Genomic DNA, 144,179 nt, shown 5'->3' on the forward strand with positions numbered 1-144,179 from the left:
TGGCGTGGCGGGTCCAGATACCCGCGACGGGTTCGCGTTGGCAGCTCGCACACCCCCCACCCCGCGCGGACCTTTCTTCTGATGGCTCCCTCGAGACTTAATTTCCTGGGGGTGGGGGGAGGGGAGGTAAAAGAGAGTCGAACTCTTTTTTTCTAATTTATTTATTTTTTATTGAAGGATAATTGCTCTACAGAGTTTTGTTTTCTGCCAAATATCGGCAAGAATCAGCCATGGGTGCACCCGTGTCCCCTCCCTCCAGAACCTCCCTCCCATCTCCTTCCCCATCCCACTCTTCTAGGTTGTTATACAGCCCCTGTTTGAGTTCCCTGGTCATACAGCAAATCCCCACTGGCTATTTAGTTTACATATGGTATTGTAAATTTCCGTGTTACTCTCTCCATACATCTCAACCTCCCCCCCGCCACCCCCACCCCGCCGGTGCCCATGTCTGTTTGCTGCCCAGGTATAACGATGTCTGGATTTAGCCCACGGAGCTGCTTGCTACCCTTGGTCACCTTTCTCTCCACTTGGTAAAGGCTTAGAGGCTCTTGACCTGCCTGCCAAGCTCCTAAATTAGAGCAGCTCACTGGTGAGTGGAGATCCTGCCTTTTCAGTCCAGGCCCTGGGAGTCCCCAGAGTTCTGCCTTAACCACTGCCCCACACTGCGCTGTGCCAAGTACCTACAGGCACCCCGGATGCTGCGAACTTGAGGCGAGTGCCACTGCCTGGCACTAACTCTGTCCCCTCTGCCTTCCACCCAAGCTTGGGGGAGGAATGGGGCTTGTATGGTCTCAACCCTTATCATTCACTGAACAAACAGTCACAGAGGAATAAAAACAGAAGAGACCAGAAGGATCCTTCATCTAGTCCTGGGCGCTCAGGTTTGGCAATGTAGCTGCCTTGTACATTTCTGCCTGCCAAAAACTCATTAATAAAATCAGAGAGAGGGACTGAACTGAGAGCAATGATTTGAAATTGATATTAGAAAAGGCTCCTTCCCCTAATATATATAAAGCTCTTAAGAACCAATAGGAAAAAGATAAAGAACCCAACAAAAAATGAACAGTCTATGGACAGTTCACAGAAAATACAGTGACTCCTATGTACGTTAGTCACTCAGTCATGTCCAACTCTTTTTCAACCACATGACTGTAGCCCTCCAGGCTCCCCTGTCCATGGGATTCTCCAGGTAAGAATACTGGAGTGGGTTGCCATGCCCTCCTCCAGGGGATCTTCTCAACCCAGGGATTGAACCCAGGTCTCCCACATTACAGGCAGATTCTTTACTGTCTGAGCCATCAGGGAAACCCATAGGAAATGCTAACCAACTATATTATTGCAGCTATGTATGTAAGCAAAATTACAGTGAGATCATTTTTATCTCTCAGATTAGCAAAGATTTTCAAAGTTTAATAGCATGATTTTGAAGAGCCTGTAGAGAAACAAATGGTCTCATCCTTTCCAGGTTTGGATGTAATCAGCACAGCCTCCATCTGGGCCATCTGTTAATATCCACAGAAATCCTCGATGCACAGAACCTTTGGCCTAGCAGTCCCACCTGCAGGAATTTATCCTTCAGCCAGACTCACTTGTTCAAATTGATCTGTGTATGAGGTTGATCTTTTTTTTCTTTGGCCATACCTTGAGGCTTGTGGGACTTAATTCCCTGACTAGGAATTGAAACCACGCCCTGGGCAGTGAAGTTGATCTTAATTTCCCATCAGTAGCCCGTGTCCATAGGGACTGGGGAGGAAGTGCTGCTGGGGCTCCTTTCTCTGCTCATCCCCAACGTTGACGGACAGCCTTCCCCAGTGGCTGCCCAGTGGCACTCTCAGTAGGTCCGCATCACGGCCTCCCACACCTGGATCACCTCACCTGTGTCTCCTCAGCTCCACCCTGCTGAGCCCCATCCAGTGGTGAGATTCCAGCCTTCTGTTCCTTGAACACATTGCCAAGGTCCACACTCACCCCTGTATCTTGGAACATGTTCCCAGGTTCTCCCCATCATTCAGGTCTTTGCCCAAGTGTGCCCCAACTCTGAAGATCCCCAAACTGACCACAGCAGCTAATGAGCAACCCCCACCAACACACCCACCCCTCTTGAAACATCACTCACAGGTCTCATTCAATAAACTAAGATCATGGCATCTGGTCCCATAACTTCATGGCAAATAGATGGGAAAACAATGGAAACAGTGAGAGACTTTATTTTTGGGGCTCCAAAATCACTGCAGATGGTGACCTCAGCCATGAAATTAAAAGACGCTTGCTCCTTGGAAGAAAAGCTATGACCAACCTAGATAGCATATTAAAAAGCAGAGACATTACTTTGCCGACAAAGTCTATCTAGTCAAAGCTATGGTTTTTCCAGTAGTCATGTATGGAAGTGAGAGTTGGGACTATACAGAAAGCTGAGCACCAAAGAACCATGGTGTTGGAGAAGACTCTTGAGGGTCCCTTGGACACCAAGGAGATCAAACCAGTCAATCCTAAAGGAAATCAGTCCTGAACATTCATTGGAAGGACTGTTGCTAAAGCTGAAACTCTAATACTTTGGCCATCTGATGTGAAGAGCCAACTCATTGGAAAAGACCCTGATGCTGGGAAAGATTGAAGGCAAAAGGAGAAGGGGACGACAGAGGATGAGATGTTTGGATGGCATCACCAACTCAATGGACATGAGTTTGAGCAAGCTCCAGGAGATGGTGAAGGACAGGGAAGCCCAGAGTGCTGCAGTCTATGGGGTCGCAAAGAGTTGGACACGACTGAGGGACAGAACATGTTCTTAGAAAGTGCTTTCTGAAGAATTTAGGGTGAAACATGATGTCCTCAAACAATAATCGATCAGTTGAGCACTAGATCCTGGACTGAACAAATGGAGCGAAACCAGTGAGTCTAGGTGAAGGATACATAGGTTATTCTCTAGGTTGGAATTTTAAAAAATAAATTGGGAGAATTAAAAACACACAAGGCTTTCCCTTGTGTGTTTGAGTGGCTAAGTCTCCACACTCCCCATGTAGGGGGTGAGGTTAGTTCCCTGGTGGGAACTGAATCTCACATGCCACAAAGAAGATTTAAGATCCTGTGTGCCAGGAACAGCCAAATAACTAGATATGTATGAAACCCCACATAAACAGAGAAGTGCTTCCCACGCTATCAGGGGGTTTTCCTTCTCAGAGAGCTGCTGTGACGTCAGGATGCCATTGCTTTAGCGTGCAGCCCCAGACTGGGGCTCTTGCTCCCAGCCCTGACATTGGCCTGCCTGATACATGTCTCATAGCACTGGTTTTTGTTAATTTAAACATAAAGCTCCTTTGCTAGGGGATACTGTGGACATACGTATCCTCAGCTTCACTTTTCCACCCCACCTTTGGCTTCTGCTTTCAATCTGGCTAATTATTCCCATCCAGATAAAGAGAACTAACCAGCAAATAGTCTCATGCCTACTGTGTGCCAAGCAGTGCATCTCATGTTCCATCGTTCTCACCCATCACATAAAGTCCAGGAAAGACCAAGTGAGGCCATAAGTCCTTGGTCTCTTCAGTTGACATGAGGTAGTGGAGACTAGTGGTCATAAAAACGGGTTCTGCAGCCAGGCAGCCTGGGCTTAAATTCTGGTCCTGCCAGTTACCAGCTATGTGATCTTGAGCAAGCGACTAAACCTCTTAATGCCTCAGTTTCCTGAGATCATAACTCACAGGGTTGCTTCAAAGAGCATAGAAGTCAGTGTCTTAGTAAATACTTTGCAAGATCCTGGCACATAGCAAGCGCTCAGTTAGTTTTAGCAATAATTACTGTGATCTCGAGTCCTCCCCTGGTATTTCTCTAAAATATGAAGCAGCGCAATGCACCTATACAAGCATCCAACTTGATGAATATTGACAGCATCAGTATCATGAATAGTTCTGAGTGCCCGGCACATGCAAGGCACAGCTTGGCCGTTTGCATTATGGACGTTACAGTTCAGAGCGGAGGTGAGCTGTGCACAGCTGTGGAGGGGGATGCCCCTGGCTCACCTTGGGAAGGGGGCCTGGGCTGGCAGCTTTCTCTTGGGGGCAGGCACTGTACTAGGTCGTTCATGCTGGTATCCAGCCCTCTATGGTGAGCGAGCTGCCTTTCTTTCAATAAACGATTTACTGACACACACAGCACCCTACATTTGTGAGGGACGAAGGTCAAGAGCAGCACTCTTTGTCACGCACATCCCCTCCATGTCCACTCCGTCCCCAGACCCCGGTGAGTGCGGTAGGAGTGGGTAAGCAGAATTCCTGTATGAGCTGATACAAAGCTGTCAACCGATGTCCATCATTGCTCTTCATGGGCACCATTCTAAACCCAGGGGATGCGGGCACCCACATTCTTGCTGGGCTTCAAGTCTAGGACAGGGTGAGAAGGGGCCGAGTGACTGGGCTGAAGGATGCTGACAGAAGTGCTCCGGGGCAGGCACTTCACATAGAATGCAGGACTTGTTTGGTTAGACTGTAAGAACAGAAGAGGTGTGTCCTGGGGCTGAGGGGTGCACACGCCACACTGAATGTGCTGAAGTGGCTGAACTCGATCCATCTATGTTGTGTAGACGGGATTGGCAAGAACACAGTGGGCACCTGCAAGTGACCACCAGGAGGTCAGGTTAGGACAGCTGGCTATCCAGCACCTCCGTCCAGACTCCTCCCGGACTGTCAGAGCAGAACAGACCTCTAGCCATGTAGGAAGCAGCTGTTCAGCAGAGGGCCTGAGATGCCTTGATCCCAAACCAGACTCGGTGCCGTCGCCACCTGCCGTGTCCAGAGCAGAGAACCCAGAGCCGAGCCTGCAATGCTGGGGCTTTATGCAGGCGGACCCTTCCTCTGAAATGCAGCGCTGTGAGTCAGTCTTGGCCCTCGAGTGACCACTCCATACCCTAGTGGATGTTCAGGGTTAGGACAGCTGAGAGGAAGGGTGGGGGATGGGGATGGGGGTTGAACTGGGGACCAGTTTTCTTAGGGCTTGGGCAGAGCAGGGGGCCGGGAATCTGACACAAGCAGGGAAGCTGATAAGCAGCCAAGATGTGAGGCCTTGAGGGCTGGCACCGGATACTCTGTCTGCGTGCCCCTCCTGGCCCCTGCCCACCCCTACCCCCAGAACCTGCAGCCTGGGTCCCAGCCATCCTGGGGCCCCACCTGGCATCTACCCCTCCAACTCTCAGGCGGCTGGGGTAGGGTGATGATGGCGGCATGGTGGATGGATAGCGGTTTCACCCCAAGGGGAACAGTGTTTCCCAAAAGGCCCTGGGGATCACACAGGGTCACATACCCACCCAGGGACCCAGGCCAAGAGACCCTGAGTGGCAGGCAGCACCTACAATTCACCGGTGCCCTGAAGTCCACTGGAGACACTGTCGTTCCAGTAAATGACTTTAGCCCCAGGCTTAAAGCAGGTGCTTAGTGGCATATGAATCATTTAGGAAGAATGTTAGGACAGCTCCTCCTCCAACCACCTGACCAGGGTCACACTTGACGAGAGAAAGACCAGGATTCCCAGACCCTCGGAGAAGCTGAGGGACACGGGCGCAACACAGGACTCAGCAAAGGCAACTCAGTGTTTAGTGCTCTGTGGGCCATTTATTTCCTTCCAAGACCATTTGCGTTCCAGCCACATCTTCCCGGAATGAACCCAACCAGACAAGGTCAGTACGAGACCGCAGTCTGTTTTTAAAGTGCTACCCAGGAATACAATCACGGTCGGGTAAATTCATCACCACGCTTGGTCATCAAGCCAGACCTCTCCGCATACCTGGAAACCCTTCTGTTTTCTTCTTTAAAAAAAAAAAAAAAAATTGTAGCTTTGATACAACACTGGGGAGGGGGTACCTATAAGCCTAAATTATAAATGGCACATTACTGGTCGTTTGGAAGCTGGGGGAATGGGGCTGTGCTGTGCCCAGGCATGTCCAACCCTTTGCAACCCCATGGACTGTAGCCTGCCAGGCTCCTCTGTCCATGGGATTTCCCAGGCAAGAACACTGGAGTGGGTTACCATTTCCTCCTCCAGGGTGAATGGGGCAGTTTGTTGCATTTTGACTGCTTCCTCATCTGGAAGGAAGGAATGCCAAAAAAAAAAAAAGAAGAAGGAGGAAGCAGAGAGGTGTAACCTGAGTTTGCTTCGTAGGACTAGCAGTGCTGATGTCCCCGGGCTGCTTGCTTTGGTCATCACGCCTTCACAGGTTTGGGATGGTGGTGGCAGGACCTGGCAACAGGGTCGAGGCTGGTGCTGAGACCTGTTTTTCATCTGATGGAGTTAAATGTTCTGGCTTCCAACAGCCACCAATTTATATTTCAAGTTTTAAGACTGAGGGCCATGAGAACATTACTCAGAAAACATTTGAATTGAGTGGCAGCAGTGTAAATTAACCTTTCCCTTTCTGTTCAAGAAGAAAACGTACAGCATTCTTCTATAGACGTGGCCAGTAAGACCAATCAAACGTCTGGACAGGCACCCAGCTTGTGACTGGCTGGCAGCAACAGGCCGGGTAGTTATCTCTAGAAATCCCCGGATGCTTGTGGACTTAAACTTGAGACCTGATGGAAATAAAGTGCTTGGTCTAAACCTTCTTCCTCACAGCAGGTTTTCAGCCAGAATGATGAGATGGGTACTTCTGTTGATGCTACATGAAATCAGACACACACCTAAAGGTCCATTTCATTCCTCAGGAAATAACACAAGCTCATCCTTAAACAAATCCAATAGAAGTATTGACAACTTATTAAAACAGACATGAGCAGCTGGTTCCAGACATACAGATACACATTAATATTAGTGTTCATGAGAAATTGCTTTCAAAGCACCACTCTGCAAGAAATTTCATCAAAACAATATTAAAAGCCCCCAAACCACTCTCACGTGTGGAAAAGGTAAAGGGAATGAAGTGATTTACAATAAGTAGGTTTTGCATTTGGTGTATAATCGTAACTGATGTTTGGTGTCAATGACATTTAACATAAATACCCTACACTATTAAAAAATACACCTGGATAAACAACTTGGAAATGAAACATTCACAGTATCAATACAGCCCGTGTTCTCACGGCACTACCCTGACCCCACCTCTCATTTTTCTTGTCTTATTCCTATGTCAGTGTCCTCTGTCACTTCCGAAAAACCCATTTGCCGGAGACTAATGTACGTGCGTCTGGAAGGTGGGCTCCTGGAGTGACTTAAATGTACAGGTTCTTGATGTGCATCTAATAGACACCAGCAGACACACATGTCGTCAGTACACACTCCCTCTCGCGCCAGCCCATGTGCTTCTCCCTCCCTCACAGGTTGGAAGGAGAGCCCCGGACACTTCCCCAGGACCCTGAAGAGGTGTCAGGTCTTGAGAAAGTTGAGAAGCAGAGCCCTGGATGAAGGTATGGAGCAGTGAGCAGGATGCTCATGGGGTTGTTCAGGAATGGGAATGGCTACGACTTCTTTTAGAGCGAGAAAGTTGAAACTAAAAAGTTGAGTTCGAATCAAATAAAAAATTGCACTGACAACTTCTGATCAGTGCCTGACATTCTGACATACACAATACCTTCTTAGAATTAATTGTGAAATGTCACAGGTTCTGCCGATCACATGAGAAAGGACAAGAATCCCTCAAGTGAAACAGAACACTGATGGGACCATTGGTTCCAAAAGCCTAGTAGTGATTTCTAGTCTGTGGGGACTAACTTGGTATGAACATACTAGATTTTGGAATGCCAGGTGCTAATTTACAGAGATAACAATTGGAGTATAATCTTTAAAAGCAATGTATGCTAAAAAAAAAAAGGAATTTTACAGTCAGTTGATAACTCTTGGGACACCTAAGGATTTTGAATAGTGCGTTTTAAAACAAAATTCTTAGTTTTTACGTTTTTTGATGTGGGCCATTTTTAAAGTCTTTATTGAACCTGTTTCAGTATTGGTTCTGATGTTTATATTCTAGGTTTTGGCCACGAGGCATGTGGGATCTTAGCTCTCTGGCCAGGGATTGAACCCATACCCCCTACACTAGCAGGTAAAGCCTTAACCACTGGACCACCAGGGAAGTCCCTATAATAAAATTCTTAATGTTATTTTCTAATCTCATCCTCAAAAAGAAAAAAAGTAGGAAAGAATTCTATAAACTTGATTTTTATAAACGTTTCTGCTCATCCCTGGCTCCCTTACCCGTGACGTATATGTTGAAGGAGTCACAAAAGCACCTCTGGATAGGGACTCACCCAATTTCATATCTGTGACAGAAGCCAAGTGTTCATAATCGCCTTCGAGTCTTACGAACAAAAGTGGATCTTATGCAAAACCTGTCATCAGGATGACAGGTGCTCCTTAATGAGCATTTCTCCTAAGAGTGCCTCATCCAGAAGGAGTGAAAACCTGTGACTGGACCCCAGGGGATGGGCTCACGGATGAGGAACGTGGTTCCCCCCAGGGGAAAGGTGAATTGATGAGGAAGGTAGTTTGGAAGATCCATAGGGTACTAACATCGTGTGCCAAGCTCACTGTTTTTTTCCACTGGAAATTAAAACAAGGGCCTCCCAAGAGCGGCTGAGCACTGTTCACAGTAGCATTCTGAAGAGCTCCTAAAAGAAATCTGTTGTATGTTTGGCTCATTTGTTATTAAACTTCCATTCCTAAGACTCACACCTGAGACATAAAATGATTTCCTCCTTTGCCCTGATAGTACTTTGTTTCAGCTGTTGGCAATATTTGGCAAAACCTTGAACTAAAGAAAAACCACGTATGTATGGTGAACACAACCTTGTGTCTGTGGCTTATTGCTCCTGACTTCATCTGACGGGCTGGCTGCTCTCCTGTGAGCCCGGACGGCAGACGGCAGGGAAAACATTCCGTGTGTTGACTGCTCTGTTGGTATTATTATAGCTTCTGACGCTATTCAGAAAAATGTAAAACCACGTAAGGATTTACATATCTCCTACTTGCAAATAGGCTCAAAGTAAACTTAGAAAAGTGTTCAGCATAATATGCATAGGATATATTTAGTATTTGCATAATTTTTCAAGTTATATGGCTAATATCAAAGGCAAGTGTCTTCCTACATTTGTCAGTGTTTCCGTTACTGCGGTGATTTCTCTGTTTGCCCGTGTCCCTCCTATCAGTCCTCAGGGGCAGCCGTACTTTTTACTCTGAGTAGCCAATCAGGAGAGGTGACCCATCCATTCCATTCACAGTGACAGCACGGAGGGACCGCCCCCTTTGCTATGTGGTCCAGGCACCAACCAAGGTTAGAGCACGGAGGACCGGGCTCGTTTCCCCAGCTGCCCATCCACAGCCCCTTACAGTGAGTTCCACAGCTCGCACAGGAAGTATCCTCCCATTTAACTTCAGTTCTCAGCTGTGAGCACAAACGGTGGAGTCTTCGGGTCCCCTAGCTTCTGGTGGCAAACTGGGCTTTGCAGGTTCTCTTCAGGGAAACCTCCTGGATGGAGACTGTTTTTCTGTGTGTTTTTTTTTTTTTCCCTTTAAAAGACAAAATGGTTGGGAAAACCCCAGCTAGATGGTGGACAGGGCGGCCGTCCAGCAGCTTGCTGGCCCTGTGGCTGTATCCCGGCAGGCGGTGATGGTGGGTCCGCACCTGCAGCTTACCTAGAGAGGGGGCACCGGCCTACGGGCAGGGGTCCGAGGGGGCGCCATTCAGGGTGCTCTGGCCCCGGTGCCTGGAGAGCAGCTTCTTGTTCAGGATCCGGGAGAGCGTCACCCCCTTCCTCCGTGCCCCATCAGGCTGCTGCAGGAACACAAGGTCGTTGTGTGACTGGCTCAGGCCGGGGTCTTTCTGCTGGTGCCGCCGGCGGAAGAAGAGCTTGGCACCCTTCCTTAAAATTCCTCCTGAAAGAGCAAGGCACAGGGTCAGAGGGCTGTGGCGAGAGGCTGGGACGTGCCCGGGAGGGAAGGAGAGAAGGCAGCTCCAGTGACTAACACAGGCAGCCTGTGACTGCAAGTGCAGAAAGGTAGCTGGGTCAGGCCTGTGCGCAACACAAGAGCTCCCAAGGTGTAGTGAGCAGAGCAGCTTAAAACATGAGAGTAGGGGCAGCAGGCTGGACTGTCCCTTGGAATCCATTCCCAGGGAAGGCACTCAGATCCCAGACTTTAAGGGATCCCCCAGCCCTACCCACTCCTTGTCATGAGGAACAGTATAAGTAGCAGAGCAGGGCTCTAATGACCCAGAAAGGGTGCTCCGATATTAAAACCAAATAAAGGACTCTGACAGAAATGATTTTCACCTTCTTAGGAAAGTTGTTTAGTCCCTGAGTCGTGTCCGACTCTTTGCAACCCTGTCGACTGTAGCCCGACAGGCTCCTCTGTCCATGGGATTTCCCAGGCAAGAATACTGCAGTGGGTTGCCATTTCCTTCTCCAGGGGATCTTCCTGACCCAGGGATCAAACCCGCATCTCCTGCATTAGGGCAGGTGGATTCTTTACTTCTGAGCCACCTGGGAAGCCCCTTAGGAAAGTGAAATAACACTTATTCTTTTGGGGAGGAAGAGCTTTTATAACTCCAGATCCAGTATGTGTCTATCAAGCTAAGTCACATGAAATGTCTGTTACTTGATCACTTTTGATCTACAAAACCTCAATTTTGCTTGTTCCAACCTATGCGGATTCAACGTAAAATGATGGAACGTGAAATAGAAAAAATATAGCAGCAGCAATAATTTCAACGGCGATGGTTCCTTAAAGGTTAAAGGCCAGCTACCACAGCAACGGGACAGAGCCCATTAACCTGCTTTCATTTCCACAAACTAGTTTAACACCCTGTGAACAAGGCCCAACAGGGTCCTTTCCAGTCAGGCTGTGAAACCCATGGCCATTTGCATGTAGGAGTTAAGGACTTTGAAAGAGGAATGGCTTGACGTCCCCAGTGAGGAGCTTTATAGCTAATCTGGCAATTCATTCTTTTCATGACAGATCCAGCGAGTACTTCAAAAGCTGTAACATATGCCGAAACCATCCGGCTTTATCCAAACGGGAGGCCAGAGAGCAACACTTTGCTCTTCTAGCTGAAACGTTCAGCCAGTTGTGAAATCTGACCCAGTCTTGTCCACAGACCTTTGCAGGATCAGCACTGACTGTGGGGAAGGCATCAATCCTGTGAATTTCAGAGGCCACACCCTAGACCTGAACTTAAGGATGCCCGTCCTACTTGCTCTGCCCAGAATGGATGGGTCTCCTCTCCTGATTGGCTGCTCCAAATAAAAAGTGCAGCCACTCCTGTGGACTGAGAGGTGGGACAGAGAAACAGAGAAACCACCACGGGAACGAAGGCACTATGACAAATGTAGGAAGACATCTGATTTTGATGTTAGCCATTTACCTTGAAAACTTAGGAGCTTCTGTGCGGAAGCTCAAGAGAAATGGGCTGAATTTCATTCGGTCAAAGTTGCCCCCAAAGACTTGTTTTGATTTTCTCTTTGGATACAATCACCTTCCAAGAAGGCTGAATAGGATATACATATATACATCAGTCAGTTCAGTTCAGTCCCTCAGTCGTATCTGACTCTTTGAGACGCCATGGATTGTAGCACGCCAGGCCTCCCTGTCTATCACCAACTCCCAGAGTTTCCTCAAACTCATGTCCATTGAGTTGGTGATGCCATCCAACCATTTCATCCTCTGTGTGTATATATATTTATAGTTATATATATTCATAATTATATGCATTATATGTATATATTTACAATTATTATAAGTATATATAATTGCTGCTGCTAAGTCACTTCAGTCATGTCTGACTCTGTGCGACCCCATAGATGGCAGCCCACCAGGCTTCCCCGTCCCTGGGATTCTCCAGGCAAGAACACTGGAGTGGGCTGCCATTTCCTTCTCCAATGCATGAAAGTGAAAAGTGAAAGTGAAGTCGCTCAGTTGTGTCCGACTCTTAGCGACCCCATGGACTGCAGCCTACCAGGCTCCTCCATCCATGGGATTTTCCAGGCAAGAGTACTGGAGTGGGGTGTCATTGCCTTCTCCAATATATAATTGAAAATATATAAAAATATCTATATACTTGTAAATATATATATATACACAGAGGATGAGAAGGTTGGATGGCATCACCGACTCAATGGACATGAGTTTGAGAAATGGCAATCCACTCCAGTATTCTTGCCTGGAAAATCCCACGGGCAGAGGAGCCTGGTGGGCTACAGCCCATGGGTTGCAAGAGTCGGACACGACTTAGTGACTAAACCACCACCACCAACGTTGGGAGGTGGTGTGTGGGGGCTTGAGGGAGGCTGGAAGGGGGACAAAGCATAAAGGTGAATGTAAGTCTCAGTGGCTTTACTCCAAGTCAACGGGCCTGACTGGCTGCTCCCTGGACCTCAGAGGTCCATTCCCGGATCCACTCTAATCCCTGGAAGATGCAGCGGATCTCAAAAAAGCCGCCAGGCAGGGTGCGTGATGGCAGGAGTCACCACCAGCCCCGGGGCCTGACTCTGGAGTCTGGCCAGTGGGGTGGATACAGTGACGCCTGATGGCTAATGACCTAGGGATTCAAATGTCCCGGAGGCTCCCAGCCTGGCCGGGTTCCCTTGGGTTGGGGTGGGAGGCACTTAGGAGGTATTTCCGGTCTACAGGTAGTTGCTCTGGGTTAAGTTCACAGTCACTCAGTCATGTCCGACTCTTTGTGACCCCATGGACCGCAGCACACAGGCTTCAGCCCCTCAAATAGCATGTAAATGTGGGGCTGTCCCATCAGAACAGAGGAGAGGGAGGGAGGTCCGAGGGACCCATCTGGTTAATCTAGACTCTAATCCCACTTCCCATTCCCATCTCCCTGGGGTGGCGGACAGGGCATGGAGGTGTGGGGAGGGGAGCAGACTGGTCTGTCCCCCAGGCCAGCTGCAGACCTAGCGATGTGGAAGCCAGCAGTAAGAGAACCTCCCCTCGAACACTCCATCCACAAAGCCCATTTCACACGTGTCCCTGTGCTGAAATCCCACCCGGGGTTTGGAGCCAGGGTCTGAGGTGTGAGTGGGGGCAGTGTCACAGTTTGCATCTTGTCCATCCAGAATTCTTATGCTGGGGTCCTAAACCCAGGTCCTCAGAATGTGACCTTATTTAGAGAGATGGTCATGACATTGGTGATTCAGTTATAGCAAGGTCATTAGGACAGGTGCTAATCAAGTATGACTGGGCTCCTTATAAAAAGGGGAAGTTTGAACAGAGGCACCCTGGGAAACGCCACGTGAAGGTGAAGGCAGAGCTCAAGGTGACGCGTCTACAAGCCAAGAGGCAATATGCTATGTTGTCAGCAATCCCCCCGACCCCAAAGCTGGGGGAGTGGCTGGGACAGACCCTCCTTCCCAGCCGCAGGAGCAACCAGCCCTGCCCACACCTTGATCTTGGACTTCCAGCCTCTGGAACTCAGAGAAGCAATCTCTGTTGTTTAAAGCACCTCACCTCTGGAGCTCTGTTTCAACCACCCCCAGGATCTAACACAGACGAGACAGGGAAGGGGAAGATCTGACTTAGGATGAGGATCCTGAAACGGCAGCCGCGTCCTCCTGTATCCTTGAACCCTGGACACCGGGTGGAAGATCACGCTGCCCTCCCTGCCAGGCACACGCACGGTTTCTGGTCCTCATCCTCCACCCTCTGGAGCAGGTGGGCTCTGTTGTAAACTTTGCCTGCTCGGTGTCAGTGCAGAACCGGATGCTGTCTCATGTGCTCTGGCGCAGATCAACCCCTAACCTGACACGACTTGTCGCGGCTTCTCTGGGGACATCAGCTTCTTGGACAGAGCATGGTCTTGTGAGGGGCGAGACTGAGGATTGCACCTCTACAAGCTGCAGCCCAGGTTACGTTTCCCAGCCACCTCCGAGGGTGCTCTCATCTCTTGCTTACAAATAAGGAAGTAAAGACTCAGAGAGGGACATGCTCTGTCCTGCAAAGTTTGGCTCCTCTGCGCTGCTGAGGATGCATCTAAGCTGGAGTTGGCCAGCGGGCATCTGGAGGGCCGGTCTGCCACGTTGCCACTGGGGAGTCCTCCAGAGGGTGGAACTGAGCAGTTCTCAGAGGGAGCGCAGAGCAGAGCCCTGCTCTTTGGCAGGGACTTGGATAGGCTTCTGGGCGTGATGAAAGGCATGCCGGTGGCCTGGGGAGCACACAATATTCCAGCACTGTGAGCCCTTCTCCAGGCTCCACAGTTTAACTCATCACACGTGAAGAAGGACCAGTACAAGCCGAGGTTATTCCATGTGATCGTCTGTCTAAACTTAGTCACTCAAGCACAGTGAGCTTCAGGGTAAATAACTGGGGATGGACACAGCCACGGGTGCGCTTGGTGGATGCTGATGCGGCCGCAGCACGGTAGGTCGTAGCTCGGGCGGGCAAGTGCACTCTTCTGTGCAGGGAGGCAGGACCATTCAGAGCCACCACGATCAGCACACTGGCACCCAGCGTCCTGTGTCAGTTTGCCCAGCGTGCCCAGTGACTCCATCTGGCACTGAGCTGAGTGTTGCTGGGAAGCCCCTGTCCGTGTGGTCCAAGCCTCCCATCTGTGCCTGAGCCCTAGGAGATACCCCAGGCGACGTGCATGGCCTTCATCCAATCAACTGAGAACAAAGAGGAAGGATCCCTGGGCAGAGATTCTGCCTTAAGACTGCGGCATCAGCTCCTGTCTGCCCTGCAGGTTCCAGACTCACCCACACAAACCAGATCCCTGAAATCTAGAACCAATCAATTCTGTTTCCCTGGAGAACCCCGATGACACAAGAATTCTAGTTTGGAAGGTCACACCTTCCCCGGACCCCAGAATCTGTCACTCTTTGCTGATGGGGGAACTCACAACCATGGGGCAATGGAGTGGGGCTGTTTGGATTTAACAAGCCCACCTCATTCACCTGACGGGCAGGAAGCACGGCTCAGACCTCACTCCCGATCTTAAAGATGCCTGAAGGTCAAATGTGAAAATGGGTTACAAGAAATTTAAGGCAAATAACCAAAATCTTAGATGGCACCAGGAAGAGAAAAAAAAAAATCTTTCCCTGGTTCCAGCAAGGTTGCTGCTGCTAAGTCGCTTCAGTCATGTCTGCCTCTGTGAGACCCCATAAATGGCAGCCCGCCAGGCTCCCGTCCCTGGGATTCTCCAGGCAAGAACACTGGAGTGGGTTGCCATTTCCTTCTCCAATGCATGAAAGTGAAAAGTGAAAGTGAAATCGCTCAGTCGTGTCCGATTCTTAGCGACCCCATGGACTGCAGCCTACCAGGCTCCTCCGTCCATGGGATCTTCCAGGCAAGAGTACTGGAGTGGGGTGCCATTGCCTTCTCCACCAGCAAGGTTAATTAAAAAAAAAAAAAAAAAAATATATATATATATATATATATACACACACACACACACACACAAGGCTCAAGTATAAACACGTTGTTGTTGTTCAGTTGCTCAGTTGTGTCCAACCCTTTTGCGACCCTATGGACTGTAGCCTGCCAGGCTCCTCTTTCATGGGATTTCCCATGCAAGAATACTGGAGTGGGTTGCCATTCCCTTCTCCCAGGGATTGAACCTGCGTCTCCTACATTGGCAGGTGTATTGACAGGTGTATTCTTTACCACTGGCACCCCCTCCCGAGAAACCCCATAAACTCATATATGAAGGAATTAAAAATAATTACTCTATTTAATGTTGCAGATACTCCCCACTTTATTCCTGGTTGTTTCCACAGTTTAACTGACATAAATCACTCATGGAAAAAATTTGTCCCAACATCTTACAGACAGGGGAACAGTGACCAAAAGTAAACTTGTAAGTTGCAGTTTGCTACCCAAAGGACAGCTCTAGATTTCAAGGGGAACCATAGACAGCCCATTCCTAGGAATGACTACCTTTTAGAACCAAGGACAGTTATGGAAGCCGGTCTGTCTGTATTTCTCGGCGAGGTGGTGTCGTCACATCAGCTAACACAGTTCTGTCTTTCCCTGAGATGCTGGTCCCCTACCACCTGACCAGGGCACTTTGAAGGAGGAAGGTGGGGGAACTAGCATCCTGGGAAGGTCAAACTGGGAAGGGATGGGAGGAAGAAGGAAGTGGGGAGGTTATTTAACTTCCAGCTCAGTTAGGATTATCTGCTTTCCTCATAGCAAGACTATTCTTAATTAAAAAAATATATATAAAACAAAAATAACTTACTGTGTAGGCAATTAACTCTGGTTGGCATAGCGATCCTCTTAAGTTAAAGGGGATGAGCAGGAGATGGAGAAAAGGAAGACGTGAAAAGAAAAGTTTGCAACAGCAAAGTCAGAATGCGAGACGGTAAGAGTTTGAAGCATTTACATCACACAACATAGGACGCTGCTGAGCAGGACGTTGGTTTGTTTGTCTTACTTTTGAATATTTTTCAAAGTCTCCACCAATGCTTTTGTTCTGACTTGTGGTAAAACAGACATAAAACGTACCATCTTAGCCACTTCTAAGTCTGGTTTGTCTTAAGCGCATTCGCAGTGTGGTATAAGCACACCAGGGCTTTGTTAAGCTAAAAATAAAACTAGTTTGAGGAATGCACTTCCTGTCTTGGCTGCATCATCACAGTAAGTAGATTTCCAATCAGCAGAATTCCAGGGGAATTCTAACAGGCTGGCAGGTCTCGGAAAGCTAACTTCCTCCTATGCCAGGAGACATAGGTGGTTCTTAATCTGAAAACTGGTTTTTAGTTTAAAAAGGAGAGCTGCCTCCTTGTCACCAGTTTTGGTGGAAGACAGCAACTATCTGCACAACGCAGAATCATCTAAGGTTCTGACAACAGATCTCTCAGATAACACTGGAATATAAAGCACTTTCCTTAAGTGCTACCAAATGGGTCCCTTTAAAACATCCTGGGTCTGTGAAGCCCTAGGAGTGAGGTGCGTCCTGTGAGCCCAGCGCCACCCGCCAGGGCTCAGAGTGTAGGGCCAGCACATCTGTGGGCACCAGGTCCCCAGGAATGAGGGTGTCACCCATCCCGCCAGTCACGGGAGAGAAGCAGGGTGGCCAGGACACAGCAAGGACAAACACCGCAGGGAGAGCGCTCCCTGGGAGGACCGGCAGAGGGAGGGAGGGAGGAGGGAACAGCGGTCTCCAAATGCACCTGGGTTGGAGAGGCTCAGCCTTTCAGAATGGACTGAGGGCAGGAGGCAGGGTCAGCTTCTGTGAGAAGAGCAGACGGACGACTGCTGGTCTGTTGGGCACAGAAGGGGCGCACCCACCGGTTCCCCGTGTGTCCACTGCCCAGCGCCCACCTGCGTGCCTTAGGTCCAGGTGAGCCCCCTTGGGCGGCTCTGGCCCCAAGACGCTGGGGACGGGGGGCGGGGGCTGGTGCATGCTGGGCTGTGGACCAACAACCAGGCCACCTCTTCCACAACAGAAGCCAGGAAGCCGCCACAGAGCCAGTGCTCAGGTCACCGCTCCCCATGCCACTCCTGGTCACCCGACAGGGCCCTGGGGGTAAGGTCTCAACACTGGGCAGGGGGCAGATGGAGTCTGATCTTCATCTCAGGGTCTGGAACCACACCCAGGAATCCTCTCCTTTCTCTCCCTTCCTCTTCTCACTTCTGCCTCCTCCCCCATCTATCCTGATCTGATCTGAGGCAGTGGGTCAAGGGGGAGAGACAGGAATCGAATGGGGAGGGCTCTCCAGCTCCATCCCAAGGATACCGGGGCTGTCCTGTGCCCCGAGGTGTGATGAGTGGCACCCCGGCCTCGACCTGGCTGAGGCCAGCAGCACCCCCAACTCCCAGCTACGACAGTTGAAATTCTCCAGCTACATCCGGCATCCCCTGGGGAGGGGACACGACTGCCCCAAGCAGGGATCACTGCACTCGTCCATGGCACCAAGAACAAAGGAGCAGAAGGCAGAGCCCCTGACCACGGTTCTCGACCCGTGAGATTCCTAATATCTACCCTTGCTGAGGAGCCAGGACAGAGCTGTACCCAGGACTCCCGGATTGGCCCCAGCCCCTGCCTCGGCTCTCCTCTCCCATGCTCTGCACCGGGACCTCCTATAACCGCCGGCCGGTGGGGTTCTCGGGGAGGCGGCCACCTGCAGTAGGTACATCCCTGTGCATAGAGGAGGGAGCTGAGACTCAGCGAGTCTTGAAGCCTCACATCTAGAGCTGGCCGAACCTCTGGGCTAAATTCTCTTGCCAAGTATCTTCAGGTCACCATCGTGCCAAAGCGCTGTCTGGGTTAAACTGCACACTGAAGAAATGTACAGATTTAAAGCCCTGTTTTAGTGCTAATGCGAAACAGTCGCTTATTCTAATACAGTGATTACCTCACCTCCGCACATGTGTTAAGCTAACTGGCTAATTTTCTAGGGAGCTCTCTCCCCGTGGGTCCTGCCAGGGCTGAGTGGGGAGGTCTGGTTTGGTTTCAGTTGGAGGGAAGCGTCTGAGAGGCATGCAAGTGCAGAGGAGCCCTTCTGTGCAGCTGAGGGGACCCCAGTCTTGGCCCAGCTGGTCTCCTTGGCTCCGTCGTGGTGTGTGGCTCCTGGAGGCCCCTCTCCATGCTCTGGATGGTTCTACCCCCAGGAGGAGGGTGCACAGACAGAGAACAGGGTGCCTCTAGCCATGAACACCAAGTGGCCCCAAGAACACAGAGAGATGACCTGGCTGCTCACACTCAGAAGGGTCCTGAACGTGCCCCCAGCCCTGCCCATGGGCTCGAAAGGGGCTCAAACATAGAGTGCAGGTGTTTTTGTAGGCGTGGGGATGCAAGGGTAGGGTGCCCTTGTAGAGAGAAGGGAAAGAGAGCAGAGGCTGAGAACCGAATTTCAGTCTGGAAACCAGCAGGAGACCAAAGCCATGGACTGGCGGAGAGGAGTGGCGGGGAGCAGGGCCGAGGTGGGCAGGGAGGGGTGGGGAGGGGCGGGTACCTTTATGCTTCTTGGCAGCGGCTGGCTCCAACTCCGACACACTCAGGGAGCTCTCAGACAACTCGTCCCCCTCGGGGTCCTGCAGGGCCTGGCCACCCCACGCCCCAGCCGGTGGCTCCTTCTCCAAGTCCCAGGAGTCTAGCTCTATCTCCTGGGGCTCCAGAACTGGTAGGGTCCCCACTGGGGCCTCCTCCTCGGGTGGGGCAGAGGTCACAGGCCCCTCCGGCTGGTCCTGGGGGGCATCCTCTTGGTGGGCACCATCCATGGAGGCTGCGTAGTCCAGCATCAGGGCTGCGTCACTGTCCTGAGATAGTGAGGTCTGTCCGGGGATAAGAGACAAAGTCAGGGTGAGGAAGATGCCAGGATACTCGGGAGGAGCAGTGAGCTGGAGAAGCCTTGGCAGCCCCCCACACACAGCTGTGGGGGTGGTTTCAGCGTCTGAAGGTGCCCGGCCCTCCAAGCAGACAGCTCAGGAAGCTGAGAATCAGTGGACACAGGTCTCCCAAGGCAGAGGGTCAGCCTGAAGTGCCAGGCTGGGGGAATCTGGGAAAGAGCACCCTGTCTGGGTGCAGAGGTGGCACACAGTCTGTTTAGTGACTGCTGACAACTGCCTCTTCTGACCCAAGTCAGAAATGCCCACTGATTCAATCTGGGACAATTTGACCTTCAGTAAAAATGGGGCTTTCTTGGTGGCTCAGCAGTAAAGAATCCGCCTGCCAGTGCTGGAGATATGAGTTCAGTCCCTGGGTTGCAAACATCCTCTAGAGGAGGAAATGGCAACCCACTCCAGTATTCTTGCCTGGAGAATCCCATGGACAGAGGAGCCTGGTGGGCTACAGTCCAGGGGTCACAAAGAGCTGGACACAACTTAGTGACTAAACAACAACCACAACAAAAATGGTAAGTCAGCTGGACTAAATGATCTAGAATAAAACCTTAGAGAAAGCGCGGAGATGGAGACAGTCACAGGTCTTGTCCTTATTTGTTCTTTTTTTTTTTTTTTTGAAGCCTCTGGTGCCTCAGACAGTAAAGAATCTGCCTGCAAATGCAGGAGACCTGGGTGCTGTCCATGGGTCGGGAAGATCCCCTGGAGAAGGGAATGGCTGCCCACTCCAGTGTTCTTGCCTGAAGAATCCAGGGACAGAGGACCCTGGCAGGCTACAGTCCATGGGGTCATGGAGGGTCAGACACGACTGAGCGACTAACACTTCCACCCTCATTCTTATTTTTTGGTTTTTAGGTTGGTATAGTTTTGTTTTCGGTCACACCGCTTGGCATGTGGGATCTCAGTTCCCTGCCCCAGGGATGGAACCCCTGCCCCCTGCAGTGGAAACTCGGAGTCCTAACCACTGGGCCACCAGGGAAGTACATTCACTCATTTATTAATCCTAAAGAAAACCCAACTACTGAACTGAGCCAGGTGCTTCCAGAGATGCTATCGCCCTCTCCTGGCTGCTTCTGGAAGTGCGTGCAGGAAACCCAGGAGCATCACCTGGCTCTTGCAAGATGGTTTCCAAGGCCACCCACACCCTGGGTATAATTGCCACATTGGTGACTCACCCCTAGCACCTCCCAGGACCTGTTATGGCCCCTTTCCCAAGAGCCAGGGGCTCAGTTCTCAGCATGCCCTCTTGGCCACCCTCTTATGCCCTCAAGAAATCAAGCCACCTGCCATGTCAAAAAATTCATCTTCCTCCTTGTCCCCTTCCAGCTACTAAATTTCCCACCTGCCCCTCAATCACTCACATTTTCTTTACTCATTCTGAAAGGTTAAAAAGAGTAAGGGACTGTCACCTGGGCCCTTGCCCAGAGGGGCTGGCCTCTCTCGTAGCCTGGCCTGCCAGGGGATGTCCACATGGGATGCCTTGAGCCTGCCATCCGCTCTGGACTAAGGTCACAGAGCAGCACAAGGAAGGCACGGGGACGGGTGTGTGTTTTAAAACAAGCTTCATTTCTCTGACTGCAGGAGGCATAAACATTCATTGCAAAAGGAAGCATTTGGAAATGAGTCATGTGTAAAGTGAAAGTTCCCCAAGACGGCTCGGTAACGGGGGTGGAGGTCCTGTCCCGAAGGGGAGCTGACCTCATCTCGGTCTTTCTCTTTGAGTAATTTTTCTTAAAATGATTCACCAACCTCTCAACACCCAAAGCATCCCAGGTCAGAAACTGTCAAGTTCCTTCCTCAACAGGATAAGCTGCGTAAACAAAAATGCCACAAGTAATCCCTTGTTGGGGGAACACAATCTGACATTTCCCGGGTGGCTCAGTGGTAAAGAACCTGCAGGAGACCTGAGAGATGCAGGTTTGATCCCTGGATCAGGAAGATCGCCTGGAGGAGGACATGCAACCCACTCCAGTATTCTTCCCTGGAGAATCCCAAGCAGAGAGGAGCCTGGAGGGCTACGGTTCATGGGGGTGCAAGGAGTTGGACACGACTGAAGCCACCTAGCAAGCCTGCAGGCAACCTGACATTCCGGGGGGTGGAACTTTCTGGAGTTAAGTGGAGGGCGGGGCGGGGCGGGGCGGGCGTGGGAGGAGGAGAGGCTCACCTTGGAGACCCCGGATATGATGATCGTGCTCTTCTTCCTCGGGGACTTGAGCTTCAGCTTCGAGGACTCACTGAGCTGTCGGATGGCGACTTCGGCCACCGGGTCGGCCCCGTTCAGCACCAGGAGCTCTGCCGGGGGAAAAGCAGGGTCGGGCACATTAGCAAAACCTGGAACTTCGACAGGAACTTCAAAGACTGGGCAACAGATCTGGTCGTTAAGGAGGGGTTGGCAAACATTTTCTGTAAAGGGCCAGAGAGTGACTAGCTTGGGCTTTGTGGGCAGCTGGCCTGTCACAAGTACTCCACACTGTCTCAGAAGTGGGTAAGCAAGGCTGGAGGTAAGAGTGCGCACAGGGGACTTCACCCCTGAATGTGGTCCAGTGGATAAGAAGCTGCCTGTCAAGGCAGGGAACATCAGTTTGATCCTTGGTCTGGGAAGATTCCACATGCCTCGGGCCAACTGAGCTTGTGTGCCACAACTATTGAGCCCAGATTCTAGAGCCCGTGCTCTGCACCAAGAGAAGCCACAGCAATAAGAAGCCTGTGCAATGCAACTACAGAAAGCCCGTGCATAGCAACGAAGACCCAGTGTGTCAATAAAATAAATAATAATTTAAAAATTTATAAATAATCTTTTTTACAATGGGCATGGCAGGTTCTGGGGAAACTTCATGCGCAGGACAGGCAATGTTTCTGGTCTATAGCTGAGGCTCTGCGCTTACACACACTCACCAAGGTGTACGCTTCACATCATGAACCTAAAATATAACGATAATTTTGTCTATTTATTTTTGGCTTTGCTGCTGCTTGGGCTTTTCTCCAGGTGCGGCAAGTGGGGGCTAGTCTCCAGCACAGGCTCTGTAGCTGCAGCGCACAGGCTTAGTTGCTCTGGAGCATGTGGGATCTTCCCAGATCAGGGATTGAACCGGCATCTCCTGATTGGCAGGGGGATTCTTTACCACTGAGCCACCAGGGAGGCCCTCACATCATGCATTTTAATGCATGGAAGTGATGCCTCAGTAGAGGTGATAACAGAAACCTCGGAGCTTTGGGGAGATGTGAACTCTGAAGGGCAGTGCAGCTACTCCCTGGCCCTCCCAAGAGGTTTGGACACACAAGCTATTGTTCAGGGTGTCGAGGGACCGTTCACAGAGGCTGCTCCTCCCCAGGATTAGCCTGCACCCTGGCCAACATCCAGGGAATGCTTAACTCAGACCCAAGCCCTGCAAAGAGCTCAGTGTGTGTTATTTTAGGTAAATACCCCCAAGGTCTCAGCCGGGGGCTGCTTTTTCAGTCTCCATTTGAGGAATGGGGAAGACAGGAGGCAGCCAGGTGGGCAGCAGGGCTGGGACCACCCCGCTCCCCAGCCAGGTCTCTCTCACTCAGAGATGCTGCTGGACCTCACAGGTAATCACTGCTGTGGGGCAATTAAAAGGACATGGGGTGAAGGGGCAGGATGTCAGCAGGAGCTTTTTCTCAGTTTGGCCTTAGTCTGTGGACCACAGATGCTCCACTTCCATGCAGTCGTGAAGGACCAAGCGGTGGAGACCTATGTGGCCATTGACGGCCCCCCCACCCCCCACCCCAGGGGAAGAGTGGAACATGGCGAGGGCTCCTGGGACATGGCTGCGCTGTCAGTCCCAAGTCTCAGGACAGGGGTGGCGGCACCAAGCCCAGAGCTTCCGTCCATCCTCAGAGAGCCCATCCGGGTGTCAGCTATGCTTGAGAAAGCTTCCAGGGTCCCTGGCTGCACAGAGCGGGCTGGGGATACCACCCTTAGGCCAGCGGGGGAACCATAGCAGAGGCACCCCGCTCAGGGTGAAGGTGGCCCCATGCTACAAGGCAGAGCTGAGCAAGGACTCTCGGGAGCAGCCAAAGGAGGGTTATTGCTTCTGCCGAGGATTCTGCAGTTGTTGTTGTGGGGGGTACCCTGTAGCTCCCATAGAGCCAGGGAAACTCCCATGGGGAAGAGGCAGTTTTCCACTCCTGCTAGGCTCTGAGAACACACAGCCATCCCAAGACAGCACGCACCAAAGGAGCGCTGCCTGCCCCCTGCCCACCCCTCCCATCCCATCTGCAACCTTAATAAGGAAAGAAAAACAGGACTCAGTGGACAGGGGCTGGTGGGCGAGCTGGAGAGAAGCTGCCTGCTCCATCTCAAAGTGCTGGTCACGTGTGATGATCAAAGGGAGGAAATTTAACCCCAATGGCAGTGACACAAGCGACCAGGAAGTGAGAACCTGCATCCCGAGTTCTGGGGACACTAACCCAGTTACAGGGGCTTCCCAGGGGGTGTTAGTGATGAAGAACCCACCTGCCAATGCAGGCGATGTAAGAGACCCACGTTCCATCCCTGGTCGGGGAGATCCCCTGGAGGAGGGCATGGCAACCCACTCCAGTATTCTTGCCTGGAGAATCCCCATGGACAGAGGAGCATGGTGGGCTACAGCCCAAGGGGTTGCAAAGAGTTGGACATGACTGAGTGACTTATGCCACCTTATTACAGAGGTTTCCAGAGACAAAAAATAAAGCAGTCTTTACAGTTACATCCCTGAATCCTGCTTATTTTATGGTATCCAGGTAACTGGCACATTGAACAAGAGGAAAAATAACAGTCATAAATTTTTCGTAGTGAGGCATGAGCTGGGTTTTCAGCTGCTTCTGTCCAAGCTTCCTAAAACTTAGGGCAGGGATGCCAATGGCACTCTCAATCTTCCACTGACTTCCACTTCCCTTGTGCTCTTCTGGCTCCTCACTTATCCTCGAAAAAAACAACTCTTCCCCAAACTCTAACAAGGAAATGCGTCTTCTCACCAGATGAGAGTTCGCAAGCAGAGCCTGAAGGAGCCGATTGGGGACCATCTCGAGTGGTCTCACGTTACCTGTGTCTGAGGAAGAGAATGTTTTGCTGACGGGGGCACCGTGGCAGGAGATGGCCTGGACCGAGATGTCCTTCTCAATGACTTTCACCTTGACAGGTGTCCTCAGGGGAGACTCTGCCGGGAGAAATCCTGGTTATAGCGGCCCTTCGAAAGCTGTCTGACTCTGCAGTCACCAGAAAGTGAAATCATGTCTCATTTCAGCTCTACTTCAAGCAGCCTGGGGGGCTTCCCTGGTGGTCTAGCGGCTAACTCTACACTCCCAAAGCAGGAGGCCCTGGATCGAGCCTTGGTTAGGGAACCAGATGCCACATGCCGCAACAAAAGATTCCCCGTGCCACAACTAAGACCCAGCACAGCCAAATACATAAATATAACTAACTGTAACAACCTAGAGGGGTGGGATGGGGAGGGAGGAGGGAGGGAGGTTCAAGAGCAAGGGGACATGTGTATATCTATGGCTGATTCATGTTGATGTTTGGCAGAAACCAACACAATTCTGTAAAGCAATTACCCTTCAATTAAAAAATAAATAAACTTAAAAAATCTATTACTAACCAAATATTCATGCAGCTGGAAAAGGTAAGAGGAAAACCTTAAAATATTTTTAACACACTCTCTTATTCTTTTTGTGGGGGAGGGGAGGAATGCCCCCAAAGGGGCATTGGAAACCTAGGTTTAAATTTCAGAAACCTTTGAATTAAGCCAGAATTTCACGTTCTGATTTTCATTCAAGAACTGAGCCAAGTGATTTATTCTGGCATGATAATACTTCTGTATAGGCAGGAACACAGTACAAATTAAAAAGTAATAATAAATCATACACTTCTACAGAAGTTGTCTCCAAGGCGGTGGATGTGGGGACAGGTACAGAATTTGGCTAGATCCGAAACCACTATGCGTCAAGCCTCCGAATGAATGATTTTTAACATGAGACTACACACTGGCCACTCACATCTAAAGTTTTAAGATAAAGTGCTGCCCCATGTAAATGTCATGGCGTACTTAATTTAATGAGATATTTCATCTAATATCTTGACTTTGGTATCAGAATACACTGCAGGGTTGAACCTTGCTTTGTCTTGTCCTGCATCTGAAAAGATAGAAAGATAATTGTCTTAAAAGAAAAAAAGCTATGCAGAAGCCTTGCCAGTCACCATTCTTCCTGTGCCAGGAGATTTTTCTCACGAATGATCCTGCGGCCTGCGGTGCTCTGCAGTTTATAGGTGCAAGACATTTACCGGGGAAGCGCGACTGCAGACTTTCTGTGGGGAGGAGCCTCACCAGAGCCCAGCGGGGACGCCCTCCCTGCGTCGAAGCGAGGCTTGGTCTTCACGGCAGTGACAGTAGTAACCACGGTCCCGCATGGCATCACAGTGCGGTCTTTCTCTATCTTTGCAGCAGGAGCAGGTGCAGGCATTTGCCAGGGTTTTCCCTCACCGGGTTCTATGTAAGAAAACTGCAGAGAAGGCTGGTTACCTGCTTGTAGTCCGTGCTGACGGACACCTCGCCATGGCATACTGCCTGCCTTTGCAATAACCTCTGATATCTTTACCTGTCACTTAGTACCATAATTAATGGGTAAGAATTCTGATTTTCCCAGAAGTGACATGGGAGGATGAGACCCAGGCTCAGACCCAGCCACTCAGCTTGTAAAGACGGGAACACAGGATGGAGAACCAAACAAAATAAGATGGCCCTTTCTGAGTCAGGCCTGAGTGAAAGGATATCACAGGCAGTTATGTCAGGCAGACGACACAATGTAACCCTGGGCAGGAAGCATCCCACTCATGTCTAGAAATGTGTGGGAGGAAACATCAGCTCTTCCTGGACGAGCTTCTTGTTTCAAGGTGAATGAGAGCAGGAGTCTGACAGACATAAATTGCGGCGCCTACACCGAGGTCACAGGTGTGGAGCCCTACACCAAGGTCACAGGCGTGGAGCCCTACACCAAGGTCACAGGCGTGGAGCCCTACACCAAGGTCACAGGCGTGCAGTCCTACACCAAGGTCACAGGCGTGGAGCCCTACACCGAGGTCACAGGCGTGGAGCCCTACACCGAGGTCACAGGCGTGGAGCCCTACACCGAGGTCACAGGTGTGCAGTCCTACACCGAGGTCACAGGTGTGGAGCCCTACACCGAGGTCACAGGCGTGGAGCCCTACACCAAGGTCACAGGTGTGGAGCCCTACACCGAGGTCACAGGCGTGGAGCCCTACACCGAGGTCACAGGTGTGCAGTCCTACACCAAGGTCACAGGCGTGGAGCCCTACACCGAGGTCACAGGCGTGGAGCCCTACACCAAGGTCACAGGTATGGAGCCCTACACCGAGGTCACAGGTGTGGAACCCTACACCGAGGTCACAGACGTGGAGCCCTACACCGAGGTCACAGACGTGGAGCCCTACACCAAGGTCACAGGTGTGCAGTCCTACACCGAGGTCACAGGTGTGGAGCCCTACACCGAGGTCACAGGTGTGGAGCCCTACACCAAGGTCACAGGTATGGAGCCCTACACCAAGGTCACAGGCGTGGAGCCCTACACCGAGGTCACAGGTGTGGAGCCCTACACCGAGGTCACAGGTGTGGAGCCCTACACCGAGGTCACAGGCGTGGAGCCCTACACCAAGGTCACAGGTATGGAGCCCTACACCGAGGTCACAGGTGTGGAACCCTACACCGAGGTCACAGACGTGGAGCCCTACACCGAGGTCACAGACGTGGAGCCCTACACCGAGGTCACAGGCGTGGAGCCCTACACCAAGGTCACAGGTGTGCAGTCCTACACCAAGGTCACAGGTATGGAGCCCTACACCGAGGTCACAGGTGTGGAACCCTACACCGAGGTCACAGGTGTGGAGCCCTACACCGAGGTCACAGACGTGGAGCCCTACACCGAGGTCACAGGTGTGGAGCCCTACATTGTGGTCACAGGTGTGGAGCCCTACACCAAGGTCACAGGCGTGGAGTCCTACACCAAGGTCACAGGTGTGGAGCCCTACACCAAGGTCACAGGTGTGGAGCCCTACACCGAGGTCACAGGTGTGGAGCCCTACACCAAGGTCACAGGTGTGGAGCCCTACACCAAGGTCACAGGTGTGGAACCCTACACCGAGGTCACAGGCGTGGAGCCCTACACCGAGGTCACAGGCGTGGAGCCCTACACCAAGGTCACAGGTGTGGAACCCTACACCGAGGTCACAGACGTGGAGCCCTACACCGAGGTCACAGACGTGGAGCCCTACACCAAGGTCACAGGCGTGGAGCCCTACACCAAGGTCACAGGCGTGGAGCCCTACACCAAGGTCACAGGCGTGGAGCCCTACACCAAGGTCACAGGTATGGAGCCCTACACCAAGGTCACAGGTGTGGAGCCCTACACCGAGGTCACAGGTGTGGAGCCCTACATTGTGGTCACAGTTGTGGCATCCTACACTGAGGTCACAGGACAAAAATTTCCGGAATTAACCAAGCCCCACAGCAACCATTTACCACGAACCTCTGGATCTAAACCTGCCAGTTCCCTGACATATTAGGTAAAATACCCACCCTTTTACCCACTCTACAGCATCCTAACCAATCACTTAATACCACCATTCTAGCATGAATTTCCTCTGTCTCGAGACTGTAAAAATTGGCCAATAGTCCTCGAAAGGGGTTGGCTCTTCCTTGAGCCTGTCCACTGTTCTATCAGTGTCTCCCACTCTAATAAATTCTCTTCTCCTCTCATTCTGCCTCATGTCTGGAAATTTCTTTTTCAACTTGTGCTCGGACCATGACATCAACAAAGATGTCCCTTCGCTCAAGTGGCTGGAGCAGAACGTTGGCCTCATAAAGGATGTCATACCTCTGCAGTAACTGAACCCAACGCCGAGCTGCCCAAGGAGGCCCCGCTGGTTAGCGTAAAGCTCTGAGGCCCGGAAGGCTGCTTCTTGAACAAATCCAAGGGGACAGTCGTCATCGCCAACAGAGCTAAAGAGATAGGGGATGAGTGGGGAGAACCATGGGTGTCTGCACGGGAGCAGGATGGCCCCAGAGCAGCTGCACCCAGAAGCAACCCTGGACGTGCCCCCCACCCCTCCCCCCTCCCCACCCTCCTGCCTTGCTCACTGGGAAACGCTCCCATTTCAGAACATTTTAGAAAAGTTAGTGTTGTAAAAGGTACAAGAGGGCTGTGGAAAAGCCACAAACCAAGGGGGCTACAGAGTTATGAAGATCAGAGGCGGTATGTGATCCTATCCTGGAGTGGGAAATACTGCTGGGAAGGACCTTAGGGGATCGGCTGATGGGAACTGAAAAATCTGGTCGGTAGATCAACAAAGTGAATCAGTGTGACTCAGGAAGCTGATAACTACACTGTGGACAAATAAGAGAATGCCCCTATTCTTAGGAAGCACATACTAAAGAATTTAGGAGCCAAGGGCCAGGATGTCCCATACTTAAATGCACATGCTTTTACCCTGAGTGTGTGAGTGTGTGTGTGTGTGTGGGGGGGGGGTGGTGAGAGAGAAAGACCAACTGACAGCAGCCACCATGTATGAGCACACACAATGAAGGAAACGGGCAAAATGTTAAAAATATCTGAGTTCGAGTAAAGGTTATATGGTTGCTCTTTGTTCTGGTTTTTGTTTTTCTTAAGTTAGAAATTTCACAAATCCCATCAGGCTGGACTGGAATGGAATTCCCACATGGCCAGCAGGGGCGGTGCCCTGGGCATGGATTAGCAAACAGCAGTTCCACCCTGCGTTCAGACCACACACCCTCTCTTGGAATGTTAGTTCTTATCTCAGGAGCATCCCAGTTATCTCCAGACTACAGAGCTGAGGAAACTGCCTCAAAATTATGGCTAATTAATTAGGGAGCTTGAATTGCTTTTTCCTATGTCTTGGTAACTTTAGGAGATAAACAGATGGCTTAGTTTCACAGCTTAATTAGCCAGGCAAGGGTCACCTCTCCATTTTGTTCACAAAGATTTTAAGAAACCTAATAAATACTGAAACTATGGATTTACATACATGCATACACAGGTCCACGCTCAGTCTAGGGCGTTTTACCTCTGATTATTGTTTTCTTGTATCTAAAGCATGTGCCCAATTTTGCAGAAGGAAATGGCAACCCACTCCAATATTCCTGCCTGGAGAATTCAATGGACAGAGGAGTCTGGAGGGCTGCAGTCCAGGGGGTCACAAAGACTCGGACACCACTGAGCCAACTAACACTTTACTTCAAAGCATGTGCTAAGCTGAAGCTGCTGGGGCTTCTTTTACAAGGAAAAGCCAGTTGTAATTCATGGAGACAGAAAGCAGAAGGGTGTGTGCCAGAGGCTATGGGAGAGGCATGGGGAGTGAGTGTAGTTTTGTAAGATGAAGGACTAATATTGAAGCTGAGGCTCCAATACTTTGGCCACCTGATGCAAAGAGTGGACTCACTGGAAGAGACCCTGATGCTGGGAAAGACTGAGCGCAGGAGAAGAAGGGGATGACGGAGGATGAGATGATTGGATGGTATCACTGACTCAATGGACATGAGTTTGAGCAAACTCTGGGAGATGGTGAAGGACAGGGAAGCCTGGTGTGCTGCAGTCCATAGGGTCGCAAACAGTTGGACAAGACTGAGTGAATGAACCGCAACAAAGATGAATTTTGGAGATGGATGGTGGTGATGGCTGTGCAACCATGTGAATGCACTTAATGCTACTGAACTTTACACTCAAAGATGGTTAAGATGGTAACGTTTATATATGTTTTACCACAATTAAAAACTGAGATAAAATTTTAAGAAAGAAGGTTTATTAAGCCCAAGAAGGCTGAGAACTGCTTCTCAAGCCAAAAATTGTTGAATAAAAGATTTTGGATATTTGTTTTAAAAAATGAAAAGAACCAGTTGAATATACTGTTTCTCAGAATGTTTGACCTTGCTAATAACTAGAGTAACTGCTGACAAAGGTCCATATAGTCAAAGCTATGGTTTTTCCAGTAGTCATGTATGGATACGAGAGTCAGACCATAAGGAAGGCTAAGCACCGAAAAATTCGTGCTTTCGAACTGTGGTGCTGGAGAAGACTCTTGAGAGTCCCTTGGACTGCAAGGAGATCCAACCAATCAACCCTAAAGGAACTCTTTAGGATTTCCATCAGGCCACCTGATGGAAAGAGCTGACTCACTGGAAAAGACCCTGATGTTGGGAAAGACTGAGAGCAGGAGGATAAAGGGGCGACAGAGGATGAGATGGTGGGCGGTCATCATTGACTTGAGGGACATGAGTTTGAACAAACTCCAGGGGATAGTGGAAGACAGAGGAGTCTGGTCTGCTGCGGTCCATGGGGTCACAAAGAGTGGGACAGGACTTGGTGACTTAGCAACAGAAACAATAATCGGAATGGACTTTTGACTAAACATTCCCTTGGGAAGACCTGGAGTGGCTTAGTGGGCACGGCCAGTCCTTCTGCCGAATCTCCCACCCTCCCTGCCCCAAGGCCCTGGTCAGGGCTGCTGTATGACCCTCCCAGGGAGCAGGCCTCCTTCTGTCTGCTGAACACCCACCTTCTGAGGACTGCCCGTCATCTGAAATCTGCAGGTGCAACTCCCTCGACTTGGCATTCAACTCACTGTGGAAAGAAGGGCTGTGAGTCCTTAAAAATGCTTTACTATTTTCTTGAAATAGTATTTTTTTTCTGATTTGACAGAAAGGAATGCAAGTCACCATCAATATTTAAGAAACTACAGAGACATATAAGCCAAGTAAATACAAAGATTATCAGCAACTTCACTATCCAGAAATAGTTAATATTTGGTATTAGGATTCCCAGGTGACTCGGTGGTAAAGAATTCGCTTGCCAATGCAGGAGATGCAGGTTCAGTCCCTGGGCAGGGCATATTCCCTGCAGTAGGAAATGGCAACCCACTCCAGTATTCTTGCCTCGAAAATCCCATGCACAGAGCCTGGTGGGCTACAGTCCATGGGGTTGCAGAATAAGACATGACTTAGCGACTGAGCCCACATGGACATTCCTAGGATTATCTAATGGGACTTAATGAATGATGATGGAAAGGTTCTGTAGAACTGCCATCAAATTTGGTGGCCACCAGCTACATTTGGCTATTGAGACATTCATTTTATTTTTGGCTGCACTGGGTCTTCATTGTTGCACATGAACTTTCTCTAGCTGCAAACAGTGGAGGCTACTCTTTGTTGTGGTGAGCAGGCTTCTCATTGCAGTGGCCTCTCTTGTTGCAGAGCATGGGTTCCAGGCACATGGGCTCAGGCACACAGGCTCAGTAGTTGTGGCTCATGCCTAAGCAGCTCTATGGGAGGTGGAATTTTCCTGGACCAGGGATCGAACCTGTGTTCCCTTGCATTGCGAGGCAAATTCTTAACCACTGGACCACCAGGGAATCCCAGCTATTGAGAACTTTAAATGTGGCCAGTGTAAACTGAGGAACTGGGTTTCATTTTGTTAATTTTAATTCACTGAAATTTAAAGAGCTACATGTAGTGAGTAGTTCCTGTATTAAAAGGTAGAGCTGTATAACTATTCAGAACATAATATACCTCCCCACTCCTTTATAATATAGTGTTTTCACTGAAGATTTCATGGACATCTTCCCATGTCAATAGCTACAGAGCAACATCCTTTTTCATAGGCATCTAGTACTCCAATATCTGGCCCTATGAGATTTTATTCAGCCAACTCCTTAATAACCAAGCCTTAATAATGGTTTCCCTCCAATATTTCATAATTATAAACAAGCTGAGATCAACATCCTCATATGTATATCTTTTCACACATGTGTGATTATTTCCTTAGAAAAAGAGCAATTGCCAATCAAAAGGTATATGCATATAAAAGATTTTGTTTTTTTATATATATTGATGACTTTCAGAATAATTATTCCAATATCTGTATCCACTGGCCACTTTTAGTTTTTCTCTACCCACTTGTAAGGGGAAAAATAATCTTTGCTTAAGTTTGCATTACTTTGGCTATTTCTGAGATTGAATATGTTTTCAGATGTTTCTAGCTATCTATAATTCTTACTTTTTTATTTCTAGTTGAGATATTTTGCCCAATTTTCTATGAGAATCTCATATTTGTATTAATAATTTATAAAAACCCCTTTATATTATACTTGGGACACCTTCTTCCATTACTTTTCTAATTATTTACTATTTAACACCAGAAAGTGATTTCTATATTTTTATAGTCAGCTACTTTACCAAAATATAATTTATATTAATTTTTGTATTATTGTTTCTATCCTACATCCATTAGTTCTAATAGTTTCAATTGATTTTCTTGAGCAGTCTGTGCGTGTTAGTTGCTCAGTTGTGTCCAATTCTTTGTGACCCCGTGGACTGTAGCCTGCCAGGTTCCTCTGTCCATGGGATTTCCCAGGCAAGAATACTGAAGTGGGTTGCCATTTCCTTCTCCAGGGGATCTTCCCGACCCTACCCCGGGATCAAACCCTGGCCTCCTGCATGGCGGGCAGATTCTTTACCGCCTGAGCCACCAGGGAAACCCTGAGTAGACGAAATATGCAATCATATCATCTCCAAGTAATGACTGGTTTTGCCTCTTCCTCTCTACTACCTGCATACTGTTTCTTTTTCTTATCTAATTGCATTAATCAGTACTTCTAGAACAAAACAATGGGGCTCCTTCTCTTGACTTTAGTGGGATTGCTTCTAATACTTATCACTAATGTAATTTTTTTTAATCTTTTGAAAAAAAAAGGGAACATAAATCTTATTCTAATTAAGTGTTAAAAATTAGAAATGGGTATTAAATGTCACTGACTATCTTTGGGGCCTATATAGAGATAATTACTTTGTGTTCTCCTTTGATCTAGTGACACAATGGATTTCATTAACAGATCTCACATTAAACCATACTTGCACTTTTGGTACTCAGCCTCAGTGGATTATTCTTTTTTTTTTTTTAATTCAGTAGTTACAGTGCGAGGCTCAGTAGTTGTGGCTCACAGGCTTAGCTGCCCCATGGCATACGGAATCTTCCCAGACCAGGGATGAACCCATGTCCCTGTATTTGCAGGAAGACTCCTACCCTCTGCACCACCAGGAAAGTCCTTGGTATATTATTCTTAATGTGCTACTGGATTCTATTTGATAATAGAATCAGACTAATTAACTAACTAATTAACTAATAGAGTATTAGTTCTTACATCATAATTATGATGTAATTCCTACATCATAACTTTTAAGTGGTCTACACTTTTCCCCTTTCCCATTCTCTTTGTCAGATTTTGGTATTGAAAGAATTAATTCTTGGGTGGGTTGAAAAGGAGTCTGGAGCCCTCAAGGAGGAGAAAAGGACAAACATGTTTTTTTCCTACATTGCTTTGTCTTAGTCACATAAGAGGTTATTTTCTTTAAGCCCAGAGCCAATGATGACACAAACTCATCTTGCTCAAGGATATGTTTTTCCTTAAGTTCTGTACTAATGATTATATATCAACAATGTATCTTGCTAGAGGACATGTTTCTTCTTCTTAAGAAGAACATTCTGACTAATCTTGTTATCCTAAGATGTATGTTGTAAGAGTGGGTCTGATAAGACCTCTCAATTGTTAGTTCTAATCTTGTTAATTTAAGATTTATGTTGTAGGAGTGGGTAAAAGTATATAAGGCTTTGATAAGACTAGCAAGTGTGGTATTCTTTTTCCCTCTTCTGATGTCTATGTCAGAAGCTTTCTCTTGTCCCTTTTCTTACTTTAATAAAACTCTGCTGCACAAAAGCTCTTGAGTGATCAAGCCTGGTCTCTGGTCCTGAAGCTAAATCGTCTTCGGAGATCACGAATCCAGCATTGTTCACGGTAAGCTATCACTATCAATCAGAAGTTTCCTTCCATTCTGCTCTGGATGGTGTGTGTTTCTAAAGCAAGTGGGAGGCCCAACAACACATCTCTCGTCACAGCGGGGCCTGGGAGTAGGTGAGGTGTGAACCGATACTTAAGCGCTGCCTTCAGAAAGAAATCCATATCTGACTTAGAGCCACGCTTTCTCTCTTCCTTTCTTCCCTCCTTTGGTGCTACGGGATGGTTTCAGAATTGGCAGCATCGAGTGGGTGAGGCCATGGAAACCCAAGCCCATGACAGCCAGCCGTACTCACAAGGTGAATTCTTCTTCCCAAGTGAGGGCAGTGGTGTTTCTTGCGAGGGTGCTGCAGAACTTCTGCACAGGGTCATTCAGCCGAACTATACACACTGGGTTAGCACTGCCTGTAATCAGACAGAAGGCCACCGTATTAGCCTTTATTTCTCTCTTCTAGTTGGATCAAGACATTTTGCATATAAGAGAAAGGCTGAATTCGATGTCTGTGGTCTTGGCTTCCCTACTTCTGAGTGTCCATTTACAACCTCTCAAAGCACATACTCTGGGGTGGCAGATTCTATACTCGCTGGGTATCCACAGCTCTAGACTGCCTCCAAGTCACACTCTTCCCCACTCAGCTCTGACTGTAGGCACTCCCCCCCCGGGGGGGGCGGTGCCCTCCCTGGGGTGACATTACGGCAGAGATGTGGGCCCCACTTTGTATAAGACTAACTGCTTGGAAAAGTCAGGGCATCCGGGGTAACAGGTAAATTTGGGGGTACCTCACATAGAACCCGCTTCCCTCTTACAAAGATATATGTTTTTACAGTTGACTCAGCTCAGCCAAAAATTTTTGAGGTGTTTGATCCAGGTAACAGGACATTTCACTAGTGAAGATTTGTGTCTGCTTCAAGGCTATGCTTGCCGTATGACATAAAGCTGTGACTATATCGTGTAATCAGTGATCAATGGTAGAGCTTCCTTGGTGGCTCACTGGTAAGGAATCTACTTGTCAACATAGGGGATGCAGGTTTGATCCCTGGTCTGGGAAGATTCCACATGCTGCAGAGCAACAAAGCCCATGTGCCAACAACTAGTGAGCTCCTGCTCTAGAGCCTGGAAGCTGTAGCTGCTGAGCCTGGACACCCTAGAGCCCGTGCTCCACAAAAAGAGAAGCCACTGCAAAGCACAGCTGGAGGGCAGCCCCGCTCCCCGCAACCAGAGGAAAGCCTGCACAGCAACAGCCCAGTACAGCCAAAATCAAATAAATAAATGAAGTCATCTGTGCATATAAAAAATCAATGGTGAAGGACCGGACTGTGTTGACCCTTTAACGGGTGGTATTCAGTGTTCCATGCACATCACTTTGGAGAAGGCGATGGCACCCCACTCCAGTACTATTGCCTGGAAAATCCCATGGATGGAGGAGCCTGGTGGGCTGCCGTCTATGAGGTCGCACAGAGTCGGACATGACTGAGCGACTTCACTTTCACTTTTCACTTCCATGCATTGGAGAAGGCAATGGCAACCCACTCCAGTGTTCTTGCCTGGAAAATCCCATGGACGGAGGAGCCTGGTGGGCTGCAGTCCATGGGGTCTCACAGAGTCGGACAAGACTGAGGCGACTTAGCAGCAGCAGCAGCAGCAGCAGCAGCACATCACCTTACTAATCACCACAATCACCTTCAAGAAGAGGCTCCAACCCAGATGGGGACCTCCTGGCAGAGGTGAGAAATGGGTCCCGGGCGGCCCCTCCCACCTGCTAAGCGGTGTGGCCTCCAGAGACGACCTCTGAATCAACAAAACAGCCACCTATGCCCAGCTTCACAGAGCGGTGGCTGTCAAACGTGCTCTGCCTGCACTTCTGGAACTGGATGAATCGCCTCACAAATAAACACAAGTAACCCCTGACGTTCTCAGACAATAAAAAAGAACTCATTGCTATTCTGGGCAAAAACCGCACCGCAGTGGAAAGACGTGTCCAGTCCCAGGCTCCTCGGCATCTGGAGTCTCGGCAGAGTCACCCGTTCTGCAGTTTCTGTCCTCCTCCATAGCAGCCTCTCCTGGCAACACAGGGGCCCCCAGGGGCCCGACACCTGCGTGACACCCATAATCCCATGCGGCACCTCCTCTCCCAGGAAGCAAGGAGTGCGCTGGTCAGGGACGCTTAACATGTATTTACAGCGTCACTAGGAAAAGATAAAAATAGAAAGATGGCTTCCAGGCTAGAGAAAAGGACAAAGCAAAAAATGTATCTTCCTTCCTTCTTCCTTCAGCCTCATGTGTGCAAAAGCAGGACTGTGTTTTCACCGTCTTGCATCACGACTACAGTGTTCAGGAGGTGCTCTCTGCTGAAAGGCAGAGATCACACTGCATACCAGATTGCAGGGAGCCACAGAAGGACGCAAACAGCCCAAACTACTCATGAGGCTACCCGGCCCCTCTGCTCATACTGCAGACAGTCACATCCACAGCCAGCCGGCACCACGCCCTCACCAGGGTGCTTTCTGCAGCCCCATCACCCACCTGAAGCACCAGGATGGCTCAGGAGCGAGACTCGGATGTTCTTCACCAACAGTTTGAGGTCATGAGCCCTTGGAGGTTTGGGAGGGCAGGATTCCTGAGTGGATGAAGTGCGCTGCAGATGCTACAGAAAGGAAAACGCAGAGCAGTGACTCCTGGGAAAGAGGCAGTGGCCACCAGGCACCTGTTCCAGGGAAGGGATCTTCAAGCAGACCTGTAGAGGGAGCCTGGCCCTCACGCCAGCTCTGGAACAATGTTCCCTTCTCAGGAGGGTGGAGGGTACCAGTCACTCACTCACAGCCACTTCTCACAGAAAGCAAGTGGAGGAGCAAAGTGTTCACCCAGAGAGGGCGCCCCAGAGGCCCACTGTGGGTGGAGATGGGGTCAAGCCCAAGCCAGTCCAGGAGCTAACGACAGAATGGGACATGCTCCATGGGCTGCAGGCACGCACTGCCCACCAGCAGCGAGCGGGACACCAACCAGGACACGAAAGGCTGCTTCGCACCTCGGGGCGGACCCGCCATTCACGTGGGGAGGAGCTAAGCGTCCTCCAGGTGTCATGCTGGGGACAAAGCAGAGGCAGGTGCCCTGGAGCAGCTTTGTCACTTCATCCTCAAATCGGCATCAAGGTATCTCCAATGGAGAGCCTCCCAGAGCCTGGGGGACCCCACCTTCAGACCAGCCTTTCCAAGCTAACTTCCGCCTCCCACTCACGGCTGAGAGTGTTCTTTAAGAGCAGCTCTTTAGACACAAATGTTTGGGAGTCCTGAGAGGCTTCTCAGAGACATCACGGGCCTCTGCACAGTGAGGTCTTCCAGGAAGGATCCTTAAAGCTGACTTGACCTCTCGGCGCTTTCCGGGGGGACACTTACCAACATCTCAAGGACTGCAGTCTCCTTTAGGTCACTACCTAGAAAACACTATTGCCGACTGTCAGCTGAAGGGGCGAGGTGGCCAAGAAGTCATCATAGAATCCTTAAGATCCAGGTCCCTGAGCTCTGGGGACAGAGTAACCCACATGTCTGGGGTGGAGATGCAATGTTTTCTCAATTCTGTGTGTGCAATGGCTAATTTTATGTGTCAACCTGACTGGACCATGGGGTGCCCGGGCATGCAGCCCTTGACTAAGTAAATAAGCACGCATACACATTATGCAATTATATGTATATAGCTGGCTCACACAGTTACAGAGACGCTCCTGTACATAAATACATGCACACACACATCCCTTGGTTCTGCTTCTCTACAGAACCCTAATATAGTATGCATGCTATTTTGATACATAAACTCTGCAAATGTATTTAAAAGCATTATAGAATGCATTACAGAAGCAGGCAAGAATACTGGAGTGGGCTGCCTTTCCCTTCTCCAGAGGATCTTCCTGATCCAAGGAGCAAACCCGGGTCTCCTGCATTGCTGATTCTTTACCTTCTGAGCCACCAGGGAAGCATGTATAGTCATATTCCAAACAGGCAGCTTTGATGAACTGGGAACCCTGCACAAACACCCACAAAACCCTCACTCTGCCTGTCGGCTTACTCAGAGGCTCCTTCTGCTTCGTCAGGAGGGTGAAGCCTACTTCTTATATTCTGATAACTCTCAGTGCCCAGAGGGAGTGACAGAACAGTGTGATCCACTGGTATGTGTCCAGGGAATCAGAGAGATTTTGTCTCCAGACTCTACACACTCACGGCTGCTGATGCCCTAAGAGGAACCAGAGCCCAAGAGCCTGCATCAAAGTCAAATTAAGGTTATATTATCATACTGCCTTTTTTTACAATACAGTTCATGGGGTTCTCACAGCAAGAATACTGCAATGGCTTGCCATTCCCTCCTCCTTCAGCATTCCCTCCTGATGCTGAAGCTGAAGCTCCAATACTTTGGCCACCTGATGCGAAGAGCTGACTCAGTGGAAAAGACCCTGATGCTGGGAAAGATTGAAGGCAGGAGGAGAAGGGGGTGACAGAGGATGTTTGGATCACCGATTCAATGGAGATGAACTTGGGCAAACTCCATTAGATGGTGAGGGATAGGGAGGCCTGGCGTGCTGCAGTCCATGAGGTCGAGAAGAGTCGGACATGACTGGGACCGAACATCTTTTTCACATCATATAATAATGGTGGCTATTCTACCACGCCATATAAAAATACTGGAAACACGAATGAAAAATCACTTTAGGGACAGTACATGCCTGTTCTGCATAACCAGCATAAGAAGATCTGCTCATAATTGGGAGAATTAATTCATCCCAAGCAAACGTTTTTAGATGCGCTTCCAGTAAAGATGTGAGACGCCAAGCCCAGGGGCTGGCCTGGATAAATGTCGTGAATGTAAATTTAGCCAAAGAGTTATTAGCACCTAATCAGGCAGTGGTGAGGGTCCCAGAATGGGGAGGGAGGGCAGGCAGCATGGACAGGGACCCACAGAGAGGAGACAGCCTCGTGTGTCTGCACTGCCCAAGAGAGGCAGACCTCTGAGAGGTGGTGCTGTTGGAGGCAGGGCCTGGTCACCAGGCTGTCCCGGGCCTGGGCTAAAAGTCTGTGGCTACAGTGTGCTGGCTCTGTCTGTCTCAGGGCAAGTTCCCAGGTACTTCGATCCTGGAAGGATAAGGTCTCCAACAATAGGCTCTGGATGGACAGTGAAAAGTCACGTACTGGTCCCTGAAAATGACAGTTTCTGGGCTACTTAGACGTGGACTATGCTGAGTGGTCCAGACCTCCTCCTTCCCTCCCACGGGGCCTTGGAACCCTGTGCCCTGAACACAGAGCTTCGCCCCAGACTGCAGTCATCACCCACCAGCAGTCGTGCAATCCTGCTCTACCCTGGGGCGGGGCAGAGGGATGGGAGGTGCCACTGATCCCCCAAGAGAGGATGACCATGGTCCGTCACGGGGTTGCGAAGCACCACAAACCGAGAGCCAGTTTACCTGAACTTCTTTCAGGTCCGCAGGCGTGGTGCTCAGAACCACCGATGGGGAGGCAGAGCTAACCAGGTGCTTCAGAATGTCCTTGAGGCTCTCAGAGACTGCCTCTGTCCCAGCTACCAGGTCCTGTCAAAAGAGGAGGCTGTCACCAGATCATCTCCAAAGCGGGCAGAGGGCAAGCCAACACATGGCTTTCCTGATGCCCTGGACATGAAACAAACTCCATGTTGCTGGGGCTCTGCAAGGTTCAGGCTAGGAAAGACTCACTCATTCTCATCTTTACTGACCTCAGAAGTCACTCATGCTCCTTACTCTTCAAAGTGGTTAAAAATAAGACACATACAACATAGAATTATGTCAATATTTCTGTGTACATTCTTTCAGTCTCTTTCCCCAAATACATAGACGTGTGTTTTTTCTTTCTTCACTGACATCTGATTTTTTTTTTTTTAAGTTAAAAAGTATTCAAGGGGCTTCCCTGGCGGCCCAGCAGTTAGGACTCTGTGCTTCCACTACAGAGGATACGGGTTCAATCCCTGGTGTGGGGAACTAGGATCCCACATGCGGTACGCGGCCAAAAAAAAAAAAAAAAGGATAGAAATCACGTGCTCACAATAGTGGAATAAAAAAGATTAGGGTCCTGGATCCCAGATGATACAGAGGAACCATTGCACAAGCCCTGATCTCCCTGCTTCTGAGAAATAAACTTTTGTATTAAAAAAATTTTTTTTAATCCAAAAAGTTTGAAAAGCCCAAGAATGAAAAGAAGTTTGTAGAAGAACAAAGCAGGATGACATGCACCACCAGATGGCAAGCTCTATTAGATTATAATAATACTCAAAAGAAATGTGTCTATGTTCTAGAATGTTCACACAAACTAAAAACAGAACTACCAGAGAGCAAACCCGTGCCCCCTGCACTGGATGTTCAGAGTCTTAACCACTGGACCGCTGGGGAAGCCCCTGGAAGAATTTTTAAATACACATATTTCAGCTGTGGTGACAGTTTTGTAACAGAATAAGAGTCTGAAATAGAGTGAAATTTCAAGAAAATATCATAAAAGCCACTGCAAAGGAATAACGTCACGACCTCAGCCTTCAGTGTACATGATTTTGAATGATCTTTCCAGTAACTAAAAGTAACAGCCCCTACGTGACTTAGCAGCCTGCCCTACACCCCCAGCCCCACTTCCCAAGTCACTTCCTCACACACCCAAGGCCGTGGGAGCAGGGGGGTGCCCTTCAGATTGGAGACACAGCTTGGAAAGAGCTGGGAGAGAAGGGAGGTGGTGGCCTTGAGAGCCAGGTCTTGGACCCAGCCCGAGACGGAGGTGAGTGACGTGCCCTTACAGGGAAGGAGGGCAACGGAGGGGCAGTGTCACAGAAGGGCGAGGAAAACCTAGATGCTACCACCACAGAGGCTCTCAGCCACCACCGCACAAGGGGGCTTTAAAAGCTTTCCGGGCCAATCAAACCTGCCTGGGGAGGCGGGGCAGTCTTTGGGAATTTTTAAAAACTGCTAGGTGATTACAGGTGCAGCCCAGGTGAGAGCCTGGCATTAAATCCACGGAAGCTACCCCCCACCCACCATGCTGCCCTGCCTCTGCCCTGCCTGCCATCCCCCAGGATCACACACCTGAGACCCCACTGATCAGAGGCTCCGTCTCCCAGAGCTGGTAGTCACAACGCGCCCACGTTTGCATATTCATGAGGGGGGAATCACCAAACCTCACAAACTGACCTCGCCTAGGACTTTGGGCTGGACTGTGATGGCCATCTCTGGGGCGCTGATGAAGGACCACTTGATCTGAATGTCTTCCCTCTTCTCCTTCATGTGGAGCTCCAGCTGTTTAAAAAGAAAAAAGAAAAAAAAGATTATTGGAGGGCTGCTTTCTCCACCGGAGCCTCGATGTATGTCTGTGTGTTCTTTTCTTAGACAGTGGTTTATCCCCTGCCTTGGCATTCTGTGTGCTTTCAAAATTGCAAGGAGAGTCCCCAGTCCCTGACTGCCCCTCCCCTGTCGTGTAGCCTACCCCGTCCCCACAAGCACTTTCCTCTACCTCAACCGACCACTCAGAGAGGAACATCAGGGTCGGGGCTGAACACCAGACGTCATGGAAACCCTGCAACCTCTGCTGTGCAGCTCTCTTCTGAGAGCATCCCCAAGATATACTGGAGCCAGAGGCACAGAGAAGTGAGCCAGGATGCCTTGTCCGCTCCCACACACTCACGCGGGCCCCTCCCTCACCCCGCCCTGATGGTATGCAGGGGCGCATCAGCACTCTTTGCCTGGGCCACTGCACAACCTCCACACAGACTCCAATCTCTCCCAGGGCCCCATCCAGCCCTGCCTGCAAGTCATGGCAGAACCAGGCACCCCCCCTACTCCCCGCAAAGACAAGCATGTTCCTTGGAACCTGTGAATAGATTTCCTCACATGGCAAAAGGGACTCTGCACGTGTGATCAGGGTAAGGACACTGAGGTGCGGAAACAATCCTACATGATTCCAGTGAGCCCACAGAGGTATAGGAGCCCTGAAAGATGGAAGAGGGAGACAGAAGAGCATGCAGAAAGAGGTGACTTGAAGACAGAGGAGGATGCCAGAAGCCCAAGGGTAAGGTTGCCTCTAGAAGCTGGGACCTGCCCTCAGCTGACAGCTAGCCAGAAATTGGACCCTCAGTCCAACAACCATAAGGAGCTGAATTCTGCCAACAACGGGTGAGCAAGGAAACAGATTCCCTCCAGAGCTCCCAGAAAGGAAGACAGCCCACCAGCACCAGGATTTTAGCCCGTGTTGGACATCACACCTCCAGAATGGTGATTGATAAATGTATGCCATTTTCAGCTAAGATGTGGTGATTTGCTTCAGCAGCCACAGCAAGCTAAGCTACCATCCCTCCTTCTTCAGCAGGAGACTCCTTCTAAAGCCAAAGTTTAGACCCTTCCCATCTCCATGCTTCCTCCCACCACCCAGGGAAAGGGAAGGAAAGGATGGCTGTAGAATTGTTTTCTCAATACTGGGTACTCCCACTCATGCTAGCAACCAGGTAAGACAAAGGATGCTCCTGTTGCCCTGTAATTCTGGGCGACTCTAGCAAGATCATGCTTTAATTTCATTGCCACAGTCCCTGAGTTGTTCCACCAGGTGGGGGAGAGGGTGTAGCTGCTGGTCTCTATGCAGTTTTTATCTGAAGAACAGAGGAGGGAATGCCTCCTGCCATGAGCATTAATAATTCACCAACCTCTAGCAGCTGCTTCTGCTTTGAGACGTAACCGACAGGCTGCCTTTAAACTGTGTTAAGAGATCAAAGACACAATTGAATTACCTGTGTCTGAGCTGTGTACAGTGGCATAGCAACAGCATCTCAGCAAATGTGTTTCCTTGGTGAATGTCTGTGGTCCTTGCTGAACTCACCCCATCCTGAACACATCCCAGACTTTGCAATTATCTTCTAACCACACTTTCCAAAAAACTAGGGGAAGCAGAAGGGCTTTATCATCTGACAAGTCCATGAGGTCGACTTAACTTCCCTGACTCTTGAAAATGGATGGGGGTGGGGGATGGGTTTCAGAAAAAAAAGCCATTTAGGTAGCCGGAAATTGTTTGTCCTGGTTGTTTAAAACCATGTCTTTTAAGGAAACCAAATAGAATACAATCTCTTCTTGTGGTTGAGAATCTTGAAAGATTTGGGATCACCCCCAAATTAGCAGCCAAGCACAAGATGAATTGGCAGTGACCCCTAAAACAGACCCAGAAATTAACAATTTCTACATTGCTCTAAACAAAGAGCATCAGTGAACTTCTGCTCCATGCGTGACATACACAGTTATCTGGTGGGTTAGTCACTAAGTCTATTATAATTATTATCTCTATTTATCATTGTTCAATGTATAAAAATATATCAGTTATAAAAGTTACATATTATATGTCTATTACAATTATTATAATAATGTTGACTATCCAAAAATAATGGTGATACTCATTTTCTAACATAAAAATAATGAGCCTTTTAAAGTTGATTTTTTCAAACACTAAAAGGAAGAATGCTAAGTCCAGACCTTGAGCTGTTTTTCCAAGCTGCAGGGGACTTTTGAGGGCCAGCACCTGATTCTAAATTATTAACAGAACCACCTTCCTCATCTCAGATGCCATCATCCTCAATCCAACAGTCAACAACATCTTGGACATGTGCCTTGAAAAATACCATATCTCCCATATTTGATAGATGGAAACTCTGAATTCATTATATATATGTATACATATGTGTGTACATATGGTGGTTTTGGTGGTTTAGTCACTAAGTCATGTCTGACTCTGGCAACCCCATGGACTGTAGCCCACCAGGCTCCTCGGTCCATGGCGATTCTCCAGGAGAAAATACTGAAGTGGATTGCCATTTCCTTCTCCAGGTGCGTATATGCATGTGTGTGCAAATACCTGTGTGTGTATCCATGTGTATATATGTGTGTATATATACCTATGCATGTATATACATGTGTGTATTTATTTATTTATTTGGAGTGGGTAGCCTTTCCGTTCTCCAGGGGAACTTCCCCACCCAGGGATTGAACCCAGGTCTCCTGCATTGCAGGTGGATTCTTTACCAACTGAGCTATCAGGGAAGCCTGTGTGTATTTATACATAGACGTATTACATGCACACTTTTGTATTTCCCACAAAGACAATATGAAGGTAACAGTCTGAAACAAATGAGCAGTAATTTATGAAAATAGGAGCATTCACGTCTGTGACAGCACCTCCACTCACCCGACAGATTTACGGACACTGTTTTCCTAGGACACACTCAAGTCTCCCAGTTTTACCTGTAGATGGAGCGGAGAGAGCCGCACGCCATACAGCGAGCGCCCCGTGTCCTCAGACGAGAGTGGCCCCACGTTGACCAGGAACTGGATGGTCTCGCCCACCACGTGACAAAATACCACCTGGAGGAGGGGCCAGAAAGCACACAAACTTTACACCCGAGAGAGGAGAGCGTCCACCTTACCCATCTTCAGTTCACCGAACAAAACAACCTGGACTCTGCAGATCAGCAAGAACGAGAACTCAGCTTCAAATGTGGGTCACTCTCTAGATGCCTATCTTTTCTATTACACCAGAGCTTAAAGACTGGAAACAATATTTCCAATCTTTTCTTCCTGATGTATTCTCAGGACTCGCCCAAATCTAGTTAGAATCTTGCCATACAACTTTTTTTTGTCCTTTAAATATTTCTTTTTTCTATTTCTTCATGCAGCTGATTTTTAAATTTCCTGGGCAATTGATTCATACAGTGTGAAAGCCATTAGCCACCATCTCTCAGTAAAAAAAAAAAAATGAGCCTTAAAAAGAAAATTAGTTCTGGATGTTTACAGGTAAAAAAAAAAATTTTAAGTACCCAGAACATAAGAAATTGTTTCTATTTAAATATATTGTAACCTATTGTGGTTTAAAAAGATGCGGGGGATAATTCAAAGAACTGTGAAATATTGAACGGTTACAAAATGATACAGTCTTAACAAAAATAGAGTTGTTAAAATGAGCTCATTTTAAAACCTATGAGACAAAGCAATTACATCAGGAACAAACCAGACCATATTCCTGACATAAATCACAGAGCATTTTGAGAGAGGACTGTGAATGCTGTTACTGCAAAGGGAAGCACTCAGTCCCTTCCAGCGAATCCCCTGCAGGAGCAGACCTTCCAGAAGGAGGGACTGGCCACACTCCTGGCAGCATGCCAAGCGAGCCCCGAGCAGGCTGACTATGAGGCCAGGTACCAGCTGCGCCTGGTAGAGGGGTGCTGGGGAGGATGAGGGGTGTCTGGCAGGAGGCCAGCCATGTCTGGCCAAAAGAGTCTGAGAGGAAGATAAGATGGACCCCCACACTCCCAAGGGAACAAGCTGACCCCCACATTGGATGGTGTCACTTGGGAAGGAAGGAAAAATTCTTTAATTCTCTGGTGGATTTAGAACCTAAAATACCAAGTAGAAAGATTAACAAAATAATTACTTTGCCGGGGCAACTGCTATTTCACAAAGTTCAGGCTGAAAGCCTGTCTCCCTCCCCCGTCCCGATCCCCGGCTCGCTGGCCCCCTCACAGGCGTAGCTTCACTCGGAGCCCACCTGCCCCTCCAAAAATGACATGATCTGTACTACACAGGGACCCCCCAGCAAGGGGTCCATTTCCAGGGTCCACTATAAAAGCTTTTGGCGGCACAGGGTTAGAATGAGAAAACCCTGCCTTTTCTAAATACTGGCAGAAAATTGCACAACCCTTATTTTCATCCGTTGCTGTAAAGGCCCTCTCTGAGGACTGACTTATGTGGATTAGTTACATCTTCATCATGTTATTGTATCTCCAGAGTTCATCAAAGGTTGGAACAAAAAAATGTTTGTATAAGAAATGTCGCCTATTCACTTTAAAAATAAATGCTCTGTAAACATTCCTTGTAGGAGGAATGTATTTTGATGCCGGATGAGTTACACACACACAAGTGACATGATAGAAAATTCTGTCCTTTGTCTCAAGAGCTGAGGTCGTTTTACTCCTTAAAGTAAAAAAAACAAAAACAAAAACAAAAAACAGTCAGTGATTGGTTGAATTCTGTTATTTCTATGGAACTTTCTATATGAAGCTAATTAGAACGTCACTGAGAACCTTGACAGATTCATTAGCGCCCTAACTCAAGGAAGAGTTTGGTTTCTGTTTGTATTCAGTTCTACAAAAAGCTGGACTCCTCTGCTGATCCAGTGGTTAAGAATCCGAGGGGGCAGCCTAGATGGGGGTGAATTTGGGGGAAAATGGAGAATATATATATATATATGGCTGAGTCCCTTCACTGTTTACCTGAGACTATCACAATATTGTTTGTTAATTGACTATATACCGATACAAAGGTAAAAGTAACTATAAGAAAAGAAAAGAATCTGCCTGTCAATGCAGGGGACACGGGTTCCACCCCTGGTCAGGGAAGATTCCAGATAGCTCAGGGCAACTAAGCTCGTGCACCACAGCTTCTGAGCCCATGCTCTGCAACAAGAGGAGCCACTGTTATGAGAAGCTGCAAACCACAACCAGAGAAAGCCTGCGTGCTGCAGTGCAGTCAAAAATAAATCCATTAATTAATTTTAAAAAAGAATGAAATTTTTTTTAAAAAAAGCTACCCCACTGCTTCGTTTCTGATACATGGATAGCTGAAGCACCTGGTTAAAAGCAATTAAACCAATAATCCAGCAATAGATTTTAAGACTTTAAAACTTCTAGAATGCAAGCCTCAAAGGTCACAATTACCATTCACGTCACATCTGGAAACTAGGTGCAATCATTAAACCTGGGACACCTTTTGCAGAGATCCCTGGAAGGTCTTCCCAGCCCTATGCCAATGCTCTCAGTAACACCTGTCACAAGGACCAACCGTTTCTTGGCTTCTCTTCAGTGTTCACCTGAGAAACCTAATTAAAACAACTATCTGATCAGTTTCAAGACGGGCAAACAAAATGCCCCCACCGTTCCTACAGGTCCAGTGGGGAGGGATAATGACCAGGGCCAGCCTCTGCTCCTTCACCCTGAGAGTAAAAGTCCCATTTGTCAAATGGACCAGAACAAAATGGAAAAGAGATTTTAAATATAAGTAATCTTCTTTCAGGGCATTATGGTGTTTTATACACAATGGAGATTAAATGATCTCAACCCAGGCAAATAGTGGCCAGGCCATCCCTGTAACCAAGGGGTCTTCTGCCTCTTGTAATGGCAGAAGGCAGGATCACCCGATGCAAGGTCAAACAGACCCTTCCACCCAGGGCCACAGTGATCAAGGTTGATGTCTATTAAATATGGACAAACAGGTAGAGACCCCGATCTTGACCCTGGAGTCTCCCTACTGCAAACACAGACCTGTTCATGAGGCTCCCTTCTGGAGTTTATACATTAGTTCCTCAGAGCATCCCAATTACACTGAGCCGTTTGATATGACTTGGGCTTCCCAGGTGCACGTGTGCTAAGTTACTTTACTCACGTCCGATTCTCTGTTGTTGTTTAGTCGCTCAGTCATGTCCAACTCTTTTGCGACCCTGTGGGACTGTAGCCTGCCAGGCTCCTCTGTCCATGGGATTCTCCAGGCAAGGATACTGGAGTGGGTTGCCATGCCCTCCTACAGGGGATCTTCCCGACCCAGGGATTGAATCAGTGATAAAGAATCTGCCTACCAATGCAGGAGATGCAGGAAACATGGGTTTGATCTGCGGGACCATGAAGAAGGGTGAAGGACGAAGAACTGATGCTTTCAAATTGTGGTACTGGAGAAGACTCTTGAGAGTCCCTTGGACAGCAAGGAGATCAAACCAGTCAAACCTAAAGGAAATCAAGCCTGAATATTCATTGGAAGGACTGATGATGCTAAAGCTGAAGCTCCAATAATTTGGCCTGATATGAAGAGCCAACTCATTGGAAAAGACCTTGATGCTGGGAAATATTGAAGGCAAAAGGAGAAGAGGGCAGTAGAGGATGAGATGGTTAGATAGCATCATCGACTCAATGGATATGAGTCTCCCAGCAAACTTCGGGAGATGGTGAAGGACAGGGAAGCCTGACATGCTGCAGTCCATGGGGTCTCAGAGAGTCAGACACGACTGAGGGACTGAACAACAACAAGTGCTCCAGCTCCTCCTTCTCTGAGAACACTCCAGAGAACTGGAAGAAATTTCATTACTTTTGTCTTCAAAAGAACTAGAAACACAGCTGATAAAAAGGACCTAAAAGGTTTATGTCACTGAATAGTTTTTGCTTTAATCACACTACATGACATCATGAAGAAAGAACTTCAAAATAAGATGGAAGAAATGACCTTTCACTAATCATTCAGAATTCCCAGCCAGGTCTCTGCCCCAGCTCTGCATCCAGCCTTGGTCAGATAATTATTCTGTAAGATGGCACGCGCGTGTGTGTGCTCAGTCGATAAGCTGTGTCCGACTCCCTTGTGATCCTATGGACTGTAGGATGGAATTCTTCAGGCAAGAATACTGGAGTGGGTTGCCATGCCCTCCTCCAAGGGCTCTTCCCAACCCCGGGGTCGAACGATCATCTCCTTTGTCTCCGGCATCACAAGCAGATTCTTTACCACTGAGCCACTGAGATGGCATGAGTCTGATATAAAATATTACTTCTACTCTGGAACAGAAACTCATTTTAAAAAGTATAGTGTCATTGGCTGAAAATTCTCAAAACATCTATAAAGCTAACACTATTGGCTGCTTGTTCACAACACATGGTTGAAGATATATTTTTATACGCTGTCTCCCAGTGGGCTAGGGGCCTCCCTTGTGGCTCAGCTGGCAAAGAATCCGCCTGCAATGCAGGAGACTCAGGTTCAATCCCTGGGTTGAGAAGATCCCCTTGGAGAAGGGAACGGCTACCCACTCCAGTATTCTGGCCTGGACAATGTCCAGGACTGCATTGTCCATGAGGTCGCAAAGAGTCGGACACAACTAAGAGAATTTCACTTCACTTCACTTCACTTCCCAGTGGACTGAGGTGGAAAACGCTGGAAACAAGATGGCAGCCAGCCCCAAAGAATGCTGGGTAGACGCTCTATTTCATCCCCTCGAGGGGTGTGCCTTGGACCACACGGGCTCCGACACCCCACCCCCACCCATACTCTCCATCCTTTCTCTTGTTTGGATTCTTTAGAATGAACAATGAGGCTTTGAAACTGTGGTGCTGGAGAAGACTCTTGAGAGTTCCTTGGATGGCAAGGAGATCAAACCAGTCAATCCTAAAAGAAGTCAACACTGAATATTCATTGGAAGGACTGATGCTGAAGCTCCAATACTTTGGCCACCTGATGCAAAGAGTCGACTCATTGGAAAAGACCCCGATGCTGGGAAAGATTGAGGGCAAGAAGAGAAGAGGGTGACAGAGGATGAGATGGCTGGATGGCATCATCGACTCAATGGACATGAGTCTGCAGTCCATGGGGTCTCAAAGAGTCAAACGTAACTGAGTGATTGAACAACAACACTACCAGGAGGTACTGTTACTACATAATGCAGCTTAATGTGGGCTTTCCTTGGCTTAAAAACCTGAGAATGCATTCTCCTCCATGGTCGCTATGCATTAAAAGACACATACAAGACACTGCCTTTCAAATGAGGGCAGGAGAGAGCTGGGTCTTTCCCAGGCTGGCTGTTAGTGTTCTAGTGCTCTGCTCAGTCATATCTTCATCATTAGCCACAGCCTCGTGTTCCAATTCACAAACAACCCCCCAGCTTGCCCGAGGGTCCTTTCAGCAGTTTACACCAGGCAAAGTACCTGAGGGCTGACTCAGCCCAGATTCCATCTGCCTCCCTTCAAACAAACAGGTGACTCTCCCAGAGGCTCTGCTCCCATCCGGCCTCAAAGGGTGGGGCCCCCAGGGAGGAATCTCTCACCTGCCTTTGGAAAGACCCTGCTTCAAAACAGTTTCACAAGTTGTTAGAACTTTAGCATAAATACCAGGCTAATAGGGTACCTGGAATTTCAAGTCATGCAAAACCAAAAAAGAAAAAAAGTCAACCAGTTCCATTGCTGGCTCAGTGGTAAAGAACCTGTCTGTCAATGCAGGAGACACCAGCTCCATTCCTGGGTGGAGAAGATCCTACATGCTGCAGGGCAACTGAGCCTGTGCTTTAGAGCCCAGGGGCTGCAACTACGGAAGCCCGTGTGCCTGCAGCCTCTGCTCTGCAACAAGAGAAGCCACTGTGACAAGCAGCTGTTGCATCACGACTACAGAGTAGTCCCCGCTTGCTACTAGATAAAAGTCCCTGCACAGCAATGAAGACCCAGCACAACCAAAAGTAAATAAATAAATATTCACTCATCCAGAAAAAAAAGAAAAGTCAACCAAATTTCCTATTTGCAACTACAACTTTGTGTTCCACTACCCTGGCCAAGGAGAAGGGGGTGACAGAGGATAAGATGGTTGGATGGACATGAACTTGGGCAAACTCTGGGAGATGGCGAGGGACAGGGAGGACTGGCGTGCTGCAGTCCATGGGGTTGCAAAGTCGGATGTGACTTAGTGACTGAACAATAGACTTGCAAAGCATGGGGTTCACCAAGGTTTGGAGAGAGCAGAGGAGACCCCGGAATCTTTCAGTGTATTTTAGTGTATAAATGTATAACAGACAGCCTTTAGATCAAAAAAGTCCATGTGCTCAGAATACACAATTCATACCCAGGGAGGGATGCGGGGTTCCCCGACATATCACGTGGAATAAGATTCTGGGGGAAATTCCAAGCAAATGCCTCAATCTGTTTGTTGCTATGGTTTCATGGAAGCAAAGGTTGGTTAGTGCCTTTCAGTTCCCCTTTTTCCATCTTTCCTCTTTCCTGGGGAGGGTGGGAGCTTAAGTGAAATGATAAACATAAAATGATAATAATAAGAAAGGAAAGAATAATCGTAACAGCCCCATTTATGGTGTATCACAGTCAAAGCCTGTTTCTGGAGGCTGACTCGGGTTCAGCTACAGTCTCTGCTTATTCAGTGGTTCTTAGTTCCCTTACCAGCCTCTCTCTGCCTGGCTTCCCCCTCTATACAAAGGTCACGATGCTTCCTTGGGTGGAGGAGAGCTGCGGGTGCTAAGGAGAACAGACAGAATCTGTATAGCCCAACGACATCAGAAGCAGGTCCCTGCAGGTAATGCACAGGCCGGGGCCAGGCAGGGGTTCACCTTTACAGACACAGCCCACGGCTCAGAGGGAGAAGGAAATACCCAAGACAAGTTCGCAGCCAGCCTGGATCTCTCTGACTTCTAGATCTTACTCCAGTCTGGGTGGATTGTTTATTTAAAACTTTAACCTGCAGCTGATTGATGCACCATTAGAAGCCTCTATTTATTTACAAATGACACAGACAACAAAGCTAATTCATACTTTTTACAGGGTAGGGCCACCTACCGAGGTAAACAGCACTGCAGTCCCTCAGGACCAATGTTTGTTGCTTTCCCTGGCGAGCCTTCAACATACGAATCCCGTTTACAGGGACACTCACCACACTTGCTAAGGAAATATGTGGCCTTTGCAGCAAGTGCCTGTCCCGCACAATCTGCCTAACCCCGGATCATGTTCAGGGAGCTCAAATGCTGCCCGTGTAGACCTCATGCCTCCACAGGTGCACCAGGAGGGGCCGCTGCTGCCACCTGAGGACGAGGAGCTGCTCTCAGGCTACTTGCAAGACAGAAATTAAGTCTCCATCTTCTGGGTCAAATATTCTGGAGCAAAGCTCTTCCAGGACATGAGCAAAGAGAATGCAGCTGAAACTTGTTGCTCTTGTGTAAGAGTGTAATTACACTCGGGGAGAGAGAAATGTGGTGGGGGCGTGTTGGGACTGGAAGGGAGGACACAGAGAGCCCTGCAGAGAAGTTAAAGGGTGATGCTTTGCTCCACGAGTGCTGCAGACAGGGGTGCTTCCAGTTGCCACCTGAAATGATGCCCTTCCAAAGGAACGCAGATGCCCTGTCCCATGAGCACTCCCTTAGAGAAATGCCCCAGCACCTGGTAGGCTTGTCTCTTGGGATAAATATTTGGTGGCGTCCTCAGCTCATGGCACACAGCTTCTAAAACACTTGGACTCTCCAGAGTGATAAGAATGTCTTTTAGATGCTAAGGAGATGACTGGTGGCTGGGGACCTAGATAACAACAGGAGGTAGGCAGGAGGTCCGCACAATCAAGGCGTGATGAGAGGGGAGAAGCTTTGCCACCTGGAGCCCAGGGGAATGGACAGGGACTAGAGATGGGACCACAGACCCATGGCCTGTGGTTTAATCAGACATCCTCTGTAATGGAACCTCCATAAAACCCTTTAACAATGGGGTTCAGAGAGCATCTGGTCCTGGAAGGGTGGCACATTAGAGGCCACGGGAGTTCCCGTCCCATCTCCCTTCCCCGCTCCAGACACCTCTGCCATTTGGCGGTCCCTGAGCTGTGTTCTTTATAAGACACTGGTAATGGCTCAGAGGGTAAAGCGTCTGCCTACAACGCGGGAGACCCAGGTTCGATCCCTGGGTTGGGAAGATCCCCTGGAGAAGGAAATGGCAACCCACTCCAGTACTCCTGCCTGGAAAATCCCATGGACTGAGAAGCCTTGTAGGCTATAGTCCATGGGGTCACAAAGAGTCAGACATGACTTCAATATCACTTTCAATAGTAAGGAAGGGCTTTCAAGGTGGCTCTGTGGTAAAGAATCCTTCTGCAGTCCAGGAGACCCAGGTTTAATCCTTGTGTGGGGAAGATCCCTTGGATGGCTACACACTCCAGTATTCTTGCCTGGGAAATCCCATGGACAGAGGAGCCTAAGAGCTACCATGAGGTCACAACAAGTCAGACACGACTGAGCAAGTAAACATCAACAATAGTAAGGAAACTGCTTTCCCAAGTTCTGTGAGCTGTTCTAGCATGAGGAGGGGTTGTGGGAACCTTCAACTTTATAGCCAGATGGTGGGTACAGGAAGCCCAGACCTACAGTTGGCATCTGAAATAGGGAGCAGTCTTGTGGGACGGAGCCCTTGATCCGAGGGGTCTGCACTGCAGTTAGTGCCAGAATTGAACTGAATTGTACGACACCCAGCTGGTGTTCAGAGGACTGGAGGACTGCTTGCTGGGTGAAAGAACAATGCACGTATTTGGTGTCAAGAGTCATAAGCAAACCACTGAGAGGTCCCCTTTCAGCCCTGGCTGCAGGGTGTGGAATGTGCAGCTCCCACGGGTCCTGCAAGACGACTCTGATGCTCTGATCTATGCAAGACCTCACTCTCTGTGCAGGACCAGGGCAGGGGGCTTGCTGATGAACAGATATTTGCAATGGTGGTTACTTTGGCACACAGGGGTCTTCAGGGGCTGCAGGAGAAAGTTGGAGCACAGGGCACTTGGAGGGCAGGGGGAGGCCCAGTTCTGTTCTGGGGGGGTCCTGCAGGGAGACTCAAGCTCAAACCCAAGTCGGCAAGATACCCACAAAGGGAGACCAGAGCCCCATTCTCATCTGACCCAAGCCCCATTCAAGTCTTGATCCAAGACGTGACTATATACCAGCCCCCTTGTCCAGGCAGATTCCTCCTCTTCGTTACCTCAAACGCCATCCACACGTCCCTTGTCAGGGCTGAGACAGGAGGATGAGAAACATGGGCCCTGATGCTCTGAGGGGAGCAGAGAAAGGGCAGGGTGGGGGAGGGGTGGCGGATACCCTAGAATCTCCGGTCTGTATTCCCTGGACACGATCTGTTTGTATCCTGAGGTTCTGCTGTGGATTCCCCTTCTCAGGAACTACACTGCGCAGAGGGAGGATGTGACAATGCTGGTACAGGATTCGATCTACGTTTGGAGACCCTGCGGGCGGCCCAGACCCTGAAAGAAGGAAGGCACTGTCATCAGCTCCTGGGACGATGTCTGTCCTTCATTTAACTTGTGGATATTTGGGAACCTCCCATGGGGACACGTTACAAGAGAAATTGACTAGTCAGCCTCGATTGCTTTGCAAGTGGGTACCCTGAAATGGGCTGTGATCAGTCAAGATGCACGTCCAAGAGAGGAAGAGGTTGTGTACAGGATCCAAGCACCTGGGGGTATCCTGCTCCCCACTTCCCATGGGCCAGGTGGATCCCCACAGGGCGCCCGAGCTGGTTCCCTGGGACCACGACACTCAACCCACTTTCCTGCATTGCTCAGGGGGCTGGGCTCCTGCCCAAGAGGAGGCCCTGATGCCCGCACAAAGGCACTGGCAGGCGCTCAGGTCCTCTCTGGCCAAGAAAACATAGGAGACAAGAACTATGAAGAAACTTGTAAAAGAAAACAAAATCGTGTGCACTTTCTAGTAGTTTACTGGGTGAAAAGCTTCCTAGCACAGAGTGCGGACAGCTCTGCCCACGGTCCCATCTGCAGGGAGCAAAGGAAGGAGGGCTGAGAGCAAGGAGGAAGAGGGCAGACTTAAAAAACTTGATGCAGGGCTTCCCTGGCGGTCCCATGGTTAAGAACCCACCTTGCAACACAAGGGACACCTGTTTGATCCCTGGTTTGAGAAGATCCCACATGCTGGGGAGCAACTAAGCCCAAGTACCACAACTGCTGAGCCCAGGGGCTGCAACTACTGAAGCCCGGGCATCGAGAGCCCGTGATCTGCAACAGCAGAAGCCACCACGGTGAGAAGCCCACACACCGCAACCAAGAGCAGCCTCCTGCTTGCCCCAGCTAGAGAAAGCCTGGGGGCAGCAACAGAGACTCAACACAACCAAGATAAAAAATTAATTAACTGAATGTTTAAAAACGCGTTAATGACAGGCTTTAAAAAAAAAAAAGCCTGTGGACTTCTATACATTGTTCTCAACTTTTTGATGGGTGTGCAATATTTCTGCCATGGTATTAAAACAAACACAGTTTAACCATCCACTTTCCAAATGCTGTGTTTCTGGTACTATCTATATCTATCTATCAAGACCTTTAAAAATGGTCTATGGCCATTTCTAATCCCTGCTCCCTCCCCAGCACCTCCAGGCCAGTCTCTGAGCTCTGTTCTTTTAATACTGACAGTGTCAGAAAACAGGAAAACAGAAACTGTCCACCACAAAGGGGCTTGAGGCTTATTTGTCAATAATAGGGCACTCAATCAATGCACAGGGGCACATTCCAAGCAGGGAACTCGGGTAGGTCAGGCCTACAGCAAGCTGCCCCCAGACCCCTGGCTTCTGAAACCAGAGCACCGCACCACCTTCTCACAGGGGCCCTTCCGGCTCTCAGGGCTGTGCTGGTGCCATCCTGCCTTGTTGCCACCAGTTTCCTCCCAGCATCTCCCAGGGATTTCCCATGCTTGCTGCAGGTGTTATGGAGCTCTGAGGCTCCAGGATCCACCAGGGCATGGGGAGAGACAGCCCTTCTGCATTGCCAGGGCAAGGGACGCTGGGTCAGTGCCTGGGTGACCAATTCTGGAGCTGATTGTGTGAACCTACAACCCAGGAACCTCACACCTGCCCCAGAGATACTCCCAGGCTTGAGTCTGAGGACTCAGGAAACAGTTCAGGGCAGCCTTGCTGCACTTGTGAAAAAGAGAAAACCGTCTCCATCTGCAGAAGGTGGACAAAGCTGCCTGTGTCCACCCAGAGTCATGAACTGCAGTTCCAACTAATGAACTACAGCCCCAAAAACCAACCTGGGTGAACATCCAAACTGCCATGTTCTTGTAAAGAGAAAGCTTGTTGTGAAAATGTACACATAAAACAATAAACATTTGAAATGTACAAATGATGTTCTAGCTGACCCAGGGTGGGGGTGGGCGAGGATACACAAGGACGGGGTTCCAGCGGCTGGGTGGGAGCTCCTTCTGAGCCCAGGGGCCACCCAGGTATCTCCTCCTCACAGTCTGCTAAATGGTATGCATTTAACTTGACAATAAAATATCAAGAACAAGGGGAGGCTTATACTTAAGAGTCTCTCAGCACTTCGCAGAGACTTTTTATTACAAAAAATTTTTCCCATTTTTTCTGATAGTTGACCAATGTAACAAGTAATTTCAGCCTGTAAACTGTTAGCAACTATAAAATAAACTCTGTGTAATAGCTAAATGGCTAAAATCTATATATTATGCCACAGAATTATTCACATATTATTTATAACTGTACTCATATAAATCTAGAGCTTCCTTGGTGGCCCAATGGTAAGGAACCCGCCTGCCAATACAGGAAACATGAGTTCCATCCCTGGGTCAGGAAGATCCGCTGGAGAAGGAAATGGCAACCCACTCCAGTATCCTTGCCTGGGAAATCCGCTGGACAGGGGAGCCTGGCAGGTTCCAGTCCTTGGGGTCACAAAGAGTCGGAAATGACTTAGCAACTGAACAACATTTTATAAATTATAAAATGTATGGTTATAATTTAATAAAATTTATAGATCAGTCCTGGGTGTTCATTGAAAGGATTGATGTTGAAGCTGAAACTCCAATACTTTGGCCACCTGATGCAAAGAGCTGACTCATTTGAAAAGACCTTGATGCTGGGAAAGATTGAGGGCAGGAGGAGAAGGGGACGACAGAGGATGAGATGGCTGGATGGCATCACTGACTCAATGGACATGGGGTTGGGTGGACTCCGGGAGTTGGTGATGAACAGGGAGGCCTGGTGTGCTGCAGCAGTACATGGGGTTGCAAAGAGTCGGACACGACTGAGCAACTGAACTGAACTGATATATATATATATTTACAAATAATCTGATCATTTAAACTATACAATCAAATGGCTTTTAAATATATTAAATATATGTTAGATATATTTCACATTGTTGTACGAGCATCCCCAGCACCACGTTTAGAACGTTTCGTCACCCCCTAAAATCCCAGCCCCATCAGCAGTGACTGTTCACAGCCCACTCCCCGGCCCCGGACACCACTTGTCTACTTTCTGTCTCCACTGATTTATCTATTCTGAATATTTCATGTGACTGGAATCTCGTAATATGTGTCATGTCTGGCTTCTTTCGCTTAGTGGAATGTCTTCAAGGCTCATCCACGTGGGAGCACGTGTCAGAATCGCATTCCTTCATGAGGCCAAATAATACTCCATCATGTGGGAATGCCATATTTTATTTATCCATTCATCAATGATGGACCATATTTTATTTATTTTTTTTGGTGTAAGATGTCTGGCATTTTCAATAATTCGAAGAATAAATTCCCCCACCCCAGTTAAAAAAAAAAAAAATTGAAGTACAGTTGATTATAATGTGTCAATCTCTGGTGCATAGCAAAGTGACCCAGTTATACATCCCAGTTTAAAATTGGCTTCCTGGGTGAGGAAAGGCCTCCAGCAGGTGACAGCACCTGGCTCACCTTCTCCTGGGCCGACCGGGCCACGCTGGAGACTTGCTGCACACTCAGCTCCAGGGGTGGCTGCAGCAGGTCCTCCTGGAAGCAGAGGAGCAGCGGGCCCTGGAACAGAAGAGCAGAGTGAGGAGACGGTGCCCTGGGAGGGTGGGGGCCGGGGGGAGATACTTTCTAAAGGAGATGATGTACTTGCCACAAAGCTCTGCAGCTCTAAGAAGATGTGATATGACTTCATTTAGTTCAATAGGTGCTTCTCAGCCTGGGACAAATATCAGTAAGAAACTCCGGGACAAAATAAAAAATGTGGCAATGAAGACGGCAGAGGGGGTTTTGAGAGCTCAGGTTCACAGTGAGAGCGGAGAAGCCCAGGCTCCCAGGAGGGTGGGTGCGCGGCTGGCCTGCAGGTGGGGCACAGCAGGTACATGGGCTGTGTTCTCCCCTTTCTCTAGGAAAGCTCTCTCCCTAGTTTCAGAGAATCACCTCTCCCTGCCCCACGGGGGTGCGGGCACTCTCCTTAGGTTACCCTCTTCTTGTCTCCCACTGCCCAAGTGGCAGGTGGGCAGGAACCCGTGGGGAGCAGACAGGTGCTTCTCCATGGAATTTAGGATTCTTTGCCTGGAAATGAGCCAGCCAGCAGTACTGCTCAAGGATCAGGTTCCTGAGTCCCTGCTCTGAGGACCCCCAGAGCTGCCAGGCTCCTGCCCTCCGTGGTCTCCTGGTTTAACTCCACCTTCAGCTTTCAACATCCTCTCATACCCTCCCAGAAATGTCCTCCACGGCTTGTCACTCTGGCAGGTGACAAGTTCTTGCAATTAAAATCTTTCATGAAAATTCTGCATTAAATTTTGTTTTTTGCAATTAAAATCTTCAATGCAAGACATGCAAATCAATTATTATAAACACAAGGGAATAAGACTAATGCTTTATGAAAGAATAAATCAGGACTTGGATTACCAACCAGGTCTCGGTTTTTTGGACTCTGTGGGAGAGGGAGAGCGTGGGATGTTTTGGGAGAATGGCACTGAAACATGTATAATATCATATATGAAGTGAATCGCCAGTCCAGGTTCGATGCATGATACTGGATGCTTGGGGCTGGTGCACTGGGATGACCCAGAGGGATGGTACAGGGAGGGAAGAGGGAGTGGGGTTCAGGATGGGGAACACGTGTATACCTGTGGCAGATTCATGTTGATGTATGGCAAAACCAATTTAATATTGTAAAGTAATTAACCTCCAATTAAAATAAATAAATTTATGTATATTTTTTAAAAAGTTCTCTTGTGCTGCTGAACACGTACGCCAACAATACGACCCTAGAACAAACTCTCCTTCAACTCTCTTCCTGACATGCTCCAGAAAGCCCATCATTATCAAATGAGTTCTGATCATGGATTTAAAACCAGACTCAGCCCCGCAGCTCCCCACCACATCTCATCTATTTCTGAGACTCCCGGCTGTGATGAGCTGGTTCCAACTGCAAGGCAAGATTAAGGGTGGGGGATAGAAATGGTACAAATGGCAGCAAAGCTCTCCTGGCAAGTGCAGTGGGGATGAGCAAGAATGAAGTCAGCCCAGGGCTGTTTCTTAAGAATTCCCAGTGATGCAGCGCACACCTACAGGCACAGAACATTGTCACTGACGTTCTTCTAACCTCATCTTGTCTTAGCGACATCAATCTCACCTCTACAAACCATCAGGGGAGAATTAAATCCACTTCTCAAGAGCGATGAAGTCATGGCTCAGGGCTGCTCTATGGATGTTCTCCATGGTGCGACCTGCTGGCCAGTGGCTTGGGGATGACATCGCCCTGTGTGCCAGGCCTCCTATTGAAAGAGCAGCCCCAGCACAGAGTGCAGTACTAGGCAGGAGACTGACCCCTTGCAGCAGTCATTACAGCTGCTAGACCACCACCAGCTCTTTGTGACCCCATGGACTAGAGCCCACCAGACTCCTCTGTCCATGGGATTCTCCAGGCAAGAATACTGGAGTGGGTTGCATTTCCTCCTCCAGGGGATCTTCCCCACCCAGGGCTAGAACCCATGCCTCTTGGGTCTCCTGCATTGCAGGCAGATTCTTTATCACTGCACCACTTGGGAAGCCCTACAGCTGCTGGGACTGCGTGTGAAACAATGTACCTTCTGCATCAGCCTGAAGAGACCACATAGACTTAAGCAGCCTGGATGTCACCTCCTGCCCCTGCCCATCAGGAGGTGCCATCTACACCCTCTTACCCATGGCACCTTCTGAATGAAAACTCTGTAGATAGTCTGCTAGGAAAGTTATGTCAAGAGGCAGGCTCACAAAGAAAATATGTGATTCAGTTAAAATGAGGACCCCAAAGTTCCCCTTCCCTTTCTGATTGATCCTGGAGTTTCAGAGAGCCCAGCCTGTGTGCAGCAAAATCGCTGCATCTCTGCACTCTGTCCATGGGCAGGTAGCATCGTTCTAGACTCAACCCCACTCAGACCAAAGAAAGACTTTACATCTACAAGGAAAAGCAACAGGCAGCAACTGCCAGGAGAACAACTGAGAAAGAAACACAAGCCACTAGCTCTCCCAGACATTAAGACACACTACAGAACCTCTGTGGGCTTCGCAGGTGGCACAGTGATAAACAATCTGCCTGCAATGCGGGAGATGGAAGTGATGTGGGTTTGATCCCTGGGTCGGGAAGATCCCCTGGAGTAGGAAATGGAAACCCACTCCAGTATTCTTGCCTGGATAATCCCATGGACAGAGGAGGCTGTCCATAGGGTCACAAAGAGTCAGAAACCGCTGAAGTGACAGCATGCATGCACGTACAGAGCCTCAACGATTCCAAGCGTGTGGTACCAGCACACAAACACACAGATGACCAGGGGGGCTAACACCGGGCATGCAGAATAGACCCCAACATGTATGGAAAGAGTCAGTGACAAGAGCGGCATCCCAAATCACTGGCTAAAGATGGAGTTGTGAAAAATCTGGATGTGGGAGGAGCCCCAGATAGAACACAAACGTAACTGCGCAAGTAAAGAACACAACTGCCAGAAGGGGCAGGAAACAGATTGAACCGGAGAAACTGTGGCAAACAGGATCCTGGCTGCACATAAATGCGAGAATCTAGCCAGGAAATGTGATTCTCATGGGGGCACAGGTCAGCAATGCAGAAAGCACGTTATGTGTACGCTGGAGTTGACCACATAAGTATGTCACAGACAGTGAGTCCCAGATGCCTCGCTCTTGGAGGAGGAAGTTAGAGATAAGGAAAGGGGAAGATGAAAATGAACTCTGTGCCATTGGCCTGGAATCTGGGTTATCAGCATTTGTTGTTCAGTGGCTCAGTCATGTCCGACCTCTTGTGATGCCATGAACTGCAGCACGCCCAGCTTCCCTGTCCTTCATCATTTCCCAGAGTTTGCTCACACTCGTGTCCATTAAGTCGGTGATGCCAACCAACCATCTCATCCTCTGTTGCCCCTTTCTCCTCCTGCCTTCAGTCCTTCCCAGGATCAAGGTCTGTTCCAATGAGCTGGCTCTTGGCATCAGGTGGCCAAAGTATTGGAGCTTCAGCATCAGTTCTTCCAATGAATATTCAGGGTTGATTTTCTTTAGGATTGACTGGTTTGATCCCCTTGCCATCCAAGGGACTTTCAAGGGTCTCTTCCAGCAGCACAATTTGAAAGCATCAATTCTTTGGTGCTCAGCCTTCTTTATGGTCCAACTCTCATATACATACATGACTACTGGAAAATCCATAGCTTTGACTAGATGGACCTTTGTCAGCAAGGTGATGTCTCTGCTTTTTAACACACTGTCTAGATCTGTCATAGCTTTCCTTCCAAGGAGCAAGTGTCTTTTAATTTCATGGCTGCAGTCATCATCTGCAGTGATTTTGTAGCCCAAGAATAATAAAATCTGTCACTGTTTCCATTTTCCCCTCATCTATTTGCCATGAAGTGATGGGACAAGATGCCACGATCTTAGTTTTTTGAATGTTGACTTTTAAGCCAGGATACTTGGAATGGTTTGCCATTCCTTTCTCCAACAGTATGAAAAGGAGTGTCAACATAGCCATGATTCTGAAGATAGAGGCAGAGAGATGTGTTAGATGAATATGTGCCATCCACACATATCTTTTCCTAGGTCTGTTCACTAAGAGGGTCTAGAAGCAATGAGGCCCCAGCACTAACGAACACCCCTGATGCCCAAATCTTGTATTCTAAATAATTCTTCAGTAAAAGGAATCAGAGCTGCTTGGAGAAGTGGTCAAATCCAGGGCCAGAGAAGAAGAAAATATAAGACCTTGCAGAACCATCAAGGAAATGCTAATTTGTGTGTGTGTGTGTGTGTGTGTGTGTGTGTGTGTGTGTGTGTGTGTGTAGGAACACAAAAGAGCTTCTAATGGCCCAAACAAGAACAGTTTAAACAACAAAACAAATAGTGATGGTACTGGATTCTAGGGGCTTCCCAAGTGGCACAGTGGTAAGAACCCACCTGCCAATCCAGGAGAGGCAACAGACTCAAGAGACGAAGTTTCAATCCCTGGGTTGGGAAGATTCCCTGGAGTAGGAATCGGCATTCCACACCAGTATTCTTGCCTGGAAAATACTATGGACTAGGAGCCTGGCAGGCTATAGTCGCTGGCGCTGCAAAGAGTTGGACATGACTGAGCACATCATGCTGGGTTGTAACCCATGGAATAAAGCAAATATCCATGAATACACACTTATGTAAATACTCAATAAAATGTATAGATGGAAGAGAAGTGTCAGCTCTCTCTTGCAACAGAATTCCAAGGAATAAACGCAGAAGGAAAGAGAGAAAAAGAGAAAATCAGCATTAGGCAAACTCCACAGAAGTGTCACAGACTAGATACGTGGATGCCAAAATCAGCGTGCAGAAGTGTGAAGAGTAACAGGATTTGTGCAGTCTCAAAGTACCTCCCCGAGCTATCTGTTAACTATAGGGAGAAAGGATAAGGGAGACATAAGATGTAAGAGGAGAAATGGGTGGAAATCACCTTAACACAGGGATCAAGGCCACAGTCCCCACTGGTAAGCCATGCTGATATCATAAACCCATGAAATAGTATACTCAAAGGGGCACATCCCTTCTGTGGTTTGTGGAACTGCAGCCCAATTGTGCAAAACACTGAAGTGAGGGATATTTGGCAAAACAGCAATCAATACTCTTCAGAGTTGTCAAGGTCATGATCAAAACAAGGGAAGACTGGGAAACTTACAGACTGCTGGAGACAAGCACAAAGCAACAACTCAACAAAGGTAGGACCTGAATGGGACCCTGGAACAAGAAAAGGACACTGGTGGAAGACAAGGGAAACCAAGCAGGGTCTTCAGTTTAGTTAAAATGTTTTGTTAATTTCTTATATTGTTACAATGCTAATATAATTGTACCATGAAATACGGTAACATTCTGCCAACGTTAATTTCTTATATTAGAATAACATTAATATCATTGTGTAGGTCAGGAAGCAATAGTTAGAACTGGACATGGAACAACAGACTGGTTCCAAATAGGAAAAGGAGTACGTCAAGGCTGTATATTGTCACCCTGCTTATTTAATTTATATGCAGAGTACACCATGAGAAACGCTGGGCTGGAAGAAGCACAAGCTGGAATCAGAATTGCCAGGAGAAATATCAATAACCTCAGATATGCAGATGACACCACGCTTATGGCAGAAAGTGAAGAGGAACTAAAAAGCCTCTTGTTGAAAGTGAAAGAGGAGAGTGAAAAAGTTGGCTTAAAGCTCAACATTCAGAAAACTGAGATCATGGCATCCAGTCCCATCACTTCATGGGAAATAGATGGGGCAACAGTGGAAACAGTGTCAGACTTTATTTTGGGGGGCTCCAAAACCACTGCGGATGGTGATTGCAGCCATGAAATGAAAAGATGCTTACTCCTTGGAAGGAAAGTTATGACCAACCTAGATAGCATATTCAAAAGCAGAGACATTACCTTGCAAACAAAGGTCCGTCTACTCAAGGCTATGGTTTTTCCAGTAGTCATGTATGGATGTGAGAGTTGGACTGTGAAGAAAGCTGAGTGCCAAAGAATTGATGCTTCTGAAATGAGGTGTTGGAGAAGACTCTTGAGAGTCTCTTGGACTGCAAGGAGATTCAACCAGTCCATTCTAAAGGAGATCAGTCCTGGGTGTTCTTTGGAAAGAATGATGCTAAAGCTGAAACTCCAGTACTTTGGCCATCTCATGTGAAGAGCTGACTCACTGGTAAAGACTCTGATGCTGGGAGGGATTGGGAGCAGGAGGAGAAGGGGATGACAAAGGATGAGATGGCTGGATGGCATCACCAACTCGATGGACGTGAGTTTGAGTGAACTCCAGGAGTTGGTGATGGACAGGGAGGCCTGGCGTGCTGTGATTCATGGGGTTGCAAAGAGTCAGACACGACTGAGCGGCTGAACTGAATATCATTGTACTATGAATTGGCACTGTGGTGAAGAATCCACCTACCAATGCAGCAGACACAGGTTTGATCCCTAATCTGGGAAGATTCCACGTGCTTCAAAGCAACTAAGCCCGTGGGCCACAACTATTGAGCCTGTTCTCCAGAGCCCGGACCCCTCAACTACTGAGCCTCCTTCGTACTGCAGCTCCTGAAGCCCGTGCTCCCTAGAGCCCATGTGCTGCAACTAGAGGGTAGCCCCAGCCCAGAGCAGCCAAAAATAAATTAAAAAATTTTAATCATAGTAACATTGTACCAATGTTAATTTTGTATACTGTTACAATGTGAATATCATTATACTATGAATTATACTAATATTGTACCAATGTTAATTTCTTACACTGTTACAATTTTAATGTTGTACTATGAACTATAGTAACACTGTACCAATGTTAATTTTTTATACTGTTACAATGTTAATATCATTGTACTATGAATTATAGTAACATTGTACCAATGTAATTTCTTGTTTCTGATTATTGCGGCCCTGTGTGGTGTTGGAGAAGACTCTTGAGAGTCCCTTGGACTGCAAGGAGAACCAACCAGTCCATTCTGAAGATCAGTCTGGGTGTTCTTTGGAAGGAATGATGCTAAAGCTGAAACTCCAGTACTTGGGCCACCTCACAAGAAGAGCTGACTCATTGGAAAAGACTCTGATGCTGGGAGGGATTGGGGGCAGGAGGAGAAGGGGATGACAGAGGATGAGATGGCTAGATGGCATCACTGACTTGATGGACGTGAGTCTGAGTGAACTCTGGGAGTTGGTGATGGAGAGGGAGGCCTGGCATGCTCCGATTCATGGGGTCGCAACGAGTCGGACACGACTGAGCGACTGAACTGAACTGAACTGAACTGACTGATGGTTATGTAGGCTGGATAAGGAAAGGATAGAGACTCAATTGTTTTTACAACTTTTGTCTAAATCTAGAAGCAGTAAACATTTTTAAAGTTTTTTTTTAAGGGGATGTTACAAGAAAGCAGCCCATCTTGACCCTATTGGCTAAAGGCTTCACACAGATCTCATCTCATCTGGACTAGATGCTGTTTCCCAGGCTGAACCCCAAGTTATCCTCTTCCAGGGATGAAGTACAGAGAGGTCAGGGCTTGCCCAAGGTCACACAGCCCCAGAGCTGCCTCCCAACCTAAGCAGAGAACACACAGCTCTTCAAGTAGCTCAAGAGGTCCCCTCCCTCCTCAACAACCCAGGGGGGCTGGCGGGAGTGGAAGTTAGCTTTGGCTGCATTTTAGTTGACATTAACACTACACCCACTCTTCCTTCCCCTGAATTCCCATGTTGCTGAGAGAATGGGTGAACACAAGGAACAACCTGAACTGGCATCTCTTCCTCGTTTCTACTGACAATCTGCAGAGTCATCAGTGAGCCTCCTTTAGGTCGATGCTTTAGAAGTGAAAACCAAAGCACATTAAACAGTTTGCCTGGCCCAGGCTTGGCCAGCTCCCAAGCAGGGGAGGCCTGAGTCCAGACAGGCCGAGGTACATCACCACCGTTTCTCCACTTCAGTGACAAGTTTCTAACAGGGGCTGTTATTCATGCCCTGAGACAGCTGAGCACTTGGCGTCGGGTGGGCTGCACCTGGATGGACAGAGCTCTGGCCTCCCTCACGATCCTGGGAGCTGATGAGGGCACCGGTGACCACACAGTGCTGCTGGGGTGGGAGTGGGCCAGCAGTCGCCAAAAAGTGGGGAGGAGGGATTTTTGTTCTGAGACCTGAAATACTGCTGTTGTTTTTCAGTCGCTCATTCACATCTGACTCTTTGCAACCCCATGGACTGCAGCACACCAGGCTCCCCTGTCCTTCAACATCTCCCAGAGTCTGCTCAAATCCAAGTCCATAGAGTCAGCAATGCTATCTAACCATCTCATCCTCTGCCACCCCCTCCTCCTATTGTTTTCAGTCTTTCCCAGCATCAGGGTCTTTTCTAGTGAGTCGGTTCTTCGCATCAGTTGGCCAAAGTATTGGAGCTTCAGCTTCAGCATCAGTACTGTCAATGAATATTCAGGGTTGATTTCTTTTAGGATTGACTGGTCTGATCTCCTTGCTGTCCCAGGGACTCTCAAGAATCTTCTCCAGCACCACAGTTCGAAAGCATCAGGACAAAGCCTGAATAAGTGTTGGGGACAGAAGGAATGCCCTGCGGGAAGACCCCACACAGGAAAGAACCCTGAATGTTTGAGCAACAGCAAGGAGAGCAATTTGACGGTCAGGTAAAGGATGACTGACTCAAGGTCACCTTCCCATTCTTACCAGCTGACCTCTTACACTGTGGGCACCATCGGTGCTCAAGGACCTTGAATTTTTGTGAGGAGCACTTGAAGGAAGCTCATTACAGAACAAGAAACCTCCAAGTCTTGTCACTTTGTTTACTCCTAAAATTGCTGCAGCTCATATACAAGTCAGAGCTATTAATACCATGTTTTAAGTTCACACGGCATCTTCTTCTTCTTTTTTTTTTATGAAGACCACAAATTGTCCTACAGTCTTGGTCATCTACATTTAGAACATTCCTCTGAAAAGAATCCTGGGGCAAAGGACTAAAGAAACAAACAGCTTCATGACCCTCTCCACCAGGGCCTGGGCCTACTCAAGAAACCCATTCCCAGACAAGTCCAGAACATGGTGCTTGCTCTCAGACCGCCGTTCCCCGCATGTAGTCCCGACAGCATCAGCCTTGGGAGGGGGCTCTATCCAGCCTGTGGGTAGGGGTCTCAGGACCATGGGCTCTGGCTTTCAGAGCTGGTGACCTGCTGTGGAAAGAGCAGCCCCAGAGTCAGCGGTGGGTGTCAAGGGTGTGGACTGCTGCTGAGGTGATGTCACCCCAAACAACTTTGTAAATATTCTCATAAATGCAAAGGGAAAACCTCCACTGTTGCCCTCAGATAACAGGGCATTAGTTCTCAGGTTGGTGACTGAACCAGTCCTGGGATCTTCCTATTCTCATGGACCGAGCTGCGATCAGAGCAGCTGATGTCAGGTGTTTGCAATGCCAGCATGGAGAGGTGTTGTTGGATGGGGGGACTTTGACTGACAGAATGCTGGCTGGCTTATGGACACTGTGTGTGTCCAGCAGCTTCTCTCTAGTGAAGAGCTAGCTTTGGGAACTTGTGAAACATACAGTAGGCTCCCTGTACCCCCGCTGACTCCCTGAGTCTGAAGTGGGGGAGGTGGCAGACATGTATATTCTTTCAAAGGTCTCTAGGCAATTTGCCAGTGTTCCCCAATACCAGGTATGTGCTGCCAGAGCAGCCATGCCCTCATCTATCTCTCCAACTCAGCTTCCTGTCTAATCATAAGGAGTAAGGGTCAAAACCCTGCAGGACCCCCTGATACAAGGAGCCTGCCCTGCCTCAGTCACTGGTCATCCAGGGTCAAAGGAGGCTCCACAAGTTACTAACCATCTTTAACTCCCTGGAGACAGGAGCCCCATTGTTGGGGATGACGTGTTAAACAATCATACCCTTTGATCCTTTCTTGCTGGACCTCAACTGAAGGAAATATTTGAGTCTCAAAGTCAAATTTGCTGCCCATGGGGGACCATGGACCCTTGCAGATGTAGATGAACCATGAAGACCCCTGGCCCTCGGTCTAGCTCAACACTGGCAAATCTCTCCAGTTCAAACTTCTCTGTCTCCCCTTTTGGAGAAGGAAGAGGTGCTGCTAGAAGGGTTTAGGGTTCCTTGCACTCCTAAGATACGAACTGGGGTAAAACAGGATGAGAGGAGTTGCTCCACTCAGGAGAGAACTCCACCTTGTACAGAAGATGCTGGAGATGACAGTTACTGCCAATCCCCCAGGGACAGAAGTGCTCTCCTCGTGGGCCAGGGCAAACAGACAACAGCACAGGGTGGGGGCAGGAGGGGGCCGCTAAGCTGGCTCGCTGCGCCGAATGTGGACTTGGAGTTGTCAACCCTAATCGGGGATTAGTGGGAATCAAGCTGAAGGGAGGACAGAGGGAGAGTCCCGCAGGGCTGGCTGCCAGGTCAGGACACCCACTAGGAAAACACCAGGGCCTGCTCACCCACTCTGTCATTAGTGCTGCAATCGGATGGCCCAGGACAGGGGAGGGGGTGTGCCAAGGCCATAGCAGCAGTTACCCAGATCCTATCAGCCTGCAGAACCTTCCATTTGAATTCAAATCAAGCAACACGTCCAGGTACCAGGGAGAGCAAAGTGACACACACACACACACACTGAGCCACCTGATACCACACTCAGACCCAACTGCTGTCAGAGAAGACTTAGAGCTGCCTTGAGCTTATACTCAGTACATCATTGCCCCTTCCAGGCAGGAGTTCTGGAAAAACTAGTGTCTAAGATTCTGCAGTGCGTGGTGAATAGCAGAGGACAGGCAAATAAGCGAAACCTCCCCCAACTCAAGCCCTCAGCCGAGGCCTCCACCCACACAGATGCAAGCGAGCAGGAAGAAAGGTCTTCATCCAAAACCTTCAGGTATTTTCTCCAGTTACTCAAAGGGCTGCCCACAAATTCCAGGGCAGAGATTTCCTCCTTTCTCAGCCCTCCAGGCACACAGATAATCTGGAAGCTTCCAATCAAGGCAATTGCAGGTTCTGAGCCAATCAGGAAATGTCAGGGAGCCAAGCAGAATGGTTTAAGCAGGACTGTCCCAGACTTACAAGAGGGAGGGTTGTGCCTCTGCCTGACTCTCTCAAGGGCCCCAGGGTGACAACAGGACCCTACAGATCAGATCAGAAAAGGCTGAGAGGCAGAATCAGTGGCCCACATCATGCCCCCGTCTCTTCCAGCCGAGACAAGACTTTCACCCGCTCACAACTCCAGCCTGCAGTGTACTCAGCCCCGGAACCCAGGCCCAGGACACCCGGGGTCAATGACAGCAGCTTCGTGGGGAAACAAATTTGTGTTTGCTTGTCCAGGTGAGGTCACGGGGCTTCAGGGTTCCCACAAGAAATGGGGTGGTTCCTCTGAAGAGCTGTCCAGTTCTCGCAGCGAGGTCACAGACTCCAGGCACCCAGGCAGTCGGAAGTCAAATGACCTTGAAGGCTTTTTGCATCCAAAAGGCATGGTTATTTTTTCCCAGAGTTCAGAACATAAGTCTTTTGGTGGATTTATGCTCATTCGCACTCAAAGCTTTTCTGTTTTTCAGGTCCATGGCTACATGAGTCAAGGCCACGGCACAAGAACCAGAGGGCTCGCCACGCAGTATTCTGAAGGCTGATAGTTTAGACACGCAGCATTTGCTGTTTCCAAAGCAAAAGGCCATGGGCTTCTCCACTAAGTTCCCAAGCAGGTGGAGGAGCGTGTACACCTGGGAGCAAGGAGCAAGGAGGACTGGCAAAGACTTACTGCCCCAGACTCACCAGGCCTTCATTCCTTCTATGGAATATTTAGAAACAGCAGACAAGAGGAGTGCATCATTAAACCAAGATGCCTTAAAAGTACCAATAAGCCACCCAGCCATTAACTAGACCAGGAACACAACCACAGGTGCCCAAGGCAACAGAGTTCAGACTAAGCCCCTAAGAGTTTTCAGGAAGTTCTCATTCAGAACACAGGTTCTGAGCCAATCAGGAAATGTCAGGGAGCCAGGCAGAATGGTTTAAGGAGGACTATCCCAACAGGCAGGTAGCTGGGTTCAAATCCCAGCTCTGCCACCCATGGGCTGTGTAACCTTAGGCAGGCTACTTAACCTCTCCAGGCCTCAGTTTCCCCCACCTCTAAAATGCTGAGGATGCCTTTGCTCCAGGAACTGTGAGGATTCAGAGACGATCATATGTACCTAAAGCCCCCAACACATGTCTGGCCAGTAGCTGGCCCTCAATGGTCACTAATTTTAAGTGCAAACCTTTGGGTTATACATTCTGGGTAAAATTCAGCTCCATAGATGGAAGCATATTTGGTTCAGAGTGATTCATAAATCAGGTGCAAAAGCGGTCCAGTGTCCAGGCGAATACGGGAAGCCACCTGGGACGCCGGCCAGGAAGGACAGGTAAGAGCCAGCGGGGAAGTGGCCCCTGAACAAGTCCCTCCAGCAGCCAGGCTGTCCCCCTGGCACACTTCAGGTCAGGCTAATGAGACCTAATCACTCCGCCTTCATTCCCCACCGAGGGTCCTCGGGCTCCACGGTCTTTCTAACTTTCAAGGATGCTCTGCCCCTTGAAGCAGTCAAGGGCTGTGGCGAGGCTCCAGGGACTAAGAGCCTGAAGACACCCCGTGATCACCGCGCCCGACCCCGCAGCACGGCCGCCCTCACAGAAACTCACCCCCTTCCGTTTGGCCTCATCGTTCAGGGCGGTCACCCAGGCGGCCTGCCACTGGCTCCTCCAGCTGTTCAGAGTCAGGATCCAGGCGAGCAGCGCATCCGACTCTGGGCGCTGGCAGTCGCCAGGCTCCGCCGCCCGCCTCCGGGAGCGGGGTCGCGCCCTGGCCAGCGCCCACTGCGCCAGGTACAGGCCCACCGTGCCCAGGGCCACGACGAAGAGAGCCACCAAGACCAGCCACTGGACCTCATCGAGCCACGAGCCCAGGCGGGACATGGTGATGGCGCATACCCGGCACGCCTCGCCCCAACTTCCCAGGCAGCCCCCGGCCGGGCGCACAGCCCGCGGGCGGCAAGCTCAGGACATCAGCTCGCCGCCGGCCGGGACTAGCGGGGGGCGGGACGGGGGCGCGGCGGGCGGATCAGGGCAGCTGGCGGTGCGGGCCCCGGGCGCCGAGAGGCCGGGCGGACGGCGTGAGCGGGAGGAAAAGCCGGCCGGCGCGCGACGGCCACGGCCCAGGACTGCGCCTCCAACCCCGCGCACCTGGCAGATAGAGACGCGGCCCGCGTTCCCGACTCGGGCGTCTGGGCTGTTCCCGGGCCGCGGCCAGCCGCGCTTCCTCCTGCGCGCGCCGCCCCAGGCGTCCCGCCCGCGGCCCAGTGGCGGCCGGAGAAGGCTTGGGCCGCGGGGCGGGGGAGGGGGCGCGGCCTGCGGGGCGGGGCCGGGCCGGGGGCGGGGCGGGGCCTGTGCCTCCCTTGTGCCTGGGTCGTCGCGCCCGTCCCCGCCCACGCCACCCGCCCGCCCGCCCTCTTAAAGGCCCGACGTCCGGCTCCGCTGTCGGCCCCGCCTCCGCCGCGGCCTCCGGCCTGGCCCGCCACGTGCGCGCGCCGCCCGCCCGCTTCGGGGCCTCCCCAGGGCGGCGGCAGCGCGGCGTCTTCCGGACCTGACCTGTGCACAGCGTGGCGACGCGAAAGCGCGGGACTTTCCAATTAGCCCGACGCCGAGGCTACAGTGGGGCGGTCTGGCTGGACTTCCATGAGCGTCTGTGCACACGTGTGTGCACGTGTGTGTGTGTGCATATGTGTGTGCGTGCGTGTGGAAGGGTGATTTCTAGGGTTGCGGTCTGCCCGCCAGCAGAATACCGAATCTGGTTTTCACATCCTTGGAAAGTCCCTGGAAACCCACCATTCGCACCCTGAAGTCTGGACCCTCCCTTGCAGAGCTGCCGTGATATCTCCCAGGAGCGTCAGAAAGAAGGCTCACTAAGAAGTTTGTGCGCATGGAAGCGTGTGACACCTCCTGGCGCCCCTCACCTGGCAGAGTCAGCCCCCATCATTAGGGAATGCCTCAAGGCAGTAGCCTGAGACTCTCAGAGTCCTAAAGACAAACCTGAACCCGTAAGATAGTGATTTGCTTGTCCTTCTGCAGTGGCTCAGAGGTTAAAGCGTCTGCCTGCAATGCAGGAGACCTGGGTTTGATCCCTGGGTTGGGAAGATCCCCTGGAGAAGGAAATGGCAACCCACTCCAGTATTCTTGCCTGGAGAATCGCATGGACACAGGAGCCTGGTGGGCTACAGGCCACGGGGTCGCAAAGAGTCGGACATGACTGAGTGACTTCACTTTCACTTTCACTTTCTGCAGCTCTATGAAGGGGCTTTGACCTTGAATTGGGTTGACTGAACCTGGGCACAGAGGTGTCTCTCTGGCTGGGTCTGCCTGTCTGATACCATCAGTATGGGTCCTGGCCCCACCACTGCAGCAGAGGTTCCTCGCTGATTCTTCCCCAACCCTTCCTTTCCAACCTGGCTCAGGGAGAGATTACTAAGACAGACTAGTGTCTGGCCAAAGGACATAAGGATCTAGATCCGGCTGGGAGGTTGGTGGCATGTATTGACAACTATTATGCACAAATCCTGGAAACAGTAGAGCAAAGAGAACCACAGACAGATGCTATGACAGATCTGCCGTGGATGCCGAATATTAGAGAAAAAGCTGAGGTGCCAGCCGGAAAGGGCGGGCTTGGTGTAATGGTATTTGAAGAAGTGTGCGTGTGCAAAGGCCCTGAGGCCCGCATGTGGCTCAGTACCCCAAGGCATAGAATGTGAGTGGGATGGTGTGAGGGTTGCAGGGGGGTAGGAGGTGGGGCAGAGGCTGCACCTGGAGCACCTGAGTTATGGATAATAGATTGTGCCACAGAAAAGGAGAAGCAACAACCTGTCTTAAGCAGAGTGGAAAAATTGAATTTTACAAAGATCATGCCTAGCAACATGTGGGACTAGACTGGAAGAAAGTGGGAGAGGGCAGAGAGACCAACTAGAAGGGGATCCCAAGGGTCTACAAGAAGGGTTTAACACAGGCCTGGTGCATGGCATGGGGGAGAATGGGCCGCCACAGAAGAGGACACTTCTGGCTTAGAGACTGGAGGCAAAGAGATGAGGGTGGATGAGGTTTCTTTGTTTTTTGTTTTAATTTTACTGAAGTACGGGCTTCCCAGGTGGCTCAGTGGTAAAGAACCCACCTGCCAATGCAGGAGACACAGGAGACCTGAGTTTGATCCTTGGGTAGGGAAGATCCCCTGGAGGAAGAAATGGCAACCCACTCCAGTATTCGTGCCTGGAGAATCCTGTAGTCAGAGGAGCCTGGTGGGCTACAGTCCATGGGATTGCAAAGAGTCTGACATGACTTAGCAACTCAACAACAACAACAAAATTGAAGTATAGTTGATCTACAATGGTGTGTTAATGTCTGCTGTACAGCAAAGTGACTCATCGATATATACATTCTTTTTCATATCCTTTTCCATTGCAGTATTTCAGGATCATGAATATAGATCCCTGTGCTATAGAGTAGAACCTCGTTGTTTATAGAGTAAGTTTGATGTGGTGAGAGCAGCCAAGGAGTTTACACTCAAGGGCCTGATTTTCTTTGAGCGTAAAGTCACTCAGTCGTGTCCAACTCTTTGTGACCCCATGGACTGGGCCTGCCAGGCTCCTCCATCCCTGGGGTTTTCCAGGCAAGAATACTGGAGTGGGGTTGCCATTTCCTTCTCCAGATCTTCCCCACCCAGGGATCGAACCCAAGTCTCCCACACTGCAGGCAAACTCTTTACCATCTGAGCCATCAGGGAAGCCCCTTTCTTTGAGAAGGAGGTAGGAATTGGGAGGTAGGTGGGCTGAGAGCCCTAGTGGGAGACAGGACTGGAAGCTGGCAGGTAAGGGAATTCATCAAATGGCCCAGGTGAGCAGGAGCCAAGGAGAACCAGCCCTTCCTCAGTTGGTCTGATATCAGGTCTGACCTTCTAAAAGCGGAAATGCTGTGATCCTATCAGTTTCCAGCAAGTTATCAATCCCTTAAACCGTAGCTCACCCCTCACCCCCACACAGGAAAGGGTTGAGAATTGCTTTTCTTTTCTCAGAAATCTCTTCTTATTTGGCAGAAAAGTCTAATTACTTTCTGATCTGTAGCCAGACCTATGTAGTTCAATAATCCAAGTTAGGCTGGCCCCCTTACCAGAATAACTGGGACAACTGGGTACCCCGGGCTCTCCGTCTCCCTGTTCCATGAAGAGTACAGGTGTGCACTTGTGCACTGGCTGGGTGGCAGGTAGGAGACGGCCGTCCCCACCCCGTGTGACTGGTGGAACCAGTCTCATTCCTCTGCTGCCATATCTCTGGGGCACGCTACCCCTACTGGCTCATTTAGAGGCTTGTCACACACTGTAAACGAACAACCACCCCGGTGTGGAATTCATCACATGCTCTAAGTTTTTTTCAAAGGGAAGATAAACATATAAATATTGAATTGCTTCTGTGTAGAAGCAAAGTGAAGAAAAGAAGGGATATCACGGGCTTACAGGAGCACACAGCTGGCCAAAATGTGCAATAGGAACTAAAACTCTTCTTGCAAACCGAGGAAAGAGAGCAGACTCCCTTCACTTCTGCTCTGTCACCTGGTCCCGTCCATCCAGTGTGTGGAGGATACTGGAGGCTCAGTCTCTAGGGAGAGCAGCATTCCCCTGACGTGTGATGACAGTCCTTAATCCTGTAGCCCTTCAACCCAAGGGACCAGGCCATAGCTCTACCCAGGAAGGAGCTTTGCTGTCACCCCCTCAAACCTCCCGATGGGTCAGGGACCATAGCACTCTGCAGCGGTGGCTTGCTGCTGTTAACCCCACCTCAAAGGAAACCACTGTGCTTTGAATCCTCCGAGCCCCAGAACCGAGTTTCTGTGAGCAGGTGGGGTCGGGGGTCTAGGGGTCTGGGTGCAGGGGTGGGGCTCATGGGTGCTTGTTGGCCATTGTCCCCAACCCAGTAGGCCCAAGGAAAACCATCTACGCCTCAACCTACTGGGCCGCCAGAGGCAGCCACCTGCCTGGAATTCTCCAGAAAGGCCTGACTCTGAGCCTTGGACCATGTTGGTCCCAGAGCAGCAGAGAGGAAACAGCAGGCACTGTGTTTCGAAGGCCTCCCAGACAATGCTCTGCAGCAACTGGCTGTGAGCTTGCGCACAAGAAGCGGAGGAGAGGCTTCGTTGTCCCCTTTGGCGGCTCATCTGTGTTTCCATGCTGCTGTTCTAATGTCTCCGTCTACCAAGCCCAGGAGGCTCTGTGAGGATGATGTTACTTTTTAAAATAGTATGTCTAGTGTCATATATGTTTCATAACTACACACAAAGTTATTAACACTGGAAAGTACTCCTTACCATTGAACTAGATATTCTTATGGTCTTTTAAAAACACTTAACAAAAAAGTGGGATTAAGTACTTACTAAAAATGTCACTAAATTTCCGCCTAATTATCTTAAGTTTCCAGAAGAGGAAAGGGACCAATTTAGTAAGCTTCTAGTTTGTCTCTGACTTGGTGGGGACGCTTCTCCTTCACCCTGTAGCAGTTTGCTTGAGGGTGATAATGACAATGGCTTAAAGTATCAACTTGTGCTCGCACTCCCCGATGGACAGACGTACTGGCAGATGGGCACCCTGGGCCCCAGTAGGGCTGTGATGGGCCACTTGGAAATGCAAACGTGCAGCTTCTTCCTCTGTGTTTGACAGAAGACATTCCGAGAATTCCTTCTTAGCGAGATGCTTTTAAGACTTGGCTCTGTGCCCTCAGCTGTGGGGGTCTGCGGGGACATTTGACCCCATCTCCTAGGCTCCATTGGCAGGACTTAGTCATTTCCACAGTCAGAGGCTGGGGGTTGGGGGCCATTTCCTGTTGTGCCTACGGCAGGGGGTGGGGGTGGGCAGGGATGCAGGGAGCCTGCAGCCCGGTGGCATTAGAGCCCTCAGATCCTCCTGCTGGTGATGTTTGTGGTTTTGTGATGCCATCCCTGGGAGAAAGGCTGCATCTCTGCATAACTGCCTAAATCCCAAGTACCGGTGTCAGGAGGGCCGTGAGAAAATGTCTGAGGCTGAAGATCAGACCACACGCAGGTCATCCCTGGCTGCGTGAGATGGAGATCCCATCTGTCCTGCATGCCCCGTCCCGGAGGCCACCACTGCACCTGGGGGTGGGCCCCCACAGAGGCACCTGGTGTGGGTGGGTGACTGCAGGTGCTCACAGCAGGCACAGCTGGGTGCTGGCAACATTGAGGAGCCCCTGCCCTTAAGGGACTCACTTAATTTTCATGGCACTGTGTCAGATGTCACCATCCAGTGTTAAAGGTGTGGAATCAGAGTTCAGAGAGGCTGGGTCACTGGCCCAAGGCCACACAGTGAGAAAATGGCTGAGCCGGAGTCGGCCCCCAGGTGTTGTCGACCCCCAAGCCTCTGTTCTTTCCGTCAAGTATCATAAAGTAAACACATTCTGCTAAAATTAGAAACCTGTTCAAAGCTGGAAATGAAGAGGTCCCGTTTCTCCTGTGCTCCCCTGAAGATCTGTCGAAAGAAGATGAATTGCCTTTTGTGTTCGGAAGTCCAGGAGAGGCAGATTCCTTCAGACCCAGAGGGGAAGGAAGTTCATTCAGGGGTCATTCATACAAGAGGGGCTTGTGTGGTGCTTCTCCTGGGATCCAAGCCCATTCCTGGGAAGACTGCAGGGCAGTCAGACAGCCCTCGTGCAGGCGCACAGCGAGGAGCACCAAGCCCCACCCCCTGCACCCCTGCAGGGTGCCCAGGCCGTCCACCTCTCACCCAGAGCCAGCAGCCACCAGGATGTGCCCTCATTCCCTGGCAATGGCTGCTGAGGAGCCTGAGTCACTGGTGTTGCAGGGCCAGAGGCAGGGCCTGGCAGCCTGCTGCAGGCCAGCCAGCCAGCCTAGAGCCCGCCTGGGCCACCCCGATGACACAGTTCCTGTGCACAGCGCCCACAGTGGGTGGCGGGGGACAGAGGTGGGGCAGAGGAATGGAATCCAGCACATCCAGGTGGCTCGGTTCAGCCTCCCATGTGTGACTGCCCAAGAGCAAGGAGGCTGGGCAAGCTCGCTGGCAACCAAGGCTAGGATCTACCATATGAATAAATATTTGAGCTCGTTTGTTTTCATACCGTGAAACTGTCCTGAGGAGGCAGTTGCCTACACCCTATGCTCTCAGAAGAATGTGGCCCCGCACCTGTCCACTGGAGTCTGAAGTCACGCTGTCAGAGAATCGGATGTGTCCGCTGGGTAGAGGTCACATTGGCAGGGTGGCCATGGCAGCCTGGCGGAAGTGCACACCAAGGAAGAGAGAGATGAAGGTGCTGAAGACAGATGTCGCCCCTCCCTCACCTTGTTGGAACTTTGCTTGGCTACATCAGAGGCTCCAAGGGGGACAGCTGTGTGGCCACCTTGGGGCCTTCTTGCTGGATGCAGACTCCTGGGCACGGAGGGGCACGGCCCCTTCTTTCTCAGAACCCTTGGGATCTGCCTCCAGCCTCCCCCTGACCTGACCATTCCCGGGGCGGACTTCAGAATAACATGGATCTGGTGCATGAGATGGGGCAGCTGCACAAGGCGCAAACTGAAGGGAGGGCCACGCTTAGCCCACCTGCAGCCTCGGAAAGCTTCTCCCATCCCCCATCGAGGTACAGGCCATATAATTAATATTTTGCTTCTACTCTAGCCCCAAATTTTCCTTTGTGCTATGTGTTTTTCTGAAAAAGCCTTGCTGGGCACAAGGTTAGGATCAACTAACTATCTGGAGGAATATTTAGTCTCTTTGAGAGTTAAAGTACTATTAAAGGGTTTTAAAACCAACCCAAAGACACTTAAAAAAAAAAAACCCCAAAACTAAAGACACCTGTTTACCTACAGAGAATGAATGTAGTAATTACATATGGTTATTATCTGTTGCTTCCCTGGTGGCTCAGTGGTAAAGAACATGCCTGCAAATGCAGGAGAGGCAGGAGACTCAGGTTTGATTCCTGGGTTGGGAAGATCCCCTGGAGGAATTCTTGCTTGGAAGATTCCATGGACAGAGGAGCCTGGTGGTCTACAGGCCATGAGGTTGCCAAGAGTTAGACACAACTGAGGGACTGGACACAGTTATCTATTGCAGTGGCAAGCGGAGCAGTCCAGTAAGACAAAGTGAACAATTTTGCTGGTCTGGAAAAGTCTGGAGTCTGGAAACGACTGATCTAGTGCTTAAAAGAGGGAAACACAAATGCCTGCTGTTTGCCTGGCACTCTGCAGTGATTCCCACAACAGGTAGCTCAGCAGGGACCACGTGGCTTGAGTGGACCTAGACCTGGAATCCGGGTGCTCTCTGTGGGACCCTTCCTGCTGCACCTGCGGACCATCCTTTTGCAACTGATGAGAGATTCTTCACGACGACTTATCACAGAGTCTCATTTTTCACTGACTGTGATGGAGTTGTCATCTCCCCACGCCACTCGAGTGGGAGGTTCGACTGTACCTGTGAACACCTGAGGTCATCACGTGCATCTTCTGGTGCATCATTTCTGGCAGAATCACCTTCTAGAAAGTCTGCCAGCTCCCTCTCAGGGCCCCCACTGAGCCCAGGGACCAGGCAGCCAGCAGACCATGGGAGAGGGACACCCCTGTGCCTCCAGCTTCCCTCTCTGCCCAAACAGGCCTGGCTCTCCTTGAGTTAAGGGTGGGTCACAAAGACGAAGCAGAAACTCCAGCGAGGGGAGCAACTGAGCCCTCACTCTCCAGGCTCTTCCCCAGGCGACAGGAAGAAGGCAGCTGATGATTCCAGTGGGAGAAAAAGGTCCCGCCTTGGCCTCACCCTTTCAGTTTGTGCAAACATAATAATCCTGCCTGCCTGGAGTCTGTTAGCAGTACTGCAATTCCTGATTAGTCAATAAAATATTATTCAATACATATTCTGTTTTTTTAAATATGTCTTTAAATTTTAAAAAATTTTATATTGGAGTATAGGGGCTTCCCAGGTGGTATAGTGGTAAAGAACCCATCTGCCAATGCCGGAGATGCAGGTATGATCCCTGGGTCAGGAAGAGCTGGCAGCCAGCTCCAGTATTCTTGCCTGGAAAATTCCATGGACAGAGGAGCTTGGTGGGCTACAGTCCATGGGGTTGAAAAGAGTTGGACAAAACAGTGCCACCACCCGTAGCTAATAAACAATGTTGTGATAGTTTCAGGTGGACAGCAAAGGGACTCAGCCATACATATACATGTATCCATTCTCCTGCAAACACCCCTCCCATCCAGTCTGCCACGTAACATTATGCTGTACAGTAGGACCTTGTTTATTATCCATTTTATTTTTTTGAATGTTACTCAGCCATGAAAAGAATGAAATAGTGCCATTTGGAGCAATGTGGATAGATCTAGGGATTACCATACTAAGTGAAGTAAGCCAGAAAGAGAAAGACAAATATAACATGACATCGTTTATGCGTGGAATCTAAAATAGGACACAAATGAACCTATCTACAAAACAGAAACAGACTCACAGACATAGAGAACAGGCTTGCCGTTGCTATGCAGGAGAGGAGGATGGCGAGGAATGTATCGGAAATTTGGGATTAGCAGATGCAAACTAGTATATGTATAGGATGGATAAACAACAAGGTCCTACTGTTTAGTACAAGGAACTGTATTCAATGTCCATATTCCATTACGGAAAAGAATATGACAAAGAATATATATACATATATATACACACACATAACTGAATCACTGCGGAAATTAACACTATAAATCAACTATCTTCAGTAAAATGTTTAAAAATCTAAAAATTAAAACCATGCTAAAAAGTCATCCATTTAAAATATAACAGTGAGCACATGTCCATCCAAACTCCTTAACTATCCTTTCCCCTGTCTTTACCCTCTGGTAACCATAATTTCATTCTCTGTGAGTCTGTTTTGTAAATAAGTTCGTTTTGTTGTTGGTGGTGGTTTTAACTTTGAAGTTTTTATTCTGTATTGGGGTATAGCCTGTTAACAATGTTGTGGTAGTTTCAGGTGAATAACGAAGAGACTCAGGCATACATATACAAGCATCCATTCTCCCCCAAACCCCCCTCCCATCCAGGCCGCCACACACCATTGAGCAGAGTTCCATGTGCTGTACAGTAGGTCTTTGCTGGTTATCCATTTTAAATACAGCAGTGTGTACATGACCTTCCCAAAGTCCCTGACTATCCCTTCCCCCTGGCAACCGTAAGTTCATTTTCTAAGCCTGTGAGTCTTTTTCTGTTTTGTAAGTAAGTTCATTGGCACCATTTCTTTTTAGATTCCACATATATGGGATATCATATGCTATCTCTCTTCCTCTGTCTGACTTACTTCACTCGGTATGACAATCTCTAGGTCCATCCGTTTGCTGGAAATGATATTATTTCATTCTTTTTAGGCTGAGTAGTACTCCATTGTGTATATATACCACATTTTCTTTATCCATCCCTCTGCTGATGGGCATTTAGGTTGCTGCCATGTTTTGGCTATTGTAAGCAGCACTGCAATGGACATTAGGGTGATGTACCCTTTCAGACCACGCTTTCCTCTGGGTATGTGACCAGGAGTGGGACTGTAGGGTCATATGGTAGCTCTATTTTTAGTTTTCAAGGCGCCTCCACGCTGTTCTCCATAGTGGCTGTACAGTTTGCACTCCCACCAACAGTGGAGGAGGGTTCCCTTCTCTCCAAACCCTCTCCAGCATTTACTGTTTCTGGACTTTTTTGACTGGTGTGAGGTAATATATCACTGTGGTTTTGACTTGCGTTTCTTTAATAATAAGTGATGTTGAACATCTTTTCACGTGCCTCTTGGCCATCTGTATATCTTCTTTGGAGAACATCTGTTTAGGTCTTTTGCTCATTTTGGATTGGGTTGTTTGTTTGTAAATTTTGAAGACTAATCCCTTGCGGGTCACATTATTTGCAAATATTTTTTCCCAACCTGTGGATTGTCTTTCTGTTTTGTTTATTGTTTCCTTTGCTGTGCAAAAGCTTTTGAGTTTAAGTAGGTCCCATTTGTTTATTTTTGTTTCTATTTCCATTATTCTGGTAGACGGTTCAGAAAAGATACTGCCACAATTCATGTCAGAAAGTGTTCTGCCAATATTTTTCTCTAGGAGTTTTATAGTGTCTGGTCTTACATTTAGGTCTTTAACCCATTTTGAGCCTATAAATATTTCTTTTTTTTACTGAAGTATTGTTGATTTATAGTGTTTCAGGTATACAACAAGTGATTCAGTTATATATATATATGTATGTATAATTCGTTTTCAGATTCTTTTCTATTATAGGTTATTACAAGATATTGAATATAGTTCCCTGTGCTACATAGTAGGTCCTGCCTTGTTGTTTATCTATTTTATATATAGTGGTGTGCATCTGTTCATCTCAAACCCCTCTAAGTTTTCCCTCCAGCCCCCCTTTCCCCTTTGGTAATCGTAAGTTTGTTTTCTATGTTTGTGAGTCTATATCTATAAACAAGTTCATTTGTATCTTTTTTTCTTAGATTCCACATATAAGTGATATCATATGATACTTATCTTTCTCTGACTTAACTTTGCTTGGTATGATAATCTCTGTGTCCAACCATGTTGCTGCAAATGGCGCTATTTCATTCTTTTTATGGCTGAGTAATATTCTGTCATATAAATATGTCATATATATATATATATATATATGTATGTATGTAGCAGTTGCTCAATCATGTCCGACTCTTTGTGACCCCACTGAACTGTAGCCCGTCAGGCTCCTCTGTACATGGGATTTTCAGGCAAGAATACTGGAGCGGGTTGCCATTTCTCCTCCAGGGATGTACATATATATAAAGAAGATGTGATATATAATATTATATATAACATATATATAATATCAGTATGTTGATGTGATACATAATATACATATTATGCATCACATCTTTACCCTTTCATCCATCGATGGACACTTGGGTTGCTTCCATGTTTTGGCTCCTGTAAATAGTGCTGCTGTGACTATAGGGGTGCACGTTTTTTTAAATTAGAGTTTTGAACTTTTCCATATATATGCCCAAGAGAGGGATTGTTGGATCATAAGCTTGCTCTATTTCTAGTTTTTTAAGGAATCTCCACAGTGTTCTCCACAGTGGTTGTACCAGTTTGTGTTCCCATCAACAGTGTAGGAGGGTTCCCTTTTCTACACACCCTCTCCATTGTTTACTGTTTGTAGATTTTTTTAATGATGGCCATTCTGACTGGTGTGAAGTGATACTTCATTGTGCTCTTGATTTGCATTTCTCTAATAATTAGCAATATTGAGCATCTTTTGATATACCTGTTGGCCATCTTCACACATAGCTCCATGCTCTGTGTCCAGCAAGATGGGAGGGTGCAAAAACACCCTGAGAATCATCCTGCCCCCACACAAGCAGGAATCCTTTGGGGAGTGACACCAGCAGCCTTTCACATGCATTGTTGAGTTTGACTGGAAAACAGCCTGGACTTCAAGGCCTCCCCGGAGGAACAGAAAGAAGCCAGGGCGGCTTCCCATGCAACAGGACAGGGCAGGCAGGGAAGGCTCGGTGGTCTTTGTCACCAAGGAGCTGGGGGTTTAAGAACACTAGGAAGCAGATGAATAAGAGCAGGTGGAAGTGAGACCCCCTCTCTCAAGTTGAACACACCCCTTGGAAGGAAAAACAATTTTCTGGGAGAAAAGAATGATGTCAAGGAAGATAGTTTACATTTACATTAATTGAGCAATCTGAGAAATCCATGCAAATATTTATACAAAAGGGAACGCCCAGGGCACCTGCAGAAGTCCCTCTGGAGAGTGATATCTTTCATCGTGACTCTCAAGACCCTTGGCTAAACTGCTTCATGCAACATAGATGCCAAGTTACAAAATCTTTGGGGAAAGTTGGCAGCTGAAACCACCCAGAATCTTAGCCAATATGATGGAGCATAGACTAACCCAGAGTAAAAATGATCAGAGATTCTTTAAAGGGAGTTGAAAACATGGACGAGGAATGAGACATGATTTTATCACAGTGCTCTGATGTGGACATCCCTGTTTTGTGGCAGGAGCCTGCAGTCCAGAGAGTCTGCATTTACTACCGACACACCTGAGGGGTCATGCAGGTGTCCAGGGCACCGCTGCTCCCATGCGCTCCCCCTGGTCACTGAGAACAGCCTTGGGGAAGAGAAGGGACCCGGGGCCACGAACCTTACTCCCGATATATCACCCTCCACCCTGGATGAGCCCTTGGGACCTCTTGGTCTTTAGCTCGAGCAATTACAAAGGGCTGGTTGGCATTATTTTCTCCAGTAATAAGGCCCTGAATATCCTTTAAGGAAATATCATCAGAGCTGCCCTCACGTGAGAAAGTGCACAGGTGTCAGTGGGCAGGCTGCCGATGATGGAGTCGTGCATCACTGTTCAAATGCACCTTGACTGGGGGATTGTCTTTTTAAGTTTGTCTGAGAGGTTATGCAAAATTGAAAGAACAGAAAAAAAAATTGTGGTCTATGTCGAGTTCTGTCACTGCCAGAGGTGTGTTTAGTGTGGAACCGTGCCCCTTTGAGGGGCAGACTGTGGGGGGCTATCAGGCTCTGTGGTCCAGAAATGATGGGCGAGAGCCACCCAGATACGTGTCAGTAGGCATGCCGACCAAAGTTTCGCCTCTCTCCCAGGAAGAGGCAGGGAACAGATGATGGAAACTGCTTCCTGATGGTGGTTGTGTAGGATTTAACGATTCTGGCGAGAGCTGGAACATTTCTGTTGGGGAGAGCCGCTCTGGCCATGAGTGGATGTGGTTAGTGAGAGTCCTGGACCAGGGGGATGTTCAAGAAGGCCACTAGAGGAATTGTCCTCACGCACGAGGCCAAGGGGCAGAGCTGGTCCATCCATCGTATTGAATGAGCTCTGTCCTGAGAAGACCAAGGGAAGAGGGAGCCAGCGGGGAGAGATGGTGCCAGATGAGCCCGGAGGCAGCCTATCCTCCATTCTGTGGCTCTGGGATCAGCCTCAGGGAAGCCAGGGCTCGAGTCAGCAGAAATGAGCACGGAGACTCAGACGTCCATCGACAGATGAATGGTCAGCCGAGCGCACCACTTGGCCTCCTTCACAAGGACAATTCCTCTAATGGCCTTCTTGGATGTCCTCCTGGTCCAGGGCTCTCACTAACTGCATTCACTCATGGCCAGGCCAGCTGTCCTCAACAAAAAAGGATGTTCCTTGTGTGACCACTTCACACCAGTCTGTTGCTCAGAGGGGCACAGTTCCACACTAAACACACCTCTGGCAGCAGTAGAGCTTCAGGTAGACCACATCTGCCTTCTCCTCTTTTCCTGTTTCTTTTTATTCCATACTGTGGAATAGTTCAGCCATGAAAAGGAACAAAATAGTGATGCAGGCTACAGAGTGGATGAAACTCGACCCATGATGCCAAGCGAAAGAAGCCAGAAATGAAAGGCCATGTAGAGTGTGACCGAATTTATATGAACTGTCCAGACAGGTGAATGGATGCAGAGAGAAAGTGGATTTCCATGCATGCCAGGGGCTGGGGGTGGGGAGGGATGGAAACTGGCTCTCAATGGTTACGGGTTTCCTTTTGCAACCATCAAGACATCCTGAAATTAGTTAGGGTGATGGTTGCACAAAATTCTGCTGCTGCTGCTGCTAAGTCGCTTCAGTCGTGTCTGACTCTGTGCGACCCCATAGACGGCAGCCCACCAGGCTCCACAACACTGTAAATAATGCCAAATGCCACCAAATTGTTCATTGTAAGATGGTGACTTTTGGGTCACGTAATGTTACCTTTATTAAAGTAAGATTTACTTTATTTATTTTTTACTTTATTTATTCATTCTTACTTTATTAAAGTAAGAATGAAGCAAAAGAGGACACAGTACCTCACCCAAGGCAGTGATGCTTCTCTCCCTTAAACACAATCAAAGAAAGCACAAAGGGAAGAGCCTCTCATTCATTCATGCAACTCATGCTTACACAGTGCTTCGTTGGAGCGGCAACAGACGAAACAGTTTGAAATGTTTTTGCAACAACAGAAATATTCCTGCCTCTCTACTTTTCTCTCTGTGCCCCAGTGGCATCATTTTCTCTCACAAACACACCCAAATCATCTTTACCTGCCTCGTGTCTCCAACTCTGGTCCCATCCCCTCTGATAGATCGGAACCTCAAGCCTGTCCTTTTCAGTCTAAATGCAGTTTCTTGCTTCCTTCCTCCCAGGTCCTGTCTGCAGGGCTCTCCCGTCAGTCCTCCGGTGACTGGGTCGCTTTCTCCTCTACGCCACCTGCTCCCAACTTTCGACCACCTGGGGTGGGTGGCTACTCCCCCTCAGTCCTGTACCTTTCAGGCTGAGTGACCTTCATATTCACCTGACTTTCCTCAAGCTCACCTCCTCTCACAAAACCGGGCACAAGAATGCTGAGCTCACCTGGCCACTGGGTGGCCTAGCGACCCCAGCAGCTGTTGAGCTCTTGCCCAGTGCCAGCTGCAAGTTGAGAGGGTCTAGTGTCGGCCATGGCTCCCCAGTGCTCCCAGGATTACTTCCTGGCACCGAGGCTCCCCCAGCCTCAGCCACCCTCCACTGCCCAATCCCCAGACCGGTGCTCCCCCAGGTTACAGCACTGGGCCTGTGCCCCCTGCCATGGCCTCTCCCCCCACCCCAACCTGAGCCTACACGCCCTCCGCTGTCGTATCTCCTCCACTGTGTGGACACCAGAGGGAACTTCACATTTCTGTGTGTGTGCGCGCGCGCGTGCACATGCCTGTGACCTCACTAGACTCTGGGTTCCTTCAGGACTGAGACTGCAGTCCTTTGGATTCTCTGCAAGAATCTACAGGTTTTCAGGAACTGTCTGTTGGTCTGGCGTAGAGGTTTGTAGCTTGAGTCCCAGAGGCCAGTCTGGTGTAGGGCTGCAGTCTGCACCTCAGCCCAGGTGCGCACAGGCGCTGCTCCAGCAGTGCCCTCCGGGGCTGGGCTGGGTCTGCTCTGGGCGACCAGAGGCCCTGCCTCCACCTCAGGCTTGGTCCTTCCCATTGCGGCCAGGGGTGTCTTTCGGTGATGCAGACAGGAGGGCGGAGCTGCTTCCCCTCAGCCTGGAAGCAATCAATGCCAAACTGTCCCTTTCTCAGCATCCCTCTGGGCCTCCCCCTCCACTTCCTCCCTTCCCTCCCCCTCCCTCTCCTTCCACTTTCCTCCCTTCCTCCCCTTCCCCTCCCTCCCCCTCCAGCTGCAAACATCTCTCCTACCTCCAAGATCAGGTCAAAGTCACCCCCTAACAGGAACTGTCACACGGGGGTTATGACCTCAGGCTCCAGGTCAGATCCCCTGGGTTCAAATTTGGGTCCCTGTGATTTAAGGCAAGTCGTCTCATTGCTCCATGCCTCAGTTTCCTCCTCTGTAAAATGAGGTTATTTTTCTCATCGCCAAGAGGACTGGACATGCTAACGCATACGTGTAAGAGCACAGTGCTGGCAGCGGCCCAGCTCCCAGGCCCTCTTAGCTCCTCTCTGGTGATGTGCAGATGTGGCAATCCCATTTTCTGTGTCTCTTTCCCTCACAAGACCAGGAATTCCTGTTCTCTGCTGTGCTGTAAGCTGTATGCCCACACGGAATAGGAGACAGGTCAGAGGGCATGGACTCGACAGGTGGTTGCTGATGGTTGCACTCTGTGTCGACTGAAAGAAAATGCGCAGCCTGAAAGCTGAGAGTTGTTTTATCTGGCAGACAAAACTGAGGACATGAGCCTGGGACACAGCATCTCTGAGGTCAGCGGGGAGCCAGGATATACAGGAGTTTTTGCAACAAAGACCAGGTAGTTAAAACATTAACTGTTAATTAAAGAAACCCAGACACAGCAGGTTAAGGAATTTGGCGCCCCCGTGCCCACAGCATAAATAGCTTGATTCTGTATCTTCTGGCGGGCCCCTTCTCCCCAGCCCCCAAGAATCACTTCCAAAAGTAAACCACCAGGGGGCAGGCTCTTACCCCCGGGGAAGCCTGGTGATGGCCTGCACAAGGGGTTCCGGGTCCACAGAGATGGAGAAAGCACCCCTGAAACCATTAGTTACAGAACAGTGGGCCTGGGGGACACAGGAGAAGCATACCAGGCTGCCAGGGGTGGCCGTGGATGTGAGAAAGTCTGAACTGGGTCTTGAATGCCAGCAGAAATCAACAAGCTGGGGGAGGAAGTGGGAGTGGGAGGGCCAGGCACAGAGAGGAGGGGCAGAGCAGGTTCAAAGGCCAGGAAGTGAGAGTAGTGCTGGGGTGAGGCTGGGGGTGAAGGCAGGGCCTGGCCACACGTGGCCGTGCGGAGAGTCGGGCCGTGGCCCTAGAGGGATGGGGGACCAGCCAAGGCCTGAGCAGCGAAGACCTTGTGCAGGAGGCCCCCAGAACCTCACCGTGCCGAGCGTGGCCTGGGCCCTGCTGCAGCAGTGTCACCTGGGAGCCTGTAGGCAACCAGACTCTCAGGCCCTGCCCCTTTAAGAACAGCCCAGGCGTTTCACCTTAAAATTTGAGAAGTCCCGTCCCAGGAGGCTCTTGGTGGGGTGGATAGGGTGGGCATCATGTCCTGTGGGGAGGTTGGGGGGTGGGAGGTCAGGGGCACCTACTGAAGAACCTGGAGGGTAGGGCCAAGGCAGCGACTCTCGTCCACGGGTGGGCTGAAATCCTTCATGGAGCTGCGGGGCTGAGAGCAGGTTGAGAGAAGAGGGAGGTGGCTGGTGGGCTCCGTGTAGGGGATGTTACCTGTTAGGCGTCTGTGGCTGCGGGTCCAGAACTTAGAAACTGGAGACATGCACTGGGAGTGGTGGTAGCAACCTGGCTGGTTTTGAGTCTCCTGTTTTCTAAATCTTTGCAGACTGTCTGCTCGATGATCCATCTGACACGCTGTCAGGGATCACTGCCAACACAGACAGACTGAAATTTCTGGGAGCCGCCTTGAAAAAACTGGGATGTTTCCATCCCCCTTCATTGCACCTCATAGTAGAATCTCTGAATGGGGTCCCTCCAAAGTTAGCACCTCGCTTCCTCACTGAGGTTCTAAATAAGCTGGTAGTGAAGTGACCAGTTAACAAGGAGGGAGACTGGCATCATTGGTGCTGGTGAGCCCAGTGGACACTTGACTGGGTGTCTTAGCTGAGCCCCTATATCAGCTAGGTGCAGGCGCCCAGGCACTGGGACGGCTGGGCACACCTGTGCCCTGTAGGCAGCTTGGGTAGCATGTCCAAGGACTGCAGGGGGGGTCACATGAAGGGGGTCCCTGGGAGGTTGGGGTGCTCCCCCAGCACACCTGTCTGCTCACCCAGTTCCAAGGACAGGGATCCTACGGCGACACCTGCAGCTGGGCGTCCTTGTGTTGGCCTACCTGGGCCTGAGGACCTGACCCGAACTGTCTCCTTCTCCGGCTGCAACACCCACCCAGTCCCACTGATGATGTTCAGACTGCGGACAGCTGTGGTGGGTGAGGGGTCACAGGAAGTCAGAACAGACTGAGGGCCCCTGTGGTGGAGGGGTGGGGGGTCCCAAGCTGCCAGCCTCGCCTCGCTCAGGGTCACCCAGGAGGACTCAACTTTTGCCTCCAGCTGGCGGCCAGGGCACGGTCATCGTGGGCGCTCTGTGAAGCCTCCCTCGAGATGAAGGGGCGTCTCTGGGGCCCCTGTTTTCCTTCCCCACCTGTGCAAGTGCCCTCCCTGAGCCTCCTCCCAGCCTGGAATGTGCCTCCTGCCTTTGGCCGGTTAAAATCATTGTTGAAAGTAGCTTCTTAAATCCCTTAAGCCAACTTTCTTATTTGCAGAAAAACAGATAATTCTAAGGAAATTCTCACCATCCAGTGAAGCAATTGGGAACTTGATGGATGTTTCCCAAACCTGCCTAAGAACCACGGTGCTTGTTTAAAATGCAGGGCCTCGGGCTCCCCAGGCCCGGACAGACAGTGCACTTGCGCTCCTGGATGATGCTGGGTCAGGCGGCCTTGCCCCCACTGGGTTTGTTCTAACACAGATAGGAATGCAGAGCCCTGGGCTGCCTGGGCCTGGGTGAGCAGGAGCTGCAGTTAGAGAGGGGCCAGGCCCATTGGCGCCTGAGAGGCCCTGCACTCGGTGCCTACGCCAGGGTCTAGCAGGGGCTCTTGGAGGGTGAGCACGCCTGCCCCCCGGCCCTCCGGCCAGCCTGCGGTGGGCCCGGCACCGTGCTCCTCCCAGCCGCTCGGTGAGCGTTTACTGCAATGCACCGTGTCTCCAAAAGTGAACGCACCTGTGTTTAGCCCTGTGCGTTGTCACTAATGGGCCATCCCCACATAACCCAGGGGAGGAATCTAAATGGGACCAGCGCCTGGGGCCCTGCGGACAGACAGACGGGCTCCCTCCCGGTCACGCCCCCTCACCACCTCCAGAGAGAACCTGGTGATGGCGCTGCCAGCCCAGGGTGGCGGCTGTGGTTCTCCCAGAAGCTGCTATGGGAAGCTGAGCTGCTTCGTTGTTAGCCTGCGCACAAGCCCATCACGGAGACTCAATGCTCCATCCACGCTCCCCTCGCCGTGGGGGGCACCAGTCACCTCCCGTTTGGACTGCTGTGGATGAGGCACCCGTTTCTCTTCACGGTTACCGTGCTGACTTCAGCGCAGAACCAGGGCAGAGCCACGGGCCCACACAATGCTTCAATCCCTCTAGCACCTCTGCCAGGACAAGGCCCACCCAGGCCCCAGCCCCTCCATCTTCAGCGCCCACTGAATGGCACTGGCAGAGGCCCTGTCTATCTTTCGTCCAGCTGCCCTAGGATAACAAATGGCCATTTCCAGGAGCCTCTGTGTTCCTCCAGAGACAGCGGCAGCTGTGATAAATTTTCAAGTCCAACCTTACTTTTTTCAAGTCAGGAGCTCTGATGAACAACAATGTGACCTATACCCACATGCACAAGTCTTCAAGTGTCCAGCCAGGGAGAAAGCGGAAGCTCCATCTCTGCTCGCTCTCCCTGCTCCTGGTGGGTAGATGGCTCAAGGTGGGGGGCAAGGGGGCCCAGTGCCAGGGTGAATGTAAGGTGAGGAAGGCACTTGTCTGGGTGCAAAATTTAAGGAGACTCAACCCCTCAGAAATCAAGATAATCACCATTTTTATGCAATATTTTTTAAAAATCAAGATGAATGCATAAAATCCATGATGAACAAATTACCAACATTTTAAACAAAGGCCATTGTTGAGCTGAGCCATACTGGATCACCAGCAAAACAATGTACACCCTACACACACAGTCTTCCCCTTCATGGATCACAGCCTTTTCATGGTGAAGGGGCTTGTGTAACTCAATGAAGCTATGGACCATGCTGTGTAGGCTCATTCAAGGTGGATGAGTCATAGTAAAGAGTTCTGACAAAATGTGTGGTCCACTGGAGAAAGGAATGGCAACCCACTCCAGTATTCTTGCTATGAAAACCCCATGAACAGTATGAAAAAGCAAAAAAATATGACACCCAGGTCAGAAGGTGAAATACGCTACTGGGGAAGAGTAGAGAGCAATTACTAACAGCTCCAGAAAGAATGAAGCAGCTGGGCCAAAGCAGAAACAACCCTCAGTTGTGGCTGTTTCTGATGGTTAAAGTACAGTGATTTACAAAAGGACAATATTGCATAGGAACCTGGAGTGTTGGGTCTATGAATCAAGGTAAATTGGAGTGGTCAAGCAAGAGATGGCAAGAGTGCATATTGACATCTTAGGAATCCATGAACCAAAATGGACTGGAATTGGCCAGTTTAATTCAGACAACCATTATATCTCCAGCCTGGTTGGGTCTGTGGGACCTGGAGAAGGACGTGCACTCATCTTCTGTGAGAATGCCAAAACTGCAACTAACCATCGACAGGAGAGTGTTGGATCCCACCAAAAAGAGATACCCTATGCCCAAGGGCAAAGGAGAAGCCCAAACAAGACGGTGGCTTGGGCGGGGGGGGGGGGGGGCAAAATCACGTTTAAATCAAACACCATGCCCACCAGAGACACTCAGAGGGCACAAATAAAACCTTGTGTGCACCAGGACCTAGGGATCCCACAGGAGACTGAGCCAGACCTGCCTTTGATTGTTTGGATGTCTCCTGCAGAGGCCTAGGGCAGCAGTGGCCTGCCGCGGGGACAGGGGCTCTGGCTGCAACAGACCTGGGAGCCAAGGCATGTGAGCCCCACCACAGAGCCACCCAGCAGACAACCCACAGAATGGAGAACAATTATACCAAAGAAGTTCTTGCATTGTTGCGAAAGCTCTAGGGCCCACAAGAGATTTCCCAAGCTGGGGATCTGGCAAGGAACTGAGAACCCCCATGGAATTTGACTGTGAAGGCCAGTGGGATTTGATTACAGAACTTCCACAGGACTAGGGAAACAGACTCTTGCAGGGCACAAACAAAAGCTTGTACCTAGGACCCAGGAGAAAGGAGCAGTGACCCTACAAGAGCCTGAGCCAGACTTGCCTGTGAGTGTCCAGGAGTCTCTGGCAGAGGCATGGGTCGACAGTGGCCTGCTGTGGGATCAGGGGCACTGAATACAACAGTCTTGGCATAAGTCCTTTAGAAGGAGGTCTCCATTACCGCCATTACCCCTACCATAGTTTGGCCTCAGGTCAAACTACAGGGAGAGAACACAGCCCCACCCATCAACAGAAAACTGGGTTTACTGAGCATGGCCCTTTTCATACGGTTCACGGGGTTCTCAAGGCAGGAATACTGAAGTGGTTTGTCATTCCCTTCTCTGGATTTAGAAAAGGCAGAGGAGCCAGAGATCAAATTGCCAACATTCGTTGGATCATAGAAAAACTAAAGGAATTCCAGAAAAACATCTATGTCTGCTTTATTGATTATGACAAAGCCTTTGACTGTGTGGCTCATAACAAATTGTGGAAAATTCTGAAAGAGATGGGGATACCAGACCATCTTACCTGCCTCCTGACAAATCTGTATGCAGGCCAAGAAGCAACAGTTAGAACTGGACATGGAACAAAGGACTGGTTCCAAATTGGGAAAGGAGTACGTCAAGGCTGTATATTGTCATCCTACTTATTTAATTTCTATGCAGAGTACATCATGCGAAATGCTGGACTGGATAAAGCACACGCTGGAATCAAGATTGCTGGGAGAAACATCAATAACCTCAGATATGCAGACAACACCACCCTTATGGCACAAAGCAAAGAAGAACTAAAGAGTCTCTTGATGCAAGTGAAAGAGAAGAGTGAAAAAGCTGCTTTAAAACTCGACATTCAAAAAACAAAAATCATGGCATCTGGTCCCATCACTTCATGGCAAATAGATGGGGAAACAATGGAAACAGTGACAGAGTTTATTTTCATAGGCTCCAAAATCACTGTAGACATTGACTGCAGCCATGAAATCAAGAGACTTGCTCCCTGGAAGGAAAGCTATGACAAACCTAGACAGTGTGTTAAAAAGCAGAGACATCATTTTGCTGATGAAGGTCTGTATAGCCAAAGCTATGGTTTTTCCATTAGTCATGTACAGATGTGAAAGCTGGACCATAAAGAAGGCTGAGCACCGAAGAATTGATGCTTTTGAATTGTGGTGCTGGAAATGACACTTGAGATTCCCTTGGAAGCTAGAAGGTCAAACCAGACAATCCTAAATGAAATCAACCCTGAATATTGATTGGAAGGAATGATGCTGAAGCTGAAGCTCCAATACTCTGGCCACCTGATGCGAAGAGTTAACTCTCTGGAAAAGACCCTGATGCTGGGAAAGATTAAGGGCCGGAGGAGAATGGGGCAACAAAAGATGAGATGGTTGGAAGGCACCATCGATACAATGGACATGAGTTTGTGCAAACTCTGTGAAATAGTGAAGGACAGGGAGGCCTGGTGTGCTGTAGTCCATGGGGTCACAGAGTCAGACTTGACTTAGCAACTGAGCAAGTTGGGTATTAGGTGTTAGAAACTCAAAAAAATAACCTCAGATGTTACAAACTATTCAGTAACCCATCTGTTGTCTTTGCTTTTGTGAACAGAAAGGGGTTCTTAATAAGCTCTTTGAGTTCAACTTGGAGACCCAAGTTTAATGCCTATGAGCACCTACTTTTCTTCACTGAGATCATTAGAACTAAATCCCTGCTTCTATCAGATTTCCATTTTGAAAGGAACAAGTTAAGGTTTCATCCTAATGTGTTTGTGCTTCCTTGGTGGCGCAGTGGTAAAGAATCTACCTGCCAGTGTGGGAGACACAGGAGATGCAGTCCACCCTTGGGTCAGGAAGATTCCCTGGAGGAGGAAATGGCAGTGCGCTCCAGTATTCTTGCCTGGAGAATCCCACGGACAGAGGAGGCTGGTGGACTACGGTCCATGGGATCTCAAAACGTCAGACATGGCTTAGTGACTAAACAACAACAAACAAGAACAACCTGATGTGTTTATCACATGAGGGAGAAAAATAGGTTTGGCGAGCCTGACATTGTAACTACTTATCATCTCTGCCATCAAAACACCAAGTATCAAAGGTGACAGCTCTTCACGCAGTAGCAAGTCACAGGGCCCCTAGCCACCTTCTGGAGGACACCCTTGCCACCCAGTTATCCACATACCTGGGCAGGATAAATTGTCTGACTGTGGGCTGTGACCCATTACCAGATCAGGAAATTCATATAATGGGTTATGATTGAGGTATTGTTTGTTTAATAGTAAATGAATAAAACAAAGGCCGATCTACTGTGCAGCTGATGAAGCTAGGCTCCAGGACCCCTCACCTGTGCCGGCCACTTCATAAATTATCCAACTGTGGCAACTTGTATCACAGAGCGACCAGGCACACACTGAACATGAGAGAGGTCTGTCTGTTTCCATACTGCATCCCCCCTGCCATCATTTCCTTCTCGATGGTTAGTGTGGAGGTGAACATAGGCTTCGTGAGGTCTGCTTAAGGATAAGCTGGGGAGGGGACAAGTTTAGTTTGGGTTTAGTGAGATGTGATTTTCTGCTCAAATCAGGGAAAATCCTTACTGAATTCTTTCATTTATGAGTTGCTTGGAACTTGCAGGACTCCTCCATAGGCAGGTTTTTGGTGTAGCGTCTACAGATGCACAGTGTTAGGACATGTTTGCTGACCTACTGATAATAAAATAACTAGTCTCAGTTCCCCTTTTGACCAACATGCAGTAGTAGGGACTACATTCTCCATCCTTCTTGAAGCAACTGAATTCCAGACAACACAATATGAAAGGATGAGGTTTAAAACAACGAACACCCAGGCAATGAGGAACAGTGGCCACTGAGGGGTGAGAAAGAAATGAAGGAGAGCAGCATCTCCATGATGGAGACTGGAGCTGGGAGTCCAGGGAAGACATGGTGGCTGGGATTCTGAGGGGTCCAGAGAGGAGGATCCTGCACAGCGAGGACCTGACTCTTCAGCCCCATCCTAATCAACACGTGCAAGTGAGGAAACCTCTGAGGCCAAGAAAAGAACCACCAGAGTGAATCAGAAGGAAAACCCTGGAGCTAACACTGCTTTAAATAACTCATGGGACATTGGATGGGAGTGTATTTGCCTCAGCAGAGGAGCAAAATTAGTCCAGATAAAATGCTGCTGGAATCTCACTTAACATGGCTTGAAAACAAAACCTAAAAGGCTAGAGCTGTTTCCAAGTAAGTTAATTATGTCCCCCCAAACAAAGCTCTAGAATATTTATAGAAATACAAAAATACCCAGCATCCAACAACATAAAATCCACAATGTCTACCATCCAACAAAAAATTACCAGATATGCCAAGAGGCAGATATTACCCAGGATGAGAAGAGAAAGAAGCAAATTGAAACCAACCTAGAAATGGAACAGATGATAGAATTAGTATACAGGGACATTACAAAGTAATTATAACTGTATTCCATATGTTCAAGAAACTAGAGGAAAGATCAAACACATTAAGTAGAGACACACAAGATAAATATAAGATCCAAATCAAATTTCTAGAGATGAAAACTACACCAGATGGTTAATGGCAGATTATACACTGCAGGAAAAAAAAAAAAGATTAGTACCATCCAAAATGAAACAGAAAGGAAGAAAGGGAAAATTTTAACAAAGCAACAGTGATCTCTGGACAATTTCAAGTGGCCTAATAAATGTGTAATTGGAATATTGAAGGAGAGAGGGCAGAAAAGCAAAAAATATTTGAAGAAATATGGGTGCAAATCTTCCAAATCTGGTAAGAACTATAAACTCAAACATTTAAGAAAGTAAATAAGCCCAAGTGTACATGGGCGCACACGCACACACACACAAACACACACACACCCCATAAGAGTATACCATAGTATGTCGTAATCAGATTGCATAATATTTGTGATAAAGAGAAAGATTTAAAGGAAAATTGGTATATTATGTATAGGGTAACAAAGATGAGGAGAGCAGATTTCTCACTGGAAATAATTCAAGATAGAAACAGTAAAGCAATATCTTTAAAATACTGGAAAGAAAAAAACAAAACTATTCATTCTAGAATTCTATACCCAGCAAAACTATCATTCAAAATTGGCAAAAAAACCCATAATGGAAAAGAATAACAAAAGAATATAGACTTATACACATATAATATACATATAATTATATAACAGAGTCACTTTGCTGTATACCTGAAACTAACACAACATTGTAAACCAAATATATTTAAATAAAAAGTAAACAAAACTGGGGGAAAAAAAAACTTTTCTGAACATACACAGCTGAAATAATTCAGCACCAGTATACTTTCTCTGTAAGAAACGTTAAAAAAAAAAGAGAGAAAGAAACGCTAATGTTCTTCAGGCAGATGGATAATGACATCATGTGAAAACCTGGATCTGCAGGTGAAATGAAGAGATCCAGAAATGGAAACCTATATGGGTAAATGTAAAGACTTTATTTTTGACTAATTAAATTCCTTTTAAATTTTAATTATTCAAAGCAAAAATCACGACAACGTATTGTGGGGCTTATGCCATACACAGGCATGCATACGTGAAATGTATGACCAGCAAGCGTAGAGACTGAGAAGCTCATGCTGTCAATTTCTATAAGACCCATAAGGTGGCACGACATTACTAAGAGGGGGTTACGATGAGGTAAAGATGCCTCTTGTAAACCCTAAAGCAATAAAGTTATAGGTAACAAGCCAACAAAAAAGATCAAAAAGTCATTAAAAAATCATTAATGAAATCATAAACAACTCGATTCATCTTCCTCTCCCCTACAAAAAGAAAGAAAACAGGGAACACAGAATAGTTGGAATAAGTAAAGAATGAACAACAAGATGGTAGATTTAAATGCAACATTTAATTATTTGAGGATTTAATCTATAATGTTACTGATGCTAAGTCCCTTCAGTCATGTCCAACTGTTCGCAACCCCATGGACTGTAGCCTGCCAGGTGCCTCTGTCCATGGGATTCTCCAGGCAAGAATACTGGAGTGGGTTGCCATGCCCTCCTCCAGGGGAATCTTCCCAACCAAGGTCTCCTGCATTGGAGGAGGATTCTTTACTATCTGAGTCACCAGGGAAGCTTAAAAAGGGGTCAGTTAATCAACCTTGTACATTTATGGACCTAATATCAGAGTGTTAAACTACATATATAAAAACTGAGAGAACTGAAAGGGGAAAAGAAATAGACCATTATGATCCTCTGTCCCTCCTCCCTCCCTCCCTTCCTTTCTCTGTTCCTTCCCTCCTCTCTTCCCCCATCCTTCTTTCCTTTGTTAAAAGCCAATAGATAGAGCCGCATGTGGACAGCAGTCAGCCTGAGTGTGGAAGGGAGACCCCAGGGGGCTGAAGATGCAGGGATCTAAGTTCCTTACCATCGGAGAGGAGAGATACAAACCTGGAGAGGGGCAGCCAGAGAATAAATCGTGTGGTGTTGGACTGTAACTGAAGCTGTGTGTGTGAGCTCATAGGTTTCTGAGTGTGTCAATAGGTCTAGAAGATCCAGAAATAAATTCAAGTGTGTGTGTCTGCTTCCCCTTTAAGCCTGTCCACAGAAGGGCCCGGGAGCACCTACACTTTGGTCACAATCAGTAAGCATGCTTAACACCCAGATGCTGGTCTCCAAAAACCATTCTCCACTGTTGCTGCTGCTGCTGCTGCTGCTAAGTCGCTTCAGTCGTGTCCGACTCTGTGCAATCCCATAGACGGCAGCCCACCAGGCTCCGCCATCCCTGGGATTCTCCAGGCAAGAACACTGGAGTAGGTTGCCATTTCCTTCTCCAATGCATGAAAGTGAAAAGTCAAAGTGAAGTCACTGAGTTGTGTCCAACTCTCAGTGACCCCATGGACTGCAGCCTACCAGGCTCCTCCATCCATGGGATTTTCCAGGCAAGAGTACTGGAGTGGGGTGCCATTGCCTTCTCCCCATTCTCCACTAAAAGGAATCAGATTCTTTAGGGAAATGGCTTATTTCAGGGCTATAGCAGAGAAGAGATAAGACGGGTCTGGAACATCTTGATGTGTCAGCAAGCAAGAAAATACTCAAGGAATAAAGGGGACATGCCAAAGGTCAGAGAAGACAGGGTGATGGCCCCACTGGCTAAATCCAGGGTAATCTGAGCATGAAAACAAACAAACAAAAAATGATGGCAACTGATTGTAACCTATTGAATAGAACACGAATCCACGAATCTGCAACACATAATAAGTAAATGAACAAATTAATGGGAGAAACAGAACATTTTTTCCTTGCAGCAGAAAGCCCACAGATAAACGAAGGAAGAATGAAGGTTTGAGAAAATCTCCACTTGGCAACAACTATACAAATAATTCAGGCAAGACACAGAAATATCAACAGTTGCTACAATTAGTGAGTAAAACTAAGATGAAGAAGGTAATTTTGTGCAGTCTCAGAATGTCTCCCTGCTAAGTATTTACTGACACCAAAGGGGGAAAAACCTAATGAGGAAACGTGGCAGAAAAGATCTCAGTCAAATGATTAAAATTAATACCCTCAGTAATAGGACACACAGGCATCGTGTGCCACCCATTGGCTGAAATGAACACAGACTCTGTGACATCCTGGTACAAAAAATCCATGACATGGCCTCGTCATGAGAAAACACTGGACAAACTCCAGAGTTTGAGGGAATTTGCTAGATGGTTGGCCCACAGTCTTCATAATCATCAAGGCCATAGAAGTCATAGACAGACTGAGGAATGTTCCAGATTGAAGGAGAACAGAGAGCACTGGGCTATCTGAGACGGGGGTGGTGCGGGGGTGCAGGGGTCAGGAAGGGAAAGTCAAAAGTAATATGTGAGGAAAACAAGCCCTGCTGCTGCTGTTTTACAAACTCTCAGACACACATGCGTCTTGCTTCACACACAGTGAGCACAATATTGTTAGGGGAAGCACACTGACCAAAACCGGCCACCCTGACCAGGCACCATAGTAACCATTTGTGTGAGCTGTTTTACAACTACTTACTGGGTCTGGAAGGGAAGATGGAGCAAGCCACCACCAACTGGAAGACTTTGAGAAAGGTCAAAAGGAGATATCACGTGTCCTACCACCTCTGAGAATCCTTCTCACTGGCATCCTTCTTGGCTGAGCAATGCATGCGCCACCAGGAAGGATCCTGAGTCAGAATGATTGGCTAAGGACAACCCATTGGCTAGAAACTAATCCCATCACCATAAAACCCGAGACTGCCAGCCACGTGGCAGAGCAGTTCTCCAGGGTTCCCTTTTACTCCTGCTCTCCGCCCAGGCGCCCTTTCCCAATAAAGTCTCTTGCTTTGTCAGCACACATGTCTCCTTAGACAATGTTTTTCTGAGTGTTAGACAGGAGCCCACTATCAGGCCCTGTAAGGGGTCCCCCTTTCTGTAACAACACTAGGAACCACTATCAATTAGCTACTGCTACTCCTGGGTTTAATGATGAGTTTATCTGGGCAATTGGCCACACTGGTGTTGACCGATTGGGCCCTTTGGCAGTGAGTGCCGGGATGCATACAGAATGGTTAGCAGTGCAAGGGTGATACATATATACAGTTGAAGGGACTCATCAACCTAAGACTTGTTACTTGAGCATTTCCATTCCTCCTCCTAAGACTTCTTATTTGAGCATTTCCATTCCTCCTCCTAAGACTTCTTATTTGAGCATTTCCATTCCTCCTCAGGCTAACTGAGAACAGGAAAATGAAAATACATTCTGGGTCTCTTGGGCTTCCCAGTTGGCACTAGTGGTAAAGAACCAGCCTGCCAATGACTCGAGTCATTGACTCGAGTTCAACCCCGGGTCAGGAAGATCCCCTGGAGGAGGGCAAGACAACCCACTCCAGATTTCTTGCCTGGAGAATCCCATGGACAGAGGGGCCTGGTGGGATACAGTCCCTATGGTCGCACAGAGTTGGACACAGCAGAAGTGACTTAGCACACACGCATGCATGCTGGGTCTTTTATTGAGTAGTTGAATCAAAATTGGGGGAATATATGCAGAGGTATTCAGGAAGTTTCCTTCTAATACTAGCTGAAAACCAATGGTCTGGTTGTCTCTCATCTTGGGCAAGATTTTTTGCTGTAGTTATCAAATAGTTAATCGTTCCCTTGCCTGGCCCCGGAAACAGAGATGGGTAATAACAGCCCCCACCCTTGGGCCTTTCCTGAGGAACCATACCTCGTGGGACAGAGGTGTTAGAGGGATGGTAGGGTCATGTCATTTTTATGAGAACACGTTGGAGGACAGCTGCTTTGGGTTGGAGTGGGAGGAGTGGCCGGACAGAGGAAGGGAAGTACTTCCTGGAGGAAATGTTGTCAACCACAAGTGGGATCTGAGACATTCAGCTGGGTGAAAAGCAAGTTTACATTGTTGAAACCATTTACCTCAGATTGGGTCTTGAACCCACATGCTGGGGCTTGAACCCAGCCAAAACTCAGTTTGGGACTCAAACCCACATGGCCAGGATTCCAATCTGGCCAAAACCCTTCTTGGGACTTGAACTCACATGACTGGGACTCAATCTCAGCCAAAACCCATGGTCTCCCAACTGAGATCACAAATCTGGTTTCAGGACCTAATGATACTCAGGTTCTTGATGTCTCATCACAGAAAGAATTCAGTGAGAGACAAAGTGATAGGTAAAAAGTGGATTTATTCAGAGAGAAACACACTCCACAGATAGACTGTGGTTCACCACAGACAGTAAGTTGCAGTGGCTTTGAAATGTGGCATGGTTAGTTTTTATGGCCTGGGAAACTTCATAGGATCATTCCAAGTATTTTGGGGAGTTCAGTTGCTCAGTCGTGTCTGACTCTTTGCAACTCCATGGACCGCAGCACGCCAGGCTTCCCTGTCTATCACCAACTCCCAGAGCTTGCTGAAACTCTTGTCCATCAAGTCGGTGATGCCATCCAACCATCTCACCCTTGATTGTCCCCTTCTCCTCCTGCCTTCAATCTTTCCCAGCATCAAGGTCTTTTCCAATGAGTCAGTTCTTCCCACCATGTGGTCAAAGTGTTGTAGCTTCAGCTTCAGCATCAGTCCTTCCAGTGATTATTCAGGATTGATTTCCTTTAGGATTAACTGGTTTGATCTCCTTGTAGTCCAAGGGACTCTTAAGTCTTCTCCAACACCACAGTTCAAAAGCATCAATTCTTTGGCACTCAGCTTTCCTTATGGTCTTTATTTTGGGGAAGGGGTGGAGATTTCCAAGAGTTGGGCCACTGCCCACTTTTTGGTCTTTACCTTGGAACTGTCATGGTGCCTCTGGGTGTGCCATTTAGCTTGCTGATTGAGGATCAAGGTCTAGTCAAAGTGGACTTGTCTGCCATCTTGGGCCCATTTGATTCTAATGGGTTTATGTTGTGTCCTGAAGTTGTGCCCTGCCCCCCTCCCTCCTGATTCATTATGTCAATAAAGGGGCCCAGGGGCTCTACCCCAAGGTTGGGGGCTGATGGTGGCTTTCATTATGTCAATAAAGGGGCCCAGGGGCTCTACCCCAAGGTTGGGGGCTGATGGTAGCCAAGTTCATTCTACAGCAGGCTTTCTATTTAAAGTGCTTCTGTGACAACATGGGGAATCATTTTCTCCAGACAATTGCCTTGTAGTAGGTATACCTGCCACTCTACTTCCATGGTTCAGAGCCAAGATTTGGGCCTCCAGCCAGGAAAATGTTACATGTTGGAGACATGTAATGTCATGGTTTTGCCACCACAAGCGTCTGTTGAGTGTGTGCCCAAGACCAAGGATGCAACGGGAGTGTCACTGTGCCAACCTCAGGAAGCCTGTGATTACTAAGAACAAAGGGTAAATCTAAGCTTTTTTTTTTTTAAGGAATATTCGGAGGCAAATTGAACAGCAGGGCTAAAGTGGATTAAAATAAAGATTAAACCCACTTACACCTGGTGCAGTATGTTCATAACTTTTAGGCAGAGGTTCCCTAGAAAAGCTAGTCTAGGGTATCAGGCAGGGAAAACGAAACCTTGAGAAGACGTGAGGGCAAGCCCAGGTGAGGGGAACTAGCCTTGATCATCCCAGCTCTTCACTTAAGCTAACATTTTAGAGTGAGCACACCTTGGGTGTTCTGGAAGAGCCTGATTAGAATGACAAAGGACGCTATGTGGAATCCCTTAAAACGTGAAACAAAACTAGGGTGTTAAACACGTCCTTTTTAATGCATTTATCCCCACAATCACATTAAAAACTACCCATCTGGACAGTAAAGAAAAAGGTGGACAGGCAAAGACTTCCGCTTATGGGGTTTTATTATGCATCTGTGGTGCCCGAATAACTTAAGCTTTACGAGCCACCTGGAGCAGTGGGGAGATGAAATCTCTCTCACAGCTCTTACGTGGGTGGCTACTCACACTTCCCAAGCAGAAGAAAGGGCTTTATCTCAGCTTCCATAAACTATTGTATCCTTCAAGTCCAAAACACACCAATGAGACCACAACTCAAAACAAAATACAGTACAAATTTATTGACTCCACTCAATCTTAGTTGAGATTTAAGCAAAGTAAACAGACAACTGGATACAAAGAAGCGATGGCTTAACATTAGGTAGAATCCTATTTTACTATGAATTTTCAGTCCAAAAAAGCTTATTCCTAAATAAAATTGAACAATGATTTCTCTGCTGAGGCATATGAAACAAAATACACACAGTTATAAAACCACATTTGTTGTTCTTTTAGCAATAAGCATTTATTCAATGAAAATTTTGAAACAGTCTTGGATTAATGTCAAGAAGAAATTATCACTTTTGCAAATTAACCAATTACAACTTTGTGGAAAATCTGGACAGCACGAATAAATGACTAAAGAGCACTGAATTCAATGCTTTTAAAGATATACAGTAAAATACTTTGGTTCCCAAATGACTGCCTCTAAATGGAATTTTTTAAAAACCTGACATTGACTCATTTTTTCTCCTCTAGAATCTAAAGACAGACCATGAGTTTTCTCCAGTCACGTGGCAACGTGACGCCCTGGTGCATACCCGGGAAGCACACCAAAAACTATGCAAACGCCAAACTCCTTAAAGTGCTAAAGCCACAAGAGAAAAAACTATGTGTAAAACTTAAAAAAAAAAAGCCAGTGTTAAAGAACTTATTAAAGAATATGTGCTAGCATTATTGAAATCAATAATGCTTTTCACAATTATTGCAAAAAACATCAAAGAGACTTCAGAAATTGATAAACTGACTTGTAACATTCCAATATTAATTAGTGCAATTTATAAAGAAACCTGTTACAAATGACATGTAATTATTTTTGCAGTAAGAAATGAAAATAATTTTACTTTCTGAAGTTCCAGATTATGGTTGTACACACAAACACATACACACACACACAGTTTGAGGGAACAAAGGCCGACTTGGACCAGTCCATTCCTGTCACTCCCTCATCTGACCACAGAGTTGGCCTGAACACACCTCTTTTCTCCACCGAAGGGCACATTTTATTCCGGTCTCAGTTACTACTCTTAGCACCCATGGGTGCTGTGTGTGGACCAGATGATCACGGATTAAGTGCTGGGGTTATATTTTTTAAGAGAAGGCTGGGATGATCTGTTCCTAAACAGAAAACCAGGAACCACATCCATCTCACTACAGATGCAGACAACATCACTGTCAAACTGTTGGTTGTATATTTTGACAAAGTTATAAACGCATATTAACCATAACCAGTTCTAAAAGTGAATAGTCTCTTACTCTTTAAATATTTTTACTATAAAAAATGTACAAGATTTGTTACCTCCATTACTTATTTTGATAAAAATGCCCTTTTTGTGGTGTTCCTCCCTCCCCCCAAATGAAGAAAATGATCAGATAACAAGTTTTCAGATTAACAAAGAATATATTAAAACATCTGACATTCTTTCCACAATTGCATAAAAAGGCAGGCATCCTGAATACATACAAAGGAGTAAGGAGCTTTCTACACTTCCCAAAATTAATTACAATCAGAAAAAAAAAAAAAAGATTTTCAAGAATATCTTTCCTAGCTAACACATTTCAGTATGAAAAGACCAACTTGTCTTATACCAAGTATTTGCCCACTGGCTGAGTTAAACATTCTTAAAAAAACACTTTACTGCATAAAGCAATTTATCTGTCTTTCATTATTTTACATCTTAACATTTAAAATAGTCAAATGAGAGGAAGCCTATTTTTTTGACCACCAAAATAAACTCTTCCAAGCCTAATGCTTTTAAGGTACAGTATAAAAAGTAATAGAAAAACCAGAACTGCATTATAAATGTTTTTGGTTCAAAATTTTATTTGAAAACTTATGTTCCTTGCCTAGACAAAAATGTGAACAAGACAAAACACTGGCAATTTTTAAAATCTAACAGATATGCAGAGCCTATATTTAGATCAAAAATATTTTTTTTTACTAATTAATGTTATTAAAAAATCCTCAAAAATGTAGCATAAAGGTTCAAGTCCTGGGATACTGAGTTTACAATGTCAAGATCCCATGTATCAGGGAATTATCCACCCAGCCTCCAGCAGCCATAAGTAAGCATTACTCTGAACGGAACTGTCTTTTGAAGTGATAGCTACCAGGGTGTTCAGAGTAAGAAATACCACATTATGCAGGGAATGAATTCAACGAACAATATATCTATCCTAATGTTTCACAGAAAACCACATGCTCTTGCTTTGTCTTTAAAACGCATAGGTTTGTTCAAGGAAATCTAAAGATGGCAATAATCAATAATGGCAACTTAATTTTATTTTCTCCATCAAATTTAAGAACCAAAATAGGAAGGGGACTTTTGATAATTTCCAAATGAAAGAATAAAAGACAAAATTTCACATGTAGTTTCTACAACGTACAAAGTCAATTAGAACTTTATAAAAATGCTTGTGTTTCAATAAAAAAGAATCTCTTTCCTACTATTGGTATGGAATGCGGGTTATGAGACTATGAATAGACTTCTGCCAGAGGACCAGTTTAAGTACTTGGTAGAGTATTTCTCAGTCACAGTAGTTGATTTTCTTATCTGAAAGAAGAGCTTGCAAAAAAATTAATAAACTTGGAGGCTTTACCATCAAGGTCCATCATTACTTTGAAAGAATTTAGGGGTTTTGACAATATTCCTACTTTTATGTATCTCACTTCCCCACCCCTGCCAATGAAATAAAATTCTTTTCCTTTTTAAACATCCCAACGAATTCTGGACTATACCAACTCAAAGGCTTTAAATTACAACTTACACAAAATAGGAAAACAAAAAAAGCCCAAGTGCTATAGGCCAAAATAAGTAGCAAAATAAGTAATAACTAATTGTGGACCCTTGAGAGTACTTTCATACATATTTATGAAATATTCAGCAGTGCCTTAAAGAAGGATGGTTTCACTATGGACATTTTACCACTGTAAACTCCAAAAAATCTTAACAGAAATCACAACACAAAGAGGCAGGAAAACTGATGACTGTACAGGTTGTTCTTGTAAAGGGTGTGGAGACTGCGGTGTGGCTCCTCCCTCTGCTTCAAGTCTCTGAAAGTGAACAGTAATTCGGGATTTAGAGCAGCTGCACTCACTCTGGGGGGGTGCTGTGTAGGTACATGTCCTGACCTTACCTGTTATACTAACATTAAATTCAAAATTTGTGCCGTATGCTGTTTTCTGGCCCCAATATACGCAGTTTCAATCTGTGATGGCACAAACCAGGGGAAGCAAACCTGCACAGCCCCTCAATGCTGGTCTGAATTCAGGGCCCTGGTGGGTGCTCTGACCACCACACCCACCACCACCAAAGCTTTAGAAGCAAAGGTGGAGGGCTTCCAGAAATCTCCATGCTTTCCTTTCCTGAGTCTCCATCACTAATTATATGAACTGACCCAAGAGCAAGTTTTTTGTTATTTTATATAAACCTAAGTATTACTATTGCTGATTTAAATTTCTCACGATTTTCATACAAAAAAGGTTCTAAATAACCACAAAATACCAAATATTTATTTTTTATCAAGTGTCAGGATATCTTATTAAAAGTTGAGGTTTATCTTTTTTTAATTTTATTGCTGAAGTACTCTAGGATCTTAATACTGCAAACTACTCCACTTTGTTCTGATATGTTTGGACTTGAGAACATGGCTAAGATGTACAAACTTAGGTTTCTTCATAGAATCTAAAGAAGAAATACTTTCATAGTGTTTCAATAACTGAAAATCAGTAAGAAAAAACCAAACCACCTCAAGTAGATTATACTGATACCATGGGATGAGGAACCATGCAAACAACCAAGAACAAACTTCCACAGTAATAAAGGCATTACTGTAAGGTCCAGAAGCACAAGGCTTTGGGGAGTTTTCCTAGGTTGAGTAAGGACATTTCTCATTAATATCAGTTTACCTCAAACTTATATTCAAGCATAATAATTTGCAACCTTTATTATTCTTTTTTAAAAAATAAGTTGTTTCTTATGACACAGTTCACGATTCGGGCTGAAGCCTGGAGACCAGCGCTTGTCTCCAGGGCTGAGAAGTGTTTCAGTTGTGCGTCTGCTCGTGGCTCCAGAGGCTGAAGGCCGTCTTGAATGTCCTGTGGCAGAGCTTACACATGAACTGTCTTTTAAAAGTGATGGCGGAGAGGGGGGGCGCGTGGTAGAACAGCGTGTCTGACTCTCGGGGCGCGAACAGCTTGTCGGCGGTGGGAGTGGGGGTTTCGGGCAGGCCTGTGGGGCTGTCGGGCTCCAGGGGCTGGATCTTGGGCAGCGGTGGGGGCAGCGGGGGTGGTGACGGGGAGCCGGCGGGGCCCGGACCAGCCTCGGGTTCCCGGTGCGCAGGGTCCTCAGAGGCCTGGGCCATGTGGGACTGGAAGTGGCTCCAGAGCCGGAAGTTGGTGCGGAAAGCCTTGTTGCAGACGTGGCAGATGAAGGGCTTCACGGAGCACAGCAGCTCCTGGTGCCGCTCCAGCTGCTTTGGTGCCGGGAAGGTCTTGCCGCACTTCTCGCAGGGCCACAGGTCCTTGGGGGCCGCGCCGGCCTCGGGTGCCTCCTCCTCGGCCTCCTCCGGCGGCTCCTCTTTGACCTGGATCTTCAGCGGCTTGGAGAGGCTGAGGTCCTCGGGGAGGCAGGTGGAATCTTCGGAGTCAAAGTTCACAGGCTCAGGGCCGCGGCCGCCCCCCGAGGGGTCATCTTTGGCGGCAGTGGCCGCAGGGTCTGCTCGGCCAGGCTCGGGCAGGACAGGGGGCCGGGCAGGGCCGGTGGCCTCGCCGTTGAGGTCAGGCCGGGGCGGGGAGGTGCCGGCGGCCGGGGCCATGCTGTTCTGATTGTGCACTTCCACCTGGTGCCGCCAGATGCTGAAGGCCGACTTGAAGGTGCGCATGCACTCCAGGCACGTGAGCTTGCGGAACTCGCACTTGCCCTCGTGCTCGCGCTTGAGCTCGGGCGAGAAGAACCTGAGGCTGCAGTAGGGGCACACGGTAGCAGTGCGGCACAGGCGCTCGTGGTTGCCTTGCTCTAGGAGAGAAGAGAGCTTGGCGTTACAGAGGCGGCACAGATAGAGCTCCGGGCCGCCCGCTGCGCCCCCGGGGGCCACGCGCTCCCTGGGCCGCGTAGCCCTGGCAGCCCCAAGGGCCTTCTCCCCCGGGTGCATCTTCACGTGCTGCTTGAGCTGGGAGAGGAAGCGGTAGGCCTTCCCGCAGGCCGTGCACACATACGCGCCCTTGGCCCGGGAGCGCAGGCCCCGCTTGAGGACCTGCGCTGGGGAGCCGCCAGGGCCCTGGAAGCCCGGCCGGCCGCGCCGCAGCTTCAGGATCAGCGCCTTCTTGATCTCCCGCTCTCGCACAATATCAATGAGCTTCCTCTGGAACTTCTCGTCCAGGACAGCGTGGGAGCTGGCGGCCGGAGCCGGATTTTTCACCACACCGTGCTGCGTCTGGCAGTGCGTCCACACTTTGAAGTTGGTGTGAAAGCGCTTGTGGCAGATGTCGCAGGCGTACGGCTTCTCGGGGTTGTGGTACATGTTCACGTGCCGGTGCAGGCCCGCCGTGGATCTAAAGATTTTAAGGCAATGTTTGCATTTAAACTTTTTGTTTGGTCTCGTGCCCTCCAACTCACCGAATTCGTCTTTGTTCAAGTCAGAGCCTGGGAAGTCGGCCTGGAGGGCAGATGGGCTCAAGCCCTCCTCGCGGGGGTCTCCCGAGCCCGGGGAGCCTGGGCTCTCAGCTTTGGGCTGCTTGGCCGGCAGCCTCCTGTCGGTCTGGAACCGCCTCTTAGCCGGGAGTCTGCTGGGGTCTTTCCGGTCGTCTTCTGTCTGTAGGGCCAGGTCTCTCGTGGCGGCCGCGGCATCCCCCACAGTGACGCGAATGATGTCGCATGGCTCTGGGGGGCTGCGCGGCTCGGCCTTGACCCGCACCTCCGGCCCCGGGGGCGCCCCTGGCCGCTCAGCCGGCTGAGAGGCGCTGAAGGACCTGAGGCGGTGAGGCTGAGGGGCAGGGGCCCGGGCGTCGGGGGCCGCTGTTTCGCCCCCGTCCTTGGAGGGCGGCCTCTGAGAAGAGAAGGCGCAGAGCACGCTGCCCGCCACATCGCCCGAGCCCGCGCCTGGGGGAGGCTGCAGCTCGGCAGTGGGCGTGTACATGGGGACTTGGCTGTCCATGGACAGCGACCGGCGCAGGAGGCTCTTGACAAGCGGGCCGCTGCGGTCCACACCCTGGGCCCCCGGCGCCGGCGCCCCGGCTGGGATGACCAGCCCCAGCCTAGAGTAATACAGCAGGTTCCGGTCCTCACCCGGCCCACTGCCCCGGCCCGCCTCCTTCAGCAGGAAGGGCGTCTCGGGCGAGCCCCGCAGGGACAGGACGGGCGGCCGCGGGCTCCGCAGCGCCAGCTCCACGGCCACGCCTTTGGGGAGCAGGGCGCTGGCGCCTGGCCTTTCGTCCACGGCCGCCCGGTCCAGCGGGGGCTTCGAAGGCGGTGCCGCGGCCCGCTTGGCCAGGCCGCTCCGGCTTGGCTCCTCCGAAGGCCCGGCGAGCTCCGGCGGCCTCGCCATAACCGCGGGGCCATCTTTCGGCCAGCTTTTTTCAGCTGGCGCCACGTGGTGCGGGGGCTCCGTGGGTTTGGGGCCGGGGGGCTTACTGGCGTTTGCCTTGACCGCGATGCTGGGGGAGGGCCGGGGTGGGTGGCTCAGCTCAGAGGTGTTCTGACTCCCGGCTTTCCCGGGGGCTTCGTTCCTGCTCTGACAAACGATGACACTTCTCTTTTGAGAACTGTTCTCCTCGTCCTCGGTGATAGTCTTCTTTCTGTTGGGACACGTGGGAAAGGGGGCCTGGGGTGTCTTGGAGGCAATGTTGGTCAGGAAGGAGATGCCCAGGCTGTAGCCGAGCTCCTGCACGGCAGCCAGGCTGCTCTTCTCCACGAACAGGGACGAAGAATAGATGTAGTTGAGCACATTGTCGAAAGCATCTGGCTCACAGAAGTCCAGCTGGAATACAGTCTGTGCCTCATTCTCCTTGTTGGTGAACAAGCTCTGGAAGTACTCACTGCTGGCAGCCAGGACGTTCTTATGAGCTCGGAACTTCTGGTCACCGACGATCAGGAGTGCGTCACACAGCTGCCCCTTGAGCCGCTCCTCGTTGAGGGCGCTGAGGAGAGAGATGGCGTGTGCTGGGTTGATGTAGTGCAGCAGCCCCTCCATGCTCGGCCTTATCTGAAAGACAGATAAAGTCACTGTGAACAAGTCCAGGCGACGCTCCCCCAGGGGAGGGCTCCTCAAGGGCAAGGAACAGCAGCTGTCTTCTCACCGGTGTCAATATTTAGCAGACTGTGGCCTGACAAAAACTTTCTGGATGAACAATCTTATTTAAATAACACAGAAAATACAAAGAAACAAGTATCACAGCTTAAATAGGTCACCGATCATTAAAACTGACAAACTTGAGGAACTAAGTCTCTGTAACAACCCATTTCATACCATCGAAAAGGCAGCTAGAACCTGGCAGGTATGTAGAGAAGCAATATTTGAAAACAAGGTTTATTATTTAGGGCCCTTATGCATTTGATGCTTAATTCTATTCCTTATTAGATCAGAGGGTAAGTATGTAGTACCAAACCCTATAAAGTCCACAATTCTTGAAGGAAACAGTTTTATTACTTGAGATGAATAAACACAATGTGAATTAACAATAGGCTGTAGAGGTTGCAAAAAACAGGTAAGAATTTAGAAAGACAGAAATCATTTAACTAATTACTACTGCATCAAAGTGTTTTTAAAAAGTTAGAAATATTATACAGAAAAGTTTCTTTAGTTTCTTATGCTGAACACCATGTAATCCGAATACTAATTCTTACCAAATTACACTTTCAACAATAACACAGTGGAAACTTTAGCCTGGAACTAAACTTAATTATACTGATTCTAAACCTAAGGGGTCTGACTTGAGATTTCACCGAGACTCTTCAAGCCTGTAGGTGAGATCTTAAGGCCTAGTGGCTGGGTGCTGGCTCTGCCCTCGTGGTCAGCTAGTCTCTGGGATCATCAGGTCCCTCACATGGGACGGTAACAGCCATGCCCTCCTTTAGGGCTGCTTGGAAAATTAGACGAGCCTGTACCTCAACCTGCAAACGTGCCATTAATTTTCACAAATTGCAGGGTTACTAGACATTTAATTCAGAATAAAAGCGTCTAGATTGACTCCTGATGAAGATGAAGCCATTTCACACAGAGACGATGCTTGACTCTCCAAATCTTTCTCTCAGGCAGCTGCTGCTATAACATCTCATCTCTTTGGGCTGGTTTTACAATGCCATCTCTTCTTTACAATACCTAAGACATGTATTTTTAATATAAAATGGATTCAGAGTAACTGAGATTGCTCAGAGAGTCTTCCCGTTCTCTAGAGGGCAACTATCGATGCGCAGGCATGGCAGCCAGCACACCGGCAGGCTCTCCTCCAGCTGCAAAGGGCCAGCTTTTGCTGGCTACCCCGCCTCTGGCCAACAGCTGGTCAGCAGCCTCTTGGTATCCCTCTAGAGACACCAAGGGAACATTTCATGCAAAGACGGGCTCAATAAAGGACAGAAATGGTAGGGACCTAACAGAAGGTGAAGATATTAAGAAGAGATGGCAAAAATACACAGAAGAACTACATAAAAAAGATCTTCATGACCCAGATAACTACGATGGTGTGATCACTCACCTAGAGCCAGACATCCTGGAATGCAAAGTCAAGTGGGCCTTAGGAAGCATCATTATGAACAAAGCTAGTGGAGGTGATGGAATTCCAGTTGAGCTATTTCAGATCTGAAAGATAATGCTGTTAAAGTGCTGCACTCAATATGCCAGTAAATTTGGAAAACTCAGCCGTGGCTACAGGACTGGAAAAAATCAGTTTTTATTCCAATTCCAAAGAAAGGCAATGCCAAAGAATGCTCAAACTACCACATAATTGCACTCATCTCACACGGCTAGCAAAGTAATGCTCAAAATTCTCCAAGCCAGGCTTCAATAGTACGTGAACAGAGGACTTCCAGATGTTCAAGCTGGATTTAGAAAAGGCAGAGGAACCAGAGATCAAATTGCCAACATCCATTGGATCATTGAAAAAGCAAGGGAGTTCCAAAAAAAAAATCTACTTCTGCTTTATTGACTACGCCAAAGCCTTTGACTGTGAGGATCACAACAAACTGGAAAATTCTGAAAGAGATGGGAATACCAGACCACCATACCTGCCTCTTGAGAAATCTGTATGCAGGTCCAGAAGCAACAGTTAGAACTGGACATGGAACAACAGACTGGTTCCAAATAGGAAAAGGAGTATGTCAAGGCTGTATACTGTCACCCTGTTTATTTAACTTATATGCATAGTACATCATGAGAAATGCTAGGCTGGATGAAGCACAAGCTGGAATTAAGATTGCGGGCAGAAATATCCATAACCAACCCACTCCAGTGTTCTTGCCTGGAGAATCCCAGGGACAGCGGAGCCTCATGGGCTGCCATCTCTGGGGTTGCACAGAGTCGGACATGACTGAAGTGACCTAGCAGCAACAGCAGCAGATATGCAGATGACACCACCCTTATGGCAGAAAGCAAAGAAGAACCAAAGAGCCTCTTGATGAAAGTGAAAGAGGAGAGTGAAAAAAGGTGGCTTAAAGCTCAACATTCAAAAAACTAAGATCATAACATCTGGTCCCATCACTTCCATGATGGACATGGAAGCCTGGTGTGCTGTTGTGCATGGGGGTCCCATCACTCATGGCAAACAGATGGGGAAACAATGGAAACAGTGACAAACTTTATTTTCTTGGGCTCCAAAATCACTGCAGGTGGTGACTGCAGCCATGAAATTAAAAGACACCTGCTCCTTGGAAGAAAAGCTATGACAAACCTAGACAGTGTATTAAAAAACAGAGGCATTACTTTGCCCACAAAGGTTCATCTAGTCAAAGCTATGGTTTTTCCAGTAGTCATGTATGGTTGTGAGAGCTGGAATATAAAGAAAGCTGAGGGCTGCAGAATTGATGCTTTTGAACTGTGGTGTTGGAGAAGACTCTTAAGAGTCCCTTAGTCTGCAAGGAAACCAAACCAGTCAAACCTAAAGGAAATCAGTCCTGAATATTCATTGGAAGGACTGATACTGAAGCTGAAGCTCCAATACTCTGACCACCTGATGTGAAGAACTGACTCATTGGAAAAGACCCTGATGCTGGGAAAGATTGAAGGCAGGAGGAGGGGACGACAGAGGATGAGATTGTTGGATGGCATCACTGACTTGATGGACATGAGTTTGAGCAAGATCCCGGAGTTGGTGATGGACATGGAAGCCTGGTGTGCTGTTGTGCATGGGGGTCCCAAAGAGTCGGACACAACTAAGAGACCAAATTGACAGGCTCTGTGGTTTTCGGCAGAAGCCACAGAGGCTGCCACCTGGAGTGACCAGTGTCTGGTGGCCCCAGGTCTCCCTCCCTGCTATGGTGCTGACTTAACTTGACTGTCAGAGGCAAGGCTCTGCTTCCAGGGACGAAGCTCGGAGCCTGTAGCTTGTACATAGATAACTCCCTCGGTCAACCTGTGCTGAGTTGCCATTCAGTCTTGCCTGGCATCGTTTCATCTTGATGGTGAGCACCCAAGAGAGACACTTTCCCTTCTTTTTTTCTGATAGCCATTTAAATTTCTTCCTCAATCCTACTACACTGTACTCACACATCTAATTATCTGCAAAGAAATCCACCATCATTTACAGAGGTCAGCAGAGAAAAAAAAAAATAAGCTTATAAATGCCACACTCATAACTCAGCTGCATTCTGAGCACTATTTTTAGTGCAAATAATTTTTGAGACAGCTAGTTCAGATGTTGCCCCAGGGACCGAGAAGCTCGGGAGATGCAAAATCAAAAGTCTGGACAAGTACTTTCCAAAAGGGTTGCTTAAAATCAATTTAAAATTGATGCAGTCGTCCCTCAGTATCCACAGAGGACTGGTTCCAGGCCCTACGGACACCAAAATCCACAGGCGCTCAAGTTCCTATAAAAATGGTGCAGTATTTGCATATAACCTAAGCACATCCCCCTAAACACTTTAAATCATCTCTAGATACTTACATCAGTGATACGTAACATGATGTAAATGATACTTAGATAGTTGCTGGTGAGCAGCAAACACAAGTTTTGCACTTTGGAACTACCTGGATATTTTTCTTTTTGAATATTTTCCATCTGCAGTTGATTGAGTCCATGGATGTGAACCCCATCGATATGGAGGACTGACTGTACAATACATTCCTTCCTGTGGCTGAGTTAATACAGTTTAAATGTCAGTGCTCTAGATCCCCTAGAGGAGGGCATGGCAACTTACTCCAGTGTTCCTGCCTGGAGAATCCCCATGGACAGGGGAGCCTGGTGGGCTACAATCCATGGGGTTGCAAAGAGTTGGTCATGACTGAGCAACTAAGCACAGCACAGCTCTAGGCTAATGCTCTAGAGCTCTCTGAGCCTCAGTTTTCCCACCTAAAACAACGATAGTATTAATAATGTTACTGTGAGAATTAAAGGAGAAAACCATAATTGCTACCATTTATTCAGCACTTATAACACACTACAGATGGCACCAGGAACTTCACGTATCATCCACTTATTCACTCCGTCAACAACATTGAGGAGGCCTGGAAGACACATAGGTGGGCCATGAGATCAGCCAGGGCCGAGCACACGGGCAGAGGGAAGACAAGGTGACAGTCGGGCTGCAGCAGAGCTGAGGGAGCTGTGGACCAGGATGCTGAAGGAGTACGGGGAGGCATCGTGCAGGGCTGGCTGGACCACTGGGAGGACTGCACTCTTTACTAGGGCAGCTGCTGGAAGATTCTGAGCAGAAGAATGACAACCACCTGAATTTTGTTTCAAAAAGATTCCACTAGTTATGCTGCAAAGAATGGAGCACAGGAGAGGCTACAAGCTGGGAAGCCAGCTGAGAGTCCACTGCAGGGACACATGCCAGACCGGATGGTGCCTGGACTGGGGTGGCAGGAGTGGATGTAAAGATAACCATTAAAATTTCTGCAGGACTGACTGCAGAGGATGGGAAGGGGAGAAGGTAAAGATGTCTCCAAGGTTTCTGCCAGAACTGGAAGGATGTCCTTACCTGAGAGGACGTTTGACCGAAAAATGGGTGCAGAATTTTTTTTGGAATTCATTTAGATATTCTAAACATGCACAGGAACCTGGTCGTTTAATGGACCCTTTGGGGACACCCTTTCCTGCTCCACTTTCCCTACAACCTTTCCTGTGCTTTCCGGGATCGCTTCCCAGATAAACACCTACATCTGAATCCATGTCTCAGGGTCTGCTTCTGGGGGAACCCAAATGAAGAAATCAAGGGACTATGTGAAGATGAAACCAAGTGAGATGTTCTGCGTCCCTGGACAGGAAGCAGTGCTGACCCACACACCATCTGCTCCCTACTCCTACATTTTCTCACTTTTAATTGTTCAGAAAAGTTTCCTTCTTTTTCTCCTTTCCAATTATCACGACCTGTATTTCTGTTCTAAGTAACTGCTTCTAATCACTAAACCACAGGCTTCTATACTCCTTGGATGAAATAAGGAATTAGGGAAAAGCATCACTGCAGATGGTGACTGCAGCCATGAAATTGAAAGACGCTTACTCCTTGGAAGAAAAGTTACGGCGAACCTAGACAGCATATTCAAAAGCAGAGACATTACTTTGCCAACAAAGGTCCGTCTAGTCAAGGCTATGGTTTTTCCAGTAGTCACGTATGGATGTGAGGCTGAGCGCCGAAGAATTGATGCTTTTGAACTGAGGTGTTGGAGAAGACTCTTGAGAGTCCCTTGGACTGCAAGGAGATCCAACCAGTCCATTCTGAAGGAGATCAGCCCTGGGATTTCTTTGGAAGGAATGATGCTGAAGCTGAAACTTCAGTACTTTGGCCACCTGATGCGAAGAGTTGACTCATTGGAAGAGACTCTGATGCTGGGAGGGATTGGGGGCAGGAGGAGAAGGGGACGAGAGAGGATGAGATGGCTCGATGGCATCACTGACTCGATGGATGTGAGTCTGAGTGAACTCTGGGAGTTGGCGATGGACAGGGAGGCCTGGCGTGCTGCGATTCATGCGGTCGCAAAGAGTCAGACATGACTGAGCGACTGAACTGAACTGAAACATACCACTGTGAACATCTTTTGTGTTTACATTATTAAACTCATTATTTACACCAACCTGAGGAGGTTGTACTATTTGATCACCATTTTACAGCTGAGAAAACCAAGGCACATGAGGTTAGGTATCTTGCTCAAGTCTGCACAGTGAGGAGCAGAGCAGAACTCTCACTAGATGACCTGGCTCCAGAGGCCATGCAAGATCTCCACCCACATACCACCCTACCCCTAGCTCCCTCTCTTAGTTCTCACATAAACATCTGAAATAGGCACTGCCATCATCCCTGTCTCACCAAGCAGGGAACCCAGACACCAAGAGTCGGGGGCAGTGTGCCGAAGGTCACCCACTCAGCTGACAGTGGGCTGGGAGCCTGGCCCCAGAGCCTGCACTTAGTCATCATGCTGCACGCTCCTCATGGCTGGGCGCCTGTCTAGTGTGTGCTAGAACTGGCCAGACAGGGAGGCTTTCAGTCTGACAAGCATGGTCCTGCCTGCCTCTCAGCCTTGCGTGGGAACAGGACAAGTCGATCCCTCACACACTCCGGTGTGTAAGCGCAGGCAGCAGGGTGCAGAGGTACACATGGGAGCAGAGGTGAGGCACTGGGTCCAGGTGAGAGGAAGGTCGGGGAGGCATTCCACAGTAGAAGTTTCCTGGAGAAGCTGACGTCAGAAAACGTAGGAGGCAGGAAGGATGGGTGGAGGACATATCAAGGACAGGAGCAGTGTGTCCAATACACAGAGACAAGACCAACTGCCTGGGGGAGCAAAAGACACATGTAGGGGAGGGCAGGTGATGAGGCTGCAGAGCGGGTGGAGGCATGAGGCCCTGGGCGCATCAATAAGGCCCCTCCGCGGTCACTGGAGGACAGTGACCCCTCCCATCCTCTTCAGGAAACAGACCAACGGTTCTGGGTGCTGGGGTGAGAGGGGCACACAGGCACAGCAGCACAGACTCCTCACCGTCTTGCAGGAGCCCTTGCTGTCACCTTTCCATTCACTCACCAAAGCTTAACAATGGAGCCCCTTCCTGGTCTAGAGGCAAACAGTGATCATTGTGGACTAGTGCTTTCATGACACGGTAGGTATACTCATTGAGCCTAAGAATTTTATTAAAAATATAAAATGCTACACTAAGAATGCAGGCAACAACAGGGATCATGACTACTGAGTGTCATGAGATAATCAAGATTAGGGTGACAATCACACCCTTGGTGGCTGGTGGATATGCAGGCTGAACTCTCAAACCACCTGCCTTTTCAGCTCTTTGGCCTCAGATAAGGCTAGTTTTGGTGCCAGAGGTACTTCCTCCTTCGTAACTCTGCTGACTTATCAAGCCCTAATCTCTCAGTATGTTTTAACTGTGGACACACAGGGCATCCTGGGTCTGATGACTCTGATGTAGAATGCGCTGTAACTCAGCCCCTCCCTCCACTGCTCATCTCTGGAGTCCCCAGTGCAGGAGTGCCCGCCACTGCTGCAGTCATGGTGGAAACCTTGGCACTGTTACAAGAAAAGTGGGTGAAACAGGGAAGAAAAGGTCCCTCCCCTACGGAAAAAGCTGGGGGGAAATCCCCCAGGAAAACCAGATTCTAAAGCAGGGCTGGCTTGCTTACCACTTGGATCCTTGAACAGAAATCTTCCCAAACTCTGCCTGAATTGTTTCTATTTTTTGTTGTTTCCTGATATTTCAAAATGAGGGAATCTTTACAGTTAACACTCCATGGCAGTCACTACAGCTCCATGGGAAAGACTTTCAAAGTCATCTACTTGTCTCAAATCCTGGCTTTGCCACCTATTAGGTATCTAACCTTGTAAAGATCACTTGACCTGAGTACAGGTTTCCTTAACTTGTTCAATGAGACTAACAGCTGCCCACCCTATGGGATTCTTATGAAGGACAACGAACGCAGTATGTCTGCAAGTTTCCGGCACATACAGTATTTCCTGTCTGCAAGCTGGCACTTGACTTCATCCTTCTCTTCCTTTCCTGAAAGTTTCCACAGCAGGAAAGACACATAAGGATACAAAAAGTGCTATGAGAAGAATGATTTCAGCAAGCAGTCGACCTGGCCCAGGGGTGGGGGGTCCATGAGTGAATGCTGGGGGTGTGAGTACAGATGGGGACTCCGTGCTCACTGGATGATCATGTTACCACAGACTCCACTCTTCACTGTATTGTAGACATTTTCCAGAAACATGCATCTAACAGTGCCAGGGCTTCAAAACCCCAGAAGCCCCTGGGCTGAAGTTCCAATTCCCTAGAAAAGCTTCAATGCCCTTCACAACTGGATTCCAGAAAACTACTTCATACCATCACCTCAAAGTCCTCAGGGACCGTGTGCTAAGACAGAGAATCCATATCTTAATATAAGTTGATTCAATGCAAATAATTCCCTCTTTATACCAACTGCAGGAAGCTAAGATTTCTAAGGAGATGGAGGAAGGGTAGGCACTTTTGGACTATAGAACATTCTGGGGCTATAAACAAAAGAAAGCAAAGCAGAGCTAACACGCAGATAAAAGGAAACTGGGAGTAGATAAGGGCCGGGAGATGAGGAGGGGCCACATAACCTCACACCAACCAGCTTCCGAGTTCTGGAGACTAACACCAGACTGGCATCAGAGCTAAAGGTACATTGCAAATCAAATTTACTCCTAGACTAGTCCATAAAACCCTTGCTACCAGTTCTGTAGGGAAATATCTCTTTACATCCAAAACATTAATGTGAAACTGAACTCTGGGCACAAGATGCTTTGGAATGTTGGAGATTGCTTATATAGTCCTACAAAGCAAACAGAAAAACAAAGCACCTACATTTGACTCTGGAATATAAACACACACACTGTTCACCCCACAGCCTTACCTCTGGGTTCAGCCTTGACTCTCCTTGATTTCACTGTGAGATGGTGACAGGAAGCGGCTCTGAGGTGAGGTCTAATCATGGCTCTCTTGGAGATAACGCAGACATCCAGACACCACTGACAGCTCCTCGGATTTCAAAGCGGGCCTGGCTGATCTGACCCTTGGAGAGCAATGATGTCACTGCCTTGGGTCCCATTTCCCACATGCTCAGTCTCCCTAGAGAGGGTCTGATCTGGTCTAAAGATGTGCGCTTGGCCACGACCAGGAGAAGGCACCTCGGTGACTAAAGCAGCCTCCTGCTTGGTGCTGGCCGCTGGGCAGCCAGTCCTCCTTGCACTGGAGCGTGCCATCCTGAGTGGTCTGTCAGGCCTTGCTCAGGGCTGGCTAAGCCTGGTAGGAAACTCTCTTTTGGAAAGTGGGCTCAAAACAACAGAGGCAGAACTGAGCGGAGCCGGTGCATCTCAGTCACAGCCTGAAAATGCAGCCTGCGGCGCCCACGATCCAGACTCCTGCAGTTACCCTGGTTTCATCCTTCCTGGCCCCATTCTTCATTTTTCCCTTCACTCCCAAGAGCAACCCTCCACTTTTAAAGTCAATTTCTTTTTCTATTTAAGCTGGTCTGTCAGTTTCTGCTCTTGTTACAAAAGGACCCTAACATATTTTCAAGTGGTATTAGGTTCTTCCCATCATGCTCTCCAAATCCACCTTTTATTAATACTGCTGCCAGACTGGCTTCTTAAAATACAGCTCTGATCATTCCCTGGATGTGCGCATTAAGTATTACTATCATTAATTCAGCTTATTTACTCAGCTCCTATTATGTGCAAGGCGCAATTAGACATTAGGAATACAGAGGTGCATAAGACAGACAAGGCCCCCATTTTCTTGTGGGGTAAATCAGACAGTGAACAAGGAAACAAGGTAACTCTGACTTTGTTAAGAGCTACAAGGAAATAAACAGGGTGCTAGGACTTGGGGGAGTAACCAGGGTTCGCAGAAGATGGTCGGTAAATGCCTGATGTCACGGCTTACCTGACACCTAAGACCTCGGTAAAAAATAAAACGATGAAAACAATGGCTCTCCATAGGTTAAAACGCAAAATTTTAAAAACATGGACTTCAGGATTCTATCAATCTGGTTTCAAACTACTTTTAAAATTCTCTTTGCTTTAGTTATTGCCTTGTGATAACTTCCTGCTTCAGATACTTTGTCTCTGAGACATGACCTGCAGGTCTCACCTCTTCTATTATCCAATTTACAGTGTCCCAGCCCTCCTCTGACCCCTCCCCTGACACTGCTCAGCTGAAGCTCACTCACTTTTCCAAGCTCAGCTCAAGGCCCGTTTCTTCCATTAAGCCTTCAGTCACGGGCTGGACTGTCCCACAAGGTCTAACCCCAGCACCTCAGAATGTAAGTGGATATGGGGACAGGGTCCCTTAAAAGATCAGAAGTTACAACGAATCCTTAAGGGTGGGCCCTAAGGTCCCCCCAAATGGGGTGGTGTTTCTGTAAGAGGTGGGGATAAGGACACAGACACAGAGACTTTGTAAATACAGAGAAGACGACCATCTACAAGCTGAGCAGAGAGGCCTCAGGAGAAATCGACTCTGCCAAAGCCTTCGTCTTAAATGGCTCCAGAATGGGGTTCAAGGCCCCTGATCTGTGGTGCTCTGTTATGGCCACCCTAGATCACTACTCTATACACACCTTCCTGGACCACTGCTGTCTGCATTAAGCAAACACCTTTCAACTCCAGTATTATCCCACAGTGTTTCTTCAGTGCCGCGTACTGTTAGCTGTCTGTTCCCCCAGCAGAACTGGAAGCTATTTAAGGGCTAAGACTCTATTTAATGTCTTTTGACACTCTTCACAATGCCCAACACAATATCTTACACAGCAATAAATATTTGTTGATTTTTCTGGACTCTGACACTCTAATTAGATGCAGGAGTGGAAACTGTGCCTTTTATTTATTTTCCTAAAGCAGAGCTAGTCCCATCAGTGCCCTTTAGAATACTGTATCGATTTTTCTATTGCTCCCTAGATAAAACCCAACCAAACTCTCCAGACTGGCACACCAGAGTCTTCATATTCTGATCACAGTTCACCTCCTGGACAGCATGCAGATGAGCATTTACCCTACCCACCATCTTTCTTACCTTTCCTTCACTGGTAGAACTTCTACAGACCCAAATGTCATTGCCTCTGCAAAGCTCCACAGATGGCTCCTGGCCAGGAGCTCAGCCACCTAAGCCACCACAGCACCTCATCTCTTCTTCAGTAACATAGCTATTTTAAGTTACCTGCCTCCACATCTACCCTCTCATGAGAGTCCATGAAAGGAAGAACACTTGTTTTTAGCCGTGTATACCTAATGCTTCATGCAGGTCCAACAAGCGCCTCCTGGACAAAGAGCCAAACCATCAGGAAGGCTCGAGACCGGGGCTGGGCCGGGAGAGTTGCAGGTGGCAGCTATCTTTGCTTTTGGTATGAGTGTCTGTGGCCTTAAATCCCACTGGCCAATGACTCCCAACTCTGTACTCCTGCTTAGACTTCTCAGGACTCTTCCATTACAGGATATGCCCCTTGTCCAGTACCCTGACTCTGACCCCCACATCTGCTGGTCTTCACATATTCCATTTAGTTTGGTATGCTGCCAACCAGCAAGTCTCTCAAACTAGAAACCTCTTCTCTCTCCTTTCTGACAGGCCAGTGACCCAGCCTGTCAAGCCCTGCTCATAAACAGCTCTAGAGTCTGCTCTCCTCAACCCCACTGACATTGGGACCAACTGAAATGGTCCCTCAGTCATCTCCCGCTAACCCAGACACTCTCTCAATAACTTGGCCCCTCTTCTGTTAAACACCTAAAATGCCCTGCCGTAAACTATCTTAAGTTCCTCTAAGGTGGGGGTCATAGCCTTTCCAACTTCTATTTCCACAGAATGAAGCACATTAAACGCGGGATAGTGTTAACAGGAAGAATGAATTAAACCTCAAGTTATTTTTAAGTAAACCAGTGCCCCAAATTTCTACTTTATTTTTTAACATCGATATTTAGTGATTCTCAATGTAATGGCTATTACTCATTAAAGTGGATGAAGGATTTAACTCCAAGCATCGGAGGGTAAAAGGTCTCGAAAATAACCGTCAAGGAGAAATCTAAAATGGATTAACCCACACAACGCAGGCTCCGTCTGGATGACTCAGGGTCAGCGTTATGAACACTCATGTATTCTGCTGAACATGCTGGTGCCCTCAGACGCTAGTCGTGAGCCGCTCCTGACCTTCGGCACCAAAACCCCTAGGCTGCTAGACCGTGCGGCGTCTGGTTAACGCTTCCCCCACCTCCCACTGCCAGGCCATCCAGCCGGAGAACCTGTCTCTAAAATCACCCCGCCCGCTAACGTGCTGTTCGAGGGGCTTCTTCCAGCAGCAAAGCAGTGCTGCGGGCTGAGTGCGCACCAACCGGGGTGAAGGGCCAGGACCGCGGAGCGTTCCTGCGGTCAAGGGAATGCTCTTCTGTAGTGGGTCAGTGAACTTGCTCCAAGTGAAGGGTCTGGGCGATGAGAGAAAATATGTCGGGGACTCCGGCAGAGGAGGTCTCTGGGGCAGGATCTCCAGCGCGACAGTCGGGACTCAACTCCCCCTTCCCCACCCCAACCCCGCAGGTTGCGGACCAGAGTTTTCTCGATTGGGGGGGGGGGGTCCACATTCCAGCAGGGACGCTCGCGACCAGCGGTGGAAAGTCGGGGAAGCGGGTCCTCCCGGAGGGGTCGGTCGGGAGACGCGGCGGGGAGAGCAGTCTACTTGGGTCAATGGTTGGATGTGCCGCTGGCCGCCAGGCGGGGCTCGAGGGGGTGATAGGGCGGGGGTGCGGGCCGCGGCAGGTGCGGGTTCTCCCGCACCCCAGCTTCCGCGTACGCTCGCGCACCCCGGCGAACACCGGCCGGCTTCCACGCCTGCCCGGCATGGAGCACGCGCCCTCGGCCGGAAGGTACCCCAACCGCCCGGCGGAGGGGAGCCCGGCCCGGCGGGGGAAGCCCAGTGAGGGATGGAGCGTGCGCAGTGGCGAGGGCGAGGCCAAGTGCGGGCAAAGAGCATGCGCAGTGTGAAGGCACAATCGGCTACGTGGGAGCCTGGGGCATGCTCGGTGAGAGCCGGGCCCGGCGCACGCGCAGAAGCGCTCAGAACCCGCAACCCGCTGGCGGAGAGAAAAAGGAGGAGAGAGATCACCTCAGAGTTACGTCAGGAAAGGCCGCGTTTTGCGGGGAGGCTATGGCCTCCCACGGGCCCCGCAGTTCCCCTGGGACGAGGGGCGTGACAGTTACTCACCGGTCTTCAGCCCCGAGGCAGACGTCAGGCCCCTTTCCGCTCACACTCGGCTCGCGCGCGCCGCAGCCGCCGCTGCCGCTGTGATTCCATCCATCTTGAATTTGACGTCATCCCACACCAGGGATGAGGTCATCGCAGGCAGCGCTCGTCACGTGCGCGGCGCTATGATTGGCCACCGGGCCGCGGGGGGGTGGGGCGAGGGAGGTGCGCAGCGCCGGGGGCTGGGCGAGGGCGGGCCTGACGGGAGCCGGCTTGCCGCCACCGCTGCTGCCGCCGCCGCGTCGTCCCGCGCGCTCCTTCCGCTCGAGGTTCTTCCTCCTCCCGCGCCGCCCGCGCCCGCGTCCTCTCCCGGCCCTAGGCGGGGTGCGCGTGCCCCACGGGCGGCCCTGAGGGGAGGCGGCAGCGAAGGCTAGAGGGGCGCGCATCGCGAGGGCGCACAAGAGGCAGCCCCGGTGGGCTTGGCGCCGCGGGGTCACGCGTCGGTGGGCTCGCCGGCTGGTGCCCCGGGCCCGGCGCGCTGCGCCTGCGCCTCCGCTCGCCCCCTCGAAGGATGGTTCTCCGACGGCGGCGGCGCGGTACCCCAGGTACCTCCAGGTCCAGGTGCCTCCGGTGGCGCAGATGCCCGTGGAGGCACGCGGGCTGCGACCTGCCGAGAAGAACCGACCTGGGCGGTCCGGTCTTGGGTACCACTCAGGGCTGACTTGAGGTGGACCGGCCTCCAGGTTCCTTCCACTTGAACAGGTGGGGGTGGCTGCTCGGTGTTTCAGCCTCCCGCGGCATCCGCTTGTCAGCTGCGCGTTCCCAAACGCCTTCACTTTTATAGTCATTGATTCAAAGATCACTGGGCAGCTAACTTTTTCCCCCCTCTCTTATTAATTCTCATTTGCTGTCTGGTAGAGTGTTGTTTTCTTGTATGAATGTTACAAGCTCGTCAATTAGAAAACTCACTTCACTCACTCAGAACCGGAAAATTAGTGTGACAGAAATGCCAAACTGTAAACACTAAAGAAAGGTTCTGTTGGGCAAGATAAACATACATCTAGATGTGTTCCCCAAAGCCAGAACAGATCAGATTGGAAGGGTGAGGAGACTGCGTTTTGTTTGAGTAAGACATGCCGGATTTTAGTTCCCCTACCAGGGGTCCAGTCTATTCCCCCTGTGGTGGAAAGTCAGAGTCCTAACCTCTGGACCCTCAGGGAGTTCTGGAGACTGCCTTTTAAAGCGATAATTTTTAGGACTGATGTCTTAATTTCTGGATTTTAAACCCATGTTGTTTAACACTTTTCAAAAGTCTTAATTTTCAGATAAAATGTTTTTTAAAGTTGAATTTATGCACATGACCTAAGATAAAATAATTTATGAAATGTTTGAAGAATATGTGTAAGAAATAATCTTGCCTTAGGTTGGCTAAAATGAAAAACGTGTCCCACGTGAACAGCTCTATTGTGAATTGTTTTCATTCCTCTCATTTTAAGAAGACTCAGTCTCAAAGGAAGAATCTTGCTCCTCAAAGTCTTTGCTGCAACTATTTAAAAACTGTATAAAAGTTTTTTTTGTATTTTGAGCTGAGTCGTGGTTGAGCAAAAAATGGCTTTGAACATAAAAGAACAGTGATTGTAAGTCTTTCAAAGGGCCTTGAGTTTTATGGTTCTGTGTGGTTAGGCTGGGTGAGCGTGCTTTACAGGTAAGAAAACCTGTACCATCTGTGTAGCTAGAGCTAGAAGCTCAGTTGTCTGGTTTTTAGTGTACGACACCAGATGCCAGAAGCAGTTCTCTGCCTGCGTCCCTTCTAGTTGCTTCAGGAGGAGCCATGTTGGTGTCTCCTGTTTAAGAACATTTCAAGGAAAGGGGTCTGAGTGATAGGACTGGTGCTGTGGGTGAGAATCTGCCTGCCACTGCAGGGGACCTGGATTTGATCCCTGGTCCTGGAAGATTGCACATGCCCCTGAGCAATGAAGCCAGCGCACCAAAACTCCTGAGCCTGCGTGCTGCAGCTACGGAACACTGTGTGCCTAAAGCTTGTGCTCTGCTACAAGAGATGCCATCGCAGTGAGAAGCGTGTGCACCGCAATGAAGAGTACCCCCCACTTGCTGCCCCTAGAGAAGGCCCCAGCAAAGGGACAAAGACCCACCTCAGCCAAAAATAAAACATAAATAAATGAAAATAACAATGACCAATAAAAATCTGGCTTCTCTGATGGCTCAGACAATAAAGAATCTGCCTGCAATGCAGGAGACCTGGGTTCCCTCCCTTGGTTGGAAAGATCTGGAGGAGGAAATGGCAACCCACTCCAGCATTCCGGCCTGAAGGATTGCATGAACAGAGGAGCCTGGCAGGCTGCAGTCCATGGGGTTGCGAAGAGTCGTACACAACTGAGTGACTTTCAGACAGACCAATAAAAATGGGGACACTGACTGCTAAATCCAGCAGAATCTTTCAGTCTGTTCAGCTGGCCCCGTTGGTTTGTGGCTCTACCAATTTCATCTTGAAACCTACTTGTTTTGGTGATGCCTCCTCGTTCCCCTGGATTTTCTTTTTCTTTTTTGGGCCGTGCCACATGACTTGCAGGATCTTAGCTCCCCAACCAAGGACTGAACCTGGCCCCTCAGCAGTGGAAGTGCGGCATCCTAACTACTGGAGGACCAGGGAATCCCCTGCTCTGGACTTTCTACCTACTTGTTTCAGTGGTGCCTCCTCCCCCTGAATTTCCTACCCGTTAATCTGACCTCTGGCCCTCGGCCTTCCCTGTCAGCTCCTCTGCCCAGACCCTGCCCACACTTTGGGTCTCCTGATGTTCTGACCTTGGCCCTCTTGTTCCATTCACCCCATGCCGTCCTGTCCATCCCTGGGACGTGAGCCCAGCTGGTTGAGCCAGAGGCTCTCCCTCATTGCCAGTGTTTGGCCCATCACCGAGTCCACGCCAACCACTTCCTGACTGTTACTCTGATAACGTAACCACGGCCAGTCCAGGAACTTTCTAACTGTCCCCCCAGCTGCCAAGAGGTATCCTTTCAACCCAAAGTCATTCTGCAGTCCACATGATCTTTTTTAAAAGCCAGAAGTATCACACCGCCCCCTTGCTCAAGTTGTTGATGGCTGTCCACTGCTTTAAGGATAACTTTCAAATTTCACAGTGTGGCTGACCAGCCTAGTGACAGCCCACTTCTAACTAATCCCATGTCCATGGCACCCACATGGACGCACACTTTCTCTGAACAAGTCACGCTCTATCTCTTGCCTCTGAGTGTCCTCATGTGTGTGTGCTTTTCCCTGAGAAGTTCCTCCCCCAGCCCTGTGCACATTCAGTCTCCCCTTGGTAATTTTATCTTCCTGGTTCATATTCCCCCTTCCTCCCCTGTCATCACTCAGCCTCATTCTGGGTTTGGTGCTCTTGCCTCGTGCTCCCATGGTTGCTAGAGAAGCTTGTTCTGCACTCATGCACATGCTGTTGGATTTGCCTGCCAGTAACCTCTCCCCCGAAGTAGGCTTCCTGTCCCCCCTCTGCCTGCCTAGTGCCCAGCAGGGTGCTGATGCTGCACCCTTTGGCCACCTGATGGGAAGAGCTGAATTATTGGAAGAGACCATAATGCTGAGAAAGACTGAAGGCAAAAGGAGAAGGGTGGCAGAGGATGAGCTGGTTAGATAGCCTTACCAACTCAATGGACATAAGTCTGAGCAAACTCTGGGAGATAGTGAAGGACAGGGAAGCCTGGTGTGCTGCAGTCCATGGGGTCACGAAGAATTGGACATAATGGATCAACTGAACAACAGCAACTACCAGGTCGTAGTTGCAGCGTGTAGAATCTTTACCTGTGGCACTCGAACTCTTAATTGTAGCATGTGAGATCTAGTTCCCTGACCTGGGATTGAACCTAGCCCTGCTGCATTGGGAGCACAGTCTTAGGCACTGGGCCACCAGGAAAGTCCCCTAACATCTTTTTATTGCATGTTATCCATACACAGATGCCTCCCAGTAGGATTTCTAGCTCCATATAATTATATATTTATTTAGACAGTTCAGTTCAGTTCAATCACTCAGTCATGTCTGACTCTGCGACCACATGGACTGCAGCACTCCAGGCTTTCCTATCCATCACCAACTCCCATAGCTTGCTCAAACTCATGTCCATTGAGTTGGTGATGCCATCCAACCATTTCATTCTCCAACACCACAGTTCAAAAGCATTAATTATTTGGACACGATTCAAAAGCATCAATTATTTAGACACAGTTAACATCATTTATCTGGCCAACTTCTTGTTAGCTATCACCATTCAAATAACCTACAGCTCTGCGCTCAGCAGGCTCATAGTTTAGCTTCTAGGTGCTTTCTCTCTTCCCTTAAACCTGTTCCTCCACCCCTAACCCTGTCCTACCAAGTGGGGCTGCCCTGTAATCCTGGCCAGAAACCTGATGGTAATTTTACTCTCCTTTCTCAGTGTCTGCATTCAGCCATCACCCAGGCCTATCAGCCTACCTCTGAACACCCGATCTGTCCTCAGCTGCCCTCCTGCTGTTGCTCCCTGCCTCCAGGGCCTCCGGCCAGTCATTGTAGCCACTCAACCAAGTTCCTGCTCTGGGTTTGCACCGTCCTTTCCCAGTCCAGTTCGTTTTCAGTCCAATATGAGTGCAGATCTGATGTCTGCACCCTCAGTGCTGGCAAGGCCTGCAAAGTGGAGTGGAGGTGTCCCTACTGCACGCAGCTCCAGCATGTGCAGCTGGGACAGACACCTCCCAGATCCCCTTTTCTTATTCAATCTGTTGGCAGACCCCGTTTCTCCTCCAGCCATCACTTCAGGCCTCCTGTCGCTGTGCTGTACTTGCTCTGCTGGGACACCTGTCCATCCGTTGGTGGCTGCTCATGGGCCAGCTGCTCCACTAGCCTGTGGGCTCTTGGTGCAGACACTGCGCCCATTAACCTGTGTGCCCCCAGCTACCGGCCTGTGGCTAGCATCCTGGGCCATCTGCCTTTGATGACCAATTTTCCTTCAGAAACTGTCACTGTGATGTCCGAGTCTGAGTCAGTAATTTTATAAGTTGACTTGTTTGCATTTCTTGTACTAAACACCTCTTTCATTAATTGAGGTTTAAAAATATAAGCCTCTCCATACTTTGAAATGGGAAGTTGTTTTTTTTTTTTAGTTTTTATTTATTTATTTTGTGCTGGGTCTTTGTTGCTGCACACAGGCTTTCTCTAGTTGAGGTGAGCAGGTGCTTGGGCTTCTCATTCGGGTGGCTTCTTTTGTTGTGGAGCACAAGCTCTGGGGCGCGAGGACTCAATAGTTTCGGTGCAAGGGCTTAGTTGCTCTGAGGCATGCAGGATCTTCCTGGGCCAGGGGTTAACCCACGTCCGCTTCATTGGCAGATGAGTTCTTAACCACTGGACCACCAGGAAAGTCCTGGAAGTGGGAAGGTTTAACCAGCTGTGATTTTCCATTTCATTTTGAACTTGCATCTAAATGTGCAAATTTTCCCAACCTGTAGGTTGAGGGGTTGTCCCTTTAAACACTAATGTTAGGGTAGAGGGTGGTGGTTTTATTTTCTGTGGCTTTTTTTTTAAACAAATTACCACAGCCTGAGTGACTTAAAACAACAGAGACGTATTCTTTCACGGTTCCAGAGGTCAGAAATCTGAAATGAGTGTCACTGGGCTGAAATGAGGGTGCTGGCAGTATCATTCTCCCCATCGAGGATGTGGGGGGGATGCTGGGGTGCCTATGAGCTGCTGTCTGCTGGCATTCCTTGGCTTTTGGCCTCTCTTATCAGGACCCGTGGGATGGCATTTAGGCATCACCTGAGTAATTGAGGATGATCGTCTCAGCAGGAGGAGAAGGGGATGACAGAGGACAAGACGGTTAGATGGCATCACCGACTCAATGGACATGAATTTGAGCAAGTTCTGTGAGATGGTGGAGGACAGGGAAGCCTGGCATGTGCAGTCAATGGGGTTGCAAAGAGTCAGACATGACTGAGCAACTGAACAATAGCAACAGTCTCTCCATCTCAAGACCTTGAACTTAATCACATCATATATGTGAAAGACCTCTTTTCCGTATACAGCCACATCATAGGTTCCAGAGATTAGGACCTGATATCATTTTTTAAACTTTTTTTTTTATTGTGGTAAAAGTCACATAATATAAAGCATACTGTTTTAACCGTATATAACTGTAGAGATCAGTCGCACTCAGGACACTGATACTGTTGTGCGGCTCCCACCATCATTCATCTCCCAAATTTTTCGCCTTCATAAACTGCACTCTGTCCCTATTAAACACTAACTCCCATCCCCCCCTCCCTACCCGCCTCCTTCTCCCCTTCCCCACAACCAGCCCTGGCCCCTGGCATCTATTAGTGCAATGTACTTTCTGACTGTATGAACTTGACTGTTCTAGGGATCTCATATCAGTGGAATAAATAGTATTTAGGACCGGATATGGGATTTCCCAGGTGGCACAGTGGTCAAAAACTATGGTGGAGGTAATGAAGATAATGGTGACCTCCCTCGAAAGATCCCAGGCATGTACTGCTACAGGCCATGCCCCCAACCCTGCAGCAGGCCACCACTGACCCAGGCCTTCACCAGAGACTCCCACAGGCAAGTCTCCTGCGGAGTCTCTGTTCTTTCTCCCGGGTCCTGGTGCACACGGTTCTGTTGTGCTCTCCAAGAGTCTATTTCTCAGTCCTATGTAAGTTCTGGCAGCTCTATAGTGGGGTTAATGGCGACCTCCTCCAAGAGGACTTATGCCATACCCAGAGCCCCTGTCCCTGCGGCAGACCACTGCCAACCCGTACCTCCACAGGAGATGATGCTCAAACACAGTTCTGTCTCAGTCTCTGTGGGGTCCTCTGAGTGTCTCTGGCAGGAACAGGGTTTGATTCTAAACATGAATTCACCCCTCCTACTGTTTTGCTGGGGCTTCTCCTCACAGCCACTCCAGTGCCTACCACTGCTTCATTACTCCACCGTAGTTTGACCCCAGAAGGCAATGGCACCCCACTCCAGTGCTCTTGCCTGGAAAATCCCATGAACGGAGGAGCCTGGAAGGCTGCAGTCCATGGGGTCACTGAGGGTTGGACATAACTGAGCGACTTCACTTTCACTTTTCACTTTCATGGATTAGAGAAGGAAATGGCAACCCACTCCAGTGTTCTTGCCTGGAGAATCCCAGGGACGGGGGAGCCTGGTGGGCTGCCGTCTATGGGGTCGCACAGAGTCAGACACTGACTGAAGTGACTTAGTAGCAAATTGCAGGGAGGGAACACAGCTCCACCCATCAACAGAAAATTGGATTAAAGATTTACTGAACATGGCCCCGCCCATCAGAACAAGACCCAGTATCCCCCCTAGTCAGTCTATCCCATCAGGAAGCTTTCATAAGCCTCTTATCCTTCTCCATCAGAGGGCAGGCAAACTGAAAACCACACTCACAGAAAACTAACCAATCTAATCACATGGACCACAGCCTTGTCTAACTCAATGAAACTATGAGCCATGCTATCATGGTGGAGAGTTCTGAAAAAATGTGGTCCACTGGGGAAGGGAATGGCAAACCACTTCAGTATTCCTTCCTTGAGAACCCCATGAACAGTATGAAAAGGCAGAAAGATAGGACACTGAAGGATGAACCCCCAGCTAGGTGCCCAATATGCTACTGGAGATCAGTGAGAAATAAACCAGAAAGAATGAAGAGATGGAGCCAGAGCAAAAACAACACCCAGTTATGAATATGATTGGTGATGGAAGCAAGGTCTGATGCTGTAAAGAGCAATATTGCATAGGAACCTGGAATGTTAGGTCCATGAATCAAGGCATATTGGAAGTGATCAAACAGAAGATGGCAAGAGTGAATGTTGACAGTCTAGGAATCAGTGAACTAAAATGGACTAGAATGGGTGAATTTAACTCAGATGACCATTATATCTACTACTGTGGGCAAGAATTCCTTAAGATAAATGGAGTAGTCATCATAACCAACAAGAGTCTGAAACGCAGTACTTGGATGCAGTCTCAGAAATGACAGAATGATCTCTGTTCGTTTCCAAGGCAAACCATTCAATATCATGGTAATCTAAGTCTATGCCCCAACCAGTAATGCTGAAGACCTACAAGACCTTCTAGAATTACAACCCAAAGAAGATGTCCTTTTCATTATAGGGGACTGGAATGCAAAAGTAAGAAGTCAAGAAACACCTGGAGTAACAGGCAAATTTGGCCTTGGAGTACAGAATCAATCAGGGCAAAGGCTAATAGAGTTCTGCCAAGAGAATGCACTGGTCATAGCAAACACCCTTGTCCAACAACACAAGAGAAGACTCTACACAAGGACATCACCAGATGGTCAAAACTGAAATCAAATTGATTATATTCTTTGCAAAGATGGAGAAGCTCTATACAGTCAACAAAAACAAGACCTGGAGCTGACTGTGGCTCAGATCATGAACTCCTTATTGCTAAATTCAGACTTAAATTGAAGAAAGTAGGGAAAACCACTAGACCATTCAGGTATGACTTAACTCAAATCCCTTATGATTATCCAGTGGAAGTGAGAAATAGATTAAAGGGACTAGATCTGATAGAGTGCCTGATGAACTATGAATGGAGATTTGTAACATTGTACAGGAGACAGAAAACAAGATAATCCCCAAGAAAAAGAAATGCAAAAAAGCAAAATGGGTGTCTGGGGGAGGCCTTATAAGTAGCTGTGAAAAGAAGAGAGGCAAAAAGCCAAGGAGAAAAGGAAAGATATAAGCATCTGAATGCAGAGTTCCAAAGAATAGCAAGGAGAGATAAGAAAGCCTCCCTCGGTGATCAGTGCAAAGAAATAGAGGAAAATCTCTTCAAGAAAATTAGAGATACCAAGGGAACATTTCATGCAAAGATGGGCTCAATAAAGGACAGAAATGGGATGGACCTAACAGAAGCAGAAGATATTAAAAAGAGGTGGCAAAAATACACAGAAGAACTGTACAAAAAAGATGTTCACGACCCAGATAATCACCATGGTGTGATCACTGACCTAGAGTCAGACATCCTGGAATGTGAAGTCAAGTGGGCTTTAAGAAGCATCACTATGAACAAAGCTAGTGGAGGTGATGGAATTCCAGTTGAGCTATTTCAAATCCTAAAAGGTGATGCTGTGAAACTGGTGCACTCAATATGCCAGCAAATTTGGAAAACTCAGCAGTGGCCACAGCACTGGAAAAGGTCAGTTTTCATTCCAATCCCAAAGAAAAGCAATGCCAAAGAATGCTCAAACTACTGCACAATTGCACTCATCTCACATGCTAGTAAAGTAATGCTCAAAATTCTCCAAGCCAGGCTTCAACAATACATGAACTGTGAAATTCCAAATGTTCAAGCTGGTTTTAGAAAAGGCAGAGGAACCAGAGATCAAATTGCTGGATCATCGAAAAAGCAAGAGAGTTCCAGAAAAACATCTATTTCTGCTTTATTGACTATGCCAAAACCTTTGACTGTGTGGATCACAATAAACTGTGGAGAATTCTGGAAGAGATGGGAACACCAGACCTGCCTCTTGAGAAATCTGTATGCAGTACCAGAAACAACAGTTGGAACTGGACATGGAACAACAGACTGGTTCCAAATAGGAAAAGGAATATGTCAAGGCTGTATATTGTCACCCTGCTTATTTAACTTATGCATAGTACATTATGAGAAACACTGGGCTGGATGAAGCACAAGCTGGAATCAAGATGGCCAGGAGAAATATCAATAACCTCAGGTATGCAGATGATACCACCCCTATGGCAGAAAGTGAAGAGGAACAAAAGAGCCTCTTGATGAAAGTGAAAGAGGAGAGTGAAAAAGTTGGCTTGATGCTCAACATTCAGAAAACGAAGATCATGGCATCCGGTCCCATCACTTCATGGCAAATAGATGGAGAAACAGTGGAAACAGTGTCAGACTTTATTTTTCAGTTCAGTTCAGTTCAGTCGCTCAGTCATGTCTGACTCTTTGCCACCCCATGAATCGCAGCACGCCAGGTCTCCCTGTCCATCACCATCTCCCGGAGTTCACTCAGACTCACGTCCAACAAGTCCGTGATGCCATCCAGCCATCTCATCCTCTGTCGTCCCCTTCTCCTCCTGTCCCCAATCCCTCCCAGCATCAGAGTCATTTCCAATGAGTCAACTCTTCTCATGAGGTGGCCAAAGTACTGGAGCTTCAGCTTTAGCATCATTCCTTCCAAAGAAATCCCAGAGTTGATCTCCTTCAGAATGGACTGGTTGGATCTCCTTGCAGTCCAAGGGACTCTCAAGAGTCTTCTCCAACACCACAGTTCAAAAGCATCAATTCTTCAGTGCTCAGCCTTCTTCACAGTCCAACTCTCACATCCATACATGACCACAGGAAAAACCATAGCCTTGACTAGATGGACCTTACTTGGCAATGTAATGTCTCTGTTTTTGAATATACTATCTAGGTTGGTCATAACTTTTTTTTCCAAGGAGTAAGCATCTTTTAATTTCATGGCTGCAATCACCATCCGCAGTGATTTTGGAGCCCAGAAAAATAAAGTCTGACACTGTTTCTACTGTTTCCCCACCTATTTCCCATGAAGTGGTGGGACCAGATGCCATGATCTTCATTTTCTGAATGTTGAGCTTTAAGCCAACTTTTTCAGTCTCCTCTTTCACTTTCATCAAGAGGCTTTTTAGCTCCTCTTCACTTTCTGCCCTAAGGGTGGTGTCATCTGCATATCTGAGGTTATTGATATTTCTCCCGACAATCTTGATTCCAGCTTGTGTTTCTTCTAGTCCAACGTTTCTCATGATGTACTATGCATATAAGTTAAATAAGCAGGGTGACAATATACAGCCTTGATGTTCTCCTTTTCCTATTTGGAACCAGTCTGTTGTTCCATGCCCAGTTCTAACTGTTGCTTCCTGACCTGCATACAGATTTCTCAAGAGGCAGGTATGGTGGTCTGGTATTCCCATCTCTTTCAGAATTTTCCACAGCTTATTGTGATCCACACAGTCAAAGGCTTTGGCATAGTCAATAAAGCAGAAATAGTTGTTTTTCTGGAACTCTCTTGCTTTTTCCATGATCCAGCAGATGTTGGCAATTTGATCTCTGGTTCCTCTGCCTTTTCTAAAACCAGCTTGAACATCAGGGAGTTCACGGTTCACGTATTGCTGAAGCCTGGCTTGGAGAATTTTGAGCATTACTTTACTAGCATGTGAGATGACTGCAATTGTGGGGTAGTTTGAGCATTCTTTGGCATTGCCTTTCTTTGGAATTGGAATGAAAACTGACCTTTTCCAGTGCTGTGGCTACTGCTGAGTTTTCCAAATTTGCTGGCATATTGAGTGCAGGACTTTCACAGCATCATCTTTCAGGATTTGAAACAGCTCAACTGGAATTCCATCACCTCCACTAGCTTTGTTCATAGTGATGCTTTCTAAGGCCCACTTGACTTCACATTCCAGGATGTCTGGCTCTAGATTAGTGATCACGTCATCCTGATTATCTGGGTCTTGAAGATCTTTTTTGTACAGTTCTTCCGTGTATTCTTGCCACCTCTTCTTAATATCTTCTTCTGTTAGGTCCATCCCATTTTTGTCCTTTATCGAGCCCATCTTTGCATGAAATGTTCCCTTGGTATCTCTAATTTTCTTGAAGAGATCTCTAGTCTTTCCCATTCTGTTCTTTTCCTCTATTTCTTTACATTGATCACTGAAGAAGGCTTTCTTGTCTCTTCTTGCTATTCTTTGGAACTCTGCATTCAGATTGGGGACTCCAAAATCATTGTAGAGGGTGATTGCAGCCATGAAATAAAAAGAAGCTTACTCCTTGGAACAAAAGTTATGACCAACCTAGACAGCATGTTAAAAAGCAGAGACATTACTTTGCCAACAAAGATCTGTCTAATCAAGGCTTTGGTTTTTCTAGTAGTCATGTATGGTTGTGAGAGTTGGAATATAAAGAAAGCTGAGGGCTGAAGAATTGATGCTTTTGAACTCTGGTCAGAGAAGTCTCTTGAGAATCCCTTGGACTGCAAGGAGATCCGACCAGTCCATTCTAAAAGAGATCTCTCCTGAATGTTCATTGGAAGGACTGATGTTGAAGCTGAAACTCCAATACTTTGGCCACCGGATGCAAAGAGCTGACTCTATGGAAAAGACCCTGATGCTGGACAAGATTGAGGGCAGGAGGAGAAGGGGACGATAGAAGATGAGATGGTTGGATGGCATCAGCGACTCAATGGACATGAGTTTGAGTAAACTCCAGGAGTTGTGATGGACAGGGAGGCCTGGAGTGCTGCAGTCCATGGTGTCGAAAAGAGTCAGACAGGACTGAGTGACTGAACTGAACTGAACTGACAGTGGTCAAGAGTCCCACCTGCCAATGTAGGAGATGCAAGAGATGCAGGTTTGATCCCTGGATCAGGAAGATCTCTTGGAGTAGGAAATAGCAACACACTTCAACATTCTTGCCTGGAAAATTCCATGGACAGAGGAGCCTGGTGGGCTATAGTCTATAGGGTCGCAAAATAGTTGGACATCACCAAGTGTACACACATGTGTACACACACACACATCTTGAGGCTACTATTAAACCTACTACACATGAGGCTAGTGTTGTTGTTTGCATATTAGAGGTAGGGAAAGGTCTTTGAAAAGCATATGATGATATAGAAAAAAAGGAAGGGAAAGAGAAGTGAAATGTTAGCTTCTGTGTGAATGGATTAGAACAATTACCTGCACAGTGTAAGTCATGTCAAATGCTCAGTGAGCCTCAGAACTGGGTGGGCCCCAGCTCTCTCTCTCTCTTAGGCTGAGTGTCAGTTCCACTACATTCTTACTGCTGAGAAGGCCGGTCTTTACACATCATGGTAAGAAGAGATTGGGGACCAAACTGAAGAACCTCCCCCAGGAGAAGCATCAGTCCTCTGTGCTCTTCCCCTTCTGGGCAGGACCTGATTTCCTGCCCCCTCTTCTCACCACCCTGGTCCTTAAAGACATAGACACCTCAAGGTCCCCCAGTTCAGCCGAAGTTGCTCCCGAGCAACCAGATCACATCAACACCTCAACACCAGTTCCTAGCAGCCCTTTTGTCTTCAGCAAGATTGGGAGAGGACTCCTGTGTGTGTGTGTGTGTGTGTGTGTGTGTGTGTGTGTGTAATAGCAGTTGTAGTTCTCAGTATTGATTATGAACTATGTAATAAGCATGGATTTAGATGAGATTTATCATCTATATGTGTGCCATGTGTGCCATTCTATAAGCTGCTCTCATGAAAGATGGGGGCAATGTAGCCCATGAAATTAAAAGACACTTGCTCCTTGGAAGAAAAGCTCTAACAAACCTAGACATCATATTAAAAGGCAGAGGCATCACTCTGCCGACAAAGGTCCATATAGTCAAAACTCTGTGGTTTTTCCAGCAGTCATGTACGGATGTGAGAGTTGGACCACAAAAAAGGCTGAGCACCAAAGAATTGATGCTTTCGAACTGTGGTCCTGGAGGAGACTCTTGAGAGTCCCTTGGATAGCAAGAAGATCAAACTGTTATGTCCAAGTTGCGAAATCTCCCAATGACCACCAGGGAGCCAATATCCAATGCAAAAGCAAGAGAGTTTTTATTACCAAGCTCGAGCTGGGGCTCCCACTGTTACTGACGCAGCGGCTAAGGAGAGGAGCCCCAAACTCTGGGTTACATTGCTTATATAGGGTTTTCTTGTGCGAAAAATTCGAAAAACGGGAGTTTCCGGGTTGGGAGACGTCTAATTGGTTACCTTCTGTGGAAGGGTTAGGTGTTGGGTTCTGATTGGTTCCCATTTCCACGGTAAATCATTACTTCCAAGGTAAATCACAAATGTAACTCATTACTTCCAAGGTAAATCACAAAGGTAAATCATTAATCACAAATTCTTGAACTTAAAGTCAGGAGGTTTAACCTAAGGGCTGATTGGCTCGTGCACAGTGGGGTAAGTTTAGGCAATATCCAAAGTCTAAGTCTTTTTCCCCGGAACCTTTACAAAATGGAGTTCTTTTACAAGATGGAATAGCTTAGGCTCTTCAAAACCAATCGATCTTAAAGGAAATCAACCCTGAGTATTCATTGGAAGGACTGATGCTGAAGCTGAAGCTACAATCCTTTGGCCACCTCATGCTAAGAGTCGATTCATTAGAGAAGACCCTGATGCTGGGAAAGATCGAAGATGGGGGGAGAAGAGGGTGGCAGAGGATGAGATGGTTGAATGGCATCACCGACTCAATGAACATGAGTTTGGGCAAACTCCAGGAGATAGTGAAGGACAGGGAAGCCTGGTGTGCTGCAGTCCATGGGGTCGCAGAGTAGGACATGACAGAGCGACTGAGCAACAACAATGCAATCCTTTTAAAAGCTGATGTCTGTGGTAAAGGAAGATGGGCCCAGGGCAGACATGAGAGCTGATGGTCCTTCTGGACTTTTAGACCAAGACAGAAAATTGTAGGGGGGAAAAGAACTCACTGAAAGGCGTTGGTCAGGTGGCAGTTTCCAATCAGCAGTGCATTATGGGTATCCACAGGTGGGATGGTGGCGTCTCTCACCTGGACACGCCCATGAATGGACACTTTTGTCCCATCTGGAGCTCAAGCTTCATGTGTTTCCAAGTACATAGTAAACCAAGGGCTGAAGGTGCTGACTAGGCACTTCCCTGGCAGTCCAGTGGTTAAGAATCACACTTCCATTGCAGGGAGTATAGGTTTGATTCTTGATCAGGAAACTAGGATCATGAATGCCATTCACTGCAGCCAGAAAATTAAAATAAAATAAAATAAAACTGCCGACTAAATTGATTTGATCTTGAAGCCACTTTTAAAAGATCAGAGATGTCACTATGTTTCGTTGTCTCTTTTTTTCCCTTTAAAAAAATCTTGGAGACTCTAGAGCTTCATCCCTTTTCTTCTAGTAAGAGTTAGCCTTGTTGACCCTTGTCCAGAACGTGAGTCACTCTATTGAAACAAGGAATATGAACATGCATTGAATTTCGATTTTAAAACTACTTACTGTTCTTAATCCTTTCCAAGATTCCTTTTGCTATTGGGCATGTCTAATGCCATACATCTGACACATTTAAACACCTTTAATAGTTCCCCCCCATTAATATCAAAGTAGCAACTATAGACCTAGACTCAATAAAACATTATAAAAGTTGTAGTTTGCTTATGAAGCACTCTCATAAAAACGTGGCCAGATGATTTAATCTACTTTCTCCATTAGTGCGTGCATGCTCCTTTTGCCGTCACATGGACTGTAGCCCGTCAGGCTCCTCTGTCTGTGGGATTTTCCAGGCAAGAATACTGGAGTGGGTTGCCATTTTCTCCTCCAGGGGATCTTCTGGACCCAGGGATTGAACATGTGTCTCTTATGTCTCCTGCATTGGCAAGTGTGTTCTTTACCACTGGAGCCACCTGGGAAGCCCTTTCTCCAATTAGTGAGCACCCCAATATGGGACCCAGTTGATTTGGTGCACTGTCTGGTTCCTTGATACCTGTAAAATTACTCCTCCTAAAATATATGCCCTGTCCCTTCCTTCCTCCCTTTCTTTTCTTTCTTTCTTTTTTATTTTTATTTTTATTAAAGTTTATTTCTTTGGCTGCGCTGGCTCTCCGCTGCTGTGTGTGGACTTTCTCTGGTTTTGGGGAGCTGGCTTCTCATTGCACTGGCTTCTTTTGTTGCAGAGCACAGGCTCTAGAATGCTTTTCTCTGAGTGTCCTTCCCCTGCAACCCAGGGTGCTCACAGTAATTACATGTCCTGCCCTCTGCCATTGGAGAGGACCAATGAGCAGTTATGGCTGGTGAGTTGTGAGAAAAAGTGATGTTTGTTATCTACAGCTTTAGGCAGGTGCTTGATGAGTGCTTACTGAGCAAGTGCCAGTGAGGAAGTGTGCTTTTGCTGCTGGTGGGGTGCAGAGATGTACAAGGCTCAGATCCTGCCCTGAAGGAGCTCAACTAGTCAGTGGCGCACAGGAAGTCGTCAACATAAAATGAGTGTGTAAAGTGTCTGCGTCCCAATTTCTGTTCACCTGCCCCTCGGGTTCTCCTTACTTCACTCCAGTCTTTCTGAGTCTTCACCCCTTGCCAGGGTCACTGGTAGCCTCCCTGTGCCCAAACCAAGTGGTCGCTTGTCTTAATCCATTCATTCTTCTGCCACTACTATGTGCTGAGCACTGTTCCAGCCATTGCTGCTGCTGCTGCTAGGTTGCTTCAGTTGTGTCCGACTCTGTGTGAGCCCCTAGACGGCAGCCCACCAGGCTCCACTGTCCCGGGAATTCTCCAGGCTAGAACACTGGAGTGGGTTGCCATTTCCTTCTCCAATGCAAGAAAGTGAAAACTGAAAGTGAAGTTGCTCAGTCATGTCCGACTCTTCGTGACCCCATGGACTGCAACCCACCAGGCTCCTCCGTCCATGGGATTTTCCAGGCAAGAGTACTGGAGTGGGTTGCCAGTGCCTTCTCCAGTTCCAGCCCTTAGGATGGATCAATAGGCAAAGCAAATCTCCCGCCCTCACGGAGTCCACATTGGACAAGTGTGGGCCCAGCTGGCACCCATGAGGATGAGGGCCGAGCCTGGATGGGTGGAGGATCTGTGAGCACGTGACCAGGCCTGGTCTTCCTTTGGGTGATCAGGACATGGTGAGGTTTTCCTGTCAGGAGAGACACATCCAACTTGTGAGCCTTGGTGTTCTGCAGAGGACTAGAGGAGAGCAAAAGTGATGAGTCAACTGCAATGTTTACGACGAGGAATGGAAAGGGCCTGAATCAAGACAGCAGTCGTCGACACTGATGCAAACAACCAGGAGGGAGATTCTAGGGTGCTATGACTCCAAGGGTTTGCCAGTCGAAGAGGGAGGGAGATGTACCCCAGGGCCTAGCCCATGACGGCTGCTTCCCCTCTCACTTTCCTTCTCATGCCCTTGTGCATGCTGTCAACTCTGGACACACTGCCCCAGCCCACTGATCCTACCTGTTGAATCTTTGCAGGCGGCTGCATTAATCAATCCCGGATTAATTAATTAACACTGCCAAACATGCCAGAATTCATCAAAATAAGTAGCTTTTTATCTTGGATGGGAAAGACTTCAACTGCATTACACATATGCTAATAAGGAGAAAAGGAGAAAAAGAGAAACCCATTTAAATGCAGAGTTCCAAAGAATAGCAAGAAGAAATAAGAAAGCCTTCCTCAGTGACCAATGCAAAGAAATAGAGGAAAACAATAGAATGGGAAAGACCAGAGATCTATTCAAGAAAATTAGAGATACCAACGGAACATTTCATGCAAGGATGGGCACAATAAAGGACAGAAATGGTATGGCCCTAACAGAAGCAGAAGATATTCAGAAGAGGTGGCAAGAATGCACAGAAGAACTGCACAAAAAAGATCTTCACGACCCAGATAATCACAATGGCGTGATCACTGACCTAGAGCCAGACATCCTGGAATGTGAAGTCAAGTGGGCCTTAGAAAACATCACTATGAACAAAGCTAGTGGAGGTGATGCAATTCCAATTGGGCTATTTCAAATCCTAAAAGATGATGCTGTGAAAGTGCTGTACTCAATATGCCAACAAATTTGGAAAACTCAGCAGTGGCCACAGGACTGGAAAAGGTCAGTTTTCATTCCAATCCCAAAGAAAGGTAATGCCAAAGAATGCTCAAACTACTGCACAATTGCACTCATCTCACACAGCTAGTAAGTTCAGCTCAGTTCAGTTACTCAATCATGTCTGACTCTTTGTGACCCCAGAATCACAGAATGCCAGGCCTCCCTTGTCCATCACCAACTCCCGGAGTTCCCTCAGACTCACATCCATCGAGTCAGTGATGCAATCCAGCCATCTCATCCTCTGTCGTCCCCTTCTCCTCCTGCCCCCAATCCCTCCCAGCATCAGGGTCTTTTCCAATGAGTCAACTCTTCACATGAGGTGGCCAAAGTATTGGAGTTTGTGCTTTAGCTCAGTCCTGCCAATGAACATTCAGGACTGATCTCCTTTAGGATGGACTGGTTGGATCTCCTTGGAGTTCAAGGGACTCTCAAGAGTCTTCTCCGACACCACAGTTCAAAAGCATCAGTTCTTTGGCACTCAGTTTTCTTCACAGTCCAACTCTCACATCCATACATGACCACTGGAAAAACCATAGCCTTGACTAGATGGACCTTTGTTGGCAATGTAATGTCTCTGCTTTTGAATATACTATCTAGGTTGGTCATAACTTTCCTTCCAAGGAGTAAGCGTCTTTTAATTTCATGGCTGCAATCACCGTCCACAGTGATTTTGAAGCCCAAAATAATAAAGTCTGACACTGTTTCCACTGTTTCCCCATCTATTTCCCATGAAGTGATGGAACCAGATGCCATGATCTTCGTTTTCTGAATGTTGAGCTTTAAGCCAACCTTTTCACTCTCCTCTTTCACTTTCATCAAGAGGCTTTTTAGTTCCTCTTCACTTTCTGCCATAAGGGTGGTGTCATCTGCATATCTGAGGTTATTGATATTTCTGCCCACAATCTTGATTCTAGCTTGTGCTTCTTCCAGCCCAGCATTTCTCATGATGTACTCTGCATATAACTTAAACAAGCAGGGTGACAATATACAGCCTTGACGTACTCCTTTTCCTATTTGGAACCAGGCTGTTGTTCCATGTCCAGTTCTAACTGTTGCTTCTGGACCTGCATACAGATTTCTCAAGAGGCAGGTATGGTGGTCTGGTATTTCTATTTCTTCCAGAATTCTCCACAGCTTATTGTGATCCACACAGTCAAAGGCTTTGGCATAGTCAATAAAGCAGAAATAGATGTTTTTCTGGAACTCTCTTGCTTTTTCCATGATCCAGCGGATGTTGGCAATTTGATCTCTGGTTCCTCTACCTTTTCTAAAACCAGCTAGAACATCTGGAAGTTCACAGTTCAATTATTGCTTAAGCCTGGCTTGGAGAATTTTAAGCATTACTTTACTAACGTGTGAGATGAGTGTAATTGTGCGGTAGTTTGAGCATTCTTTGGCACTGACTTTGTTTGGGATTGGAATGAAAACTGACCTTTTCCAGTCCTGTGGCCACTGCTGAGTTTTCCAAATTTGCTGGCATATTGAGTGCAGCACTTTCACAGCCTCACCTTTTAGGATTTGAATTGGAATTCCATCACCTCCACTAGCTTTGTTCATAGTGATGCTTTCTAAGGCTCATTTGAGTAATGCTCAAAATTCTCCAAGCCAGGCTTCAACAATACGTGAACCGTGAAATTCCAGATGTTCAAGCTGGTTTTAGAAAAGGCAGAGGAACCAGAGATCAAATTGCTGGATCATCGAAAAAGCAAGAGAGTTCCAGAAAAACATCTATTTCTGCTTTATTGACTATGCCAAAGCTTTTCACTATGTGGATCACAATAAGCTGTGGAGAATTCTGGAAGAAATAGAAATACCAGACCACCATACCTGCCTCTTGAGAAATCTGTATGCAGGTCCAGAAGCAACAGTTAGAACTGGACATGGAACAACAGCCTGGTTCCAAATAGGAAAAGGAATACGTCAAGGCTGCATATTATCACCCTGCTTATTTAACTTATATGCAGAGTACATCATGAGAAATGCTGGGCTGGAAGAAGCACAAGCTGGAATCAAGATTGCTGGGAGAAATATCAATAACCTCAGATATGCAGATGACACCACCCTTATGGCAGAAAGTGAAGAGGAACTAAAAAGCCTCTTGATGCAAGTGAAAGAGGAGACTGAAAAAGTTAGCTTAAAGCTCAACATTCAGAAAACGAAGATCATGGCATCTGGTTCCATCACTTCATGGGAAATAGATGGGGAAACAGTGGAAACAGTGTCAGACTTTATTTTTCTGGGCTCCAAAATCACTGCAGATGTTGATTGCAGCCATGAAATTAAAAGACGCTTACTCCTTAGAAGGAAAGTTATGACCAACCTAGATAGTATATTCAAAAGCAGAGACATTACATTGCCAACAAAGGTCCGTCTAGTCAAGGCTATGGTTTTTCCAGCAGTCATGTATGGATGTGAGAGTTGGACTGTGAAGAAAGCTGAGCTCCGAAGAATTGATGCTTTTGAACTGTGGTGTTGGAGAAGACTCTTAAGAGTCCTTTGGACTGCAGGGAGATCCAATCCATCCATCCTAAAGGAGATCAGTCCTGGGTGTTTATTGGAAGAACTGATGTTAATGTTGAAACTCCAGTACTTTGGCCTCCTGAGGCGAGTAACTGACTCATTGGAAAAGACCCTGATACTGGGAAAGATTGAAGGCAGGAGGAGAAGGGGACAACAGAGGATGAGATGGTTGGATGGCATCACTGACTCAGTGAACATGAGTCTGAGTGAACTCCGGGAGTTGGTGATAGATAGGGAGGCCTGGCGTGCTGCGATTCATGGGGTTGCAAAGAGTAGGACAGGACTGAACGACTGAACTGTACTGAACTGAACAGTGGTTAGTCAGCTGTTAATGGTGCTGTTTGAAGCTGTTCTGTAGATACATCCCTGCTATGGTCTGCGTGGGCAGCTTCCCAGAGCCCGTGGGAGTCCAGAAGATGCACTCTGAAGGCCACTCACAGGAAATGTGACTTCTGAAATCAGAGGGTGACCGTGTGAAGTCCTGAGCATGCTGAGGTTCTGGGTCATGCCCTGACAGTGTCAGTGGGTGTAGCTAGGACTGGGAAGGCCTTGGGTTTGAGTAAGGATTTATTTGGAGGCTTCCTGGGTCACTCAGTGATAAAGAATTCACCTATCAGATACAGGAGATGCAGGTTCAGTCCCTGGGTGGGGAAGATCCCCTGGAGGATGAAATGGCAACCCGCTCCAGTATTCTTGCCTGGAGAATCCCATGGACAGAGGAGCCTGGAAGGCTACAGTCCGTATGGTCGCAAAAGTCAGACATGACTGAGCACACACAGGGAACAGGGAAATAGGGAAGAACAGGTAGAGACCCTAATTGTGACCCTAGAATCTCCCTACTCCAGATGCAGCCCTGTTCATGAGGCTCCCTTCTGAACTTGACATGTTAGGTCCTTCTGCTACTGCTACTGCTGCTAAGTCGCTTCAGTCGTGTCCGACTCTGTGCGACCCCATAGACGGCAGCCCACCAGGCTCCCCTGTCCCTGGGATTCTCCAGGCAAGAATACTGGAGTGGGTTGCATTTCCTTCTCCAATGCATGAAAGTGAAAAGTGAAAGTGAAGTGGCTCAGTCGTGTCCAACTCCAGCGACCCCATGGACTGCAGCCTACCAGGCTCCTCCGTCCATGGGACTTTCCAGGCAAGAGTGCTGGAGTGGGGTGCCATTGCCTTCTCCTTAGAGCATGCCAATTATATGGAGCTGTTTAAAAATGGCTGTTAAATTTTGGGCTTTCGGGTGACACAGTGGTAAAGAATCCACCTGCCAATGCAGGAGACACAGGAGATGTGAGTTTGATCCCTGAGTTGGGAGGATTCCTCTGGAGAAGGGAATGGCTACTCACTCCAGTATCCTCGCCTGCAGAATCCCATGGACAGAGGAGCCTGGCAGGCTACAGTCTGTGAGGTTGCACAGAGTCGGACATGACTGGGGACACACACGCACACAATCAGAGGACCAGAGAACCAAGCCAAAGCCTGCAAAAGGAGTGAAACAGAACAGGCTGGCAACCAGGCAGATGGGACCTGAGGCCTTGGGGATAAGAAGGCAGGAGTCAGATTCTGGAACCCTGGGGTTGGGAACTGATTCTTCCAGGGGTGGAGAAGTCCTCCAGGGTCTTCCACCACTGGGGGGCATGGCGCCAGACCAGGGACAGAGCGGAGTGAAGGCTCCACCCCAGCATCTTCGGTAGGGCAGATTATAACAACCAAGTCCAGTCGTTCTGCAGGAAGTCAGAGGAAAGCTGGCACTACCAGGTCTGTCTGGGCTGGGGAAGGGCGGGGTATTGTTTCCATCAAGGGTCCCTGTGACCGACCTTCCCTGCCCCCAAGCTGGGTCCCACGCCTTGACACATGCCCAGCACCGCGTGGGACTGCCAGAGTGGGCCTCAGGCCTCCATGCTACTTGGCTTTGAACCCCAAAGGGTTTTTGGAGGCTGATTCCAACAGAGCAGCCCCACGCTATCTGGGAAGAGAGAATGAGGAATAAGAAGCCTATGGACAAATACAACCTAAAGCGGGAGCGGCTAGAATTTCAGCAGTAGCGGTTAGGGAAGTTCTATTATCTCTAGACCTTAGGGAGGCATGTGAGGCTGAGCTGATGTAACTCACACCCATCTCTCTGGCCCTCTGAAGCCCGCAGGCATGCTGAATTGCCACTAGCTAGGGCTTTTTTGGGCTCCAAAATCACTGCAGATGGTGACTGCAGCCATGAAATTAAAAGACGCTTACTCCTTGGAAGAAAAGTTATGACCAACATAGATAGCATATTCAAAAGCAGAGACATTAT

General features: G+C 48.5%; 2 protein-coding genes across 3 annotated transcripts; both read right to left on the reverse strand.

Annotated features, from left to right (window-relative positions):
• C2CD2 (C2 calcium dependent domain containing 2) lies at window positions 5,575-70,781 on the reverse strand. Its single transcript, XM_018051681.1, has 14 exons — window positions 70,145-70,781; window positions 57,419-57,517; window positions 44,401-44,520; window positions 41,317-41,421; window positions 39,580-39,702; window positions 36,657-36,777; window positions 34,429-34,537; window positions 30,842-30,906; window positions 28,147-28,271; window positions 25,584-25,758; window positions 24,303-24,416; window positions 21,422-21,549; window positions 18,873-19,191; window positions 5,575-9,849 (listed from the first exon to the last, which is right to left on the reverse strand). Exons 1-14 carry the CDS (start codon window positions 70,415-70,417, stop codon window positions 9,629-9,631), a joined length of 2,097 nt encoding a protein of 698 aa, XP_017907170.1. The 5' UTR covers window positions 70,418-70,781; the 3' UTR covers window positions 5,575-9,628.
• ZBTB21 (zinc finger and BTB domain containing 21) lies at window positions 101,388-121,853 on the reverse strand. 2 transcript variants are annotated; one of them, XM_018051685.1, is made up of 3 exons: window positions 121,751-121,853; window positions 117,419-117,577; window positions 101,388-108,593 (listed from the first exon to the last, which is right to left on the reverse strand). In XM_018051685.1, exon 3 carries the CDS (start codon window positions 108,579-108,581, stop codon window positions 105,438-105,440), a length of 3,144 nt encoding a protein of 1,047 aa, XP_017907174.1. In that variant the 5' UTR covers window positions 108,582-108,593; window positions 117,419-117,577; window positions 121,751-121,853; the 3' UTR covers window positions 101,388-105,437. The 2 variants fall into 2 exon arrangements, with proteins under 2 accessions (XP_017907174.1, XP_017907173.1); XM_018051684.1 differs by lacking the exon at window positions 117,419-117,577.

The sequence above is a fragment of the Capra hircus genome, chromosome 1, assembly GCF_001704415.2.
Source record: "Capra hircus breed San Clemente chromosome 1, ASM170441v1, whole genome shotgun sequence".
NCBI classification, from domain to species: domain Eukaryota; kingdom Metazoa; phylum Chordata; class Mammalia; order Artiodactyla; family Bovidae; genus Capra; species Capra hircus.

Coding starts and splice junctions, on each gene's coding strand:
- C2CD2 (XM_018051681.1), bottom strand. CDS start 70,417: ATGTCCCGCCTGGGCTCGTGGCTCGATGAGGTCCAGTGGCTGGTCTTG. Junction 57,518..70,144: donor ATGAGGCCAAACGGAAGGGG/GTGAGTTTCTGT, acceptor CTTCTGTTCCAG/GGCCCGCTGCTCCTCTGCTT. Junction 44,521..57,418: donor CCCGGTCGGCCCAGGAGAAG/GTGAGCCAGGTG, acceptor CCCCTCCTCCAG/GTGGTATTTTGTCACGTGGT.
- ZBTB21 (XM_018051684.1), bottom strand. CDS start 108,581: ATGGAGGGGCTGCTGCACTACATCAACCCAGCACACGCCATCTCTCTC.